The following is a 144,179-nucleotide window of genomic DNA, read 5'->3' on the forward strand; positions in this document are numbered from 1 at the left end:
AAAATACAGAGGCATGGGATTCAGGGTGATTTAGCAGTTTGGATCAGAAATTGGCTAGCTGATAGAAGACAAAGGGTGGTGGTTGATGGGAAATGTTCTGACTGGTGTCCAGTTACTAGTGGTGTACCACAAGGATCTGTTTTGGGGCCGCTGCTGTTTGTCATTTTTATAAATGACCTGGAGGAGGCCGTAGAAGGATGGGTGAGTAAATTTGCAGATGACACTAAAGTCGGTGGAGTTGTGGACAGTGCAGAAGGATGTTACAAGTTACGGAGGGACATAGATAAGCTGCAGAGCTGGGCTGACAGCTGGCAGATGGAGTTTAATGCAGAGAAGTGTGAGGTGATTCATTTTGGAAGGAATAACAGGAAGACAGAGTACTGGGCTAATGGTAAGATTCTTGGTAGTGTGGATGAGCAGAGAGATCTCGGTGTCCATGTACATAGATCCCTGAAAGTTGCCACCCAGGTTGAGAGGGTTGTTAAGAAGGCGTACGGTGTGTTAGCTTTTATTGGTAGAGGAATTGAGTTTCGGAGCCATGAGGTTGCAGTTGTACAAAACTCTGGTGCGGCCACATTTGGAGTATTGCATGCAGTTCTGGTCGCCACATTATAGGAAGGATGTGGAAGCATTGGAAAGGGTACAGAGGAGATTTACAAGGATGTTGCTGGTATGGAGGGAAGATCTTATGAGGAAAGGCTGAAGGACTTGAGGCTGTTTTCGTTAGAGAGAAGAAGGTTAAGAGGTGACTTAATTGAGGCATACAAGATGATCAGAGGATTAGATAGGGTGGATATTGAGAGCCTTTTTCCTCGGATGGTGATGTCCAGTACGAGGGGACATAGCTTTAAATTGAGGGGAGATAGACATAGAACAGATGTCAGGTAGATTCTTTACACTGAGAGTAGTAAGGGAGTGGAATGCCCTGCCTGCAACAGTAGTGGACTCACCAACACTAAACGCATTCAAATGGTCATTGGATAGGCATATGGACGATAAGGGAATAGTGTAGAGGGACTTTAGAGGGGTTTCACAGGACGGCGCAACATAGAGGGCCGAAGGGCCTGTCCTGCGCTGTAATGTTCTATGTTCTAATAATAATCAGTTATTGTCACAAGTAGGCTTCAATGAAGTTACTGTGAAAAGCCCCTAGTCGCCATATTCCGGCACTTGTTCGGGGAGGCCAGTACGGGAATTACCCCGTGCTGCTGACATTGTCCTGCATTACAAGCCAGCTGTCTAGCCCACTGTGCTAAACCAGCCCCTAATATCAGTGCTACTCCAGTGGCGACAGCATGCCTGATAGAAGGCTGCAGATGGACTTGGAGAATGACCTACAGCAGCTCTGGACTTGAAAAGCCCAACTGTAGACTGCATCATCTCAGCATGGGTGGCAGCATTCTCTGCTGGCTGGCTGTTAGGCAACCGCAAAGGGCTGGATTCCCATGTGTGGGAATGTTCGCACCCTGAGAGGGGGGAATAGGCTCTTGGTTGTCAATGAAGCTTTTCCATTCCCTGAGGGGGAGCCTCAGCAAACCCTGTAATTTGCTGGAAGACAGAATGTTGAACTGCTCTTAGATCCTGCAATTCGCTTTAACTCACTGTAATCCACAGCCATGAGTTCACAGTCAGTGGTCTGGACTTCAGTTGAAGTAATCTGGTTTCAGATGGCCCCTTTTGCTGAAATGCAAACTCCAACATTGGCCGTTAGACACTGCATCACAGTTGCGTCAAAAAGTGTTCTTATGTCGGCTATCACTTCCTCACTGGAAAGTATGGACTTCAAGCTTTGCACAACGCCCAGTGCCAAGATGAAGCTACTCTTCCATACTTCCAGATAGTGCCAGCAGACTCGCTGGCAACCCTGCCAATTTACCAAGCATTTCTGTATGCATACTGATCAGCCTTTTGCTATACCCTGCTCCATCAAAGTCCTTATCTGAGTACTCTGCAGCAAGACCTGTACACAACGGCGTCCTTCAGTGTGTTGCCACCTGTGTAATCTTTGCCTCCTTCCTGACTGCAGTCCACCCATGCCCAGTGTCCCACCATGGGCACATCCTGCCTCTACTCTAGCCTCTTAGAAATGAACCCTGTCAGTATCTTAGCTGCTGGTTGTAAGTCATATCCCATGGCGGTGCTGTACCTTCATCATCACTGACTTCTTGGTTTACCTCTACAGCCTGGTTGCATATCTTGGACATCTGAAAGAAATAAGGCACACAGATAAGATTTTGGTATGAAGAGGGGAGAAGGTAAAAGATTCATGCTGGCACCATCTGTGGCTTGTAAATCAGAACAGAGTTGAGTGAGGCAGAAATGTGAAAAGAGGGATCAGGTATGAGGGTAGTGTCATCTTCAAAGGTTTCAGTCCTAGTGTCATAGTGTCAGTCATGGCTATCTTAATAATAGTGAGCACTGTCTCCTCCATGGGGCGTTAAATTTGCAGGTGCACAAGCCCCTGTCTGGTTAGCTCCTGATGTGTACTATCAGGTCTGCAAGAGAACAGGTGAAGGGTATCACTGAGTGCTGTACGCAAACTGTATGGCTGATATGATGGAATATCTGCCAGCGTTTGCAACTTGCAAGGTGAGGGTGTGAGGCTAATGGCTAAGTATGTGAGGATGAAGTGAAGCGATGAATGTTATGTGTGTGCCGTGATTGACAGGTATTGTTAGTAGGTGAGCGATGGGTACGTGATGCAATGAGCAATGTGTGAGGCTAGTGGTGCAGTTGGCGAGCTGTGGTTTTCGAAGGTGAATTCACTGAACTTGTCCACTCATGTGTAGTGTTTCTTGCAGCACAGATCCAGGTTCTTGGCCTGTGGCCTTGACCTCCGCAGCATTCTGCTCCCACTGCCTTCTGAACCTATGTCTCCATTCCTCATTCTTTCCCAAGTCAACCATTCCTCCCAGTGTCTGCTCCACCCACAATGCATGTAGCATTTAAGAAGTGCAGGCTAGCTTTAATCTGTTGCAGACTAGTTTTAAGTCACACAATAGCCACTCATGATAGTGCACCTCCTCCCCACCCCACCCTGAGCTATTGTGCTCAGCCAAAGAATAGTTCAGTAGTTAGATGCAGTGATTATTCTAATCAGCGGAAAGCACAAATTTAACGCACTTCCTGCATTGCAAACACCAACCGGCTATGGGTTACCGCCCACGGGGTAATCACACAATGATCCATATGTTCATTTTTGGGAACTTTGTAGCCTTTAGAATGCCCGACATGCATTTCATTGAAAACTCAGAATTACCTGCATGATGCAGAATTGCTGCAATGATGCTTTAAATGGTAGTTTTGAAGCAAAGTCATCACACTCTGATGCACAGTAGCGGCTGCTTAATAGTCTGCTTAAGTGTCTATCAGTCCAATTGAACTATATAGCCACTGGATTCTCGCAACTTCTAAAAATGCCTTGAAATTGTTTTTAGCCAGCAGCATTTCTTTACATCTTCAACATTACTATATGAATTACTTTAAAATTGAAATCAACTTTGGTCTATATTGGCATGTCAAATAGTCTGAATTTCCTTGGAGATGCTCCTAATAAAAATAATAATAAGTAGGCTTACATTAATACTCCGGCGCCTGTTCGGGTACACAGAGGGAGAATTCAGATTGACCAATTCACCTAACAGCATGTCTTTCGGGATTTGTGGGAGGAAACCGGAGCACCCAGAGGAAACCCATGCAGATATGGGGAGATCGTGCAGACTCTGCACAGACAGTGACCCAAGCCGGTAATCGAACCTGGGACCCTGGAGCTGTGAAGCAGCAGTGCAAACCACTGTGCTACCATGCCGCACCACTGTAACCTTGCTGGAAGTCAGTAGGGAAATCACAGAGGTGTCACCACATTTTGAACTAAATTGCAGTGGTTGTGCGCAAGCAGTCCAGAGGTGGTCTATCAGCACTAACCTATAGTAACTGAAATAGCTAATACAATGCATTGATGGTAAAGTTAATAATAATCTTTACCAATGTCACAAATAGGCTTAATTAACACTGCAATGAAGATACTTGGGCCAGAGTGTCAAATGGGAGACACATAAATCGGCAGCTCCTTTCACAGTGAAAAAGAAAGTGGCTGAGTTTAAAACAGACTGCCGATCAACTGATCTGTGCTACAGTAGCCAAACCAATTTCACCCCCTATTGTTTGGCATCACATTATTCAAAAAAGTTCAATAGAACGATAAAAGGTTATATTAAAATACATCTTTCAGTGATTAATGCCGCTCATTCACGTGAAGACATGAGGGAATTTTGTTCTTGAACTGAAACCTCACAATGAATGTGGCATTCCCTCTAATTAAACTGTCATTTGCAATCAAACGTTAATCAATTTGTCTTCAGGCACTAAAGAATCAATTTCAGCAGTCATGTATCTCAGGGAAAGGGAAGGGGTGCTCAATACATTTAATGATAAGCCTTCCATCAATTAGATAGTATAACCTTCCTGGGTGATAGTTATTAATGACAGTACAAAGGCATGATTTATTTAAATAATACAAATTACATATAGATTTACACATTTTATTCATTCTACTTGAAGAAATCCAGTCTTGCAATTTTACAGAAACACATTTGTAATTGTTAGAGAACAGATTTGAAAGCTGCAAGTACTATTTCATGCTCAAAGGGTTATAAGGACATTTGAACCTATTTCTCAAAAACAATAGAGTTTTACAGCACAGAACTCAACACAAAACACATTGATACTAATGAGTATTGATTGCAGCCATCTCGCACGCAGTGGCTTAGAGAGAAACCAATTCAGTCAGATTTTATTTTTGAACTTTAAAGGTTTGTTATTTCCAGTGAAAGGCAGTACTGTTCTTCATGTGGTTTTAATATATTTCATTAGAGATGTTTATGGATTTTTTGCTACATGTATGCAATGAGTGAACAGTTAACAGTTTCAAAATAAAGGCATTTTGATTCATTTTATGAATTTGTATTCAACCGAATAACGTTCATTCAGATCAGAAATGGTTTCTTCATTTAGTATGTGTCTGCACCTCCCATATGGAAAATAAATCAGATATCGGAGACTTGTTTAACAAAGTTTGAGACTAGCCTAGGTTAATAGAATGGAACTCTTGTTTATGCCAACTGCACAATTTGTACGTGAAATGATCCTGTGCAACCTCAGTCAGCTTCTTCTGATCATGTACAAAAGTATAACGCCTGTCAATCTGACTCAGAAAATCAACAAAGTGAGTTTGGTGTGGGAAATGGAACTGGCATTTTGCTGCAGTAGGAACAGTAATCTGAGTCTAGAATATTGTCTCTTCGCATTTTGTTCGGCAACTAAATTATATTACACTTCGCCGCACTCAATGAAGCGGCAAGACTTGCAATGAATGCAGATACCAAACTGAATTTTCAGACCTGTCCAGAAACAGGTCACCAGCACTTCTAAAATCGTGGTGAAACTTATCACCTGACTTTTATTGGCACCTTTAGACATGGGTCTTCAGCTCAGCAAGTTTGGTCAGCTGCCTGAACACAGTGATACGTTCATTAATGTCTGCAAAACAGGGTCCTACATTGCGAATAAAACTCCAATATAGTTTATTTTTGATCAACAGTTGTATCATCAAGGATTGCTTTTCCTAGACATGCATCGCAATAAAGTGGGAGATTTGATTTGATTTGATTTATTGTCACATGTAAAGTACAGTGAAAAGTATTTTCCTGCGGTGGAGGGAACGTACGTACACAGTATGTACATAGTAGACAAAAAGAATAATCAACAGAGAACATTGACAAATGATACATCGACAAACAGTGATTGGTTACAGTGCGGAACAAGGGGCCAAAGAAAGCAAATCAAGATCAAGAGCAGCATAGGGGCCTCACGGTAGCATGGTGGTTAGCATCAATGCTTCACAGCTCCAGGGTCCCAGGTTCGATTCCCGGCTGGGTCACTGTCTGTGTGGAGTCTGCACGTCCTCCCCGTGTGTGCGTGGGTTTCCTCCGGGTGCTCCGGTTTCCTCCCACAGTCCAAAGATGTGTGGGTTAGGTGGATTGGCCATGCTAAATTGCCCGTAGTGTAAGGTTAAGGGGGGGGGTTGTTGGGTTACGGGTATAGGCTGGATACGTGGGTTTGAGTAGGGTGATCATTGCTCGGCACAACATCGAGGGCCGATGGGCCTGTTCTGTGCTGTACTGTTCTATGTTCTATAGGGCGTCATGAATAGTGTTCTTACAGGGAACAGATCAGTCAGAGGGGGAGTCGTTGAGGAGTCTTGTAGCCGTGGGGAAGAAGCTGTTCCAATGTCTGGTTATGCGTGTCTTCAGACTTCTGTACCTTCTGCCTGATGGAAGGATCTGGAGGAAGGCAATGGCTGGGTGGAAGGGGTCTCTAATAATAGCGTCTGCCTTCCTGAGGCAGCGAAAAGAAGAACAGAAGCAGCAGCCTCCTGCAAAAGAAACGGTGATACTTTCTGCCACATGTTAGCCACATGTCCCATTCTCTCGCTGTGCACCTGGCATATGGCAAAATATGCATGTATACTCGTTACTCTGGGAGTAACCATTCCATGTTCATTCTACATCGCTCCATCATTCCACAGTTTTTGAGCAAGAGCAGCAGTTTCAAGGATGGCTAAGGGACAAAGTTGTTGTGTTCTTTGTTATAGTTCTTTCATGATGGTGAAGGTTGTAGTGCAAACAAAGCTGTGTTTAATAAACTAAGCTAATTTATTACACTACACTGAATTACATTTGAACATACTACTAAGGAATTAGTTATGTAAATATTACATTACACATCTACACTATTAACTATACTATTAGTTCAACTATCTCACAATTACTCTGTCTTGCTCTCTTCCACTCTCTCCATCCATCTCCATTTATTTCCCAGAAGTCAAGGAGGCAAGTGATATTTATATGGTTGCTCTGTAGCACCATATCGTGACTAGAGTAGTAACATTGCATGAACTCTTTATGTGTTTTACAATATCCACATATTGTGACAAAGGTGAATTAGTTGGTGAAACCTATCTGGCATCCACAAAGCCCAGCACAAATGTGATAGAATTACTTGGGCAGTAATGAAGCAAACCATTGGCATACTGAAACAGTGATTCAGGTACCTGGGTAAATCAGGGGTGTTCTTTCAATACCAGCCCCATTGCCTCTCCTGTGATGTTGTGTTCTGTGCTACCTGTGCACTTTCACCTTGCAATAGGGGCTGGATATTGATGCCAACATTCTGGGGGTTAGCATTCAACTGAAACTGAACTGGACGAGCCATATAAATACTATGGCAACAAGAACAGGTCAGAAGCTGGGAATTATTTAGAGAGTAACTCGCTTCCTGACTGCCCAAAACCTCCAAGGTCCACAATCTACAAAGCACAAGTCAGGAGTGTGATGGAATATTTTCCACTGGATGAGTGCTGCCCCAATAACACTCAAAAAACTCAACACCATCCAGGACAAGGCAGCCAGCTTGACTAGCACCCCTTCCACAAACATTCATTTCCTCCACCACCGATGAATAGTGGTAGAAGTGTGACAAAATCCTAGAACGGTTAAAATCCTGGAACTCCTTTCCTGGCAGCATTGTGGGTGTGCCTAAATGAGAGGGACTGCAGCCGTTCAAGAAGGCAACTCACCTCCAGCCTCTCATGGACTATTAAGTTTGGATAATAAAAATGCTGCTTCAGCCAACGAGACCCACATCCCATGAGAATAATTGTTTAAAGTCCCAGCAGCAACTGAGGAGTAGTTAGCGCTGCTGTCTCACACTGCCACAGACCTGAGTTCAATTTCAGTCTTGGGTGACTGTCTATGTGGAGTATGTACTTTCTCTCCGTGTCTGCGTGGGATTCCTCCGAGTGCTCCGGTTTCTTCCCACAGTCCAAAGATGTGCAGGTTAGGTGGATTGGCCACGCTACATTTCCCCTTTGTGTCCAAAAATGTGCAGGTTGGGTGGCATTACGGGGATAGGGCAGGGGAGTGGGCCTAGGTGGGGTGCTCTTTCAGAGGGTCAGTGCAGACTCAATGGGCTGAATGGCCTCCTTCTACACTGTAGGAATTCTAACAAAAATAAGAGCCCCAGGAATGAGAAAATGCTGAAAAAGCTACGGCATGGAAAGTAGCCAAGGCAATTTGGCAGCAGTTCAGAGGCCAGCATTTCCAATAACAGAAAGATTACAACCCCTGCATTAATTGTCCTTCAGCACCATCTGTACCTTTCACATTGCAAGTAAAGAAATCTGAGCGCTATTTGCAAGGATGCCATTTGCCATTGAAGGCTGGTTAAATCGGCCTAGCCCAATGAACAAAAATAACTTGCATTGGCTATGATAAGTTTCAATACTTTGACAGAGAGAATAACAAAGCATTACACCCTCTTGCTACCCCCATTGTGCTCATCATCATTGCTCCACTATCTATTTCATAAGAAGATCCCTGTTGCTTCAGTAAGGGTGGCAGACATCTGCTTATGTCTAGATGACAGTGATTTAGGCAGCACGATAGCACAAGTGGCGAGCACTGTGGCTTCGCAGTTCCAGGGTCCCAGGTTCGATTCCCCGCTAGGTCACTGTCTGTGTGGAGTCTGCACGTTCTCCCAGTGTCTGCGTGGGTTTCCTCCGGGTGTTCAGGTTTCCTGCCATAGTCCAAAGACATGCAGGTTAGGTGGATTGGCCAAGCTAAATTGCCCTTAGTGTCCAAAAAGATTAGGAGGGGTTATTGGGTTACGGGGATAAGGTGGAAATGAGGGCTTAAGTGGGTTGGTGCAGACTCAAGGGGACGAATGGCCTCCTTTTGCACTGTATGTTCTAGGTTCTATGAGCTTATGCAGCTCACTCCAGCAGCACAGGACCGCAAGATCCACGCAGGGGCAATATGCTGAAAAATATTCTGTGTTTGTGTTGCAGTTATATGCTGAATAATAATATTCAAATGAATTCCTTATTTATGATGTATTCTAAACATTAACCTGATATCTCCATACTTCCGCATTCAGCTTCCGAAAAACATATGACTTGGGACTCTACTCACTGAAATTGCTTTGCAATCTTTTATTTTTTGCTTTGTCAAAAAATGTTATACCTCTAAAGCACTCCACAGCTTAAATGCAAATTTGCAGTCACGGAATTCAGAGTCAGCATTGCAACAACTGTAATATTGCATTCAGGCCTACATATTCTCTGCTGGATGATGAAAGGGCTAATTTGTTCACCAAATGGAACAAATCAATCTTGCAATTTAGATTGCTATGTAGTTATATCATAGTTACCTTTATCATGGTTGCACTCTGTGATTTTACTGGCTGCCCTAAGAGTCTCTTTGTCTTGTGTTTGAAAACTATTTGCCGTCACCTCCTTCATGTCTTCAGCACTAAACAATCATCAAATCTAATCATCTGAAACTCGACATGTCAGTGCAAAGTGTTTGCTTAGTACAATCATAACAGTATAGTAAATATATTTTTGTGTACTGATAGAGCTAACCTTGCTGCTGGTTCACACCTGGACCTATTTATTTCATTGCCAAAAAATTAAAGTATTAATCAATTTGTGAGATTAAAAGGCACATTTATTATGAATTACATTAATAAATTAACTGGTTTAAATCACTGCTGAGTTAATGAAATCACTTTCATTTTTGTTAATAAATTCCTTCCATTGTATTTAAGCAGATACATTTGTGATCTTAATGGCTTGACCTTTCTTGAATAACATTATTTATTACAACAACTAAACCACAAACTAATATCCAATTCAACTGATGTGTAATGGTTTTCTCCTCCTGTTTCCACACCATTATCTCTGGTGTCCCCCAATGATCCAAAATGGTCCTCTCCGATTTCTACATACTACTGTTGCCTTTTTCTTTCCTGTGGCTCTGCTCTAACTACTGCAATCAGTGGATTTGCCCTTCTTTCTTTAGTATCTATCTTCTAATGCTCAGAGTCGCCAGGTATCAAATGATACCACCACAAGGTTCAACCGGCTATCGATCAAAGAGCCAAACACCAGTTTGTTAGTTCAAGGTCAAGGGTAGTTGATTTACACACAATTATTCATGCAACATAAACGCTACTAGTTAACTATACCTATCGACTAAGACAACCTGTACTTAACTTCAGGCACCCGGCGTAGGTCAGAGGAACAGTGGCCGTTGTTCGATTCTCGATCTATCGAGTGTGGAGAAGTAACTGCTGCTCAGCTAAACTCATCCATCTGGTAGCGAGCATTGAGCCTGGACTTGTTTCTGGTGGTCTGTGATTGGAGATGGTCGTTGCCGGGACGCCAGGTCCAAGAGAGGACAAATATATGGCGGACTCTCTTCTTATATTTGGGGGTTTTCGTGCTCTTTTGGGTGGTCCTTCAGTTTGGACCCCACTAATTGGGTGATCCTTGATCACCCTGTTCGATTCCTAACCAATAAATGGGTGGGGGCTTGGATGGCTGGGCATGTCCCAAGTGGTCACTGACCCCGTTGTTTACGCTTCCCCTGAACAGGGAGTGGCGCCGAAATGTCTGGGACTGTACCAGTCGCTCGAGTACCAGTCCTTTGTCTTGGTGAAGATGGTCCATCAAATGCTAATTGGCCCATCAAAAATGCTAATTGGTCAGAGTTTCGATACCATCTGGACTCCTTGCTTGCAAATATACATTCCAGGCCCTGAGCCTGCCTGAATCTTGCTTTGTCCATTTTACCTGCTAGGTTTTGCGAGTTTCTCTGTTCCTGGTTGTAAGTGGCCATCCCAGATGGCTACACTCGGTCCTCCTGGGGGTACAAGCATAATATCTGTTATTATCTTGTTGCTCAACATCTCGTTTGTCTGTCTGTTTCTCCATATCATCAATTTCCCATTTTAGAATCGTCACCATATGTGACTCCCTCATTTTTTTTTAAACAACCATTTGCGGAGACAAGACATCCGAATAAAAATATTCTGTCACAGTGCGAGCACTCTTGCAGCCTCTGTTTGATGGGCTGAGTGGGTGGACAATTTCTCCGTCCTCTGCAAACTCGTTTTTCCAACCAACTGATTCTGACGTGTAAATAGTAGCTGGGGGGATAGCAACCGAAGGGTTGCCAGAAAGGGGCAAAGGTGTGGCAAAATCATTCTTTAAACCACAGGAATGAAAACAGCAAAAGAGTTTCGAAAACAATTCTTCGAATGGGGTGCGTATGATCCGCGGCAAGGCAAGAATGGGTGGAATCCCCGGGTAGGGCGGTGACTGTGGGGCTGGCCAAATCAAGTCCAAATAAATACTTGGTACCCTTCATGGGCTGTCCAGTCATAAGGGTATGGGGGGGGGGGGGAGGGTAGAACCTGTCGAACTCGACACCGTGGTTCTAATAAACATCAGTGCGAATGGGAGCGTGTGTCCCATGTCGTGTTGTGCTGCTGCACCATTTTCCCAAGTGTGGCCTTTAGTGTCCGATTCATGCGTTCCTGACTGCGGGTGATAGGCAATGTGGAACTTTTGCTTTATACCAAAAATAGTCATAACGTTTTTCATGACCCTGCCTGTGAAATGCGAACCTTGGTCCGATTCAATACTCCGGGGAGTCCCCATCTGGTGAAAATTTGCTCGGTTAGGATCTTTGCCGTGGCCTTGGCCATATTTGTTCTCGAGAGGAAAGCTTCGACCCATTTTGTAAATGTGTTGATTACCACCAACACATATTTGTATCCATTTCTGCAGGGGGGAGGGGACCAATATAATCTAACTGCAGGTTTGTCCACGGGCCATTTACAGGGTGGGTGTGTCGTAGCTGGGCTTTTTTCGCATATCTATCCGGGTTGTTCTGTGCATAAATCAAGCAATTTTTGACGTAATGGGATACGTCAGTTTTCAAATCAGGCCACCAGCAGAGAGGTCTGAGGTGGGCAGGGGTGGATTCAATCCCTTGGTGTCCATGTCCATCATGGAATTTACAAATGATCTCATTCCTGTCCTGGGTGGGGACTACATAAATGTCATCTTTTAAAACGATTCCCTCATGGATTGTTAAAGAATTCCTAAACTTTTCGTAGGGAGCTGGGAAGTTTCCTTTTAAAATTTCTTCAATGTCTCGTCTTCCTTCTGTGCTTGAGCTAAGTCATGGATGTTGGTCTGAGAGACCTGAACTGCATGTACTGGGGTACTCTCAGGCAGGGGAACCAAAAGTGGCCATGTCGTGAGCCTGCCTTCGCTAGGGCGTCAGCTTTCACGTTACCGGGTGGGGAGGAACGATGGTGACTTCTTACTTTAATTATGCCATATTTTTTGCCTTTCGCTGTCTGGAGGTTGTGTTTGAGTAATGACGCTGAGGGTAGAGGTTTTCCATTGGCGGAAATAAATCCTCTAGATTCCCACAGGGGTTAGTCTGTTGCAGAAGTACAAACTGTCTGAATATATGTCTGCTGGGGTCAGGAACGAAGCGGAGTGCTGGACGATGTAAGCAATGGCTGCTAACTCGGCTGCCCGCGAACCTAAATGTCCAGGCAACTTTAAAGCTATCTCTTCTAAAGCGCGTCCCTGCGCACCCTCTACATAAATGCCACATCTTGTGATCCTTTTTCCATCAAGGACTGTGGAGGAGCCATCTACATAGATTCAGCACTCTTGGGAGTGGTGACTTGGGAATAAAGGGGCATGTACTGTGCTTGGGGGCTATGATCCCGCACTCATGTGATATTCCTGCTAATTGTCGGCCAGAAACGTGTGCGTTTTTGTCCGTTTTACGGTAATGTTGCGCCCTTGTAGGAGTAGGGTCCATTGCGCTGCTCGAATTTGGCTTACTGTGCTGTCTTTTAGTCTGCCATCCAATAAATCCAAAAGGGGAGCACGGTAGCATGGTGGTTAGCATAAATGCTTCACAGCTCCAGGGTCCCAGGTTCGATTCCCAGCTGGGTCACTGTCTGTGTGGAGTCTGCACGTCCTCCCCGTGTGTGCGTGGGTTTCCTCCGGGTGCTCCGGTTTCCTCCCACAGTCCAAAGATGTGCGGGTTAGGTGGATTGGCCATGCTAAATTGCCCGTAGTGTCCTAAAAGTAAGGTTAAGGGTTACGGGTATAGGGTGGATAGGGTATAGGGTTTGAGTAGGGAGATCATTGCTCGGCACAACATCGAGGGCCGAAGGGCCTGTTCTGTGCTGTACTGTTCTATGTTCTATGTAACTCTGTGTCGGGGTGTGCTCGGTCAAAATGGTTACTGGGTTGAGTTCAGTTATGTACGAGAAGTACTGTACCACCCAGAAAACTGCTAGCAGGTGCCTTTCACAGGCTGAAAATCCCTGCTCTACTGGATCTAAAACTCGTGAGGCATAGGCGACAGGTCCTAAACGATCGTGCCTTTCCTGCAGGAATACAGTCAAAAGGGTTCGGTCGGTGGTCGCTACCTCTACCGCATATGGGGAGCGTGGATATGGGCCTTGCAAAGCGGGGGCTGCGCTCAGGGCGTGTTTCAACGCATCCACGGCATGCGTGTGCTGTGGGAGCCATTTCCATGGGGCCTGTTTCTTAAGGAGATCTGAAAGTGGGGCTGCTTTTGTTGCGAAACCATCTATGTGGTTTCTGCAATATCCAACCAGTCCTAAAAATGACCGGAGTGCTGTAACGTTTAGAAGCAAGGGCAATTTTACAATTGAGTCTATGCTTTCATGTTCTATTTCACGCTTCCCATGCGTGATGACCGTACCTAAATATGTGACTTTTTCCTGGAGGATTTGGGCTTTCTTGGGGTTAATTTTACATCCAATTTTTGTGCGTAGTTCTAATAATTCAGAAAGAAGCGAAATGTGCTCTTATTTGGTGTCAGTCTGTAGGAGCACGTTGTTCACATACTGAACAAGGCATTCAGGGTGGGAAAATTTAGATAAGCAGTTTGCCAATTGTCTGTGAAAGATGGAGGGGGAGTTGTGGAAGCCTTGTGGAAGGCACATCCATGTGTACTGCTGTCCCTGGAAAGTGAACGCAAATTTATACTGGCATGCTTTGTCTAGTGGTATGGACTAAAAGCCATTACTAATGTCCAATACCGTGAAAATGTTCGACTGGAGTCCCTGTTTTAACATGGTTTCGGGACTAGTGGCAATGGTGGGGCAGTTAGGGGAGTCACTTTGTTCAATTCCCTGTCGTCGATGGTCAGTCGGCATGAACCATTTGGTTTCCTTACGGGCCAAATCGGGCATTATTCGTCGATGCTACAGGTCGAATCACTCCTTGATTCAATAAACTTTGGATTACTTTGGCTATCTCTCCCTCAGCTTGCTGGGGGAAGCTATTGTTTCTGGGGCTTAGGATCGGGACCTGTAATGTTAACCACTCCTGGGATTTTGCCGCAGTCGTGCTTGTGCTGGGCAAACAATGCCTTATGTCTTTTCAAGACCTCTCTGACTGTTTTGTCTGAGGTAATGGTTTGTGGATCAAACCAGTACTCTCCTACTGTGCTGATTCTGTGTGCATAGTCGACTACTGTGAGCGTGGCAGGGGCTCGTGCTGCTCTAGCCATTTTCCATATACATCTATTAGCTGGGTTGAATGAAAGGTTGTGTGCACTCATGAAATCGATGCCCAGGATGTGTTCTACTACCTGGGGTAAATCTACTAAAACGACCGAGTGTTTTGTTTTAATATTGCCAAGCTGTACATCCACAGGGGCCGTGATGTGTCCCTGCTGGAGATGACCTGTAAAGCCACGAAGGTAATGGTGTCCGTAGTGGGCCATATCTCTCTCTGGTACATGGTGGAGGAGTTTAACGTGGTTCGGGACCCTCCTGTATCCCAAAGGAACTCTACTGGATGTCCCCTGTAACTGCAACTACCGGTCTTCCGGACTTATCCCAAAGTGTATCGCAGACCCAAGTTGGGAAGCCCGAACACCGTCAATTGGTGCCATTTATGGGTAAATTATCTGCTCGAGCGCTAACACTGTGGATGGGTCTGGCATTGTTTCCGGGGGGGGCATTTGTGTGCTGGTTCCGTTGCTGTTTCAGGGCATTGCATTCTCGTTCGTAATGTCCCTCGTGTCCACAAGTATAACATTCCTGTGTTCTGAGGTGCTGCGCTGTACCTCTGCCTTCATTGACCCATGGCGGGGTTTCTTGGTGTGCCCTTACTGGATTCATTCTGGCGTCTACTCTCTCCTGCTCTGCCTTTCTAAGTACAGACTATTCCCAAGCTCTGGATAAGTGTTTCAGAACCCACACTTCATTGTGTGCCGGGTCTGAGGGTTCATAACTGGCACATGTCTTCTGTCCTGCCTCTGTGGCATGGGATACTAGGGTACGGGTCCATTTGGCCGTATCATCTGCTGATAAACGGACGCGGGCTAACTCACCGAATACCATGGTTAAGTGGATCCAGAAGCGTCCAGCAAATGCTATTGGATGCTGTCCCTTTTTCTGTCTGCACCGGTTGAGTCCTTCTACCGGATCTCCTCTATTATAGCCAATGGCATCTAAAATGGCTGTCTTCATGCCTTGGAGGCTACCTCCTCCTACATTTTGTGGGTCGGGAAGGGCTGAACTAACTGACAGGTCAAGGCACATAACTGTGAGCTTTACCTCTTCCTGCTCGTCTAAACAGTACACGAGGGTCTGTTGCTTCACTAGTTCAAAAAAGTAGTGTGGGTCTGATGTGGGGTGGAAAGTCTCAATCTTATCGCAGGCATCTCTTAACTGGGTGATGGTTAATGGGGTTGTATACACAAAATCAGGTTGGCCTTCCGTGGTGACCCTGCGCTGCATAGTGATGGGGTTCATTGGGTTGGGTGCTGCCTGTGCAGGCGGTGGTGCGGGTGCTTTTCTTTTTGGGGCCTGAGGGGCTCTAGTCTGATTCTCGGTCTCACTCACGTACTGCTGGGCTGTTTCACTGAGTTCCTGACAATTGGGGCCATCTTCCTGATCTAACTGTGGGCCAAAGGTGTCTCTGTACACATTTTGAACAGATCGCAGGGATTGCAATTTTGCGATTTGCTGCCTGCACTCGGCATGATCCACCGAACTCTGCCTCTGTTCCGTGTTGGAACTGTGGAGTGCTCGGAGGGCTGCCTTCAAATCCTCGCATTGTTTCCTCAATTGTTCTACCTGGTTCTCTGTTTCTTCTCTTACCAGTACCGAATGTTGCGTGTCCTGGTAGGCCTTATCACACTGAATCTGGAAGCTGCTAAGGTGGGTGAGACAGGATTGAGGTGCCCTTTTGACATCATCCATCTATTTATAGAATTTATAGAACAGTACAGCACAGAACAGGCCCTTCGGCCCTCGATGTTGTGCCGAGCAATGATCACCCTACTTAAACCCACGTAACCCGTATACCCGTAACCCAACAATCCCCCCATTAACCTTACACTACGGGCAATTTAGCATGGCCAATCCACCTAACCCGCACATCTTTGGACTGTGGGAGGAAACCGGAGCACCCGGAAGAAACCCACGCACACACGGGGAGGACGTGCAGACTCCACACAGACAGTGACCCAGCCGGGAATCGAACCTGGGACCTTGGAGCTGTGAAGCATTGATGCTAACCACCATGCTACCGTGAGGCCCCTTTTTCTAAAGGGATTTTCTAAAGGGATTCAGTTTGGACTCTCCTTGTCCTTCGCCGCTAACTGCTCCCGGAGCTGCACATTTAATCTCTCGCTTTCACTAATGTCTCCCTCTCTACTTCTCTCCTTCTCCTCAAGCTGTCTACGGAGCATCCTCACAACCTCCTCTGTGCCTCACAATTGTGCCAGACAGGACACGATTGCCATTGGCTTACGAACCTGACTTAAACTGTTCTTGTGAATCTCAGTCAGGTTGTCCCACCAAGTCTGTCCTTTGCTGCCAGGACCTGTCTCCTCATTTGCGCAAAATTCCGACCATAGGGGCCATCCTTTCCCCTTTAGGTATCTCCTGAGCTTTCTTCCCATACGGGACACTGTTCTGATCTGTTGGTCGCTGCAACCTCGGGCTCTTGTGGATGCATAACGCATGCCATTGCCTTCATAGCCATCCCTACAATTACTCCTGACTCGACCGGAAATTTGGAACAAAGGGGAATAAAGCGGTGGTGCAAACACGGGTAAGGCTTAAGCTATTTTCCGGTTTACGCAACTCCCAAAAGTTTCACGCAACAAAATCAATCGAGGTTACCTTATATCCCTTTGTTAGTACGCATGCAAATTGCACACTTCCAAATTTTGGAGGTTTGATCAATACTTGTTGCGCTTGTGGTTTCTTTTACTTTGCCAATCTGGATTCTAATTCAAATGCTTTTGTGGGTCCTCTCAGAGTGACACGGTCACTTCTGAGTCGAGTCCCGTCAGATGTTGCCAGTAACTGTTGACTTTTTCTTTCCTGTGGCTCTGCTCTAACTACGGCAATCAGTGGGTTTGCCCTTCTTTCTTTACTTTCTATATTCTAATGCTCAGAGTCGCCAGGTATCAAATGATACCACCACAAGGTTCAACCGGCTATCGATCAAAGAGCCAAACACCAGTTTGTTAGTTCAATGTCAAGGGTATTTGATTTACACACAATTATTCATGCAACATAAACGCTACTAGTTAACTACACCTATCGACTAAGACAACCTGTACTTAACTTCAGGCACCCGGCATAGGTCAGAGGAACAGTGGCCGTTGTTCGATTCTGGATCTATCAAGTGTGGAGAAGTAACTGCTGCTCAGCTGGACTCATCCATCTTTTAGCGAGCGTTGAACTTGGACTTGCTTCTGCTGGTGCTGCACTTGGGGATGGTCGTTGCCGGGGCGCCAGGTCCAAGAGAGGATGAACACATGGTGGACTCTTCTTATACTTGGGGGATTTTGCACTCTTTTGGGTGGTCCTTCAGTTTGGACCCCACTAATTGGGTAATCCTCGATCACTCTGTTCGATTCCTAACCAATAAGTAGGCGGGGATATGAATGGCTGGGCGTGTCCCAAGTGGTCACTGACCCCATTGTTTACGCTTCCCCTGAACAGGGAGTGGCGCCGAAATGTCTGGGACTGTACCGGTCGCTCGAGTACCAGTCCTTTGTCTTGGTGAAGATGGGGCATCAAATGCTAATCGGCCCATCAAAATGCTAATTGGTTGGTGTTTCGATACCATCTGGACTCCTAGCTTGCAAATATACATTCCAGGCTCTGAGCCTGCCTGAATCTTGCTTTGTCCATTTTTCCCGCTAGGCTTTGCGAGTTTCTCTGTTCCTGGTTGTAAGTGGCCATCCCAGATGGCTGCACTACCCCTGCACAAACTCATGCAAAAACATAGCATCAGATACCACTTGTATGCTGGCAACATTAACTCTACCCGATGACCATCACTCATGACACTTCCACACTCGCTAAATTATCAGCCCGCTTGTCCAACATGAAGCAGAAATTTCCTCCAACTAAATATTGGGAAAAACAGAACTATTAGGTTGAATATTGCTCCAGTGATATGGGTCCCCCCACTGTTTAGAGAATCACTGGTAATCCTGCGTGAGGGTAATCCTGTGGGAGGCCTGATGCAATTACATCTCCATCAAGCACTTAACTGGCCAGCATCAGGTCTCACACGTGGTTATGGCCCCTCGAGCGCAGGAATCCAGGCCCAAGAGCTGCTGATCAATTAGAGTTGCCAGCTTTCCATTGCGGGCAGTACTACAAGGGGTGGGAGCTGCTGCCAGTAATGCACTGAGGTCCAGCCCTCGAATCAGTACTGAATCCCAGGACCCGGGTGAGTGATGGTAGGTTCAGGATGGGGGGAGGAGGGTCTGTCGATAAGGGGAATGTCAAAGAAATGGCTGGGGATGCTGGCTTTCAGCAGCTCCTCTACATTGCTGATACTGAGTGTCTGTAAACAGGAACACCCCTATGCCCCCCAACCTCACGAGGCCTCAGGGAAACCCGACAGGGTTCACTGCATGACCTTCAGGAGGCACAGGAAAGCCTGTTGCCTGATCCACTATTAAATTCCAGTGGGCACAGGGATAATTGGCTTTAAGTTGTTCTTTAATTAACCGAATTGTCTTTTCCCTGATAAAGAGCGGAATTATTGCATTTTGTCCTTCATGTCCTCAGTTTAATTGGAGACAATTTCCTGATGTTGAAATCCAATGCAGGCACTCTCGCCTCATTCTCCCGGCCCTTCATCACCATGCCCGTTCCTGCCTGTTCCAACAAATCCAGCCCATTATCTTTCCAGCAATTGTGTGTTCACTCGCAACTGACTACATTCCTCTCCCTGCAACTGTCTGAGACTAAATCAGAACGCTTCCAACATTGCTATCATATTTCGCTCCAAAATGAGCCTCTCAACTACATTTGTGTGGCATCACTAAAACCACCCATTTTTGACTCGGTTAAATCACCTGACTCTGGCTCAACCACAGATTGTCTGCAACTGAAACCCTCATCCCTGCCTTGGGTACATTTAGATTTGACTACAACAATACTATCCTGGTTGGCCTCCCATGTTCTACCCTCTGCAAAACTTGAAATCATCCATCAGTCTGCTCCCCATGACTAAACTCACGCCAAGTTCCATTCAACCTTCATGCCTATGCTTGCTTGCTGACTTTAAGCAATATCTCAATTTTAAAATCCCTCCAAGGCTTCCCTCCTCCCTATCTCTGTAATCTCCTCCAGCCCTGCAACCCTTTAAGCATCAGTAGACCTCCAATTCTGGCCTCTTGGGCTTCCCCAGTTTTAACTGATCCACTATTGACAGACCTGCCTTCAGTTGTCATGGTCCAAAGTTTTGGAATTCCTTCCTTAACCCCTCTTAAATTCTCGTTCCTTGTTCACAATGTATGTTTTTGCATAAGCTTTTGATCATCTGTCTAATACCTCCGTAACTGGATTGGTGTCAAATTCTGTTTGATAATGCTCCTGGAAGTTTTGCTATGGTAAAAATGCTAAATACTTACAGGCTTTTGTTGTAAGCTCTGGATCATGACTGGGATCTGGAGCAAGCAAGTGGTTGGCATCTCATCAAACGCGCACAAGCCGTGTGAAGCATTTAAGGAGAAGGAAGATATTGTTTAATGGTGTGTTGCAAGGTCTACTGTATTGAAAGATAATCAAGACTTCTGGTGGCGCTCGCGAGCGGAGCGGCCGCGTTAAGAAGAGACTCCACGGTCCGCAATATCCTGGTCTTTTTCGGGGCTTTTCCCGTTTTTTTGGGAAAAATTATGGGCGCAATTCTCCGCACTCACGACAGTGCGGAGAATAGCGTGGCTCGTAAAATTTTACGGCCACGCTCGTCCGACGCCCTCCCGCTATTCTCCCCCCCCCCCCACGCCCGACTCCCGATACGAATCGCTGCCGCCGTTTTTTTACGGCCAGCAGCGATTCTCAGCTGTCCGATGGGCCGAGTTCCCAGCCCTTTACGGCTGTTTTTACGAACGGCAAACACACCTGGTCGATTTTTAAAACCATGGCACCGATTGGCACGGCAGTATCACTTCGCGGGGCGGCTGAGGGGCATCCCGGCCCGTGCATGCGCGGGTTTCGCGCAAATGCGCGATGACGTCATCCGCGCATGCGCGGGTTGGAGTCTTCCAATCCGCGCATGCGCGGCTGACGTCATATGACGCGTCAGCCGGCGCAAACTCTGGCAAGCGGGCTTAACGAAATTCGTTAAGCCCGCGATGCCGGAGTTTACGGCGGCGGCATGTTAGCCCCGACCGGGGACCAGAATCGATTCCCGGTCGGGGAGGGGGGGGCTGGCGTCAAACCCGCCCGGATTTGACGCCAGCCTTACGATTTCTCCCCCTCTGGGAGAATCGCGCCCTATATTTCTTCGGTCTTTGGAGCCTGAGGGGTGGGCGCCGGGTCTGGCCGCTTGGAGTCGCTGAGGAGCCTCGAGGGATGTCCGGCGGCTGGAGCAGCAGGAGGCATTGAGCCCAAAGTGAATGGCGGGGTAGAGCTTGACACGAGGCAAGGCCCGAATTCAGGTTGCGATGTAGAGGGGGAGCAGAGCACATTGGGTGACTCCCGCTGAAAATTGATGTTTGAGAAGTTCGAAGTCTGTTCCCGGGGAGAAGAGATTTTTTGAATAGTTCTTTAAAATTATTTATTTACTTTAAGACTGAAGAAAGAAGAGAAAAAATAATAAGTCGCTAAAAGATGCCAAGAACATCTGTGAAGAAGTGAGGAAACACGGGTTCGCCGTCCAATGAGAGAACCAGTAAAAGTGCTCACAAGATGGCGGATGCTGGATTGCATGGTGGGGCCACACTACCTATGGTGGAAAAGATGACCAAGGTGATGGCTGTGGAGCTGGAGAACCAGTTTGCGAGGCACATAGAGACATTGAGAAAGGGCTGGCGGTCGCACTGAAATCATTGGTGGAGGAAGCAATCGCCCCGGTGAGGGTAACTGTGGCAAAGACATCGGCCGAGATGAGAGAACAAGGTGAAAAATTAAGGAAGTGGAGGAGGCCATGTTGCAGCACTGCGACTAGCTCACCTTAATGGGGGACGAGGTGTGGAGGGTGGTGGTGGTCAACAGAGGACTCCAAGCTAAGCTCGAGGACTTGGAGAACCGCTCGAAGAGGCACAATCTGAGGATTGTGGGCTTGCCTGAGGGGGCAGAGGGCTTGAGGCCAACAGAGTACTTTGCAAAGATGCTGGTGGAGTCGATGGGGGAGGGTGAAGACACATTCGGTATGAAATGGAGCGAGCTCATCGGTCATTAAGGCCGAAACCCAAAGTAAATGAGGAACCAAGAGCAGTAATTATCTGCTTCCATAAATACCATTTGAAGGAGAAGGAGTTAAGTTAGGCTAAGCAGAAGTGGGATGTGCAGTGGGCTACTGCTAGAGTTCGGATCTACCAGGATGTGACGGTGGAGGTGGCAAAGAGACGAACGGCGTTCGGCCGAGTGAAGGCGGCACTTTACAACAAGGGGGTGCGATTTGGTATGGTATACCCAGCAAAGCTGAGGGTGACGCAAAACGCCAAAGATTTTTATTTTGAAACGGTGGAAGCGGCTGAGGCATTGTGAAGGCAGAAGGCTTGGGGCAGAAGTTAGGAGTGGAGCTGGAAGAGAGATCATGGACTGTGATTGGGGGGCTAGAAAATGTATAAATGTTATAACTTTCATTTCGTTGACCTGTATTGAAACTTACTTGACTTCACATTGTTATGGTTTGTTTGGTTTGATTGGCATTTTTGTTCCTTTATTTCTTTGTTGCAATGGTTACATGTTATTTTATTAAATTGTATGGGTTAGATTGTTTTTCATTTTCTTCTGGGATTGGGTGGGAGGGAACGGTATTGGGATGGGGGGGCACCCGCGCTAGCTAACTAAAGTCGGCTAGTGAACGGAGGTGAAGTGAGAGGAGGGCTGCGGACATTGGAGCCTGGTTAGCAGGTTTCAATGGGCCTACAAGGGGGAGGGAGGGGGATAGGGTGGATACTGGTGAGACTTTTTCGAGGGGCAGTGCGGTGGGGGGGATTCTGGGAGGGGGTTCGATGTTAATAATAGACTGGGGCGGCTCAGGCTCCTGGGGCAGGGCCCGGAGGTATGATGATGGTGGATAAGAATGGGGGTTGATAGACCCCCAATTAGGATAGTCACATGGAACATGAGGGGGTTGGGAGGTCCAGTCAAGAGCGCTTTTGCATCTTAAAAGTTTGAAGGCCGATGTAGCAATGCTGCAGGAGACTCACTTAAGGGTGAAGGCTTAAGAAGGTGGGACTTAAAAAGGGCTGGGTTAGCCAGGTGTTTCACTCTGGATTTGACGGAAGGGCTCGAGGGGTAGCGGTGCTGGTCAGCAAAAGGATACATTTCCAGATGGAGAAGGTGGTTGCTGATCAGGGGGGTAGATATATGATTGTGACTGGGGTGCTGGGGGGGAGGCTAGTGGCGCTGGTAAGTGTCTCTGGTCACAATTGGGACGATGTGGAATTCGCGAAGGTGTGTGGGGCCATAAGGCGTTGGCTGGGCTATGGGTAGAAATGGAAGGGGTGGACCCTTGGAGGTTTCTGCACCTGAGGGAGCGGGAGTACTCGTTTTTCTCGGCGGTCCGTAAGGTATACTCGCGGATCGACTTTTTTGTGGTGTGCAAGGCACTGCTGGCTGGGGTTAAGGGGTCGGAGCTCTCAGCAATTGCAATATCAGATCATGCTCCACATTGTGTGGATATGGTACTGGAGAAGAGGATAGCACAGAGACCAGGGTGGAAATTAGATGTGGGACTGTTGGGGGTGCAAGGGTTCTGTGACAAAATTGAAAAGGTAATCGAGGAATACATTAGGTTTCAACTGTATGGGTGAGGTGTCGAGGCGATTGTCTGGGAGGCTCCAAAGGTGGTGGTGAGGTGATCTTGTTTAAAGCTAGGCTAGACAAAGAGGAGAGGTTGGAGTGTCAGAGGGTAGTAGATGAGATGCTGGAGGTAGATAGGAGGTATGCAGACGATGGGAACTCAGCAAAGTTGGGAAAGAGGAAGGAACTACAGGCCAGTTTTGATCGACTATTTACCAGGAAGGCGGTACGCCAATTGAGGCGAGCAAGGGGTGCAGTTTACAAGCATAGAGAGACGGCGGGGGTATATGTTGGGGGGTCAGCTCCATAGGGAGGCAGAGGTAAGGGAAATTGTCCAGGTGCGGGACAGGACAGGGAAGTTGGTGGCAACTCCAGATCTGATAAACAAGGTCTTTAAGGAATTCTGTGAGAGGTTATAGAGGTCAGAGCCACCTGGGGGAGGCCAGAGGATGCAGGAATTTCTGGATGGACTGGAGTACCGAGGTTAGGGGAGGGGGACAGGCCACATTACAAGGGGCGATAGTGGAGTAGGAGATAAAATATGTGATTGGGAGGATGCAGTTGGGGAACGTGGCAGGACCGGATGGGTTTCCGGTGGAATATTATAAAAAATTCAAAGACAAGCTGGTACCGCTGATGGTGGGGATGTTTGAAGAGGCGATAGGGAAGAGGGTGTTACCACAAACTCTGGGGCAGGCATCGATTTCCCTGTTGCTTAGAAGAAATAAGGATCCAATGGAGTATGGGTCGCATAGGCCCATATCACTTTTAAACGTGGGCGCAAAGATATTGGCGAAGGTACTGGCAGGTAGGCTGGAGGAGTGCCTCCCGAATGTGATAGGTGAAGATCAGATGGGTTTTGTGAGAGGGAGGCAGCTCTTTTCAAACATTAGGAGGGTATTGGACGTGGTTATGTCATCAGGTTAACAAGGTGGTTGTGGCATTGGACGCAAAGAAAGCATTTGACCGGATAGAAGGGGGGAACTTGTTGGCAGTTCTGGAACGGTTTGGGATTGGACCAAAATTTGTGGACTGGATAAAGCTACTATATAAGGAATCAAGGACAAGTGTCCGCACAAATAACATCAGCTCGGAATACTTATCTCTCCACCGTGGGATTAGGCAGGGATGTCCTATGTCACCCCCTGTTGTTTACACTCGTGATTGAGCCATTGGCCATCGCGTTAAGAGGTTCGAGGGTGTGGAATGGGATAATGCGGGTGGGGATAATGTATAGGGTGTCCTTGTATGCCGATGACTTGTTGGTGTCAGAACCCTGTGTCAATAGGGGAATACTGGAGCTGTTTCGGGAGTTTGGGTCTTTCTTGGGTACAAATTACAAGAGTGAATATTTTGTGGTGTCTCGACCAGAGGTGGGGGCAGGGGTGGGGGGGGGGGGGGCTGCCATTCCATAGGGCAGGGAGTTACTTTTGATATCTGGGGGTGCAGTTTGCTCAGGATGGGGGAGCTCTGTATATACATTTCTAGTTTGGTCACTAGCGGCTTGGGTACAGGCGGTTAAAATGAACGTGTTGGCGCAATTTCTGTTTATTTTCCAATGACTGCCCATTTTCCTGCTAAAGGCATTTTTTAGAGAGATTGAAGGGATGATTACCTCTTTCATATGGGGAGGGAAGGTGGCCAGAATTAGAAAGGTGCTACTACAGAGAGGAAGGCAGGCAGGGGGATTGGGTCTTCCAAACCTGATGTATTATTACTGGGCGGGGAATGTGGAGAAGGTGCGGAGCTGGGTCAGAGGGGTTGATTCCCAGTGGGTCAGAATGGAGGAGAGTTTGTGTAGGGGCCTGGATTGAAGGCACTAGCCACAGTGCCGCCCCCGACGGCCCCGGGGAAATACTCAGGGAGTCCTGCCGTAATAGCTTTGTTGAGAATTTGGAGACAGTTTCGCCAGAACTTCGGGTTGGGGGCATGGTCAAGGGAAATGCCGATTCGGGGGAAGCATAGATTTGAGCCAGGGTAGTGGGATGGAAATTTTCAGAGGTGGGAGGAGAAAGGAATTAGAACATTAAAAGATTTGTTTCTTGGGGGTCGGTTTACAGGATTGAAGGAACTGGGAGCAAAGTATAGGCTGGAGCATGGGGGAAATATTTAAATACATGCAGGTTCGAGACTTTGCCAGAAAAGAGATACAGAGCTTCCTGGTAGAGCCGGCCTCCACATTGGTGGAGGAGGTGCTGACGACAGGGGGACTAGAGAAGTGGGTAGTGTCGGCAGTTTACGGGGCTATTTTGGAAGAGGAGAAGGCGCCGCTGGATGGGATCAAGGCAAAGTGGGAGGAAGAGCTGGGAGAGGGTATGGAGGAGGGGTTCTGGTGTGAGGTTCCCTGGAGGGTGAACGCCTCCACCTTGTGCGCAAGGTTGGGGCTGATACAGCTGAAGGTGGTATATAGAGCGCATGTCACAAGGACGAGGATGAGCCGGCTCTTTGAGGGGTTAGAGGATGTGTGGGTGCATTGCGGTAGGACCCCCACAAACCACGTTCAAATGTTTTGGTCCTGTCCAAAGCTGGAGGATTACTGGAAGGAGAGTTTTAGGGTAATTTCTAAAGTGGTGCACGTGAAACTGGACCCGGGCCCTTGGGAGTCTATGTTCAGGGTGTCGGACCAGCCGGGGTTGGAAACGGGTGCGGAGGCAGATGTTGTAGCCTTCGCCTCGTTGATCGCCCAAAGGCGGATCCTGGTTGGGATGGAGATCAACCTCTCCACCCTGTGCCCTGGTGTGGCGGGCGGACCTGCTGGAATTCTTAACTCTTGTGAAGCTCAAAATTGAAGTGAGGGAAGGATGGAGGGGTTCTACAATTCATAGGCGTTATTCATTGTGCACTTTCGAAAATTGGATTACATCGAACATTAGGGGTGTGGTGTTGGGAGGGTTGGGGGCAGGGGGACTGACTGTATGTGTTAATGGTGACCATGTTAATTCCTGATTCCTTTTTGTTATTTGTTTATGTTAACATGCAGGGTGCTGTTTGGGGGTTTGGTGGGAGGATGGGATTGTTGTTATTGATATGGGGATTGCATTGCATTTGTTACTGATTATTGTTTATTGTTGGGTGTAAATTAGGGAGAAAATGTGAAAAGGAGGAGAATAAAAACATTTAAAAAAAAAAGAAAGATAATCAAAATAATTCCCAAGGTCATGCAAGGCTTTGCCCATCCCGGCGTAGCAAAAATATTAATGTTCCGGAGACGCTGGGGTGGATACCAAATCAATGCTTCACATTAGAGTTCTTAGTTAGAAAGTGAGACTCCAAGGTACAGGGCAAAATTCGATAATAATATGAAGGCTTGGAAGGGGGATGATTGAGATTTTTTAAAAGGTGAAAGAATTGAATTCAGTCCAGTTGGATAGATTATTTGTGATTGATAAGGATTATAGGACTAATGAACATGCATATGTTCGGGGCAGCAGGGTAGCATGGTGGTTAGCATAAATGCTTCACAGCTCCAGGGTCCCAGGTTCGATTCCCGGCTGGGTCACTGTCTGTGTGGAGTCTGCACGTCCTCCCCCTGTGTGCGTGGGTTTCCTCCGGGTGCTCCGGTTTCCTCCCACAGTCCAAAGATGTGCGGGTTAGGTGTATTGGCCATGCTAAATTGCCTGTAGTGTCCTAATAAAAGTAAGGTTAAGGGGGGGGGGGTTGTTGGGTTACGGGTATAGGGTGGATACGTGGGTTTGAGTAGGGTGATCATGGCTCGGCACAACATTGAGGGCCGAAGGGCCTGTTCTGTGCTGTACTGTTCTATGTTCTATATAGAATCTTTAGGTTAGAGTTGGAGTATTTTTTCACATAGAGATAGCTCTTTCTGAAACAGATGACAGAAACATGCAGCTGGTATCTGTACTCTTTTATTCGAGTACATTGTGAGTGAAGACACCACTTGCAGTTAAATAAGATGCTGGAATATCCTCAGACCACACAGGTAAATCCTGTCATATGATGTGTAGGGAAAACTGGTGAACAGTTTCTAACTTTGCTGCCTCAGATATATCTTCAACATCTCTTGGTAGCACAAAGCCGCTGAAATATATCTTTAAGGGAAAGCAGCATGCCATCACCAGAGGGGAATTGTGTCATATGAGCCAGTTTAAGTTTCACGTTAGCCTGTGAGCAGAAAACAGCACGTACAGCCCTGCTGCTGACTCACCAGTGGCTGGCAGCGGGATCTTCTGGTCCAGCTATCGTCAAAGGGCTTTGCCATTGAATGCACCCCTCTCTGCCTTGAAATCTGTGGCAGGTGTGTACCGTCGGTGGAACCGTAAGATCCTGCCAGCATGAACAGCCAGAAAATTCCACCCAATAAGTGAACACAGAACTTGTTTCCCCTATCCCTTCCAAATGATTGTTGCTTTTATGAAATTAAAAACATAGGACAAAGGTCACTAACTCCGAGCATGCTAATTCTGTCAGCACACATTCTTTACTAAGTCAATGACATCTGCAATGGCTGGTCTGCATTCATTGAGTGGATGACAGCCAAAGACCTTCTGTGCAGCGAACTGGCCATTGGATCATGACCTGCTGGTGCCCATACATTTGCTCCAAGGACACCTGGAGATGAGATATGCAAATGACGAACATTTATACAAACAGCCAAAACGCAGTCACTGATAGCTCGGACCTCTGGAGGCTGACCGCTCAGAAGAGCATTGGAAGAGTTGAAGAGACATGAAATGTTCAGCTGGCTAAGAACAAGTCCAGAGAAAACAGAGGTTAGTGAATCGTGCACATTCACAGTGCCTTCATCTGCAGTCAGTGCAGCAGAGACTGCCAGAGTGGGACTCACGAGCTACACCCAGGTGATTTTTAATATCGGGTTGACCACCAAGGCACAAACTATCATGTCACAGGACACAAGGTTGTCAGTGCAGTAATAAGTAAAAGGCCGGCAGGGGTTTTCAGGAGCTTTCGAGGGCTGGAGAAGATTATCCCATCAATTTAAGCTGGAACCTGAATTTTGTTTTCCCTCTCTTAGGAAGCTGTGTGATTGAGCAGTTGATAGTTGGTGTAAATTTATCCAGATGAGATAGTAATTTACATCTTACTTTGAAAATATTACTTAGATGATGGAATTGGAAGCCACATATCCAAATCTGTTGATCATGCAAAGATGGACTGCATTGTAAGCAGTGTAATTGGAAGCATTACAATTACAAAGACATTTTGATAAATTAAGCAAGTGGACAAAACCGTAGCAAATAGATTTCAATGGATGTAAATGTGAGGTCATCCACTTTGGACCTAAAAAAGAACAGCATACAATATATATATATACTACTGAAACGTGAAAAACTAGAAACAGCAGAGATCCAAAGAGGTCCCAGTACCTAGATGATTATAAAGTGTCATGAATAGGTAAAGAAAGTAATCAAAAAGGCTCCTGAAATGCTGACATTTAGATCTGGAGGACTAGAATAGGAAGGAGTAGAAGAGATGTTTCAACTATTCAAGCAACTGGTTAGACCACAACTGGAGCTCTGTGAATAGTGTTGAGTATTTCATATGAGTATCCCTTTAAGAAAGGTTTTTGTCTTATCACATGCTTCAATGATGTCATTGTGTGGGTGAAGCATGGCTGTGGCTCTGAGAGATTTTGTTTGGTTTTGCTTTTACATTTGGCTGTTGTGGACTCATACAGAGAACAGAAGATTTTTTGGCCTGCCTCTTTATCTTCATTTTAAAAGCTGTTTCCAGGCTGCTTGGTAACTTAAAGAGTTAATTGCTTTCTGGAAGGAATTCAAATCTGCTGTTTGAAAAGGATTACAGAGTATCAATAACAAATCTTATACCAGTAAGAATGCCGTGCGCTGGGCTACGCCTTTGAAAAGGGGTTTCCGGTTTTACTTGGATTTTGTTACTGAATTGGAACAGTTACGAGGGAATTCATTTTGGGATTTACTTAGATTACTGCAGCTGTGTGGGGTGTTTATATTTGTAGGTGATAAAAATTCTGATTGTGTGTTGTACACATGTTAACTACATTCGCAGAATGAAGGTTCTTTTTCGATTAAAAGTACCTAAGAATTCTTTTGAATTGGCTCTTGTGCTCATCGTAGCCAAAATCAATAAACAGTTATCAGCCAGGTGAACTCCAGAATATACTTTGGAGTTTTCTAAACCCTGGCCCATAACAATATGAGCGTTATATTGGCCTTGGAGGAAGTGAAGTGTAGATGTACCAGAATTAATTATACCCAGGTCTGCATTTAAAGGGCGGTGGGTGGAGCAGAGGGTGGGGAGGCAGTGTCTGCTCCTGCCCACTGGGAAGCAAAGTTAGCTGAAAGCTGACTCTCTCCACGCCAGCCCATTTCACAGCCATAACACACTGGGGCGGGCTAAACTGCTTGAGAGTGAGGAGGTCCTGCCCTCAAAATCGGTCAGACAATCCAATTGACCGGCAGCTCCAGGCTTCCCATTAATTCCAAGATCTCAATAGATCCTGACAGCATACAGCCCAAGAAGAAGGCCCAATGAATCCCAGAATAAGATATGTCTGGTGTATTGGGTGGGTGGGCTTGTTCAGCTCATGAAGGAGGCCATGGGTGGAGGGGGGTGGAACTGGTGGTGGTTGTTGGTGGGTTCTGGAGACCAGGCAGTTAGGAAGAAAGTGAGGGTACTATTTTATAAGGGCTGCCCACTGATGCACAAAAGTAACCTCTGCCTTGTAAATGTTTTTTGACAGAAACAGCCTGCTCACTCCCACCCGACTGTCCACACCAACCACATTATGGCATGGCAGTGTATTATTGGGGTCAATTGTCTTGGTAACAGGCCCAATTGACCCTTGCTTATTTCATTAAATAGGATGGGTGGGCAGTCTGCCAATTCTGGCGCCCACCCATCTTCCATGTAATAAGGGTGAGCTCAAAGGAGAGGGGGAAGATGGTGGGGTGGGCACCTACCCTATATTACATGCTGCCCCCTGCCAAAAACACGTTCAGTTGGGGCAAGTAAAATTCAGCCCCTCAACTCCAAAGGTTATGTTAGAAGGAGAAATTACATAAGCTGCTTCACAGCTCCAGGGTCCCAGGTTTGATTCCTGACTTGGGTCGCTGTCTGTGCAGTCTGCATGTTCTTCTCGAGTCTGCGTGGGTTTCCTCAGGATGCTCCGGTTTCCTCCCACAGTCCAAAGATGTGCAGGTTAGGTGGATTGGCCATGCTAAATTGCCCTTATTGTCCAAAAGGTTGGGTGGGGTAACTGGGTTACAGCGATAAGGTTAGAGGCATGGGATTCAGTAGGGTGCTCTTTCCATAGGCAAGTGCAGACTCAATGGGCCAAATGGCCTCCTACTGCACTGTAAATTCTATGATTCTAGCAGTGTAGCCCATGAAATTTATAAGATTAAGAGTTGATTTTTAATTGAAGTTTTAAGAAGATTAAGGGAAACAGGAACAAAGACTGCTGGTTGAAGAATCTAGATCTAGTGCACAGTCTAAAAACCAAATTTAGACATGACACACAAAGTGTTGTAGAAGTTTGGATCTCTCTTGTGCAATGTACAATTGATGATGGATCAATTGTTAATTTTAAATCTGAGGTTAGGAGATTTTTTTAAACCAAAGGTATCAATGGATACGAGGCAATGACAGGTATATGTCATAGTTTAGCCATGATCACATTGAATAGCAGAATAGTCTCAAGGAGCTTAATGTCCCACTCCTATTCTTATAAAAATCAATTGGTGAAATGGCTATGCATTGGCTCTGTCACAAATATCAGTAACAAATATCAGTCCTAATATTTTACCCATTGCTGATTGTATTAAAAAAGTGAGTCAGGCAGACTGCCAGTGATATGAAGCGTAATTATATTATATTACAGAAGGCACAACAGCATCCACAGTTGTTTTGGCTGGAGCACGTTTATTGGCTAATTTGTGTGTCCTGTTTGTTGGAGTTGATGTACTTGCCAAGGGAACGTTTGTTGCTGAGAACATCAATTTTGAAACGTACGATTGAAGGAAAAATTGATGAGATTCAGCATATCCTGTTAATATCCATTTAAGAGAAAGCCTAGTTCTTGGCAATGTTTTTAGATAAATCGCACAATCAAATCTCTAAAAATCCTTGGGAATTATCTTTTAGAAAATAATGATAAAATGAAAAAATAGGATATACAGGCCATTTATTCTGCACAGTTCTACTGATTCATTGTACTGATGCTGTATTTTGCAGCTGGAACTCAATTTCCTTCCCAAAATATGCATTTATAATAACTAAACATATTTTTGATATTATTTTAGAAGGAAAGATACAGTGAAAGAAAGAGGTAACAAATAACTGGAAATATGATATTTATCTTAGATACAAGTCAAAATAAGTTTTTTTAGGCACAGTTTAAGGAATAGTATACAATATTCTGGAAGTTGTGTGCAGAGGTCTATATAAAAATACAGTAGTTGCTCAAATAAATTAGAGTGCTTACAATAGTATACAAGGTCCTCTCTGGCTTTTCAACTTTCAAAATTCTCATCTATATTGTTTATTTTTAAAGATACTTCATAAAATTCATTTGTAGGCATAAGAAAATGATAGATAAAATACTGCAGTTTTATTTTGACAATACAAATGGAACTTCCGCATAACATTAGAACTGCATTGTGTTCCAAATGCATTGTAATAATTATAAACATGAGTAATATAATTCTAGTTTGCATTAGGACACTACGTTTACAGAAGATGTTGCCGAATATTAGTAGATGGATACAAGCATGCAGCTTTACTAAAGTTACCACAGAACAATCATCAATTGACATACTTTATCTGAACCAAATCCAAATATGAGGTACAAGTTCCCAGCCTCAATACAGGAAACACAAAACACACTCAGGGTTAGATTCTTTCGAGCAGACAGATTGAAGTGAACAACTTGCAGTTGTGGTTTTTGTTTAATATTCATCATTGTAAGCCAAGCTTCTTTGTGATTGGCCTTAGATGATATGACGCTATCAGAGGTCTGCATTTCTGCTGTCCATATATGAACTGCCAAGGTACAGAAATTTCAGCCAAAACGTTTTTCCAGAGTTCCTTAAGTGTTGGTGCAGGATTGAAAGCAATTATCTTCGTTATAGCCAAAGTGGATAGTGCATTAATAGAACAGGTTAAATACCACACTTCAACTGAGAGAATAGGTGGTGAGCTCTACTTTAAATCTGTCAGTGGAATCAGTTCTGTTCTAGTAGTAGTCATCATAGTTCTTCGGGTTTAAGCAGTAGAGAACGGCTCCCCCAAATGAAAAGATGGTGGCTCCCCAGGCAATTCCATAACCCCAGTTGAACTCATGATATGTTCGCATGGTTGCTGTCTCCACAAACTTGATTGGATACAAAATGAGTCCACATACTTGGAGAACAACTGCAAAGAAATACATGTGGTTAAAACAAGTGCCATATGTTTCTTTGGCCACAAATATAAAGAATGGAACATTTTAATATTGGCTCTCTTGTCTTCAACCTACTGTCATATGAGAATACCTTTTCGAAATGGGTGTTTGTAAATGGGTGTGGCGATAAGTATCTGCAGTGAGAGTATCTTTAAGAAATGGGTGTTTATTACTGCAGTGATGTCATAGAGTGGGAGGAGCTGGGCTGTCTGTCAGCTTTTTACTTTTGCTTTAGGCTTTTTGCTGCAGGGTGGGTTTAGTTTCATTTTAGTTTTGGAGAAGCTGCAACCACAGCAGGATGTGTGTGAATCTCTGCAAGCTTATGAATGTCCATTTGCTGATTTCAATGTGGTAACTGTTCTCAGTAGTGAAGTTAAGCCTGATGTCTTTCTGTACAAAGGATTAATTTTGTCTTATGGATGTTAAAAGGAAAGTCTAAGGATTACTTAGTGTTATTCTTTGGGGGGTGTATCTGAAGTGATGGTTGGGAAGATGTTCACTGTATGTTTTAAAAAGGTTAACTTGAGTTCATAGAATAAACATTGTTTTGCTTTAAAAAATACTTTTCCATTTCTGCTGTACCATACCTGTAGAGTGGGCCGTGTGCTCACCATACCACAAACTATTAAAAGTTGTGGGTCAGGTGAACTCCATGATACACTTTGGGATTCTCTAAACTCTGGCCCATAACACTACATAATACCTTTTATTTATAACATTCAGCAACAAAGTGGAGAAATATTCCAGTATTGTGTATATATTACCATAAACCAGAAACATAAACCAGGGGCTGGTTTAGCACAGTGGACTAAACAGCTGGCTTGTAATGCAGAACAAGGCCAGCAGCACGGGTTCAATTCCCGCACAAGCCTCCCCGAACAGGCACCGAAATTTGGCGATTAGGGGCTTTTCACAGTAACTTAATTGAAGCCTACTTGTGACAATAAGCTATTATTATATTATTTAACACATTGCGCAGTTGTCACTGAAAATCATTAAAAGTGAAAATGTAACTTTACATTAAACCTAAAAATTAACGTTAGAATTTGAGATATCATTATTATATTGATTTGTCAAAAAAAATTTAACGTTTTACTTCAAGAGCCACCTTCTCTCTGTCCCACTTGTATATATTCTATTAAATAGAGCAGTTGGGTTGGGTCACTAAGTATAATAAATGCACATCAATTTCCATTGTTATTATTTCAGTTTTCCCTCACCATTCGAGTCAGTTGATAAACTTAATAGAAAGGGTCTAATTTTCCTAACTTCTCCCACTCATCCCAAGGCAGATACATATTTGAAGTTAGAAATTTACACAAAAAAACCCAAAGACATCTCTTCTGCATGTAAAGATTTGAATATATGAACATTATTGAGATGATTTCCATCTTCCAGTCTATTCTGTGAACTATATGACCACAGTCTCAGCCCTTCTTAAGAACTCTGCACAAGATGGAAGACGTTGCCAACACAAACATAACTTTTGTTTTGGTAACTATCTTCACCAGGTTCCATGAGGTTTTATATGCATTAACGTAGATGGAAGATCTCATACTGCTGCTATATATCTGCGCTTAACTGTCTCCTTGAAATCCTTATTCTTGTTTTCAATTCCCTCCATATCCTTCCCATCTTTATAATCTTCTCCAGCCCTAAAACTCTCTGGGACATCTGCATTCTTCCCTCTCTGACTTTTGAACATTCCTAATTTTAATCACTCCACGAAAGGTGCCTTCGGCTGCTAAGGCCTTAAGCCCTGGAATTCCTTCCCTAACCCTCTACACCTCTTTACTTTAGTTTCCTCCCTTAAGACACTCCTTAAAACCTGTCTTTCATCTCTCCGAGGTCACCTCTTATGTTTTGGTGTCAAATACTCCTGATAAACGCTTTGGGAACTTTTACAGTGTTAAAGGCACTTTATAAAACAGTCTGTTTTTGAAAATGCTTAAGTCAAGCTGAGATTTGGGAATATGACCCTTTAGCATGCATCAATTTGTCAACCTGGATGGTGAATCTAAAATAAACACAGAGAATGCTGGAAAAACTCAGCAGGTTTGGCAGCATCTGTAAAGAGAGGTGCAATGTTGATGTTTCTTCTTCGACTCTCCTTCGGAGCACTCTTTCAACTCTTCTTCTGAAGAAGAGTCATATCGGACTTGAAACATTAACTCGGAACGATTACTGTTGAAAGTTGCAAAGGGCCAGATTCAACCAAATGGGAACAAAGTCCCATAGAGAGCGCTTTTAACCATGTGTTTCCCGGCTCTCGCAATGCCGACAAACAATTGGCTATTCCCCGGCGCATGGTGGTTCCCATTGGGTGGATCGGCGCAATCCAGATCACAATTCACCCACACATGATGCAAAAAATGGTCCCTCACATGAGTTACGCCGAGGCTGAGTCCCCAGTTGTCTGATTTGCCTGACCCGGGACTCAGCTCTTCACTGCCAACAAGGGGAGCAGCATTTAAACAGTTCCTCAGCACTCACTCCCAGTCAAGCCAGGAGGATAGCAGCATAGAGACCTGGACAAGCTTCTGGATGCTGTGAAGGAGAGGTGGGGCATCCTGCACACAAAGGGATAGGGGACCCAGAGCATTGTGACAAATCCCACCTGGAAAGCAGTGGCAGCTGAAGTTAGTTCCAGCAGCATGACAAGGAGGACTGTTATCCATTGTAGGAAGAAGATGAATTACCTCCTTTGAGCTGCAAAGGTAAGTTACCGCCTCATGCCTCCTGGCATCAGTCCTGCCTGTCACCCCTGTATTCTGTACCGCCTCCCAAATCCACTCACAGACACCTCACTTCCTCCCAACAACTAACCTGCCAGTTTCTTCCGCAGAATCCCCCTGACATCATCATTACCCCTTTTTGTGTAGGCGTGAGCCCACACGTCACCTGCTATATATCCCCTGACGCAGCAGGCATGTGGTTCACAACGTCCTCTTTTTGTCCCTGCAGGAGAAGATAGTCCATAATAAGAGGGAGAGGGAGAAGACGAAAGGAATGTCCCCGAATTGTGAGTCCTCACCCCCTATGAGGAAAGGGTCCTAAAGAAGGTGCGGGTGGCCAAGGAATGAGCAGTGATCAACGGCAAAGTTGGCCTCCACCAGAGAAGTGAGGATCCACTGCAACTTTATCCAGATGACCTGAAGTGAGTTGTTGATTTCCCAGACCTTTGTCTTCCCCTCTCACTAAACTCTTGATTCTTGTCTTGCAGGCTCACAATCTGATGAGACCGGGCCTTCTGGAGTCGTGCCCCACCCTTGCCATCCAAGAGAACATCTCGGAGGAGCGAATAGAATAGTTCAGAATCCCTACAGTGCAGAAGGAGGCCATTCGGCCCATCAAGTCTGCACCGACCCTTGGGCCCACGCCTTTGCCCTATCCCAGTAACACTACCTAACCTTTTTGACACTAAGGGGTAAATGACATGGTGAGAGTGGAGGATCCTGATGGCTGGTCAAAATGTGCTAAGGTATTGCAGAAAAGATGGACAAGGTCCTATACTGTGATAACTGAGTAAGGAGAGGTTTTAAGGGGGAATAGACGAGCACTTCTAAAACTGAAACAACCTGTTGCTGAACAACAAGGTGAGGATGTATATGAACGTTTACATTCATCGAAACTGACACAAACAGTGAATGAGTTAAATGTCAATGTACAGAATGATGTTCAGAGCAAAGATACAATCACAGTAGATGTATCTACAGAAGTTCAGAACTATCACACAGATTGACCAGATTTACCAAAATTAAGAGGATCAACGAGAAACAGAAAGAACATAGAACATAGAACAGTACAGCACAGAACAGGCCCTTCGGCCCTCGATGTTGTGCCGAACAATGATCACCCTACTTAAACCCACGTAACCCGTATACCCATAACCCAACAATTCCCCCATTAACCTTACACTACGGGCAATTTAGCATGGCCAATCCACCTAACCCGCACATCTTTGGACTGTGGGAGGAAACCGGAGCACCCGGAGGAAACCCACGCACACACGGGGAGGACGTGCAGACTCCACACAGACAGTGACCCAGCCGGGAATCGAACCTGGGACCCTGGAGCTGTGAAGCATTGATGCTAACCACCATGCTACCGTGAGGCCCCCAAAGAAATGACAAAGAGTGCGCCAACTCAGTAATTATCTCTGTACAAGAACATAATAATCCTGAGATGCTGGTCACACTTGTTAATAAAGAGCACTCCCTCATGCCACTCTGCTTGCAGGGCGACATGTGTGCCATCGATGGCCCCTTGGACCTTGGGCATCCTGGCGATGATGGCGAATCTTGCAGCCCCGGCATCTTGGTGGGTCCAGTCCAGTTTGAAAGTGATGTAGTTGACATCACTGTAGTTGAGTATCCGTCACCTCCCAAATGCACCTTTGGGCTGACAATTGCAAGAGGCCGCACTGGTCCTTGCTCGAGCCTGGAATGAGCCAGTTGCATAGAATTTGAGGGCAGCCATCCTTCACAGCCACTGGGAGACCATCTCCTCCAAGGGGTGCCACATTTGAGATGATGTAGCACAGGTGCTGCACTGTTTCCCTGGTGAGTCACAGTCCTCTGCGGCACATGATGCCCATAAACTCATTGAAGGACCATCAAGTCCTGTACACCATAGCTTATCATCGGTGTACCTTCTGGTCTCCTCCTCAGCCTGATGGGCGGCTGCGTCTTGGGCCTGAATGGCAACCCCCTGTCACTGTTGTGCAGGCTCCAGCTTGTGTTGGTCCTGATGCAGTCAATGGTATCTGTCCATCTCGGCTGTGACTATTAGGACGCTAGATACCTCAACTGGCTCAATCCCAAAATTCATTTCTAATCTGGTAGGATGTGGAGAAGGAAGGAGACAGTCAGTAAGGTGATCCAACCTGGGGCCCTCAACTGCACCCCTGCCCCCACCCTACCCCAACCTACAGCCCCTTGTTCTCATGATCCTGGAAGCTGACCTCGGCCACCATGCAATCTACCTGACCCATGACCCTCAGCTCTTGCCATTGAATGATTCTTCCCCTGGCCCAGACTTGGAGAGTGATGCAGCTAAGAAGGGTAAGATATAATGATGATAGCCAAGTGGTTATAGTCGCGTGAATTGCTGGACTGTGAAAGGACACAAGACCTAACAGAGTCAACGAGGGGAGATACAACTATGTGCATTCGATACCCAGCCTTGGACAACCATAGACTTCATTGCTGTCATGCTATCGCATACAATGTTACCTGGACAACAAGAGCTTTACCTGTGCCTTTAAGCTCGATGGGGAGTTCAAGATTGCAACGCTTTACTGCCCTTAGTTTGACTGCCCCACCTTCTTTCTCTGATTGGCATCCAGCAAGCCATTTGTGCTGATAACCTTTGCTCTGCACACTCACTCCCGTCCAGATCAGGAGCCCCGAGACCCCAGGCCACTACCAGCAACATCAGAGAGATTGTGCCCAGCTCTCTGCAGCTCATTCGGATAGTCAACCTGTGGCCACGAAAGGGTGCTCAGTGGTGAAACCCCTTTAATGTATGAGTGTTTCCAGATGCCTCTATGGTGCTAATGAACCACAGTACAGGCACACTGTTCAGGCATCAAAGGTTACAGGATATCTAGTCTAGAAAAATGTATCTTAGACAAGGCACCTGCTCTTTCACGAGGCACTTCAGAGTTCATGGACCATCAAGTGCCAACACAACTAACAAGGCTAATCCCTCCTTTGAGATAGCATTCAGCTGCCAAACTAGAGGCTGCTCACAGTCAGTAGGGAGTGAAATGGATTTGAAACAAGCAAGTACAAAGAGGAAAATTGACTTTCAAGAGACAAGCTGCAGCATGTCTGACCAGTGAGAGTTTTGCAGGACAGACAGACTGCAGCTATGATTTGCCCTGTTTCGGGTGTTCACATGAAATGAAACTGGCCTCAAGGCTTCACATACCAAAAGCAGCACCAGTCGAATGACAACGCCCGACCTGGTCCCCTCGTGCCCCCAACCCCCAGCTCCCCTAAGGACAACCCCACAGCTACTATGCCCTTGTACTGCCTGAAGGTACTTGCCTCCTTGCTCTCCCTCCATGGCACCTGGTCCCACTTTTGGAGAGCAGTACTGAATGATGCCCATGTGACCTCCCGCTTTTTTGGGGGGGGGGGGGGGGGGGGGGGGGGTGACTACCGGGGGGGCCAGTGCATTCTACTTTAATCTCGCTAATGAGATTTAAATAATTGAAAATGAGGTGTGATCAGGTTCTCGTCCTTTCTGGGCAAGATCCTGATGATGCCAGCTGGAGCGGCTGGGAGAATGGGTTCTCCCACTATTCTCCCAATTTAGCAGGATTGGCGCCAGATGCAACATGGCCAGAAAAATTGCCCCCTGTCCCTTTCGCCACAGATGCTGCAGGGCCTAAAGAGTCTTTCCAGCATTCTCTGTTTTTACTTCCAGCATCCGCGGTATTTTGCTTTTCTTAGCTAGACGGTGAACCTGGCAGGCTACAAAACCACTGGACAGCATCATAGCTGAACCCAATTTAGTTGTCAACCAGCAATCAAATATGTAGCAAGTTATGAGATGCCAAAGATGAATGGAGACCCATGTGCAATTGACTCCTCCTTAAATCAAAAATGTCAAAGCCACTACTGCCCTGGTTGAGATTGGTTAAATCATGCAGACCAGTTTCTTAAACTGTGACCTTCTGCGTCAATGTAATTCACTGGTACACAAGATAATGAACATACATAAATTGGCATTATTAAATTGTAATTCAAAATTACTTTCTCCTGGTCGGAATGTATCAGAACTGAGAACAGAAAGTTGCACCAAGTGGGGCAAATAAGTCTCCATTAAATATTAAAACTGTTCAAATTTTGCTCTCCATGCATACAAATATACCCTTGATCTGAAAGTCAAGCACAGTGCATATTCTATGCGTATTGAGCAAATCACTTTGACAATTAAACTTCAAAACTCAACCACTGAATGTGCAGATGCGCATTCCTGTTGCAAAATTCAACAAAAACATTTAACAGGTTTCATATCTGATTGCCCAATTTATATCAAATGCAATCATACCATCTGAAATATTCCGAAGCAGGAAAATGGGATTTCAAATTCAAGAAATTAATTTTTCTCTTAATTCAGTACATTACAATAACTTGTGATACATAGTTAAATACACTTTACTTCCTTTCAGGCATTGTCCATTGTGGTGGATCAGCTTCCAAGCATCTGCACTTGTTCTGCACAACCAGCTTTGACTCTATAAATCAGTATTGTTGCCACAATGTGGATAGTTCTCGAACTTAACATTGTCTAATCATAAACCTTCCAACATAACGGTTATAAATTCTGCATCCTGGCCCTTGGTTTCATCCCATTCCTAAATTCCTTGTTCAAGTTGAATTGGACAATTCATAATCGCAATCTTTCATTTGACACCGAGTTGATCTGATAACTGTATACTTTCTCCAATACCAAGATTGCCAATTCCCACTTTTGCAACATTTCTCACCTCAACTAAAACCTTCATCTATGCCTTTGCTACTTTCAGAATCATCTTTGCTAACCATTTCCTGAAAGTTTTCCTGAGTTGTTTCTCCATTCTATCCTGCATTAACCTACATGTACCAACTTCTATTGGTTCCCAGCTCCCAAATTATTAAATTCAAAATTTGCACCATCATCGACAGGTCACTCCATGGCCTCACCTATCCCTACATGTGTAACCTTTTCTACCCATACATAGGGGCAGCACGGTAGCACAGTGGTTAGTACAGTTGCTTCACAGCTCCACGGTCCCAGGTACGATCCCCGGCTTGGTCACTGTCTGCACGTTCTCCCTGTGTCTGCGGGGAGTTCCTCCGGGTGTTCCGGTTTCTTCCCACAGTCCAATGATGTGCAGGTTAGGTGGGTGGCGACGATAAATTGCTCTTAGTGTCCAAAAAGATTAGGTGGGGTTGCTGGGTTATGGGGTTAGGGTGGAGGCCTGAGCTTAAGTGGGGTGCTCTTTCCTAAGGTGCCGGTGCAGACTCGATGGGCCGAATGGCCTCCTTCTGCACTGTACATTCTATGATTCTGTGATCTACAGTAGCAGTGTCCCTTCTTGTTTCTGACTACCTTTGCTCAATTGTTTTCCCTCTGCGTTATTTATATCAGTTGAATTTATTTAAGGGGCATCTTGACAAATACATGAATAGGAAGGAAATAGAGGGATACGGACCCAGGAAGTGTAGAAGATTTTAGTTTAGACGGGCAGCATGGTCGGCGCAGGCTTGGAGGGCCGAAGGGCCTGTTCCTGTGCTGTACTTTACTCAGGTGACCTGAGGAAGGAGCAGTGCTCCGAAAGCTCGTGTTTGAAACAAACCTGTTGGACTTTAACCTGGTGTTGTAAGACTTTTTACTGTTCTCACCCCAGTCCAACGCCGGCATCTCCACTTCATGTAATTTTCTTTGTTCTTTGTTTGAATATTCAGTTACCTTGGCCACACATTTTAGAACGTTTTCTCCAAACGAGACTGCTTTCCTAAGTCTGTGCATACTTTCAAAAATCTTTTCAAAGCCTCTCCAAACCAGTCTTTAGGAATCTTCATCGAACTTCACACTATTGCTTGGACGCATGATTTTGCTTCTGTGAAACACATGGAGATGACTTATTGCCTCAGAGGTACTATGTAAGTTATTAAGAAGAGCTTTCCAGGAACCTGTGTTGAAGACACATCGCAGCTTACATTCATAAAACACACATGGATGTTCTTTTGCCCACCAGTGTGAATGTGATTATATTTAATATCATTCTGAGCAAAATGGCAGAGGTCTAAATGTATTCAGAAATTAAATAACTTTCTTTCTGAGGTCATCTAACTTTCTTACCCTCCAATCTTTAGTTATTTTGGAGCTTAATTTAGACTTGTTAAGCACTGGAATTCAGGTGAGGTCCTGTAACATACTGGAAACCTGTAAGTAGGTGCAGCATGTCCATCAATAGCTTTTTCACTCAGCCACCTCATTATAATTTTACTTGTGGGTTAACCTGTCCATTCATCAACAGTGATGTGGAACCACATGATAACCATCTCAACGCCAGTGTTTAAAAGGATAATCGAAACATGTTAGTAGAAGGACTTGGAGTAGGTTGTCAGAGAACTGGAAGTGTGAGCAAAAGCTGTGATCTATTTCACTGATATCTCCCTGGATGTGCTGCTGGATGCTGTGAACAATCGGTGATATGGTTCCCCAGCAACAGGAGAAAGAAACTTGCTGCTGAGACACAAAATACACTGTGCGGAGTTGCAGAAGAGGTCAGCAGCATTTTCTGTACAGAACCATGTTTGATGTCCAAGCAAGTCAGTGAAGGTGAGCACGGCAACACATTCACCTATATCTTGATGTGTGCATCGCCACATCCTTTCACTCTGCCTTCTAAAGTTTACTCCATTGTATCACTCCTCACAAACCCACAACCACTACCATCTAAAAGGACAAGGGCAAAAGATACATGGGAACACCACCACCTGGAGGTTGCCCTCCAAGTGACTCATGTAAGGTATATTTGTGCAGCTGCTTCTAGCTCTGACTAAGGAGGGCGATGGGGGTGGCGGTTTAGATAACATTTAGGTTAGCAACAGTACTGTGAGTGGGCAGCTATGTAACCCGCCCAAGGCCATTGCGCGCGGAACAACCTTTATCAGTGTGTGTAACTTGAGGCTCGGCAGAATGCGCCTTCTCCAGCCATAACTCAGATGGCTGTACGTGTTACAATCCTAAGTAAAAAACTATCTACTTGATTGAAGCCTTACTGTGTCGACTCACTCATTGAACTGAGATTTAGCCTAACAAATTGGTGACCCCGACGTTGGGGGGGGGGAGTCGAACACAACTCCGTTTAAGATCGCAGAGACAATTAAAAGCCGGCTAAAAAGAAGGTACGGAGTCAAACCTGTTAAATCAAAACTCCAAAATTGAAATTTTAAATTGTGTAATAATTGTCTCAGTGATTGAAAAAGGAGACAAAAATAGAAGACGACCATAGCCGGACGTCAAACGCCTTGGGATTGTGACACGTAAGTGTTAAGTTAAACTTAAAAGTCCTTAAGGTGTAAGATTAATGTTATTACCTTCGACCAAATATTAGTGATAATATTTACTTAAAGTCTTTACTTAAAAAACTGTCAGATATCAGAAGTAGAGTGAGTCTTTACTTAAAAAACTGTCAGATCTCAGAAGTAGAGTGAGAAGGAAGTAGAGGGCATGTTATTACCTTCGACCAAATATTAGTGATAATATTTACTTAAAGTCTTTACTTAAAAAACTGTCAGATATCAGAAGTAGAGTGAGTCTTTACTTAAAAAACTGTCAGATCTCAGAAGTAGAGTGAGAAGGAAGTAGAGGGCATGTTATAACCTTCGACCAAATATTAGTGATAATATTTACTTAAAGTCTTTACTTAAAAAACTGTCAGATATCAGAAGTAGAGTGAGTCTTTACTTAAAAAACTGTCAGATCTCAGAAGTAGAGTGAGAAGGAAGTAGAGGGCATGTTATTACCTTCGACCAAATATTAGTGATAATATTTACTTAAAGTCTTTACTTAAAAAACTGTCAGATATCAGAAGTAGAGTGAGAAGGAAATAGAATTATTACCTTCGACCAAATATTAGTGATAATATTTACTCAAAGTCTTTACTTAAAAAACTGTCAGATCTCAGAAGTAGAGTGAGAAGGAAGTAGAGTCTTAGAATCGGAAAATTGTTTTGTTGCCTTAGACTGGTTATTAAGAACAGAGATCTGTCACGTGAAGGTCGGGCATTGAAAACAAAACAGTTTTGGATCTATTATCACCGGTTCATAAGAGACTTGAAATATAAATGTCCTTGAAATATAAATGTCCTTGAAATATAAATGTCCGGTAACATTAGCGCGCGAAAAGAGCATAAAAATTTAGAAGAAAAATGGCCACTGGGGGAAAACTAATGCATTAAAATTGGGTATAAAATTGACAGAGAAAGAAATAGTTAAAACAGCCAACGTCTTAAAAAAAAAGGACGGCACATATGGGAAAATAACCAAGTCATTAGGCTATCCGCCTTGAATCTGTATATTAATCCATGTGAGTTTAAGCTATATTCAGGCCTTTGTGTGAATATTTTCACCCGTAACATTTAGTCTAAGTCTGGAAGGATTTGCTGAGCTGGACGCCGCTCGAGCCGGTAGACAAGGCGAGTAGTCAAACCTTTGACCGCCTAAAATTAGAATCACTTGGCAAGGCGGACAGACGGTGAGGTAACATCCAATAAATCTAGTATCAAGGCCAAATGAGTAAAAAAGTCAGTTTAAAACATTTTTTTTGGTTTTTGAAGAGCAAAATACTCTGGTTAAAAAAAACAATGATCAAAGATGGGTGTGATTTCTGTGGAACAGAGAAAAATGGTGAGATACACAGAAGTAAAGATAAGACAAATAAAGTTAGAAGCACAAATGATAAATTCAATCTTCACACCATTTGGAAGACAGGCTGGTTAAAAGGAATTGAGCTCTAACTCCTTTAAACAAAGCAATCAAGTGGGTAAAGATAGTGTAAAGACCTCACAAAACTGCCAACAATTACGGCTAACTGTCCCGGAATGTCTCAAGGAGAGAAAAAAAATCAAATTAAGAGAAGTCCAAAAGATCAGAAAGGGGCTAAAACACTCAATTGGTTTTGTTCAGGAATATCTGAGAATGACTAACCCCTCCACTCCCAGAACGAAAAAATGGGGAGGAAGATCAGTGCAAGGTTACGGTTGGAAACTTAAGAATGGATACATGTCGAGAATAACTTCAGATCATTTCAAGCCGTCCAGATAAATTCAGCAGTAATTCAACTCATTTGAAATAAAAGAAAAATAAACATCCAGTAATGTCTCTTTCCAAAAACCGGTTAAATAACGAACATTGAAAATTGAAAGAAAGGATGGATAATGTCTAAGGTCACATAGTAGACGGAGATGGCACCATGCCAAGTTCTCCAACACTTTTGATTCTGTACAAAAATTTAACCATTTCAGCAAGCAGGTCATCTGCACAAAGAAATATACATCTCTAAGAAAAGCTAATGCCTCTAAAATTAATCAGTGGAAATTGACTTAAATGGAATGACACAGATAAAGTTTTCGAAGGAGAATGACAAATTTTGTTCTGTATTTTAATTTTGTTCCATTTTAGACAAAGAGAGACAGACAGAGTTACGTAGAGAGAGTTACGTAGAGAGAGAGAGAGAGACTGATAGAGACAGCGAAAGTTGAGAGAGCGAAAGAGAGCGAGTCAGGGAGAGACAGAGAAGGGCAGGGGTAGTTAGATAAAGAGAAAGAGCGACAAGAGTTCCAGAGACAGAGAGAGTGAGAGAGAGAGAGAGAGAGTTTTAGGCATTTAAACATTGTTCTGAACTATTCACTGTCTTTGTATTCAGACTTTGACTTCAGACCTTGACTTTTTACGAGCTGTGATTATTTGAAAGCTTCGGGTTGTCTGTGCATTGTCACTGAAGGGTAATTTTGATACACAGAGAATTTTGGTCAGGATGCGAGATCACGTGTGTAGGAATAGGAAAGTATTGGTTTTGTGGTGTTCAGCGGAGGTTGGGATGGTTGAAGTGCATGTGACAAATATGATCAAGCCGGTGTTTCATTAGTTCAGGGTTAAAACTTCCCTGACACAAAAAATCATCAGTAGGGTGAAACTAAACTGTCCCACAACGCAGATGTTTTAATTATGAGATTGCAGAATGACTTATAAACAACAGATGGGTAAATGAAATATGTCCATGAGTTTCAATAACATATTGTGTTCCCTGAAAAACTTGATAACGGGAATTTGGCAGCACTCCAACTTTTACTCCCAGCCATTTGAGTGAAAAATTTAAAAACAAGTTTCGAGATGCGAATGGCATCATTCCAATTTATGCACCCACTATACCCCCCTTTTTGTCTCTGCAAGACAGTCAACCCTTTCAACAAGCTTTTGTGTGTAATCCAGAAGATGTCTTGACACTCCCATGCTGGTTTGCCTGCGAGTTCTGGCCTTTTAAATTCTGATAAAGTAATGAACAGTCCACACAGCTGAAGATGCATTTTAATTGGAACTTACAAATCTTAAGTTTTGAATTATCACCCTCTTAACGACCCAGGACCCAAGACCAACCCGGAGTGGGTGCAAACATGGGAAGATAGGGAAATTGAAATGAGTCAATATATCAAAATGCTCGGTAACATGGTCACTTTAGTTTCGCAACAGGTGAACAACGCGGACGGTGACGGAGAAGAAGGACAGGAGAGTCCGATAAAAGAAGGGGACCTGGTGTGTATCAGAAAACCCGGAAAAATCCCGTGGGCTGAGGGCATTCGCCAACCGGGAGGAACTACCTCCTAGAAGAATACTTAGAAGCTGAAATGTGAAACTGGGGGGGGGGAAGGGAACGAAAGAAAAACGCGCGGGTTATAAGGGGCAAGGCAAAAATTGTATGTAATGTACACCGCCCCTGGGAAGGACTTGAGACTCCGGCGGGTCGAGCCAAGAGGATTGGGGGGTCCTCACCTTCCTGAGACCTCAGGACCCAACCAGGCGGTATAGAACGCTTGGCAAAAAGGGTTTTTATTTTTATTTTTGCGCGCGTTTCAAAACATAGGGGGCGCGGGAAGTAATTGTTGTCCTCATAAGAGGACAAAGGAGGGATTGTAAGGTATATTTGTGCAGCTGCTTCTAGCTCTGACTAAGGAGGGCGATGGGGGTGGCGGTTTAGATAACATTTAGGTTAGCAACAGTACTGTGAGTGGGCAGCTATGTAACCCGCCCAAGGCCATTGCGCGCGGAACAACCTTTATCAGTGTGTGTAACTTGAGGCTCGGCAGAATGCGCCTTCTCCAGCCATAACTCAGATGGCTGTACGTGTTACAATCCTAAGTAAAAAACTATCTACTTGATTGAAGCCTTACTGTGTCGACTCACTCATTGAACTGAGATTTAGCCTAACACTCACCATCCTGACTTGGAAATATATCACCGTTCCTTAACTGTTGCTGGGTCAAATTAATGTTGTCCGATACAGGCAGGGTTTCCATCACCAGATCGGCCTGTCCCTGTACTATTTCAGATATGTCTGTCTGCTCCTTATTGTCAGTTGCTCTGGAAAGTGCATCTGCAACCACTATGTATTTGCCCAGCAAATACACTAGATCAAAGTCGTACCTCTGTAGTTTCATAATTAGCCTCTGGATTCGAGGTGACATCTAACTTAGGTTCTTTCTAATAATGGACACGAGTGGTCTATGATCGGTAGCCACAGTGAACGTTGGCAGGCCGTAAGTGTAATTGTGGAATTTTTCAATTCCCACCACTAGTCCAAGACATTCTTTCTCGATTTGGGCACACCGTTTCTCGGTGTCTGTCATTGCCTTGAATGCGTACACTACCGGTTGCCATGTCTTGTCAGCGGTTTCTTGGAGCAAAACTGCTCCTAGCCCATTCTGGCTGGCATCAGTCAATCTCTGTGCGTTCTTTGCTGGGTCAAAGAACGATAAAACTGGTGTGGTGGTCAATGCATTTCTCAGGTTAGACCACTCTCTCTCATGACTGTCAGTCCATTCATTCCATGCCATATGGACGAGGCACATTGACGATGGCTTTTAGCTTCTCAGGGTCCGTCTGTACTCCTTGTGCTGACGATTTGTGTCCTAAAAAGGTGATCTCTTTGACCCCAAACTGACACATAACTTTGTTGAGCTTGAGCCCATACTGCTCAATCCTGTGCAGGACTTGTCGAAGTCTTTCATTATGCTCTGCCATGTTTGATGCCAAGATGATGGGCAGCACAGTAGCACAATGTTTGATGGGCAGCACAATAGCACAAGTGGCTAGCACTGTGGCTTCACAGCGCCAGGGTCCCAGGTTCGATTCCCCGCTGGGTCACTGTCTGTGCGGAGTCTGCGCGTTCTTCCCGTGTCTGCGTGCTCCGGTTTCCTCCCACAGTCCAAAGATGTGCAGGTTAGGTGGATTGCCCATGCTAAATTGCCCTTCATGTCCAAAAAAGGTTAGGAGGGGTTATTGGGTTACGGGGATGGGGTGGAAGTGAGGGCTTAAGTGGGTCGGTGCAGACTCGATGAGCCGAATGGCCTCCTTCTGCACTGTATGCTCCATGTTCTATGTTATGTTCTATGACTATGTCATTAATATAAATGCGAACTCCAGGAAGGCTTTCCATGATCTGTTCCATCGCTCTGTGGAAAATCTCCGATGCAGAGATGATATCAAATGGCATTCTTAAAAAACAGTACCACCCGAACGGTGAATTAAAGGTGAACAAACGTATGCTGTCCTTTCCCAATCTCAGCTGCCAGAATCTCCTGGAAGCATCATGTTTGCTAAACACTGACATTTTTCATCTCACAGGTAATCTCCTCTCTTTTGGGGATCTGGTAGTGTTCCCGTTAAATGTTTTGGCTCAGCTCCTTGGGATCTATGCAAATGCACAACTCTCCATTCCTCTTCTTCACGCATATCATCAAGCTAACCCAGTCAGTTGGTTCTTCCAACTTTCTCTATGACGCCTAACTTCTGCCTCTTATCAAGCTTGGTCTTGAGGCATTCTCGCAGTGGTGCAGGTACTCTTCTCGGCAGGTGAATTACTGGACGTGCATCATCCTTGAGTTGCATTTTGCATTGGAAAGGCAACATTCCAATTCCCTGCAATACTTGGGGAAATCTACTTATTATTTGCTCAATGGCGGCACTGTGTGATTGTTGCACCACGCTGTAGATCCGCTTCACCAGTTGTAACTGCTTGCAGGCATCTGCACCCAATAACGATGTTCTTAATGATTGAACTATAATGAACTTCATTGAATATTTCTTCCTCTTAACTTCCACCTGTAGATTACATGCACCTAGAGTTGTAATATTGTTCCCATTATAGTCACTCATGATGCAATCTGTGTTTTATTTTATTTTCAACTTCATCAAATCGGTTTTGTTAGTTATGTTTGCGCGTGCTCTGGTGTCTAACATTATTTTTATAATGGGCACGTTTATTTTGAATGGTGTAGTCCACTCATCCGCTGTTTACACCATCTGAATTTTTAGTGATCTTTGTCGTCCAGTATTTTCATTAAATGTATTCACAAAAATAGAACCTTCAAGGCCAATTTTTTCATGTTGCCCGCTCAAGGCTGCACTTTATATAATTGATGAATCGCTAGTTTTTGTAGCCTTGGCTCTTACATTCACACTTTTTGGTTGCTGTCTTATTTCATGGAACAGGCATTGCTGCGCATGATGATTTTTTCTGGCACATCTGGCACAAGTTTTACCGAATGCAGGGCATTTTCGCGGATTGCGCATTTTGCCACACCTCCGGCACAAAATGGCCTGCTCAAAAAAAAATTTTAAATGCCCACTGCTGGACAACATTTCTGATTTTGCAGTGACATGGCAAAGATGGCGTCGGTTGAGCCACTTTTTACCTGCCACTTTCTCAGATCTGGATCTCAGTGATCTGCTTTTGTACTATCTCACTGGCCTTGCAGATTTTCATGGCATCTTCTAATTTTAAACCGCTTTCCCTCAGCAATCGTGCGCATAATTTATCACATTGTAAACCATATACTATTTGGTCTTTAATCAAAGACTCATGGAGGTCTTCAAGGTTTCAGGATTGTGCTTTGAGAAGAAGATCCTTGACAAAACAGCCAAATGTTTTACCTGATTTTTGCAGTCTCATCCTGAATATGTAGCTCGAATGTTTTGTTTTTTGAGGATAGCAATAGTTATCGAATTGCTCGATTATCTTTAAGTAGCTCTTCTTGTCTTCCTCCAAAGCGAATGGAAAGGTATTGTACAAATCAATTGCTTGGGGACCGGCTACTGTCTTGAGGAGCGCTATTTTTCTTACGTCGAACGCTTCTTGGAGACCAAGAGCCTACACGTAAAAAGTGAACTGTGAAAAGTGTCGCTTGGAAGCACGCCAGTTCACGTCTACATTACCAGTCATGAGCAGTTGGTTGGGAATCTTCAATGTTTCCATCTCACTTCGATGATCCTGGTAGAATGCTGTTTTGCAGCCGATTTTCTCCGAATCTCCGATTGTTTTCTTGTGTCTTCTCGACGTACCTAACTTCCCTAACTGTTCGCTCTCAACATCCACTCCTAGGTACCATGTAATGTTCTTTGATTGGGCGGATGTTGAATCTTGATATTGTAGTGTGAACAAAGAACATGAGACTTTGTTTTATAAACAAAGTAATTTATTATGAACACTACACTAAATGAATTACTAAAATGTCTAAGATCGATACAGTTGGAAATAATGCTTTAACACTAACGTACACTAAGATACTATAGAATTACTCTAATATGCGATTGCTACAAACTCCTTACTGATACTTCTCCTGGAACACATGTTGTGTCCAGGTCATTTCTCTGCATACTCATGCCACCTGGCGGTCGGATGCTGGAACTACCACAGTTATACATAATTATTTACATACAGATGATAATGCAGATGACAATGTACTTATCATCACACCTCCCTAATAGCACAGTGGGTCTACCTACACCACATGGACTGCAGTGGTTCAAGAAGGCGGCTCACCACCTCCTTCTCAAGGGCAATTAGGAATGGGCAACAAATGCTGGCCTAGCCAGCGAAGCCCACATGCCGTAAAAAAATGAATTAAAAAAAAACAACCACTTACCTTGCAAGCATATTCACCTTTCTTTTTCTATGTACTTCCTCACATCACATCTATCTGTCCAGCATTCCGACTCATTCTTTATGCAATTATATGCCTCTCCCTCATAGTCACCATCACCGAATGTCTCTATCCATCTGATGAGTTCACAATTGTTCACAATTTACATAGATGATTTGGAGTTGGGGACCAAGGGCAATGTGTCCAAGTTTGCAGATGACACTAAGATGAGTGGTAAAGCGAAAAGTGCAGAGGATACTGGAAGTCTGCAGAGGGATTTGGATAGGTTAAGTGAATGGGCTCGGGTCTGGCAGATGGAATACAATGTTGACAAATGTGAGGTTATCCATTTTGGTAGGAATAACAGCAAACGGGATTATTATTTAAACAATAAAATATTAAAGCATGCCGCTGTTCAGAGAGACTTGGGTGTGCTAGAGCATGAGTCACAGAAGGTTGGTTTACAAGTGCAACAGGTGATTAAGAAGGCAAATGGAATTTTGTCCTTCATTGCTAGAGGGATGGAGTTTAAGACTAGGGAGGTTATGTTGCAATTGTATAAGGTGTTAGTGAGGCCACACCTGGAGTATTGTGTTCAGTTTTGGTCTCCTTACTTGAGAAAGGACGTACTGGCGCTGGAGGGTGTGCAGAGGAGATTCACTAGGTTAATCCCAGAGCTGAAGGGATTGGATTATGAGGAGAGGTTGAGTAGACTGGGACTGTACTCGTTGGAATTTAGAAGGATGAGGGGGGATCTTATAGAAACATTTAAAATTATGAAGGGAATAGATAGGATAGATGCGGGCATGTTGTTTCCACTGGCGGGTGAAAGCAGAACTAGGGGACATAGCCTCAAAATAAGGGGAAGTAGATTTAGGACTGAGTTTAGGAGGAACTTCTTCACCCAAAGGGTTGCGAATCTATGGAATTCCTTGCCCAGTGAAGCAGTTGAGGCTCCTTCATTACATGTTTTTAAGGTAAAGATAGATAGTTTTTTGAAGAATAAAGGGATTAAGGGTTATGGTGTTCGGGCCGGAAAGTGGAGCTGAGTCCACAAAAGATCAGCCATGATCTAATTGAATGGGGGAACAGGCTCGAGGGGCCAGATGGCCTACTCCTGCTCCTAGTTCTTATGTTCTTATGTTCTTATGAGCACATGTCATTGCACTCACTCGCATGTCTCTTGCTTCCCTTCTTACAGAAAAGAGCACAAAGCACCATGCTGAGAGAGGCTGAAAACTGGAGGGGTTTCTCCACAGATGGGGAAGTTCACAATTGCAAAGGCGAAGGTGCTGGAAATGGTGGTCTTACCATGTCCCTGGCTGTTGCAGATTAGGAATTCCTAGCCATCTGCTGCCACAAATAAAAAACCACCGACGTGTCATACGGCCTCAATCATGTTGACTTGGCTTCAGTAGCAAATGAAATATGATCATCTTGACAGTGATTATTTGCAAGATTCCCACATTGTCATAACTAATTCATGTCCTTTATGTCTCAAAGGGTCCACGCACATGCAGCAATGAGTCCTCAGAAGGATTGAGGCCATCTGAGAATGCACTTTCACAGGATTCATGCAGATCATGCACCAGCTTGGATATTCACACTTTCGTGGGGCCACTAAGATAGACAGTTGGGTTTTCACCTGGTGACTTACTTCATGTGAACAAGAGCAGATGATGGTGACAGGGACAGCAATGCATGCCAGTGGCACAGTCTCTCCAGGCTCTTCTCATCAATACACAAATGCTGTAACTCAGAACCATCATCGAAAAGGTGAATGATCGAGTTGCAGAAGACACTAATGAGCCTTCATAGTGGACTCACTACCATTGCAAAGATATTGGAAAGGTCCACTCCAAGCTCCACGGGACATACATCACAGGCAACTGAGGCAATGGCCGGGATTTTCCACTCCTGTTAAAGTCACTGGATTTTTTTGGCTGACTCACCACATCTGCTGCAACAGGGCTGGCGTATCCAACCAATGTCTTCTGCCAGGGATACAGGGGCCACTGCTATGGACTGTCAGACAATCAAATGAGTTCATGTGCCTCTTCAACATCATCATGCAGATTCTGGAATCCAACATAAATGGCATCCCCATGACGCGACCCCAGAACCCACACCAAAGCCCCAACTCACTTTAAGTATGTCCCTGGGCAGCCCCCCCCCCCCCCCCCCCCCCTCCCCAACCCGCGCAGGCACACCCCAGCCCGGTCACTGACAGTGCTATCTGGGCATCTTGGCAGTGCCTCGCAAGTTACTTTCAAAGTGCTGACAGTATCGGTCAGCAAAAGTAATGTGAACACCCTTTTTGTACTAGTGATTAAGTTGTTGTTAGTACTGAGTATATAGCGCATATTTTCCAGAGATTGCTTTGGCACTGCATTGGCCTGGATTTCGCTTGAGTTTTTGGAAGTCTAGGAAGCCTGCGGACTCCTGCTAAATTACATGTGTTAAAATATCACTTTAATGGAGCAATTAACGAATAGTAATTGCCAATCTTCCTGTCCTAAGGTGCTTAGACATACACTGTCAATTACATCAGTTTTAATTTCTCCATCTGCACCTAAATGCACACACTATTGAAGATTAAAATTCAGCTCTGTCTCTCTTCAATTTATTTGCTTCACCACTGAATTGACTTGTTCCCAAGTCTGCACCAATTCTGTGTGGAACGGTTATGGTACGAGTTAATGATGCATTTAAGGAGACAGCATACCATCATCTGGCTCCCCTCAACGTACTGCAGTAAGACTGTTAAACTTTTGTATGTGGAGTCAGAGACATGATGACTCTTCCAATTACTCAATGGTTTAGCATATTTGTAATCTGATGCATTACCTCATCCATCATTATAACTCGACTATTTGCCATTTTTTTGTGGAAAAGCTCATGCACATATTTTTGAAAGAATTTTTTGAATAAGCAATTCAAACAAACCATTAACCCTTATATTACCCATGGTGTAGAGATGCCGACTTTGAACTGGGGTGGGCAAAGTAAGAGTCTTGCAGCACCAGGTTAAAGTTCAACAGGTTTATTTGGAATCATTAACTTTTGGCGCGCATTTGATGAAGGAGCTGCGCTCTGAAAGCTAGCGATTCCAAACAAACCTGTTGGAATTTAACCTGGTGTTCGAAGACTTCTTACTATATCTTACATTACCAATATTGAAAATCTGAACAGATGTACAGATGTTCCAGGAAAGGTAGCAAAGTTAGTTAATGGGAGCAGGGGAGAGGATATATCTGCTGCTCATCAATTTAGGTTTTATTTTAAAGTAATGAGCTTAGGATATTTGTTCTTGTTTTGTTTGGGGTTGGGTGCAGAGAGGATAGGGGTCCTTTGTTTAATGGGCGTGGTTCTGCTGGGGGGCGGGATCATGCGGGGAGGGGTTGAGGGGTAGTCTGCTAATGGAGACTAACACTTTGGGCATGATCTACCAGCCATATTGTGCCCCTGTTCAGGCGAACGGGATCTTGTGAGACGTCATGATCTGGCTGCCGCCCATAGTGAGTGGTATCAGTATTTTTCAAATCTGCATATTAGAATAAATGCTAGTCTCACTCTAATATGCAGCTCACCTGATTTACCTGAGGCATTGGGATCTCACTCCTTCGCCTTGGAGACCTTAGATGAGTGCATTCAGTGCTGGTCCCTGCAAACGGGGACCAGGCAGAATGGCGCAGGGGGTGGGGGTGGGGGGTGGGGTGGTCCCAGGAGATCAGAAGCTCTGGGGGAACCAGGAGATGAGAGGCTCCTGGTTGGTTGGCCTCTGGGCAGGGTGGCACTCTTGCACTTCTGGTGCCACCTGGGAACCTTGGCACTGCCAGCCTCACACCCTGGCAGTATCTCCTGAGAACCAACATGGCACTGCCAAGGTTCTGATATGTAACTGCCAGGCTGTCAGGGTCACTGCCAGGGGCCACTATGACCACTCCTGGGATTGGGGAGGGGGGGGGGGGGGCCCTTGAGGAACCCCTTACAGATGAGTTGAGGCTTTTGGGAATCCGGGGGTCACATAGGGGGATTGAGAAATTGGCGCACCATTTAAAAATGGCGTGCCGATCTCCTCCTACACAGGAGTTCTGGCAAATGAAAGTCCTCAGTGCAGGAAATGGGACTAAGTGCGACTTCGGTGGGGCATTCCCTGCTGAGGCCCCAGATTGCAACAAAGTCCCATTCTCAGTGCTGCAAGCGTTGGGAAACACCCCGCTAAACGCGTTCGACACAGGACTCTGTTGCAATTTGGTAAGAACTTTAAGCCCTTTAACTTTGTTCTGGTCTTACGGGGGGAGGTGGTTTGGTGCCCATCTTGGGTGGGCCTCGTATCGGCACTCGTTGAGCTGCTGTTGGGTAACCCCACATGATGGCAATGGCTGACTATGAGTCGGGGGAAGTGGGAGGCCCCCTGTCCGGCTGATGACTTGGAATTTAAGGGGGTTAAACGGCCCAGTAAAAAGATCATGGGTGTTTGTGCACCTGAGAACTTTGAAAGTGAGGTGGTGTTTTTGCGGGAGGCCCATTTGCGGATCAAGGACCAAACAAGGCTACGGAAAGGCTGGGAGGACAGATATATCATTTGGGTTTCAACGGTAGGGCTAGGGGTGGGGGATGGGTGGGGGGGGGTGGGGGGCATTGCAGCTTTGATCAACAAGAGGGTATCTTTTTCAGCTGATAAAATTTTGCTGGACCCAGGCAGGAGATATGTAATTGTCAGTGGGTCATTGGTGGGCACTTGGGTGGTCCTAGTTAACATGTATGCACCAAACTGGGATGATACGACTTTTATTAATAAGGTCCTGGCTCCTATTCCAGATCTGGATTCACATTAACTGACTCTGCGGGTGGGGGGACTTCAATTGTGTTTTGGTTCCCCAGTTGAATAGGTCAAGTCCCAGGTCTCTGAGTCCGTCAGGAGTAGCGAAGGTGATATTGATATTTATGGAACAGATGGGGGGGTGCAGATCCGTGGATATTTATGTATCAGAGGGATAAGGAGTTTTCTTTTTTTTTCTCACGTCCATCAGATCTACTCGTGGTGACTTCTTTCTGGCGGGTAGGCCTATTTTTTCTGGGGTGAAGGGGACGGGGTAGTTGGCAATCATTATTTTGGATCATGCTCCGCATTTTGTGGACTTGATGTTGGACCTGGTCCCCTCTCAATGACCCCGTGGAGATCTGAAACGGCGTTGCTGGCGGACAAGGGATTCTGTAAGCGTGTATAACTACATGAGTTCAATAGGAACAAGGCGGTTTTGTCTTCCACGCTGTGGGAAGCTCAAGAGGCGGTCATTAGGGGGAGATCATCTCCTACAGGGGGCAGAAGGACAAATCTGGGTGGAGATGCAGGGGCTGGTGGCCCCCATTCTTGAGGTGGACCACTAGTATTCGATTACCCAACACCAGAGTTGTTGGCGAGTAGAAAGAAATTGCAGATGGAATTTGAGCTGCTCTCGATAAGCAAAGAGGTGAACCAACTGCGATGCATGGTGGGCACCTTCTCCGTATACCGGGAGAAGGCCCGTCATCTTTTGGTGCACCAGCTGAGGCGGAAGGCTGCCTCACGGGAGATAGTGCAGATAAGGGAAGGTTAATTCGGCAATTGAGGCCTTTTATTGAGAGATATATTATTCAGAGCCTCGCGACGAGAGATTGCCAATGATGCAGTTTTTGGACAGGTTGTCTTTCCCGGTGGTGGAGCAGGGAAGAAGGAGGGGTCGAGGCGATGATTGGACAGGAGTAGATTACGAAGTTTGTCGGACTAATGTAGTCAGGTAAAGCACCGGTTCGGATGAGTTCCCTATCCAATTCCAAAAAAGGTTTGGGGGTCTCACTGCTGCTGGATATGTTCGATGATTCCTTGTCCCGGGGGTGTTGCCGGCCACGCTGGTGCAGGCATAATTTTCCTTGATCCTATGAAGGATAAGGATCCGATGGAGTGCGGGCTGCACCAACCTATTCTGTTGTTGAATGCTGATGCTAGGCTGTTGGCAAAGGTGTTGACAAAGCGTTTGGAACCCTATCTTTCAGGACTGATTTCAGAGTAGCAGATTGGTTGTCTCAAGGGCTGGCAGTTATCGGTGATTGTCAAACGTTATTCTGTCCCCCTCCCCAGTGCCCGAGCCAGAGGTGATTATTTCAATGGACGTTGAAAAAGAATTTGATAGGGTTGGTGGGAGTATCTATTTGAAATTCTTGGGAGGTTTGGCTTTGGGTCAAAATTTTTATCATGGATTTGGCTTTTGTACAGGGCCCCCACCGCAGGTATGTGTACGATTGCCCTGAATTTGGATTACTTTCAATTGAACAGGGGTACGAGGCAAGGTTGTTCATTGTCTCCATTTTTGTTTGCCTTGGCAATCAAGCCTCTGGTCATTGCGATGAGGTCGTCTGTTGAGTGGAGAGGGATAGAGCGGGGGTGGGCGGTAAAGCATAGAATGTTTTTATATGCGGATGATCTACTTCTGTATATCACGGACCCACTCTCTAATGTAGAGGAGGTAATGAAGGTACTTCGGAGTTTTAGCTCCTCGGGCCATAAGCTGAGTCTAGAAAGAGATGAATAATTTCCAGTGAATCCCCCAGGGAGGGGTGCTGATCTGAGGAAGTTGCCATTTTGCCTGGTCAGGGCTAGCTTCCATTATCTGGGAATCTGGGTGGCCCACAATTGGGCCTCGCTTCACAAGCTTAACTTGATGAGTCTGGTGAATGGGGTTAAGGCTGACTTAAAAAGGTGGGACAGCGGACAGGGCGCAGTCTGTAAAAATGAACATCCTCCCGCGGTTTTTATTTTTGGTTTAGTGTCTCCCAGTCTTTCTCTTCAAATCTTTCTTTGGTAGGTTCAACAAAATGGTATCCCACTTTAGTTGGGTGGGGAAGGCCCCAAGGATTTGGAGGATGTTTCTATATCGAGAGAGGCAGCTGGGGGGGGGGGGGTATGGCACTATCTAATTTATTATTTTAGTACTGGGCTCAAGAATCCAGATTCTATATGGGGGTGGATGGAGGTGGGCTCGAGTTTGGGTGCCCTGGTTATTGCCTCCCTTCTGTTTTCCCCAGCAAAATTTACCTCAAGCCCGGTAGTGGTTGCCACTCTGAGGATTTGGAGATGGTTTTGGGCCGCATTTTAAACTGGGCTCCATGTCAATATTGACCCCTATTTGCAGGAACCATTTGTTTGTGCTGCCTGGCTTGGACTCGTTGTTCAGGGCATTGTGCGGCGGTGGCGGGCGGGGGGGGGGGGGGGGGGGGGGGGGGGTGTGGGGAAGGGGGGGGGGTGGTTCACCAGTATGGAGGAGTCATTGGAGAAGTTCCAGCTTCCAAGAAAACAATGTGTTTAGGTATTTTCAGGTACGCGATATTTTACACCAGGAGATTCCTTAGTTTCCCCTGGCACCATTGCCCTCACTCTAGGATTGGGTCCTTTTCTGGCTGAGTGTGGTGAAATGCATCACTGTAAATACACAAGGTGTTCATGTAAATACACGTAGACTAGATAGACACTAGCGGGAGCACCAGAGACATGACACACAGACATTCAACCAATAGGCCAGTAAGATAGGACACGACCAATGGGCATTCAAGGCACACACAGAGGTGACACTACTACAGGAGGGCATTACACGAATCCATATATAAGGACACAGCACACATGATCTTCCTCTTTCCAGTGGAGACACTTAGTGAGTACTCAGGGTTGATTGAACACATCACACCCACCACGTGGATTGCAGCAGACTGGCTAGATTGTCTGAGTAGCTGGAGCAGGATTAACAGGAGAGTCGAATCCAAGTAGGAGAATCGTCAACAGTTTAATAAATGTGTTAAAGCTATCTCCAAGTCTGAACCTTCCTTTGTCAGAATGCACATCAAGGAAGCAGCTTATGCTACGTCAAGAGCATAACAAAACAAGTTGGGTGAGGGTAGGATTTCAGACATTTGTGGCTGGGTCCTGTCAACGGAGCAGGTTTCGTTGGAGGAAGTAAAAAGAATGTGGGAGGGTAAACTGTGTCCGGTTTTTGATGGGGGTGGCGTGGAGCGAGGCTCTACACAAGGTCAATTCCACCTCCTCTTGTGCTAGGCTCAGCTTCACCAAGTTCAAGGTGGTGCACTTGCCCAGGACACGGTTTAGTGGTTTATTCTCAGAGCTGGAGGATAGGTGTGAATGTTGTGCTGGGGGACCAGCGAAACATATGCACATGTTTTAGTCTTGCCCTAATCTTGTAAGCTTATGCGTCTCCTTTTTCAGCACCATGTCAGGGATTCTTGATATTAAGCTGGAGCTATGCCCATCGGTGGTTATTTTTGGAGAATCAGACACGCCAATGCTGCTGACGGGGATGAAGGTGGACGTCCTCGCCATTGCCTCATTGATAGTGTGGAGGCGGGTTCTGCTCGGGTGGAGATCCCCAGTATCTCCCAGTGCCTCGGCCTAGCTGAGTGATCTGATGGAATATTTGTATCTTGAGAAGGTTTAGTACGTCATGAGGGTGGGAGGGTTCTACTCGAGGTGGCAGCCTTTCACCTCCTTTTTCAGGGAATTAGTTACCGTCAGTTGCTGGGGGGGCTATGGTTTTTGTTAAATTATCTTTGTTTATGGGACGTTGGGGGGCTGGTTAGATGTGGGTGGGTTTATTTTGAAATTATGATTACTGTACGTTATTGTTTTGTTTTAGCTGGTTATAACGAAAATCATTTTTGAATAAAAATATTTTTTAAACGATAAGTCAAATAGAAATAAAACAGTGTGGGCTGCCAAAATGCAACCTAAACATCACTTATGGCAGTTGACACTGCAAAGCCCTCCTCAATGGTATTTAGAGACTTAGAGCTATTTCACAGAATAGTCAAGAAACATTTTGAAATAGTCACACTCACCGTATTATACTTTATAGCCAATGGCCCAGACGCCTCCAACACGATGGATTTCTCCATCCTGAAAGATATCAGAGCCTAGCACACCAGTACAAAAGTCAAAGCTAAAGCATTTGCACCCATCTTCATCTAGAAGTGCAGAGTTGTATCCCTAGCCAAGCTCTTTCAATACAGTAACAACATTGGCATCTACTTGAAAATGTGGAAAATTGCCCAGGTTTATCCTGTCTATACAAAGCAGGACAAATCCAGACTAGCCAATTATCACCATATTGGTTACTATCAATAATCAACAACGTAACAGAAGATAAATCAACATTGCAATCAGGCAGCCCTTATTCAGCAATAACCTGATCACTCTTGCATATTTTCAGATCTGCCTCCCCCCCCCCCCCCCCCCCCCCCCCCCACCCCGTGCTCCAGGCCTCATTACAGCAAAGTGCCAAAGTGAAAATGATTGTACTTAACATTAAGGTAGCCTTTCATTGAGTTCTTGTAAAATTGAGGTAAATGGGAATCACGTGGAAGCTCTCCATAGGTTGGAGTCATACCTAGCACAACATAAGATGGCTATAATTGTTGGAGGCCAATCATCGCAGGTCCAGGACACCACTGCAAGAGTTCCTCAGGGTAATGTCCTCGGCCTAACCCTCTTCAGATGCTTCATCAATGACCTGCTTTCCATCAAAAGGTCCAAAGTGGGGATGTTTGTTGATGATTGCAAAGTGTTTTTTAAAAATAAATTTAGAGTACCCAAATAATTTTTTCAAATTAAGGGGCAATTTAGCGTGGCCAATCTCTGGGTTGTGGGGGCGAAACCCACGCAAACATGGGGAGAATGTGCAAACTCCACAAAGCCGGTGACCCAGAGCCGGGATCGAACCTGGGACCTCGGTGCCGTGAGGCTGCAGTGCTAACCACTGCGCCACCATGCTGCCCTGATTGCAAAGTGTTAAGTGTGAATTGCAACTCCTTAGATACTGAAACAGTCCTTGCCCGCGTCCAACAAGACCCAGAGAATATTCACGTTTTGGCTGATATGTTGCACTTAACATTCCCACCATACAATTTCTAGGCAATTACTGTCTCAAACAAGGGAGAATTTGAACTATCTCCCCTTGGCATTCACTGACTCCCCCACCTTCAATATCCTGAGCTTTACAAAGATTAGAAACTTAACTGTGCCAACTATATCAAACCTGTGGCCACATAAGCAGGTCAGATGCTGGGAATTAGGTAATGAGTAACTGCCCTCCTGCCTCCCCACAGTCTGTCCACCATTTAAAAGGCACAAGTCAGGAACATGATTAAATACTCTCCACTTGCCTGGATGAGTGCAGCTCCATCAACATTCCAGAGGCTTGACACCATCCAGGACAAAACACCCTGCTTGATTGACACCCCATCAATCACTTTAAACATTCACTGCCTGAACCAATGGCACAGAGCGGCAGCAGTGTATACCATCTATAAGGTGCACTATGGAAATCTGCAGAGATCCCTTTGAAAGCAACTTACAAGCATGTGGCCTTTACCACTACAAGCATAAGGACTTGTAGGCATATGGGAATACCACCACAAGCAACCTCCCCACCAAGCCACATACCATCCTGACTTGAAAATACACCACTGTTACTTCAATGAGGTTGAGTTAAAATCCTGCTTCTCTCTCCCTAACTGCTCTGAGTTTGTACTTATACCATATGGACTATAGCAATTCAAGAAAATGGCTCATCACCACCTTCTCTACAATAATTAAGGATGATCAATAAATGCTGATGTTGTCAGTCATGCCCAGCATGAACGAATCAAAACAAAATCTAAAAATACACATGAAAATGTTGACTTAATACATTTAAATTTGAGAGATGATTTTAATTTAATCCCTACTTCATTGATCATGGGGTTCCACTAAATCAATCTGTTGATTGAAAATGTAACATTGAACTCAGTTGCAGGAGCAACCTCTCCTGTAGCTGAAATAAGGCAATTTAAACGTTGCCTATCTCTGCTCACCAGTAAAATCTGTGTATAATTTTTCCCAAATGTATCTTATCTGCATTCTGGTGTCAACTTACCTTCTTTATTTAAATGCAAGTTAGCATTTTGAATGATGTAAGCAAAACCCCAGTGAAAAATTTTGGTTTTGTTTTAGCCATTATTTTGTGTATTGAATTCAGGGCAGTAGTTTTTTTTTGTATGAATAGAAGAACAAGTACGTATTGGCCTTATCTATTTGGTAGACTTTCCTGAGATTACTGAATTTAAAGACCAACCCTGAGGATGAGGAGTTTCTGGATCTAGAGGGTGATGACCCACCCAACTGAGTCCAGTGAAAAAAGTTCAAGGAAGAGGACAAGAGACAAGAGTGGGTAACTACTCACAAGTGGGAGGAGTTGGGAGGTGCAGGAAGTACCCAGGTCCCTGAATGTGACATGAGCTACATGGGGTTGGATTGTTATGAAGAAGGGTGGCAATAGTGACTTAAGAGGAAAGTGAATGTAATCTTCTGACGAGGTAGGCGAATCAGCTAGATTTGCCAACTTTAGTTGAAATTATTCTTGCTTGTTTCACCATGTGACCTCACATCTCCAACCAGCCTACCCAATCAGACAGCCTTCCCCCACAACTCCAATATTTTATAATAAATAAATGGAAGCATTCCAAGTGAAATTAAACAAAACATTTGATTTTCTAATTTCTTTATGATTTTTCCCTTTGGATGTTGACATGAGTGTGCAGGAGATTAGTCTTCAATTCCTGGAGACTCTAGGGCAATGAAGGAGATTGACAATCTTATAAACAGCCAGCAATTTGAGGTTTACTTTGGAATCAGACTAGAGTAATGTGGAGAATTTCAATCAGCTTTTTAGGAACGCTGTGCTAGATTGAAACCTTTCAGATCATAATCACCAGATTATTACAAGGGCCATGCATTAAATGTATGGCTGGAGATGTGGAGGAATCAGTTAACCCATGAAACAACTATAAACCTACTGGTGACTTACGGCCAGAACTGGTAACATTTTTGGAGCAAGGTGCCACAAAGTATTTACAAATCAGAGAATGAAGAATGGAGGGAAGAAAAGCGAAATGCATATCAAGGTCTAATCTTTAAAGGGATTTAGACCTCTGCCTTTTTGAAACATCAGGAACAGAAATTGGCCGAATAAACCTACCCAGTCATTTAACAAGATCATAATGTCCTACACTTCAAACCATTTACTTGGATTTGCTCTATATCACTTGATACACTTATCCATCAAAATTGAAATGAAAAAAATGAAAATTGCTTATTGTCACATGTAGACTTCAACTGAAGTTACTGTGAAAAGCCTCTAGTCGCCACATTCTGGCGCCTGTTCGGGGAGGCTGGTACGGGAATTGAACCGTGCTGCTGGCCTGCCTTTGTCTGCTTTGAAAGCCAGCTCTTTAGCCCTGTGCTAAACCAGCCCCTATATACAGAATATACAGAATTGTATGAATGTTACTGGATCTCATTTATAAATATCCATGGTTGGTTTTATTAATGGAAGCTGTAATATGTTTCCTGGTGTTTCAGAATAAGGATGAAAAAAAAGTATTCCTAATTCTTCTAAATGCTGTGAAATATTGAAAATTGTTAATCAAGGAACTGCCTAGTTCTGGCAGTTATCTGTCAATCATCTGAAAATAGTTGGTTCAATTGGTGCTAGTTACTATAACAGAAAGTTAAGCTAGGACTGATTCATCAGGGGGCCAATATAAGAGGCAGACCTTTCAAACTGCCCAGTAATAAGGGATATATGGTCAGAAGACTAGGTGTGAGTGAGACGGAGGCTGAGTGAGCAGCAAATTCGGTTCACGAGATAAATTATGATAAATCTTTCTCAGGTTTAAATATAGATTAAAAGTCAAACTCTGACATAAAACTAACAGCCTTCAAGTAAGTTAGATTACATTGTTAAACAGGGAACTGCCTGATAGTGGCAGTTATCTGTCAATCAGCTGAAAGTAGTTGGTTCAACTGTTGTTAATTGTGTGGAAATTCAGTGCACGGGGAAAGAGGTTTTAAGGTTTATTGCAGGTCTGCTCAGTCATGTGGAATGCATGTCCTCTAGTATGTGGGAAGACATGGATATTACCAGTGACCTTCATGACCACATGGGCAGTAAGTGTCACCAGTTTCAGAAACTTGAGCTCTGTTTTTCTGAGCTCGGGCCATGGCTGGAATCACTGTGGTACATCTAAAAGGCTGAGAGCTGCATGGAGAGCATACTCAGAGAGGTGGTCACACTGCAGGTTGGGAGAATGGAGGCTGAAAGGGAATGGGTGACAACCAGACAGTCCAGAATAACCAGGCAGATAGGGCAAGAGTCCTCTGAGTTCCCACTTGCTAATCGGTTTTCCTTTACTTTCTTTTTCAATTTTTCCAATTAAGGGGCGGTTTAGCAAAGCCAATCCACCTTGCCCTGTCCATCCTTGGGTTGTGGGAGTTAGACCCACGCAGACATGGGGAGAATGTGCAAACTCCACACGTACAATGAACCGGGGCTGGGATCAAACCCGGGTCCAGTGCTGACCACTACGCCACCTTGCTGCCCCGGTTTTCCATTTTGGATACTGGTGATGGCGTTGTTTCCCTGGAGGAGTGCAGTCAGTGTCAAGTTTGTGGCGCCAAGGGAGGCTCAAACATATGGGAGGGGGCAAGAATTGTGGAAGAGCATTAATGATAAGAGGTTTGTTAGTTAGAGGAATAGGCAGGCATTTCTCTGGTCATAGACATGACTCCTGGATGGTATGTTGCCTTGCTGGTGGCAAGTTCAAGGATGTCACAAAGCAGATGCAGGACAGGAGGGAAAATGAGCAGAAGTCATGGTCCACATTGATACCAATAAAGTAAGTAGGAAGGGGGATTAGGTCCTGAAAGCATGTTTCAGGGAGCTAGAAAGGAGATGGAAAAGCAAGACCTCTAGAGCAGAAACCTGAGGAGTTCTCTCAGTTGCACATGCTAGTGAGCATAGAAATAGGCGAATTGAGAAATTGAATATGTGGCTGGAGAACTGGTGTGGTTTGGGGGGGGGGGGGGGCGCATCTGACTTTTGTGGCATTGGGGCCAGTTCTCGGGCAGGTGGGACCTGTAGAAGATGGACGGGCTGCATCTTACAGGACCAAGATTAACATCCTCGCAGGTTTGTTAGTGTTGTTGGGGAGGGTTTAAACTATATTGGCAGGGGGGTGGGAACCTGAGAGAGAGTTCAGATTTGCGGGAAGCACAACTGGTAAATAGAAGTAGAAAACCAGAAAGCAGAAGTAGAAAACAGCCAAAGCATCAAATAGAATCAGAACAAGAATAATGTTAAAAAAGCAGAATTAAAGACACTCTATCTGAATCCACGTGGCATTCACAAAAGGTCTGATAATTTGATGCACAAATTGAGGTAAATGGATATGATTTAATTGCCATTACGGAGACATGGCTACAGAGTGATCAAACTGGGAACTGAATATCCAAGGATATTTGGCATTTAAGAATAACAAGCAAAAAGGAAAAGGAGGTTGTATGTACTTTTAACAAGGCTGAGACCAATACATTAATAAGCAGTGATCTTAGATCAAAGGATCATGATGTAGAATCAGTTTGGGTGGCGCTAATAACAGCAAGGGGCAGCAAAGCTTGGTGGGAGTTATTTATAGGTCACTAAATTGTTGTTTTGTTTTATTCATTCATGGGATTTGGCCATCATTGGTAGACCAGCAATTTTTGCCCAGCCCTAATTGCCCTTGAGAGGGTATTGTTGAGCTGCCTTCTTGAACTGCTGCAGTCTCTGTGGTGCAGCTACACCTACAATGCAATAAGACGGGAGATACTGGATGTTGATACAGTAAAGGAATGGCAATATATTTCCAAAATCCTACTGGTGAGCGACTTGGAAGGGAACCTCCAGGTGGTGATGTTCCCATGTATCTGCTGACCTTGATGGTAGGGGTCGTGAGTTTGCAAGATGCTATTTCAGAGGCCTTGGTGAGTTTGTGTAGTGCATATTGCAGATGGTCACACTGCTGCTAATGCTGTCCATGTTATCAATCAGGAAATTAGAGGTGCATGTAAAGTGGGTAATACAGTAATAATAGCTGACTTCAATTTACACATGGACTGGGTTAACTGAATCAGCACTAATGCTCTGGAGGAGGGATTCCAGAAATGTGTATGGGATGGATTTTTGGAGCAGGTTGTTAAGGAGCTAACTAGGGATTGGGTTATTTTGGAGTTAGTATTGTGTAGTGAGAAAAGTCTAATTAATAACTTTGATGTAAAAGGGCCTCTGGGAAATAGTGACCCTAATATACTAACAAAATATATTAATTTTGCATTACGTTTGAACACAATATAGCTCATTCTGAAACTAGGGTCTTGAATCTGAAGAAAATGAATTATGAACATATGAGGAACGAGTTGGCTACGGTGGATTGGGAAAGTACACTAAAAGACTTGAATGGCTAGCATTTAAAGAAATATTAGGCTTTAACAGATATACATTACTCTAAAGCATAAACACCCAGAGGAATTAGTAAATCAACTATGGACCATCAAATAATTTAAAGATTGCATTGGTTCAAGGAAGTGGCTTATAAGAATGCCAGAAAAGTGGTAATTAGCCAGAGAATTGGGAATAATTTAAAATGCAGAAAAGGGAGGACCAAGAAACTGATTCTGAAAAGGAAAAGAGAATATGAAGGCAAACTAAGAAGGAACATAAAAACGGACTGCAAAAGCTTCTTTAGATATGTGAAAAAGAAAAGATTAGCTAGGCCAAATGTGGGTCCATTATAGGCTTGGACAGAAGAATTTATAATAAAGAACAAGGAAATGGCAATGAAATCAAACTGTTACTTTGCATCTGTCTTCACAGACATAGATACATAAAGATCTTCCAGAAATACCAGGCGGCCAGAAACTCGGGAACTAAAATAAATTTGTATTAATAAAGTGGTAGTACTTGAAAAGCTAACTGGATTTAAGGTTGATAAATCACCTGAATCAAATGAGTTTCATTGAAGGATCTAGTTAGAGAGATAGTGGGAGCATTGGAGGTTATATTTCAAAATTTTCAAAATTCTGGAACGGTTCCTGTGGACTGGAAAGTGACAAATGCAACCCCACTATTTAGTAAGGGAGAAAGAGGGAGACTGGAGAACTACAGACCTGTTAGTTTGACATCAGTAGAAGGGAAAATGATGGAATCTATTAGAAGGATGGGTTAACTGGACAGTTAGAAAATAATGTAAAACTGGGCAGAATTAACATGGATTTATGAAAGGAAAATCATGTTTGACAGACTTTTGAAGTTTTTGGGGATGTTACTTTGTAGCATGGATAAACGAGAACCAATGGATGTGGTGTATTTAAATTTTCAGAAGGCTTTTGATAAGGTCCCATACTGGAGGTTAGAGAATAGAATTAGAGCGCATGGGACTGGGGGAATTTTAATAGTATGGATTTAGGATCGGTTAACAGACAGGAAGCAGAAAGAAGGAATAAACAGATCATTCACACGATGGAAGGCTGTTATAAGTGGGGTACCCCAAGAATCAGTGCTAAGTCCACAGTTGTTCGCAATCTATATAAATGATTTAGATGTGGGGACCAATTGTAATACTTCCAAATTTGCAGGTGACACCAAAGTGGGTGTGAATGTCAGTTGCAAGCAGGATGCAAGGAGGCTTCAAGAGGACATGGACAGGCGAAGTGAATGGGCTAGAACACGACAGATGGAAAGTGTGAAATTATTCACTTTGGTAGAAAAAAACATTTCCTGCCCAGTCTCAATTTTTAGGTTGGTGGGAGGAGTTCCCGGGAATGGGAGAAGCCTGAAAATAATTGGGTTTAGTCCTCGGGCAGGATGGCGGGGAGGGGGGCCTCTATCAGAAGCCTCCTTTTAACATTTTTAAGGGCAAAGGGGTTAAGCTACATGGAAGGACCCAGGCCCTCGGCAAGCCATATTCTGGGTGTCGGATCAGCCGAGGTTGGAAACAGGTGTGGAGGCAGATATAGTCTTCGTCTCATTGATCGCCCGAAGTCGGATCCTGATGGGATGGAGAGCAGCCTCTCCACTCTGTGCCCTGGCGTGGCGGTGGGACCTGTTGAAATTCTTGACTCTTGAGAAGGTTCATTTTGAACTGAGGGAAAAGATGGATGTGTTCTACAATTCATGGGCATTATTCATTATGCATTTTCAAGAACTGGATGACATTGAACTTTAGTTGGGGGTGGGGCGGGGGGGGGGGGTTGTTGGGAGGGGGACTGTGTGTGTTAATGGTGACCATGGGTGATTCCTGATTCCATTTTGTTATTTGTTTATGTGAACATGAGGGTTAATGTTTGGGGGTTGGTGGGAGGATGGGATCGTTGTTATTGATATGGGGGATTGACATATTCGTTACTGATTATTGTTTTATGTTGGCGGGCGTAAATTTGGGAGAAAATATGAAAAAGGTCAATAAAAATATTTAAATTTTTTTAAAAGCTTCATGGAAGTTTAAATCCACTTGTCAAGGAAGTTAGACAGTCAGGAATTAATGTTGGGCTGGATGGCTGTGGCTGATGGAATGTTCGTCAACTCTGCTGCCCTTGTGACCTGGAATAAAGAAGGTGCACTATCGGGCCGTGCTTGACATGCTAATTACAGTCTTCATATGAATCATCTGTGCCTCATCTGCCACAAGAGGCTGCCAGCTGCCTGATCATAAATGTCACTTTTCCTTGACTACTTAATTGCGCCAATAAAATCTGTGCCATCGATTGGAACTAAGTTCTTATGCATCAGTTCACAGATTCCCAAGATGCCTGCCCTTTTTGAGGCCTGTGGGGTCCGTGGACCATTCTTTTCTAGGTTGTTTTAGATTGCATCCCCTTTTTAAAAAAAAAATTGTTATTACAGTTTGTTTGCACTTCAGCCCCATCTTCCTGAACCATGGCCATCCGGTGCAGAGAGGGGTGGGGAAGAAGGACCTCCTTGGAAACCTGCTCCTGGCAAAACCTGTTATAAGCAGGTCCAGGCAGCAGGCAGTCCAACCAGACTGTCTGCCCCTCTTCAGGGGTTTCATTTGTGGCTGGGTATCCTGGAGAGTGAGTAACATGCGCTGCCCACGGGTGCCATCAAGGCCTTCTATGCTTGGAGGGCACTACATCGACCCTTTTAATCACATTTTGGTTTGATGTTTCAAGTTTCATTTGCTCTTTGTTTTGTTTGAGGCAGTATCCCTTTCAGGGTCTGCCCCTTTTACTTTGTCTCTCAATTTATTTAATTTAGTTTAATTGTTTCAGTCTAAATCATTGGAGCCAAGTTCTTATGCATCGATTCACAGAATCCCAAAGATGCCTGCCTATTATACCAGTCTTCCCGAACAGGCGCCGGAATGTGGCGACTAGGGGCTGTTCACAGTAACTTCATTTGAAGCCTACTTGTGACAATAAGCAATTTTCATTCCGTTTCATTTTCTATTTTACGGCCTTGTGAAGTCTGTGGACCATGCATATGTAAGTTATTTCAGGTTGCACCCACTTTTTGGTTTTTTGAAATACCTTCAATGCCAGTTTTGTTTACACTTCAGCCCCACGCTCCTGATCTATGAGCACCCGGTTCTGAGTGGAGCGGAAAAGGAGGAGGACCTCCTTGTATATCTACTCCTGGGCCTGGCCAAACCCATGGTAAATAGGTCCAGGCAGCGGGTGACCGAGGGGACGTCCAACCTGACTGTCTGCTCTGCTACCGTGGCTACATTTGCGCCAGATGTCTCTGGAACAGAAGTCCACGAGCTTTGTCAAGACCTTCTGTGCCAGTTGGGCATCACGGGGACTGGGGTGCCTTATCGATTCCCCCTTAATCACCTTTTTGTTTGATGTTCTATTTCATTTGTGATTTGTTTTTGTTCAAGACACTATCCCTTTAAGGGGTTGCCCCTTTAATTTGTCCCTCAGTTTCTTTGTTTAGTTCCCTTGGTTATTTGATTTGCACCAAAATGGAAGCGTTGGCCCCAAGCATTGAGCAGCTAATGCGGAGGCCAGAAACCCCTGCAAGACAAGGTTCATGCGTCATCATACATGCCAGTCGAACAGCAATTGGACTGCTCAGGACGTGATTCCAATACCTGGACCAGTCAGGGGGTGACCTCAAGTACAGCCCTGAAAGGGTGTCCCGCATTATTGTGGTCTGCTGTGCTCTCCACAACTTAGTGCTGCAGAAGGAAGACCAGTCGGACCAGGAGGAGATGGGGGAGCAACACATCTTCTCAGATGAAGAGGATGTTGAGGAGTGCAGCAAAGGTCAACACACAGAGAAAGAGAAGAACCTCGGGTGATGGCAAGGGCCCGCATGGACCTGGGAGCTAGGGACACCATCAAAGCCTCTTGGTTTTGCAATAAACAGGACTAGGCAGTGAAGAGCCATGGGGTCTAACATCTACTGACTAATATGATGCCAACAGTTGATTCTCGTGATGGTGCCTGATTTCATTGGCAGGGCGCTGAAGCCATTGGCCAGACTCTGTGGGAGAATGATGATGACCTGCATTGCGGACAGAGCAATGCTGCTCTCACCCACAGCGATATGCTGTTGGCCACCTCATCACTGGCAAAGAGTGGCAGACATGAGAGGCATGGGCATTCATGAATTTGGGGGGGGTATTTTTCATGGAACGGGGTTGAGGATAGGAGTCTGCGGGTGGGGAGGGGTTGGGATCAAGTGCCAGCAGCAGTGTGTCATTACTGTGTCATCAGTGTGGGAGTGGGAGAGACATAGTGCTGCCATTCTCACAATCCAAAAGGCTGAAGTGCTGAGTGCGAACAAGGGCTCGTAGAGCTTGGCTCCATGAGATGACACACTGGAGACTCTGTGGGTGAACAAAGTGTTGTTTACTTCTTTAAGTATATTACATGGTGACCTCTCTAATCTAGTGCTAGGTCCACCCCTACCCACTAAGGGCCTACATTTTCTTACTCTTCCTCACCCTCGCGCTGCATCTAGGTGTATCCCCAGGATCCACAGCTGAGATTGAGGTGGCCTGCTGCTTTCCACGCTCATTGCCTGAGATTACATTGCCAGTTGTCTCCTGGGGGACCTGGACCTTGAGTGTCCCAGCCTACTTTCAGCCAGCATAGATATTGTTGCGCTGCCCTTCCTGGTGTTGGAGGTGTGCACTAACAGGGAAGGAGGGGTGTCAGATGGGCTGGACGTCCCGAGGGTCACCTGAGTGGAGGGCCTCAGGATGCGTTCATACGAATCCTCTTCCCTTTGTGTGACCATGGCCCCCTGTGCTCCTCCATGGGATAGAGGGACAGCTGCAGTGAGATCCAGAGCTCCACTGTCCTCTGACGCTAATACTCATGGATTCCCACAAGTGCCTGTACCATGCAGTTGATGCCCTGCACCATGGAGCTCATGTCTTCAGCCATTGGGCGGACATCTCCCGCCATGGAGTGCACGTCCTGCACCAACCTTCAGTGTTGGCCACATTGCGAAGGACTGATGACACCGTCTCGTCGGACAGAAGGTGATGGGATTCCTCCAGTCGGTCTTGCACTCTGAGGAGAGATGTTGTCTTCCCTTCCTAATGCTTGTGACTTTGTCAGTTCCAGCAACTCTCGAAGGCCCAGATCCAGGAGCATGTAATCAGCCACGGGCTGAGCAGTGTCCTAAGCACTGGCATCGCTCCAATAGCCAGAGCCCTGGGACATCCTTGTTTCCACTTACTATAGCTCTTCAGCTGTGAGGTGCTCAGCAGTGCATGACCCGGAAGCCTGCCTACAGAGGTGTGAATAGCTGCGCTGGTGGTGGATATGGGTGACAGATGTGACAATGGTGATGTCCAAGAAGTCTCCCTCAAAAGATGCCTGTGTCCGTGGTCTCCAAGGGACGCAAGGATGGTCCTGGCTGCTTGACTAATTGCCCTGCAATTAGGGGTTGGTTTAGTTCACTGGGCTAAATCGCTGGTTTTTAAAGCAGACCAAGCAGGCCAGCAGCACGGTTCGATTCCTGTACCAGCCTCCCCAGACAGGCGCCGGAATGTGGCGACTAGGGGCTTTTCACAGTAACTTAATTGAAGCCTACTCGTGACAATAAGCGATTTTCATTTCATTTTTTCATTTCAAGGGAAATAAAATGGCATTAACGCATCACGAGGGACAAATAAAGGGTAACAGTTAACTTGCGTGAGGCTTGAAGATTGACTGCATGTCTTGAGGGTTCTCACTTTTGTCTGCAGCTTCCACTTCACACTCGGGCACAGTCCTGCTCCTCCCCAACCAGCTCAAGTGCTCTTTCCTCGAAAGACATCAGGGTTCTCAGCTCGGGCATTACTCCAGGTGGCTGTGCCCACACACGATGATGGTGCTCAGGCTTGTCCTGCCATGAGACAGATCAGGAGAGAGTAGCCGGGAATCCTGCCAATTCAGAGGGTGATGAAGTGTGGCTTTGGTGGGAATTGAGTGGAAATGGGTATGTGAGGAACAAAGTAGAAACTGGGAAAGGCCATGGGGATTAGGTATCGGGGAAAGAAGACATTGTGATAGGCGTTGGCAACCCATGAGGTGGCTAAATGCGAGATCACGTTGGAGGTGTGAGAGGGTGCAGTGAGAGACTAGGGTGGCAGACATATCCTAGCTGACCAAGGAAGGTCATTTATCTTTTGCGGCACTGCTGCCCCGTCCTCTTCTGCGGTGAGCTGGCAATGACAATTTGTAACCACAGTGCAGTTACCGCAGAAACTCAAAGATAAATGCACAATGCCATTAATGATAAATGACACTGTAATAACATTCAAACTCGACACAGGTGCGAAGGCCAATCTCATCAATTTGTCCGATGTCAAAAGGCTGTGAATTAAACCGCAAGTAGTAAAGAAAACAGTATTGTTAAGAGATTACAATGAAAATGAACTCACAACATTAGGAGCATGCAAGCTCAATATCAATGTAAAAAACAGAATTGACATGTTGAAATTTTCCGTTATGGCACCGGAACGTAAATCTCTGATAGGAGTAGAAGTTTGTGAGGAACTTCAACTTGTTCAGCAGGTTTGCAGTGCATACAGCACTGCAACCAAGGAAACGCAAAGCCAGCAATACACGCACTGAGATGTGTACCAGCTACATGAAAAGATAAATTGAAAGCTGAGCTAGAAGAGGAAGACCATGACAGTGCATTGGACATTGGACATTAATGAAGAGGTAGCATTGAATCTGTGCAGGAGAAAGATGATTGTGAAAGCTGCAAGATGGAGTGTGCAGAGACTGAAAGTGAGATTGCAACAAAAGACAAATTAAGTGAGAACAAATCAGATGGGAACAAGTTGCAAATTGAAAAAATAATCCTCATTTTTGAGGATGTTGACCTGTCCAAGATCCAGGAACACGAGTGTTTGCAGATCATTCCTGAAGTCATGATCTTGCCTTCAACTTCAAAGGCGTTCAACCATCGCGGACATTAGATGCCTCACCAGTTCATGGACACACAGTACAGCTCTCAAACGCAAGTGCCATGGATCAACCAAACCCCTTCAATTCAGCAAATACTCCAGAAACAGCTAATTCCTTGGCTGAGACTAGCCAGGATTTTTAAAAAATTATTTTTTAAAAATAAATTTAGAGTAGCCAATTAATTTTCTTTTCCAATTAAGGGGCAAGTTAGCGTGGCCAATCCACCTACCCTGCACATCTTAGGGTTGTGGGGGTGAAACCCACGCAGACATGAGGAGAATGTGCAAACTCCACACGGACAGTGACCCAGGACTGGGATTCAAACCCGAGTCCTCAGTGCTGCAGTCCCAGTGCTAACCACTGCGCCACATGCCGCCATGACGAGCAGCAAGGATGATGCTAAAGGTTCACAGGCAGATGTGAGCGTAGATCTTGCCAAGTTCGAGGATGCTTCCACTAAAGCTAAGAAAAGGAAAAGGAAAGAACTGGGACTGGATTCTCCATTCCTGCGTCTAAGTGCTGACGCCAATGGAGGATCTATGGAGTTCCATGACGGAAAAGATGGTGCCAGAACCACATCAATTCCGCTACCGGTGAGGGACTAGCACCGGCGCCACATGAAACACCAGCGGAACACACAAAAAACAGTGGAAGAATCACCGTGCCATGATGAACGTGCGCAGAGCTGACAAGCTGCAGCCGCGCTTACACTTATACCCTCCACACACGCACCAATCGCGCGTGAAGAAAAGGCGGCCGTTGTGCTGGACCGCCTACCCTGACCCCACAGTCTGCCTCGTGGCCATTCCCCACTACTTCCCAGCCCTGACAGAAGCCCCCCCAGCCAGCAGCACAACTGCAATGCTGGGCACTGCCCATACGCCCTCTCTCTTTTTCTCTGCAGCCACAACGCCAGGCTCGCGACTGTTGAGACCACACGTGGACTGCGCCATCGGGAACTCGGCCCATCGGAGATGGAGCATCATATGTAAACACGGTTGCAACTGCGTGCGCGCGCAATAATGCCTATTTGGAGGGACAGAGCATCGTGACCCGGTGTCACACCGGCGCCTACTGCAATTTTGGCATCGGGAGCTGGCGATTTAACTTCTCACTGCATCTGTTGAAAAAAATCAAGAGGTTTGTCCTCGAACGCGCTGTGCTTAGTCCTCAAATGCCTTTGAAGTTTTGAGGGTTTTAAACTTTCACTTGCCAGTACTTCCCTGTTAATAACACACATGGGCTTCACATCCTAATTTGCATTGGCACAATTAATAAAGCCATAGCTTAAATAAATCATCTTTATACTGTTTTATTTTCCTGATTTCAGCTTCTTATTGATGGGCTATTCAACAGAGGCCCTTGAGCTCACACCAGCACTGCTTTGTCCTGTTGTTGATTCTCCTAACCAACTCTCTCCTGCAGATCTAGTTGTGGAGATCCTGGCCTGTTTGTATCTCTGGAGCTCTCTTCCTTTTTACAAAATTATCCATTTGAAATTCTTCGGCTTGCTTGCTGCAAACAAAATGGAGGAATCTCTCTTCAGCCCAGGCACATGGCCTGCTCTCTGCTGCCGCTCCAGGCAAGAAGACTCCAATAATTTTTTTTTTTAAATTTTGCTCCTGGGTCAGCGGTCAGAATGCCGACCGTCCTGTCAAGAAGCCTCCCAGAAAAGAGACCACTGTATGGAAGCGAGAGAGCAGTACAGACAGAAGCAGTGAAAAAATTGCTGTTGTAACACTCACCCGGGCATACACCTGCTGACTCAGACACAGGATGCATCATATGGGCAGCACAATAACACAGTGGTTAGAATTGTTGCTTCACCAACCCAGGGACCCAGATTTGATTCCCAGATTGGGACACGTGCGGCGTCTGCACATTCTCCCCGTGTCTGCGTTGGTTTCTGCTGGGTGCTCCAGTTTCCTCCCATAAGTTTGAAAGACGTGCTTTTAGGTGAATTGGACATTCTGAACTTTCACTCAGTGTACCTGAACAGGCGCTGGACTGTTGGGACCAGGGGATTTTCATAGTAACTTAATTGCAGTAATGTCAGCCTACTTGTGACACTAATAAAGATTATTAACATATTAGGAAGCACCGCGTGTCAATTCATGGAAAGAGTCAGTTCGCTGTGTTTAAACCCCTGAGATTCTTGAGTTGCAAGCCATTCGTTAATTTCCCTTATTAGGCTGCGATTGACAGCTTCCACACACACAACTGCCAGTCTTGCTTCATCCATCTTCCTTCACGATTGAGTAACTCTGAAGTTCTCGAACCACAATGTTTATAAACACCAATTACTTCAAAGAGAGTTAAGTGCTGTAAATCTCCAGCTGACCACTTTAAATTCACTCTTATGGGAAGGGGGTGATTGGAAAGCACTTAACTATCAATCAGAGCCGAGGAAGGGAAATTAATGAATGGCTTGTAGCACAAGGATCTGAGTAGTTTAAACATAGCTGACTGGTTTCTCTTTCCAGGAATTGACACGTGATGCTTCCTGTGTCTGATCCAGCAGGTGTGTGCTCAGATGAGTGTTGCAGCAGTAATTTTATTCCACTGCCTCTGTCTGGACTGCTCTCTAGCTTCCAGACAGGAGTTTCTTTTCTGGGGAGGAAGGGGGTTTCTTGATAGAGGTCTCTTTTCTGGGGGCTATCTAACGCGGGTCTCTTTTCTGGGCACTTTGTCGGAGGTCTCTTTATTTATGGGGACAGTGGGGGGGGCTCTTTATTTGGGGGTCTCTGGGGGTTTCTCTTTATTTAGGGATCTTTGTGGAGGGGTCTCTTCATTTAGGAGCTCTCTGGTGGGGGTGGGTAGGTCTGGCATTGTAGGAAGGGCAGGTGGCCCTCGGTTGAACTTTGGGCACAACGCCCATCGCGAGGTCCACCCTGTCAGGTACATGCTTGTTCATGCCTATAGTAATCCTTGCCCACGTGATTCCCGGCACAGAGGACCAGAGTATCATGTGGGCCAGGAGATCAGGGCGGGATTCTCCGACCCCCCCGCCGGGTGGGAGAATCGCCAGGGGTCGACGTGAATCCCACCCCCGACGTCCTCCTAATTCTCCCGCCCCCCCAAAAATTGCCCTGGCGTGAGTCGCGCCGCCCGCCTCAGAGAATGGCAGGGTCCAGTGCGACTCAATGGGCCCCGGGGCTGACCAAATTCTCCGGCCCGCGATGGGCCAAAGTCCTGCCCAATCTTTGCCAGTCCTGCCGGTGTAAATTAGAGTAGGTCCCTTACCGGCGGGACCTGGTGGTGTGGGCGGGCTCCGGGGTTCCTGGGTGGTCGCGGGGGGGGATCTGGCCCCGGGAGACGACCCCACGGTGGCCTGGCCCGCAGTCGGGGCCCACCAGTCCGCGGGCAGGCCTGTGCCATGGGGGGCACTCTATTGTTCCGCACCGGAGGCCGCGGTCTTCTGCCATTCCCGGTGCGGAAGCGAATCCCTCTGCGCATGCATGGGGATGATGCCAGCACGCGGTGGCGCTCCTGCGTATGCGCCGACTCGCGCTGGCCGCTGGAGGCCCCTTGGCGGCGGTTGCCGTGGCGCCAAGCTCCTTTCCCGCCGGCCGGCGGGACACCAACCTCTCCGGGGCGGGCCTAGCCCCTGAAGGTGTGAAGGATTCCGCAACTTTGGGACGGCCCAACACCGGAGTGGTTCACAGCCCTTATCAATGGAAGGGCATTATGCTGCCCATTGTGTGGGAAGAAAATTGTTTGGGAGGGGAGACACTGGGCAAAAGTGGTGGAATGATACCACTGCAAAGAGAGGACCAGGTCAATGTGCCCAAAATGTTTTTTCTTCAAATGCGAATGGATGTCTGCCTTTCTCTGGTTCTAAATAAACTACTAGGCTGCAGTGCTTATGGGTTTGGCTTCCTCGTTTAAATTAAAGATGGGGCCAAGTGAAGCTAACTTGTGTGCAGGCTCCCAGCATCCTTTGCACCTTTCACCAGCATTGGTGCGCACTAATTGCTTCGGGCGCATCATGGCCTCAGACCTCTGTGTCCAATCCCCAATGTGGAGTTCATATGAGGTTCCACCAACCTGTTAACCACCCCAGGGAGCATCATGACAATCGACATTGCATAATGGGTTGAAGAGGACCAGAAAATTCTACTTTCTGTGGAGATATTAATGGGAGGGAAAGAAGCAGCAGCATGGCAGTTGAAATATTCACCCTCCTCAGTGTAAAGGTTAAGTGGGTGGTGGGGGATTTACCGAACAACCAGCCGCATGTTTTTCAGCGGCGGAGGCAACCCGCCAGTGGGATTTTCTGGTCCTACCACTGTCAACGGGATTTCCTGTTGACTGCACCTCTCGTCACCGGTAAATTTCACTCTAAATAAGTATTTTGAGCCAACAGTGTGGTTTGGAAGAGATTTTTTCTCCTGCTCAGGGGGCGGGTGTTTGCACAGGGGGAAAATGAGGGAATGCTTCAATATTGGCCTCTGACATTATGGCCAGCGTTTTTCAATCATCCAGGCCTGGCCTATGCTGAATATTTAGCTGATCAGGTGCAGGGCAATAGAGTTGTTGTAGAGGGAAAAATATAAAGGAAAGAGGAGCAAACAACATTTAGGGAAAGAGGAATGGCACAGAGGTAAAATAATAATGAAAGTATTTGCATTTTAAGTTCTGTGTAATCACAGTAAAGGATATTTCTTTTAGCATTGATGAAATACATACATTTTCAATTTCTGCTCAGATAACTTTACTTCAGTAAGTTTGCCATAGTCTAGCAATGGCTGAACGACTGCCATGTTCGGCACTATGAGGGATCTGTGGTAACCTCTAGCAACAGTATTCCAGGCAATGACTATCTTTGTGCAATGCAAAGCAGATTTAAAAACAGGCTACTCAAAGGTTGGGTGAGACTCTCCAGGTCCATTTGCTCTGCGCGCAAATCCTGTTATGGCTGCAAAATCTCACGAGAGAGGCATGACGGGATTTGCGAAGGCAATATTTCCAAGCGCGATGTTACTGGACCCTCCCGATAATGTGATCAGGGCATGTATCTGATTTTCATGAATTAGCATTGATTTAAATGCCATTGGTCAAATTGGTGGGATTCTCCGTTGACTGTCGCTGAAATCAGGAAACCCGATTTTGGGGGAGAATCGATTCTGACGCCATAATCGCGGCGGGCACTGATTTCACACCATATGGCAATACTCCGTCACCTCAACAGCGTCATCAGAGCGGTCCAGAATGGACATACAGGAAACACCATTTGCATATCATTAAGGGCCTGACCCGATATTCTCCAGGGCTTCTGTGATTCTCTGCCACCGATGGGCAGAGTTCCTGACGGCGCAGTTCTCGTGAAACCAGTGTCGTGGCTGCTGAGAGAGAGAGAGGGGGTACAGAAAGAATCCAAAATCGCCATAGTTTGCTGACAGTTGTGCCGCTGGCCGAGGGCTTCTGCCAGGATCAGGAGGTGGGCTGTGGGGTGTGGCAGACAGACACGGAACTCCATTGCCGCAGCCGGAAAGGCAGCCATGCAGCTGCGCACACCGCTGACAGCCCACTATGAACTTAGGGCCACGGGTCGTATAGGTGTGCCCCAGGCCACCCGACTAGGTTCCCTCTGGCCCCAGCCGACCCATCAGCTGTATGGGCACGCTCCAGCACAACCTGTGCCATCTTGTTGCCTGGGATGAGTGTGTATGGGATTAAAATGTGTATATGCGGCTGCAGTTTGTTAGGCTCCTGAGTGTCAATCATGGACCCAGAAATCCCGCACCATTTTTTATTGGAATTGATTGTGTTCCGGATTGTGGCAGTGCTAGCCCCTCCACAGTCACCGAATCGGTCTCGGTTCAGCGCCAGTTTTGCTGTTGTGAGAGTCCATACATCCTGCGCCGGTAGTCTCAGGAACGGAGAATCCAGCCCAAATCTTTTGGCAATGTCAGATGCTGCCCCATGGCAAAGCCTGAAATGGCAGATTACCAGAATGTTGGGATTATGCCATTGCCTGCATGGGTTTCCACCAGGTGCTCCAGTTTCCTCCCACAAGTTCCGAAAGACGTGCTTGTTAGGTGAATTGGGCATTCTGAATTCTCCCTCAGTGTACCCGAACAGGCGCCGGAATGTGGCAACGAGGGGATTTTCACTGTAACTTCATTGCAGTGTTAATGTGAGCCGACTTGTGACACTAATAAAGATTATTATTATTTCTATGCTCTGATCTCCTGCCGACAGCAACAGTAGCGCGCTAACCATCCCATGCTGGTGAGAACATGTAAATAAGGTAAAGCATGCATATGCATGCAATTAATGGGCTTGAAGACTGAGTCTCCACCCCTTCCACCATGGTGTGAAGTTGACCAAGTGCAGCCCTGGTGTGACAGAGCCTGAGGGGGGTTAAAGTATCAGGGCACTGATGAAATGCCCCTCTGTTGCTGCCAGGCTGCAGATGGGGGTTCCCCAAGGGTCCGGGAGATTGGGTCACATCTTATTCCCCCAATCAGATACCCCCCCATCAGTCACCCCTGCCTGAAAGCTGAAGAACAGTCCCGCCACTCGAGTAAAAAAATCACTACATCTTCATTAACCCTTTCCTAACATCTGCTGCCTCAGGCAGAATTCATTAAACTGTCATTAAAGCTGTCACAAATGTCAGAGACTTCCACGGAAGCCAAGTATACTTGAAAGGGTTTCAAATCCCCTGGCAGCCATTGAAATGAAAATCTCCATTCAATTTTATACAGCAATACATTCCACCAGCTAATGATTGACAGTTTTATTGGTCAAGACACAGGGGCTTGGTGGATTGTTTATTTATTTTTCCGTTTGTCATAATATACACACAGGTATATGATGGTGCACAGACAGGCAGTGATTGACACACAGGATAACCAATGAACACACAGAACACAGCAGCCAATCACCAGACAGGACACGACCACTATAAAGCCAGAGGGCACTAGTTTTCCCGCTCTCTTGGGATCCAGCCTCTGAGACAATCAGAGTCCGTGAGCAACAACTAGAACATACACCATGTGGTGGTAAGATAGTCTGGTCAGGTTAGCCACAGGTCTCCAGTCAACTCAGCATAGTGTCAACCCACAGTTAAAGTATGTATGATAGTTAAGAGTTCAATAAAATCGAGTTGAACTTCTTCAAGTGTTGGAAGCCTGTCTCTCTCACTGCTGCAGTAAACGCAGTCCTCGCAACCCAGCTTACCCAACACATCATGGTACCAGTGACTCATGATCGAGTTTGATGAACCTACCTTGAGATAGTCTGCCTTTGACCAGCGATCAGCCATCCGGTAACATGGACAGCTTCCGCCCTCCCCCGCAGCTCCACATCGCCGGCAACCTCAGTGCAAACTGGAAGATTTTCAAGCAAAAGTTCCAGCTACATCTTGAAGCCACCGACCTCGAAGCCGCATCGGATGCCAGGAATATCGTTCTCTTCCTCTCTACAGCCGAGGATCACGCTATCCACATCTTTAACTCCCTCACCTTTGCTGAAGGCGAGGACAAGACAGTCCTGCTGAAGTTCGACAGCCACTGTGACATCGAAGTCAACGAGAGCTTTGAACGCTGTGTTCCAGCAGCGGCTTCAGGGTAAGGATGAACCTTTTCAGTCCTTCTTAACCCATTTCCATATCCTCGCGCAGTCCTGCAACTATGGCTCCACTTCCGACTCCATGATCCGCGACCAGATTGTTTTCGGGGTCCACTCCGATCCCCTTCGCCAGCAGCTCCTTAAAGTTAAGCAGCTCACCTTCACCATCGCCATAGAGACCTGCGTCTGACACGAGCACACTAACAAATGGTACTCCCATATCAAGGCGGCAGCGACGGCGCGGCAAGGCCCCCACGATGCGGAGCGGGTGCAGGCAGGGCCTGAGTCTGGATGAGGGTGGCCATTTTGCGCGCTTTTCCCGGGCTCCTGTGCATATGCGCCACGACCAACGGGACGGCAAGGCCGACGACCAAACTGCGCAAGTGCACACATCGTTCGACCGCAACGCGCATGTGCGGTGGCGCACGGAGCGTCCTGACGTCGGCGCCATGACGTGCAACAACTGTGGCTCCGCCCATTTAAAGTGGCAATGTCCCGCGAAATCTCAACGCTATCTCCAGTGTAGCAAGCTTGGCCACTACGCAGCCCTGTGCAGATCTGCCCAACTGCCCAACACCCAGCGATCCCAGCCGCAGCGCAGGAACGTCCGGTCAGTACAGCAACCCATTGCAGACTCCAACTCCGACATGGTTCCAGATCCCAACACCAAGGGCCTCACATCCCCATTCCAGGTGGGCATCATCACCAAGCATACGCTGCTTTCAGCCAAGAAGGTGAAACAACTCCCAGTGATGATCATTGATCCGGACGACGAGTGGTGTGCCACCCTTACGGTCAACAAGGCTCGCATACGCTTCAGGCTGGACACCGGCATTTCAGCAAACCTCATTTCAAAGTCTGACCTTGACACCATCCGCGTCAAGCCAAGCATTCTTCCGCCGGCCTGTCAGCTCCTCGACTACAATGGCAATGCCAATGCTGCCAGTGGCTCTTGCCAGCTTGCAGTATCCCATCGTTCTTCAAAAGCAATCCTGCGTTTTGAAGTTGTAGGAACCAACAGAGCTTCCTTGCTCGGTGCTAAGGATTGCAAAATCTTGAATCTTGTGCAGCGGGTTCACACCATGTCGTTCGCTGAGGCAACGGCCTTGCCAGATGTCAACTTCCAAACCCAGTTAGATGACATCATAGCACAATACCACGGCGTCTTCGAAGGTATGGGCACACTCCCCTACCGATACAAGATACTACTGAAGCCGAATGCCACCCCTATGGTTCACGCACTGCGTCGGGTGCCAGCACCCCTCAGGGACTGCCTCAAGCAGCAGCTGCAAACCTCCAGGACCAGGGCATCATTTCTAAGGTCACGGAACCCACGAACTGGGTCAGCTCCATGGTTTGTGTCAAAAAACCGTCAGGGGAACTTCGCATTTGTATCGACCGCAAAGATTTGAACCGTAACATCATGAGGAAACACTACCCTATGCCTAAACGAGAAGAGCTCACCAGCGAAATGGCTCATGCCAAGTTTTTCGCGAAGCTGGATGCCTCCAAGGGGTTTTGGCAAATACAGCTGGACACGTCCAGTCGAAAGCTGTGCACATTTAACACCCCGTTCGGTCGTTACTGTTACAATCGGATGCCCTTTGGCATCATCTCCACCTCGGAGGTGTTCCACCGAGTAATGGAGCAAAGATGGAGGGCATCGAGAGGGTGCAAGTGTACGTTGATGATATCATTATCTGGTCCACAACTCCTCAGGAGCACATCGATCGCCTGTTCATAGGATCCACAAGCATGGCCTCTGACTCAATAGATCCAAATGCTCGTTCGATCAAGCAGAAATAAAGTTCCTTGAGACCATATTTCGCAGTTCGGTGTGCAGCCAGATGAAGACAAGGTGTCGGTGATCAATGCCATGAAGACCCCGGAGGACAAAAAGGCGGTCCTCCGCATCCTAGGAATGGTCAACTTCCTTAGGAAGTTTATCCCCAACCTTGCATCACACACCACAGCTCTCCGCCATCTTGTTAAAAAAACTACCGACTTCCAGTGGCTCCCCGCTAATGAGCGAGAGTGGCGTGAGCTCAGGGCGAAACTCACCAAGGCCCCGGTACTGCCGTTTTTCGACCCCGCCAAGGAGACGAAAATCTCTACCGACGCAAGCCAGGCTGGCATTGGGGCAATGCTCCTCCAGCGGGACAAATCCTCCGCCTGGGCCCCAGTCGCATAAGTATCTGGAGCCATGACACCTACTGTGCAACAATATGCTCAGATTGAAAAAGAATGCCTGGGCCTCCTCACAGGGATTGACAAATTCCATGATTATATGTATGGACTCCCCAAATTCACGGTCGAGACGGACCACAGGCCATTGGTTCACATCATCCAAAAAGACCTCAATGATATGAAGCCACGGCTACAACGTATCCTCCTCAAACTCCGCTGCTACGATTTTGACCTGGTCTACACCCCAGGCAAGGAGCTCATTGTGGCCGACACACTCTCTAGATCCATCACCTCGCCGTGTGAGCAGTCGGACTTTGTCTGTCAGATAGACGCTCAGGTGAAGTTTTGTGCATCCAACTTTCCGGCCACTGATGAAATGGTCATGCAAATTCGTCAGGAGATGGCCAGGGATCCTATACTCCAGCGGGTCATGCAACATCTCACGGATGGTTGGCAAAAGGGGCAGTGCCCACAGTTCTATAATGAAAAGGACGATCTAGCGGTAGTGGACGGCATACTGATGAAACTGGACAGGATAGTAATCCCACAGAGCATGCGAGAGCTGGTCCTCGGCCAAATCCATGAGGGTCGAAAAGTGTCGCCGTCGAGCCAGAGAGGCAGTATATTGGCCAGGCATCAGTCAGGATATCACCAACACGATCCTCAACGTGCCAAAGGTTCCAGCCGGCTCAGCCGAAAGAGACTCTGCAGCCGCATGAACTGGTGTCTTCCCCATGGACCAAAGTTGGTATTGACCTCTTTCATGCAAAGGGCCGAGACTATGTCCTCCTCGTGGACTACTTTTCTAACTACCCCGAGGTGGTCAGACTGACTGACCTCACATCATCAACAGTCATCAAGGCATGCAAAGAGACCTTTGCCCGTCATGGCATTCCACTTACAGTTATGGCAACAGTGCTTCTTCAGCCAGGGGTGGAAGGATTTTTCCCGGCAGTACAATTTTATGCACGTCACTTCAAGACCCCACTACCCCCAGTCGAAGGGAAGGCTGAAAAGGGGTTCCACATTGTTAAAAGACTGTTGCGCAAAGCTGCTGACTCGGGTTCGGACTTTAACCTGGCGCTGTTAGCCTACAGGGCGACTCCTCTATCCGCTGGCCTGTCCCCAGCACAACTGCTAATGAACCGCACACTATGGACAACGTTGCCAGCTATCCACATCCCGGACCTTGACAATTTTCCAGTCCTGCAGATGATCCAACAGTCTCGGGCCCAATGCAAGTTGGCGTACGATGCCCACGCCACAGATCTCCCTGCTCTGGTCCCTGCTGACCGAGTTCGTGTTCAGCTACCTGACTGTGGTGGTTAAGCAAGTGGCCCCGAGATCGTTCCTTGTTCGCATGCATGATGGCTCCTTTATTCGGCGTAATAGGCTGGCACTCCGGCTACTTCCATGCTCGCCACCTCAACGTGATGTCCCGCCTCACATGCTGGTTCCTCAGGACGTGCCCTTCCACAAGACCACGATCTGCCAGTTCTTTCACCGGCCTCTACATTGGAGGCGGTTCTGGCCGTTCCAGTGCAGGCGGCCCCTGACCCACCCTTCAGGCGGTCAACCAGAATTCGTCGCCCGCCACAGAGACTGAATTTATAGACTGAATGCTGCATTACCTTGTGATCTGTTTACACATCTGTACATATTGTTTCTTCCTAATTTGTTATATGCCCTATATCTGCACTAGACACCTTCCCATGTAAATACGTTCACACACTTTGTATATAGTCAGGCTCCTACACACACACACACTCACTATTTATTGACCGATACACATTTTTTAAAAAGTAAAAAAAAAGAGATGTCATAATATACACACAGGTATATGATGGTGCACAGACAGGCAGTGATTGACACACAGGATAACCAATGAACACACAGAACACAGCAGCCAATCACCAGACAGGACACGACCACTATAAAGCCAGCGGGTACTAGTTTTCCCGTTCTCTTGGGATCCAGTCTCTGAGACAGTCCGAGCCCATGAGCAACAACTAGCACATACACCATGTGGTAGTAAGATAGTCCAGTCAAGTCAGCATAGTGTCAACCCACAGTTAAAGTATGTATAATAGTTAAGAGTTCAATAAAATCGAGTTGAACTTCTTCAAATGTTGGAAGCCTGTCTCTCTCACTGCTATAGTAAACGCAGTCCTCACAGATCCAGCTTACCCAACACATCACCGTTCACGCTTGAATGCATGTCAATCACCCTGCTTTGACTCTAACCGCAATGTTTATAAACACTCTTGCTATGATTAATGGCTTCTCACCATATCAAAAGCAGCTAAGTGGTTTCGCTTCTTCATTTTTACAGCAGAAACCACTTTGAGGGGGAGTTGGATCACCCTAAATCATTTGTGCTGTGGGAAGTGGGGTGGCTCACTGTTCCTGTGGTGGTGGGAGGATGCCAATCTTTGACAGCAGGTGGGAGGGGGCAGGATTAATTTTTTTTTGGGGGGGGGGGGGGGGGGGGGGCCTGCTGCCGGACCTCAGAATCAAACTACCCACTCAAAATGGCGGCCTGATATTGGGATTCCGACAGAATCCGCATGGTCTGCACCATGCAGACATTTGCATGGTTAAGGAGTGAGACTCACACCTGGATCCTGCTCCCAGAACCAGCGGAGACAAATCTCAATTCTCTGCTGGTGGAAGCACTTGGGCTGCAGAACGGAGCATCCGGCCAGAATGTGACCTGGAGCTTGTCAGAACTTTCCAGAAACTTTCCGTCTGCACAAAATTTGGTTTGAAAATCACTTCACTTGAAAATATGAATTCCTGAAATGTGTAATGTGGAAAATAAATTGGTGCTTTAGCCAAATAAATCTTGCGCTACAGAAAACCTTACCTTGCAGAAATAAAAGACCAATACTTTCCACTGACTAAAAATATGGTGCACTGCGTGATTCTGTACAATAATCTATTTTTCTCCATACGACTATATCATTATCTTGAAAGGTTAAGTAAATATATTAAAAACAAATGTATATATTTCAAATGTAATGAACACCGCCACTTAAAACAAAGCAGATTAAATTATTCTGGAAGACATGAAATGAAAAGTAGGCCTAAGCTAATAAAATATTAAGCACATAATTATCTGTTAGTGTATCTAATTCAAACACAAACAATTCATCCTGATTCATACTGATACCTAGGAAGAAGAGAAGCGGCAAGTTGAAAGAATCAATTTACAGGAAGTTTTATGCCTGTAACCTTTCTTCCATCCTGTTATTGTTAATCCTATTGGTGCCTGAGGAGAAATTGTGAAGAAATCTTCTTGAAGGAGTCACATAAATTTTCAGTCATTAGTTTAGGAATGCCAATTTTTCAGAGTAGCTTTGAGTATCCCATATTTAATGGTTTGTCCTATAAATGATCAGGGTAACTTGGGAATCATTCTTATTCACAAAGATTAAAGTGAGGAAGCAAATGATCTGTTTTTGGGCGGGTAAAAAAAGTGATTGAAGTTTTCCAGATCAAGATTATAGCCCATGTGATAAATAATAATGCTATCATCAATTGATCATGATGCCTTCGAAAATTGTGCCATCATTTTCAACCCATCTATTCTGAAATAGAAATAGCATCACAATTCAAAATGTGCATCCCTTCCTCCTAAAAACACAAGCCATTCCTGGTAAATTGTGACATCGCCGATAGCTAATTTGAATACTGCACTGGCAGCAGAAGATGATCTCTCATCCCAGAAATGAAACCGGTCATTAAACAGCTGAGTAATGAGTTATTCACCTCCCAGCACATCTTGTCCACTGAATCAAAGCTGGTCAATTAAAACAGCTGCTTGCCCAGGTGCTCCTGCAGTACAGCTAGCTGAATCCTCATTACAGTGCACAGCACAACACATTGTGGCATACGGACAAGCCATGACTGGTACACGGTACCATGACTGATGGCTGATTCAAGACAGAAGAAAACAGAAGTGGACATACTGTGGATTTAAATGAATTACAAAGAAACTAACATTTCTTACGTTATTTCATTTCTTATATGTCTTCATAGTAAATTAAATAATAATGCCAATGGTTGAACAAATGAAAATAATCGAAATTTACTTGAAATTAAAATGAACAGGTACAGGGTCACAATATAAATAGAAGAACAAAACAGCCATATTTTCCACAGGACATATTTCATTATTAAATAATTAAAATACGTTATTGAACCGTTGGAAAAAAAAATACTTGGATTAAATAAAATTTTAAAGGTATTAAGCAATTGAAAGCACAAACGGAATCATAAGAGTGAAGTCTAATAAATAATGCAAAGCTGGTATTGAGTAGGAGGTCAGACATTATAGAAATAGGATGGTCGAGACAGAAAAAAAAATGTTTACAACATCTGTTTAGAAGCTGTTTAAAAAAAAGCAAAAGATACAAACAATAAAATATGGTAAAATGGGATGCGAACCAGGGTGGAAAGCTTTACCTCCTCTTCCCGTCAGGACAGGGGGAGGGGGGAGGATGAAAAGTAAAAGGAAACAGGAAACGTAACTCCAACCTGCCACTCTGGCTTTAGCTAAGATGGGTTGAGGGAGGGAGGCAAACCAATCCACTCTCTGGCGGTAGGTCATGTGTATTTTAAGGAGGCCATTCACTTTTATCTTCAACACCTCTTAACCAGATTCCCCAGGCCTCAAGAAAACCCTGAAAGGAGGCGAGATGTATCAGATCTATGTGGAAAGTGTCTTCATTGCACTCCCTGTAGGCCTGGGTGTGCAGGAGTTGTCCACAAGCAATTGTGTTTACCCCACTCCCACGGAATGAACAGCATTGCATCCAGGTTCTCAGGGCTAAACTGCTGGCATTGGACACAGATTTTCTGGTCCCACAACCAGTGCAGCATCCGTTTAGAGAATCTCCTGGTTTCCTCTAGACACGTGCCCAGTGCTGCATCAGATAAACATGGAATATGCTGTGTGCCTTGTTGTGACATTACTCAATATTCTTCCTGCTCGGGTATTGTTCCCCGGCCACTTGAAGTGCCACTCCTTGTGCTGGATTCTCCGATTTTGAGGCTATGTCCCCACGCTGGCATGGGAACGGAGGCATTTTACAATAGAAACAATGGCGTAAAACAGCCACCGATACTCCATTTGGCTGGAGCTAGCATCAAGGCAGTGTAGAGCACCCAGCTCTAGCTGCCGATACAGCCTGGAGAATTGCCCGGTCCGTGGCCATGCATGCCCACAGTGGTGGCCAACAGCAGCCGCACCGTGCAACATGGCCCTCCCCCGACTGTGGAGGCACTGGACTGAGTCTGCAGCCACCATGCCGAGTTCCGACGGATGAGGCCACATGCGGCCGACGCCGTCAGGAACTCAGCCGGTCAGAGGCAGAGCTACGGGGAGTGGGCAACAGGCAATGGCCTGAGGTCGTCAATATGGCGTGTGGCATACTCTCCGAGTACACCGTTTTGGCGGGGGCAGCGTGTCGCAAAAGCTGCGCCACCCTGATCCAGTCGTGAACAGTGATTCTCCGGCCAATCGCCGAACGCGATTTTGGAGTCTGCCACCTGAGAATCCCGCCCTTTGGGCGCGATTCTCCAACCCCCATGCCGGGTGGGAAAATCGTGGGAGTGCCGGGCGATTCACGCCACGCCGCCCTAGCACCCGCACATAATTCTCCCACTCCCCCAAAACGGCGTGTCGTGTTTTGCGACAGGCCGCTCGGAGAATCGCCGCTCCGGTCGAGCGCCGATTCTCCGGGCCGAGCGGCCTGCCTAATCCAACCGGGTCACGCCAGCACCAACCACACCTGGTTGCTGCCGGCGTGAACAGCGCGCGACCGCTGCGTGTGGGGCCTGTGGGGGGCGGAGGGAGGTTCGAGCACCTGGGGAGTGCTCAGGAAGGGTCTAGCCCGCGATCGGTGCCCACCGATCGTCGGGCTGGCGTCTCTGAAAGACGCACTCTTTTCCCTCTGCTGCCCCGCAAGATCAATCCTCCATGTCTTGCGGGGCAGCGGAGTGGAAGACGGCAACCGCGCATGCCGCCGGCCGCGTCATTCAGGCATCGCCGCTTTGACGCGGCACCAAGGCCCGGCGCGCGAGATTGACACGCCGCCACTCCTAGCCCCCTGGGGGTGGGAGAATAGGGGGCGAGGAGCGGCCTCCGACGCCGGAGCGAAACACTCCGGTTTTCACTCCGGCGTCGGCACTTTGTCTCCCTTTGGGAGAATCGCGCCCTTTATCTTTCCTGTCGTATCTTTTTATCTCCACAGTTCCCCTGGCGTTGGGGGTGAGGGACTGTGGAGATAAAAAGATAGGAAAGAAAAGATAAAGAGCGGTATTGGCATTCATGGTTCTCCACTGCTGATTGTTGCTGAAAAACGAAAGATAAAGCAAAGGCCCGGAATCCATAGTGGTGATGGAAGTTTTCTATTAAATCCATGGGACTTTATATGGGATTTCCACTGGTACTGTTCATAGAATCCCTACAGTGCAGAAGGAAGCCATTTAGTCCATTGAATCTGCATTGACCCTCTGAAACAGCACCCTAACTGAGCCCGCACCCCCGCCCTATCCCTGTAACCTCATCTAACCTTTGGACTCTAAAAGGCAATTTAGCATGTCCAATCCACCCAACCTGTTCGGAGCACCCGGAGGAAACCCTTGCAGACACAGGGAAAATGTGCAAACTTCACACAGCCAGTCACCTGAGGTTGAAATTGAGCCCGGGTCCCTTGGCACTTCAAGGCAACAGTGATAACCATTGTGCTGCCATGCCGCCCTGTTAATACAGAACTTTGTGGCACATGATTGTTGAAAACTGCCACCCCATAAGGCACGTCGAAGTGTGTTTTTAAACTCACTTAAGTGTACGGGACTGGGTCCCATCCGTGAAATCGGGTTAGATTTCGCGAGGAGTAATGGCCATTGGGAATCCAGGGGCAGGAGCCTCTCCCTGAATCCACCGGCCGCGTCTCACGCCAATTCCAGCAGGCTTCCACCGGTACATCTCGCCCTTAGTTTTCTGTTTCAAAGCAGATCAGTTTATACTCTAATGCTAAGCCATGAAAGGAACACAGGCAGCACAATGGGCTTCAGTTCTGAAAGTTGACAAACTTTGCTGATCATCACTCCCATCGTATGGTGTGTGAGAACAGGATTGGGGTTAGGTGTGATTCCTCCACAGCTAAATATTCCTCCAACATCATTGCCATACTTTAAAATAGCTCCTTGGCCAAGGTATCAGGATGTTATCAGCATCCATAGACCATTCGGTCCTTGGAAGAGTACCCCACTTAAATCCACGCCTCCACCCTATCCCCGCAACCAGTAACCCTACCTAATCTTTTTCAACACTAAGGGCAATTTATTATGGCCAATCCACCTAACCTGCACATCTTTGGACTGTGGGAGGAAATCGGAGCACCCGGAGGAAACTCACGCAGACACGGGGAGAACGTGCAGACTCCGCACTGACAGTGACCCAAGCCGGCATTCGAACCTGGGACCTTGGAGCTGTGAAGCAACTGTGCTAACCGCGATGCTCCTTGAAGAAAATTGGAAAACAAACTAACATTCATGAATATCTGTTTTTTACACATTTCTAAAATAAATAATCAAACCCTTTAAAAAAGATTACTCCAATGTTGGCTGATTATGCAAGAAAACTGTGGAAGACTACATACAGCTGATAATCATTTCCACACATGTAAAGTCCACTCTTTATATTTCAATTGAATATATAATCTGTATCCCATTCAGATTTATTAATGAGTTACCTGCAGCAAACAGCAGCACAGCCACAGGTCTGTAGAATCTCCGACGGGTTCCTTGGCAGATTGAGATCAAGGCAATGAGAAAGGCAATGAGAATAATGGCTGCTCCAGCCAGAAGCAAAGCAACTGTAGCAATCTCCCAATCTATAATATAGAAGGCAAAAGAGGAACAACTGATAATCTTTAATATACATGAAATCACATAATATATATAACTGCCAACATGTACAGCATTCACCAGGCCGGACACCAGGTTCAAATAAACTATTTAAATAGATCTGATTTTATTCTAGACCAGGTAGTGTGAGACAGGATACAAGCAGTTAGGTTATGGTTTAGCCTAAGGTTCAGAAAAGCACATAATCCCTTGTTGCAACAAAGACAGAAAATGCTGGACAATCACAGCAGGTCTGACAACGGCTGTGGGGAGAGAAGGGAGCTAGCATTTTGAGTCTGGATGACTCTTTGTCAAAGACATCCAGACTCACAACGTTAGCTCCCTTCTCTCTCCACAGATGCTGTTAGAGCTGCTGTGATTGTCCAGCATTTTCTGGGGGGGGGGTTCACATTCCAGCATCCGCTGTAATTTGCTTTTATCCCTTGTTGCAATATGTCTTTAATGAACCTTTAAGGGACAGCATCATTCCATCACTAGAAGGAAAGAGTCATGTGGTCCAGTCTCAGTTTAAGTTTGGCCTGTGAGCAGAGCACATGGCATATAGCTCTGGTGTTGATGTCTTCAAGCTTTCTATCGATATAGATGTTCTTATCTGCCTAGTTTAAATAAATGAACTCACAATGTGTTTACACAATCCCTTATAAGTGATTGGTGCTTTTGTATCATTATAAAACATGACATGACATTCACTGGTAGTCAAACAACATGGCAGCAAGATTACGTATAGGTATAACATGGCGAAAAGCCAGAGATAGTGCGACATGGCATGAGACGGCCCTTAACATTTTGATCAGGCAGCAACAAAGTCCAAGCCCAGAGAGTGTTCAGAACGCAGCGTGCTAGCTGCAGAGAAATTCTTTGAAAATACAGGGCAGGGACAGTGATTAATTAAAGTGCTGGTAAGTAGACAAATCCCTTATGCTGGATGGGACAGGATGTCAACAGGCAAGTGAACAAGGTGTGGGCCGGATCAATAGCGAGTGAGTGAGAGTCAAACAAAAAAAGTCATACCATTTGGGCCATAGAAGGTTGTGTTTATAACAGGTGGAGCTTTGGGAGTTGCTGAACAATAAATCAAATAAAACAAGTATGAAGTTCAAAGGAATATTGTCAAAATCTCCACGAAATTCCAGTTTGAATTGGTTTGCAGCCAACTTACTAGCCAAATTCATACACTGGAGCTTTCTGGCCATTCACACCAGAGGAATCTTCCGGGCCTACCGATGGTGTAGCCCTGCCTCAGGTTTCCCGGCGACAAGGGGTGCACTCAATAGTAAACTCCGTTGACAACGGTGGGACCAGATGGTCCCACCACCGGCAAATGGCAGGTGACGGGTTGCTCAGTAAATTCCACCCATAATGTTTAAACAGTGCTCAGAGGTATGATTCTTGATTGAGGTATATCTGAACCAAACAAGCAAGCCGGAAGAATTTGTCCAACAATTGGGAATAAAAGTCTACACAGGATTAACAGCAAAAGCTAATGGATCCCCACAAGATATGGACTAAATTGGAAGACTGGTTCAGTATCAGGTTAAACTTCTGTATTCGTTAAGTAGATGAGTTTGAATCCAGCCAGAGCAGATGGTGGGATTTTAATTCAATAAAGATCTGGAATTAAAAGTCCAATGAAGACCATGAAACCATTGTCAATTGTCGTAAAAACCCATCTGTGAAACGTACTTGGTCAAGCCTACATGTGACTCCAGACCCGTAGCAATGTGGTTGACTCTTAAATTTCCTCAGAGTTGGGCAATGAATGCTGGCCCAGTCAGTGACGCCCACATTCCATGGATGAATAAAGAAAAAAAAAGTTCATGCCTGCAGCATCCATAGACCACTAAATCAGCAAATGCAGAGAAAAGGGCATGTACTATGATTTTTTAAACACAGAACTAGCAGATAGAATTGCTCTGTCAGTGATCACATCCACTCCCATGGAAGCGTTCCTGAAAGATTTGCTAGAGCAGCCCAAAACATATAGCATCAAAGAGTTACTCATGGATGGATGTAAATACAAATCGATCCTTGCAAATTAACAAAGCTTTCAGGTCCCAGTTGTTGACCCACCCTCTAGGGCACCCAATCCGAGCAAGACATGTGGAAAGTGTGACCTTCTGCAAGCACCAAAGAAATGCCCAATTTTTCATCAAATCTGTAAGGCATGTGGCAGTAAGGGCCATTGGCAGAAGCAGTACACTAGAACAAAGTATGATGCAGCTACACAGCCATACACTGATCCAGGCAGATTGTACACAATGGGTATGTTTAAGCAATAGAACTATCCCCTCAGAAACAGATACATGAGGTGATCGACAAGCAAGATAATAATGATGATGTGTACAATGAGACAAAGAGTAGTGAACGTAAGTTTCCCACTATCAACCTCATGGAAAACATACACACCATCACTCCATCTGAAGTGTTTGCCAAGACTTGAATTATCTATCCTAAGAAAGTTGGGAATTATTTGTTATTGGCCAAAACTAACACAGGGGCAAGTGTCAACATTCTACTTTCAGGAATTCCAAAACACAGACATGGAAGGCTGTGACAAAACCTACAACTGCACAACTTATAACATAAAATGCTTCACCAATTCCTTGCACAGGTTCCATAATCCTGGAATGCAAGTACAATTAATCCTCGAGTGCAACAAATGCTTTACATCGTGGAGACTAAAGGCTCAGTGATTGCAGCTTTACCGGCAAGCCGTAACCTCGCACTGGTGACAATCTATGAATCAGTCAAAACTTAAAGGGCAGCTCATTCTCAGAAATGATTCCTATAACCTCAGTTTACAAACTAACATTGAAATATCTGGAATGTTTCAACAAAATTGGCAGTTTGAAGAGAGCTGTAACATTACACTTACAGGAGAATGCAATTCCATCAACTGATCTGGTACATTTTGGGCAACATAAATGCTAACAGCTACAAGAAGAAATAACAAAAGATTCCACACTGCAGAAACTGTGGAAAACCATCATTGAAGGATGGCCTGATACAATTCAGCATGTACATGATCATGTGAGACCGTTTTGGTCTCACCGGAACAAGTGAAGTATTTTCAGGCGAGTCATTTTTAAAAGCAGGCAGATCATCGTACCAGAATCTTTGTGACCTGATTTTCATCAACACTCACACATGGGCATAGATCAGATGGGAAGATTCGGAAGAGAAACTGTCTGTTTGTCAGGTACAAACAATGACATTGAAGGCATGTCAAGAGCATATGCCAAGTCACCAATAAGAACCACTGACTCCAGGTGAAATTCCCACCCATCCTTGTCCAAAACAGCATCCAAACTCTTTCATGTCCATGCCACTGACTTCATCATCATCGTTAATTACTTTATCAAGTACCCCATTATTAAATAATTGCACAATACATCAAGCACAACAGTTGCTCACATACCCTTGGTACTATTTTCAGATTATCTGAAGTGCCCAGAGAGATAATGACGGATAACAATCTACAATTTATTGTTAAACCCTTTCAGGATAGGTGTGAGAAGTAGAATATTGATCACATTACCCTGGATCTAATTGCCCAGCTGAAGGAATAATTCACATGGTGAAATCCCGAAGTTTCAAATGTAGCCAGAGCAAGCAAGATTTACACATTGCAATGTTACATCTGAGAGCAACACCTTTAAGTGCGACTATTCCATCACTGGCAGAGCTCATTTTCAGCACACCAGTGCATACTAATTTATCTCCTTTTACCCATTTTTCTGTCTCAGAATCTAGAGAACAATGTTTAAAACTACAAGAGAAGTTGACCAACGTGCACAATAAAAATACAAGTACAGAATTATCAAGTTTAGAGTTGGGCAAATAGGTTTGCAAACAGGATCCCATAGAAGGTTTATGGGAGCCAGCCCAGGTGACCAGGATTTGTTCAGGACAAAGGGTCTATGAAGTCATTACACATAAAGTCACAATGGTGAGACAAAACCGAGGACAAATCACATCCATTTCAGCTCCTCCACCACAGTACTGTCCTTTTGCATTGAGGAAAAGATCCCAACCAGAAACAACATCCAAAAATGACAATCATACAGATCGGTGTGATCAATTAAAGAAACCTCTAGACCAGGTTGCCACGGCAAGTTTTGGGTGTACTAACAGTTTACCTCTACAGTTTACAGCATCTAAGATTCATCAGGTCCTTGCACTCATGTAATGGTAACTAAACACAAACATGTATTGTAAATAGCTATACTTCTTTGGAAAGAGGGGGACATATATTTAAAAAGAAAGAGGGTTGTTCCAATAAGCTTTTAAGAGATAGCAGCATTCCATCACTAGAGGGGAAGTGTGTTGTGTGATTCAGTCTCAGTTCCACTTTGGCCTGTGAGCAGAGCACACACCGCATAGTTCTGCTGTTGATATTTCAGCTTTCTAACAGGTATACATGTTCTTATATGCCTAGTTTAAATAAATGAATCAGCAACATGTTTACACAATCCCTTATGAGTGATTGGTGCTTACATCTCATTATAAAAATGTGACATTGACATGTGAAAAAAATCCAAATTAGTTGTGGAGTGCTTTTCAATCAATAGACTGAATGTGGTATTATTTATTCATCCAATGAGGATTTAATTTATACAAACTTTTGAAAATGCATTAACAGAGGCGTAGGACCACTGATTAATTTTAACAGCAAGAAAAATATTAATTAAACATGAAAAAAATGGATCATGATACAATACTGCTTTACTCAACCAGTAGCTTAACAATTACACACAGATTTTAGATTTAGCACGGATTACAAAATACATCTTAACCTATAATGGTCTCATTAACACAAAGTCCCTTTTGATCACACAAAATGACCATGGGAAAATACACTCTGGACAAATACACCCTGGACAAATACACCCAAGTGAATACTTGTGGATGTCTCCTCAGAATTTACCCAGATGATTGTTACATGAGAGTTTCCAAACTCCACTCCCCAAACCACGCTTTAACATCTTCTCTCATAATAATGCATTCCGTTAGCGGTTTACATTCTGAAATCTGGACCAGGTTTTCCAAATGACACTTTTAAACAAAGCTTCCACTTCACTTTTAATGGTCAAAATCAGTCCAGGATTTTACACTTTAGGATGTCTTTGTCTTGACTGCTGGACAAACAATTGTTCTAACTCTCAATTCTCAAGCGGTTTTAAAATGGCATCAGATGTTGGTTTTACCTTGGAGGCTGCCTTCCCACTTCAAATCTAAAATTGTCTCTTTAATTCAGAACACTGTTTACTTTTCCTTCAATTCTTCTGAAGAATACTTTGGGGCGCAATCTACCCGAATGGAAACAAAGTCCCATTCGAGCATGTTTAGCCGGGTGTGTCCAGGCGCTCCCACATGCTATCGAAATGAACTCTGTTCCCATGGGAGTAGATTCGGGGCCTCAGCATGAAACTCCCTGATAAGGCTGCAATTAGTTCCATTTCTGCACTGAGGAGCTCCGCTCATCGGAACTCCTTAGTACAGAAGGTGATCGGGACTTCGCAATCTCTTAAGTCCCTGACGTGATCCCCAAATCCCGCCAAAGGCCAAACTCACTTGTAAGGGGTTCTTCAGACCCCCCACCCTCCTGCACCCACACAGGGCATCCCAGGCCTGATCCCCATCATGGAAAAAATGTCACCGTGGCACCTTGGCACTGCTAGTTTGGCACCCTGGTAGTGCCCCTTCCAGCTGGCAGTGCCACCTGGGCACCCTGTCAGTGCCAGTCTGGCATCCAGGTGTGTCAGGCTGGCAGTGCCAGCATGCCAGGCTGGCAATGCCAGAATACTACCCTGCCCAGAGAGCTGGCACCTGAGGCCTCAAATCCTGGGAGACTCCCATAAGTGCTGTTTGATCTGGTCCCCATAAATGCAGTGAAATTATAGGCTTGAGTGCTTGGATTGCACTTCCTATTACAGGGGTCTCTAAAGGGGAAGGGGGGAGCATGGTGGGAGGAGGGGGGTCTGCGAGAGGAGGCCTTGGATGGGCTTGGATGGTTTCTCCCAGGGTGGCCCTGATGTGGTGGGCATTGTGGTGTGCCAAGGGCCACAGCGAGGTCCACCGCATCAGGTTCACGATTCTGAGATCATAAGTGATCTGTGTCCATGTGATTCCCGGCTGCAGGGGCCGGAGAATCACAGGGGGCCAGAGCATAGGGTGTCGGACCCACTAAATAGATGCAAATGGGTCGTTAACACCCATTTGCTTTTATTTACGTTTCCTTGCTGGTGTGCATCGTGGACCTCATTCATGCTACCAGCAGGGATTTCAGCATTGCGTTCAGTTCGCGACAGGCACTGATCCCAATTTTCCCCCAACACCCAATTCTCTGTCCCGTCGGGGAATGCATTCTGGGCATCACAGGATGGAGAATCCTGCCCGGTATGTTTAAGGACTGAAGTGCTAATTAGCAGGCATGTGCTGATAGTGACTACCTTTTCAGGTGTATCTCTAACTACACAACCTGTACCCAGAAGTGTAACACTACTTCTGTCCCTCAGAACATGTGCTGTCGAGTCTGCCAAATGTGATGTCTGCCAAATATGAGGTCTGCCAAAACATTTGCCCCTCCCACTCAGTGAACACTTTATTCACTCTTAATGTATGAACATACATAGAAGCATGCAAATCAGGAGCAGCAGTAGACCACACAGCCTGCTGCATCATTCAATGAGATCATGGCCGATCTGATTGTAACCTCAACTCCACATTCCTGTCTACCCCGTTAACCTTTCACCCCCTTCCTTATCAAGAATCTATCTAACTCTGCATCCAGTGACTGGGGGATTTTCACAGTAACTAATTGCAGTGTTAATGTAAGCCTACTTGTGACACTAATAAAGATTATTATTATTTTGAGGAAGTAGGTTCCAAATACTCAAACTCTCAGAGAAAATAATTATCCTCAGCTCTGTCTTAAATGAGTGTTACGATCCCAGACCAGACCCCAACAGTTTGTTAGGATACCGGACAGAAACCCCAATATTTTATTTGATTTGTCAGCCTGTGAGGGAAGGATACTTTGCTCCAGGAGTGATTCTATGCCCAAATAGGGATACAGTATATTTAAACAAACTTTATTACTGACACAATATTACTAACTTTAATATCATAAGCTTACAATTGGCAGTTAAATGATGCTTAACAATGATAATGAAACACTGCTATCTTTTTTTCTCCACTCAAGCAAAACCCATCTCAGGTCAAAATCCACTTTTAAATATAGTTAGCCAACCCGGGAATACTTGCTGTAAAGAGATGTCTTGTATAAACCGCTTTGAGAGAGAGATCTTTCCGGAAACAGCCTGCAAACTCTTGCCTGTGTCAAAGCATTGTTTAACCTGCCAGCCTTTTCAGAAACTGCTGTTCTGTTCACAAGCAAAATCGTTTAAACTAAACTGCATTGAGAGAAACAGATTGTCTGTTCATAGACAGATCAAAGCTGAACTCCAAAACTCAACACCTGACTGCTTCAGCTCCTAGCTCCTCCCATTAACTACACCATTTTACACAGTGTCTCTAATTATAAATAATAATCTTTATTAGTGTCACAAATAGGCTTACATTAACACTGAACTTAAGTTACTGTGAAAATCCCCACTCACTAGGGAACGTTCTTAATATAAACTGAATTAGTCCTACTTTAGGTCAGCAATATACATGGTTGGAATGAATGATGATTTCATTTTCATGACATTGTAATTATACCTCTGCAGCTAAGTGTCTGTTGGACTTGTAAACCAGGATTTTTAAAAAAAATTACTTCAGCAGTCATACACACACTAACCCAGGTTTTTAATCCTCTCTGTACGAAATACATATAATACAATATATATCTGAAATTCCTACATTCATCACATGAGTGACCCTTTAATTTTAAGCTGTAACCCTGCTTCTAGCTTCTCTCACAAGAGGAAACATCCTTTCCAAATCCACACTGGTCCCATCATGGTTCAGGCATAAACTGTCCGGATGGTACAATGTCCACTTTTCCCAGTGCCAGTGCCCCACTAATTGGCCCCATTGTTTCCCACTGAACCATGCATTATTCTCTTTCATTTATTTCTCTTATGCCAATTTGCACATGGCTCAGGTAATAGTCCACAGAACCTTTGAGATAGCACTTTTTAATTTAGTGCCTAGCTCTTATACTCTCTACGCAGAACCACTACTCTCTACACAGAATCACTTTCATAGTCTTACCTATGTCATCAGTACCTACATGGGCCATGACCTCTGGACCTTCCAGCTCCCAAAGCAAGTTCTTTTCCCGCCCTGAGCAGATGTCCTTAACCCTTGAACAGGGCAGGCAACACAACCATCTGGACTCACGCTCTTGATTGCAGAGAACAGTATCTAACCCTCAGACTGCACTATCTCCAATCAAGACCACATTCCTCTTTGCTCCTCCCACTCAACTGGCATCCTTCATTATGGCACCATGGTCAGTCTGCTCAAGCATGTTGTAGTCCTTCTCCTAAGTCACACAGGTAGCAAGCACCTCATAGCTGTTGGACAAATTCAGGGACTGCAATTCCTCCACCATTACATTCTGGTTCCCTTTACCTGCCAGACTCACAGTTGCACACTCCTGTCTCTGACTATTGGCCAACTCTCAGGTTCTGCCTAGCTTAAGAGGAATGACTACCTTTGGGAATAAAGTATCCGGGTAACTCTCCCCCTCCTTGATGCCCTGCAATGTCTGCAACTCAGTCTCCAGCTCAACAACCCAGAGCTGAAGTTGCCTAAGCTGCAGACACTTTCAGCAGCTATGTTTGCCTGGAATTGTTGGGCATTGCACAGATTCCCAAATGCTGCTGTCATGGTACACCACCAGCCCTACCATTTCTGTCCAACCTTACTTATTTAACTCATCAAATTGTCAATGATTTATACAGATCAACTAATGGAAAGTTGCACTCACCTAGCTTGAGGACAAGGAAGGAAACTCAACAACCACTGGAGGCTGAAAAATAGTTGCAAAAGGAGCAACTATTCCCTCTCTGCCCCACAAAATAGTTCACTAAGGTGATGATCATTAACACGAGCTACATTTGTTGGGAAAGGTCTTGTTCAGGTAAAAAATGCTAGTAAGGTGTTAGGATGCCATACATTTGCATGATCAATGTCTAAATGTTTAGCATGTTTTCTGGATACACTGTGCAATGTTTCAATTTAGCTATCATTTTGGAGCAGGTAGGGAATTGGAAATTACTATAAAACGGTTATTTATGAAGGCCCACCTTCTCAACCTCCCACCTCGCCTGAGGTGTGGTAATTATCAGGTTATATCACCACCAGTCTGCTCTCCCCGTCAAAGGGGAAAGCCGCCTATGGTCATCTGGGACTATGGTGGCTTTACCTTCACCATTACTACAAATAGTAATGAAGTGAGTGCTGCTCCAAACATCCAGACTACAAGACTTCTTCAATTATTTCCTTCCTCATCCCTCACCTCAGCTAATGCACCACAGGACCTACAGCTCCATCTTGTTCCATGATGAAACCTCATCACACAGTAAAGTTACATATAATGAGCGGTAATTATTTTGATACTTTGCAGAGCTATGTAGAAATAACCTGTCTGTATGGTCCAAATAGCCAAATCCTTGCTTCAACATGCCAGCAATATGCTCCATATTAATTCTGGAAGAACTTGTCTTAATCTTTATTCTGATTTTGTTTGCAGTTTCTCAATAAGTTCCGTCCTCAGTGTCAGTTCCCCGAGTTCCAGTGTTTGTGGCAGAACTAGCAATCTGCGACATGTGCCAAAATGAGAAGGCTGCCAGAATCATAGAATCTCTACAGTGCAGGAGGAGGCCATTCGGTCCATTGAGTCTGCAGCAACCCTCTGAAAGAGCTCCCTAGGCCTTCCCTATCCCTGCAATCCCATCTAACCTGCACAACCGTGGACACTAGGAGGAAATTTAGCACAGCCAAACCATCTAACCTGCACATCTTTGGACTGTGGGAAAAACCGAAGCACCCGGAGGAAACCCATGCAGACACAGGGAGAACCATGGTCACCCAAAGCTGAAATTGAACTCAGATCCCTGGAGCTGTGAGGCAGCAGTGCTAACCACTGTGCCACCGTGCCACCCGTGTCTAGTCAAACAACAGCCCAACAAAGTCATTGACATGGAATTATACCTTTCATCCAACTTCCCAGACAAATCCTTGGGTGTGACCTGTCGCACGAGCAGGACAGATCTATCAGAGTTCATAGATCATAGAATTTACAGTGCAGAAGGAGGCCATTCGGCCCATCGAGTCTGCACCAGCTCTTGGAAAGAGCACCCTACCCAAGGTCAACACCTCCACCCTATCCCCATAACCCAGTAACCCCACCCAACACTAAGGGAAATTTTGGACACTAAGGGCAATTTATCATGGCCAATCCACCTAACCTGCACATCTTTGTGACTGGGAGGAAATCGGAGCACCCAGAGGAAACCCACGCACACACGGGGAGGATGTGCAGACTCCGCACAGACAGTGACCCAAGCCGGAATCGAACCTGGGACCCTGGAGCTGTGAAGCGATTGTGCTATCCACAATGCTACCGTGCTGCCCCGGTTGAAGGCACAGTCTGGAGGGAGTTGTCTTGGGAGTCTTCAAAATTGACTCCAGACCCTATGAAGGATCACAGCATCAGGCCAAACATGGGCAATGAAATCTGCTGCTGATAACCACTGACCAACCTCCCTCAGAATCAATACTCTTCCATGTTGGAAGAAGCACTGAAAGTAATGAGGATAATAAATGTACTCTGGATGGGTGATTTCAATATGTATCTCCAAGAGGCTCAGCACCACAGTGAATGATTGACTTGACTGAGACCTGAAGGTGTTAGCTGCCAAATTGGAACTGTAGCAGGTAATGATTACCCCAACATGAAGAAAAAAATCTATTTGACCTTGTCCTCACTGATCTAGATGCATCCTTCCATGTAATTATTGGTAATAGCAGCCACCACAAAGTCCTAATGCAGGTCACATCCTGTCTTCATCCTGAGGACACCTTTCATTGTGTTGTGTGGCATTACGACCATGAGAAATTGGATAGAATCTGAACAGATCTAGCAGCTCAAAACTGAGTATCCATGAGGCACTGTGGGTCATTAGCAACAGCAGGATAGCAGTCCATCACAATCTGTAACCCCATGGCCTGATATATCAATTACTGAACAGTAACCATCAAGTCAGGGGACCAATCCTAGTTCAATAAGAAGAATAGGAGCCCATCGCCAAGGGCAATGCCAGTCAAACCTAGAAATGAGGTGCCAACTTTGTGAAGCTACAATATCGGACCAAAACATGCTAAACAGTGGAAGCTCTGCAATACCAAAACCACAACTCAAATCAGAGTTCAGAAGCCTGATCACATCCAGTATTGAATGGTAATGTAAACAAATGGAGGAAAGTGGAGCCTCCATAAACATTCCCATTCTCAAAGAGGTGAAGCCCAGTACCTGAGTGCAAAACACAAGGTTGAATTCCTTGCAACCATCTGCATCCTGAAATGTGTCATGAGAATGTCACTTTAAGAAATGTTTGTCTGCTCATGTTACTGCAATAATGTCAGAGTGTGGGTGGAGCTGAGCTCTGGCTCTGCTTTTTAGTTTCACTTTGAGAAAAGCTTGGGGGTGTCTGTGTTTTTTTGGGTTTCGTTTCAGTGTTGGAGCTGCAGCCAGCCACAGAAGGTGTAATGTTGTTCTCTCTGCCATATAAAGACTATCTCTTCATTATTTGGGGAATTCAGACTGATAACTGTTCTCAGTCGTGAATTTAAACCTGATGTGCTTCTGTTAAAAGGTTTTTTTTATGTCTTATGGATATTAAAAGGAAAGCTTAAGGATTACTTGGTGTTGTATTCTTTGGGTGTTGTATTTGAATTGTTGGTTGCTAAGATATTCACTGTATGTTTTAAAAAGATTAACTTCAGTTCATAGAAAAAACAATGTTTTGCTTTAAAAAATACTTTTCGATCTCTGCTGTACCGCACCTGAGTGGGCCGTGTGCTCCCCATACCACAATCTCTTCAAAGTCATGGGTCAGGTGAACTCCATGATACACTTTGGGTTTCTCTAAACCCTGGCCTAACAAATGTAATACCTCCCCCAGCATCACAGATGCCAGTCTTCAGATAATTTGATTCACTCCACGTGACATCAAGAGATAGCTGAGTGCATTGGAGCGCCAAGTGTAAGGGTTGTGTTAGCATGCCATCAGTAGTTCTGAAGACATACTCAAAACAAGCTGTTCCAGTGCAACTATAGATATAATTTTGAACGATAGGAGAGTCAAGGATTATGGCTGACTGGCAGTGGATTCTTGGGAAAGATCAGGTAATTTCTATTGGATGGTGGAGCAGGTTTAAGAAGCCATATGGAATAGTCCTGCTCCTTTTTTTACAGTTGTAACACTGGGAGCCACCTGCCAAAGTACAAACTGGCCAGAATATCTTCTGTACACAAAAACAGGGTGGTGGAATTTTCCACCCCCACCCGCAGTGTGTTTTGTGGCAGCGGAGGCTGCCCATTATTGGCCAGCAGCGGGATATTTTGGTCCTGCCACTTTCAACAGGACTTCCCATTCTATACACCCCTTGCCACCAGACCAGGAAACCTGCAGCAGGGCTTCACCACCCGAGGGGTTTGAAGATCCCGAAGCAAGAACAGTTAGAAAATTCCGGCCGATGAATCAAATCCATCCCATCAGTCTACTTTCAATCATCAGCAAGTAATGGAAATTGCCATTGATAGTGCTATCAAGAGGCACATGCACAACAATAATCTGTTCATCATTGCTCAGTGTGGTTCCTGCCAGCACCATTCAGCTCTAGACCTCATTTCAACCTGAGCCCAAACATAGGTTAAAAAGATGAAAGAATTTTAGAGGTGAGATGAGACTGATTGGCCTTGACATTGCAGCATTTAACAAAGTGTGGCATCAAGGAGCACGAGTGAGAGTGCAGTTAATGGGAATCAGGGACAAACACTTCACTTGTTGAAGTCATGCCTAGGAGATTGTTGTGATTCTTGGAAGCCAATGTCCCACTAGCCGCAGAGTTCCTTAGTGCAATGTCCTCGGCCAAATCACATTCAGCTGTTTCATCAATTACTTTTCATCATCAGGTCAAAAGTGGGAATATTCGCTGATAATTGTACAGTATTCAGTTTCTTTGACAACTCCTCACATAATGAAGCAATCCATTATGCATCTAGACGAACATACAAACATGCATGCAAATTTACAAATTAGAAGTAGGAGGAGGCCATTTAGTCCCTCAAGCCTGCTTTGTCATTCAATAAGATCATGGCTGATATGATTGTGGTCTCAACCCCACATTGGCACCTACGCCCAATAACCATTGACTCCCTTGCTGGTCAAGAAAACTCCCTCGCGGGACTTCCGGTGGCGCCCTCGAGGAGACAGGTCGCAGGTCGGATCGCTCCCGCCCGCGATGGGCAAACGGACCTTTTTTAACGGACTTTTTTGGGACCTGGCAGCCTGAATCGGTGGAGGAGACGATAGGGAAGAGGCTTCCTTTCCGGGGTATGGGCAGCTGGACTAGAAGTGGTCGAGTGGAGCGGCAAGGATCGAAGCAGGAGCAGCGGGGACCCCAGACAGGGCGGCCAAGCATGGCGGACAGCGGGGACCGGGGAGCGGAGGCTCACTGGCCAAGGGAGGAGCAGATGGAGTTCTTCAAGAACTGCTTCGCCGAGCTGAGGAGGGACACGCTGGACCCGATGAGAGCAGTGATGGACCGAATGGTCGAGACACAGGCGGTCCAAGGGAAGGCGCTCAGGGAGGTCGAGGCGAAGCTCTCCAGCCAGGCGGGCACGGTAACGGAGCTGGAGCATGAGGTGGAGGAGCTGAACGCCCATCAGAGGAGGATACAGGAGCAGCTTAAAGAGCTGGGGAACAGAGCCAGGAGGCAGAATTTAAGGATCATTGGCCTCCCCGAGGGCTGTGAGGGGTCGGATGTGGGCGCATACGTGACAGGTATGCTTGAGGCGCTGATGGGACCAGAGGCCTTCCCTCACCCCTGGAGTTAGATGGGGCACATAGAGCCCCCGCAAGGAAGCCCAGGACGGGCGACCGACCGAGGGCCTTGGTGGTCCGCTTTCACCGGCTTGCTGACAGGGAACGTGTGCTGCGATGGGCCAAGGCGGAGAGGAGCAGCAGATGGGAGAACTGCGAGGTGCGCATTTACCAGGACTTGGGAACGGAGCTGGCCAAGAGGCATGCAGGATTCATCAAGGTAAAGGCAGCCCTCTACAAAAAGGTGAGGTTTGGAATGCTGTATCCTGCAAAGCTCTGGGTTACGTTTGAGGAACTCCACTACTATTTTGAGACACCAGAACAGGTTTGGACCTTTATTAAAGATAAGAAACTGGACTTGAACTAATGGGCACTTGGTTCTTTCAGTGCTGTACAGTGGCGGTGGTCTGTTAACCTAATTTGCTCTGATTAGGTGTGGACTTTTATTAAAAGAAGAAGCTGGACTGGAACTAAAGGACTTTGGGCTCTCAGATCTTTTGTGTGGCGGCGGTTTGTTAAACTATCCTGTACTGTAATGTTTTATCCAAGATTGTTTTCAGTCTGGACAAAGAGTGGGGGCTGGAGGGAGAACTGTTTAGGGTGTTTTGGGGGGGATTGCAACAAGGGGGGGAGGGGGGGGGGGAAGAGAGTGGCCCTGCAAAGGGGGCCCTGCACTTGGTACCTTTTGGCGGGAGATCAGGGCCTCTGATAGGGGGATGGGCTAGGGGCTGGTTACGGGAGTTGAAAGGGCACTGTGGGATACAATTAGGTTAATGGGTCCCTGGTGTCTGGGGGGAGGGTCCGAGCGCTCGGATGGGAGATAGGCAGGCGCCAAGGGCAGGGGTCAGCGTAGCTAGCGTAGGTCAGGGGCACCAGGGAGAGTCGGAGGTTGGGCGGGCTAGGGCCAAGCGCAGGGCTGACCTGGCAGGTCAGGCCTCGGGGGGGGGGGGGGGGGGGGGGGGGGGGGCCACGTTAGTTTAGTTGAACACGTGTGGCATGGGCAAACAGAGCTGGCAGGGGAAGTGCCTTATTAACATGTTTATTCTTTCCCACTGTTCGTTTTCTCTATGTTAAGGCTCTTTGCACAGGGCCATTTTTCTCTCTGTAACTGTTACAAATTTGTGTTAAATAAAAAAACTCCAAAAAAAGAAAGAAAAAAAAAGAAAACTCCCTCGCTGGTCAAGAATCTATCTACCTCTAGCTTTAAAATATTTAATCACTCTGCCTCCATTGTTTTCTGGAAAAGAGAATTTGAAAGACTCACAATCCTTTGAGAGAAAAATATTCTCCTCATTTATCTTCAATAGGAGACCCCTTATTTTTAAACAGTGCCCCCCAGTCCTAATCTCTCCTACAAGGGAAACATCCTTTCAGCATCCTTGATTCTGCCTGAGGTGGCTTTCAATACACATGACAACGCAGAATCGCTGAGCAGAAACTGAGACAATTCACATCTCAATTATTTGTGATTATCACGCACTCCACTCACACTGTTTATTCCTGTAAAGAACAACAAAGAACAAAGAACAGTACAGCACAGGAATAGGCCCTTTGGCCCTCCAAGCCTGCGCTGATCACGTGTCCTATCTAGACCAACCACCTGTATCCTTCTATAACCCGTCCAGATAAGTCTTAAAGTTCACTAACGTATCTGCCTCAACCACCTCACTTGGCAGTGCATTCCAGGCCACCACCACCCTCTGTGTAAAAAACTTTCCCCGTACATATCCACTGAACCTTTCCTCCCTCATCTTGAACTTGTGCCCTCTTGTAATTGTCATTTCCGTCTTGGGAGAAAGCCTCCAACTATTCACTCTATCTACACCCCTAATAATTGAATAAACTTCTATCAGGTCGCCCCTCAGCCTTTGTCTCTCTAGGGAGAACAATCCCAGTTTATTCAATCTCTCCTCATAGCTAATACCCGTCAAACCAAGCAACATCCTGGTAAACCTTTTCTGTACTCTCTCCAAAGCCTCCACGTCCTTCTGGTAGTGCGGTGACCAGAATTGGACACAGTATTCCAAATGTGCCAAACCAACGTTCTATATAACTGTAACATAATTTACGAGTTTTTATACTCGATACCCCGTCCTATGAAGGCAAGCATACCATATACTTTCTTTAACACCATTTCCACCTATGCTACCACTTATAAGAATCTGTGGACCTGCATGTCCAGATCTCTCTGTGTCTCTATGCTCCTGATGGTTCTGCCATTTATTTTACAGCTCCATCTGAATTGGATCTACCAAAATGCATCACCTCGCATTTGTCTGGGTTAAATTCCATCTGCCATTTCTCTGCCCAATTTTGCAGCCTATCTATATCCTGTTGTATTCTCTGACAATCTTCAGCATTATCCGCAACTCCTGCAATCTTAGTATCATCCGCAAACGTACTAATCAGATCTGCTACATTTTCTTCCAAGTCATTTATATATATTACAAAGAGCAGAGTTCCCAGAACTGATTCCTGCAGAACACCATTAGTTACAGATCTCCGTTCGGAAAAACACCCTTCCACTGCTACCCTCTGTCTTCTATGACCAAGCCAGTTCTGGATCCATCCAGCTAGTTCACCCCTGACTCCAAGTGATCTAATCTTTTACACCAGCCTGCCATGAGGGACCTTATCAAATGCTTTGCTAAATTCCATGTAGACAACATCCACAGCCCTTCCCTCGTCAATCATTTTTGTCACCTCCTCTAAAAATTCAATCAAATTAGTGAGACATGAGCTCCTTCGTACAAAGCCATGCTGTCTGTCGCTAATACGACCATTCACTTCCAAATGTGCATAGATCGCGCGGGATTCTCCAATAATGGGGCTATGTCCCCACGCTGACGTGAAAAGCGGTGCCAACCATTCCGGCGTCAATGGTCCCCGATTTGGAGAATGCTCCCCTCCCTAGGGGGCTAGGTTGGCGCCGGAGTGGTCCCCGCAGCTCCAACTGGCGCACAACGGCCCGCACGAGTTCGCACATGCACTGAACGGTCGCGTATTCCCACGCATGCGTGCTATGGCTGGCGTATTTCCGCACATTCGCAGGGGCTCCCTTCTCCGTGCCGTCCCTGCGCAATATGGCGGAGCCCTACAGGGGCCTGGCGCAGAGTAAAATAGGCCCCCATGGAACCAGCCTGCCCGCCGATCGGTAGGCCCTGATCACGGGCCAGGTCACCATGCCCCCCCCTCTTCCCGGGGTTGGATACACCCCCCCCCCCCCCCCCCCCCATTCCAGGACAGCCCCCACAGATTCACTTTCCAGGCCTGGCCATGTGGGACATGAGTAACCCACGCCGGCGGGACTTGGCCAAACTCGTCGGCCACTCGGCACATCGAGGCCCGGAGAATCGCTGGGGGGGGGGGGCGCTGCGAACTGCCCCCGACCGGCGTGCTGTGAATCCCGCGGGCGCCCGAGAATCGGTGCCAGAGAATGGGGCATCCGGCGGTGGGGCAGAGGGGCCCGATTCTCACATCCCCCGGAAAATCCCAGCCCCTATCTCTGAGAATCTTTTCCAACAATTTCACTATCACTGACGTCAAGCTCACTGGCCTATAATTAACCAGATTATCCTTGCAACCCTTCTTAAATAACGGTACAACATTGGCTATTCTCCAACCCTCTGGGATCTCACCTGTGGCCATTGAGGACACAAAGATACACATTCCAACCATTCTTCACATTCCAATCTGTAATTACCTTGCAATTATGTCTCTCCTAAAGATGCTGCGATTGTGAATCTGCCTCCATTTCACCTGATGAAGGAGCTGTGCTCCGAAAGCATGTAATTTCAAATAAACCTGTTGGATTTCTTACCAACTACAATGTTCAGGTCAGGAATGAATATATCAACTACAATGTGCTGGTCAGGTGTAAAGGCATGCTCCCCACTTGCCTAGATGAATATAGTGTCAACAGCATTCAAGAAGCTCAACACCATTCAGAACAAGGCAGCCTTCTTGATCAACACCCCGTCCATCACCTTAAATGTTCATTCCCTCCACCAGGAGTGCTCAGCGCCTGCAATGTGTAAAATCCACATGGTGCACTGCAACAACTCCCTAAGGCCTTTCCCAAACCTGTGATCTCCACTTATAAAAACAAGGGAAGTGGGCACTTGGGAACACCACGACCTGTAAGTCACATATAACCTAACTTCAAAATACATCGCTATTCTTTTACTGTCGCTGCGTCAAAACCCTAGAACTCTCGATCCAACAATACTGCGGCTATACCTCCAACTCAAGGGCTGCAGCAGTTCAAGAATGTGACTCACCCACACCTTCTCAAGAGCAATTAGGGATAATCAATAGATGTTGGCCTTGCCACATTCAATTAGTAAATAGAAATGAAACCTTGTCAGGATTTGGTGAAGCATCAACAAAAGCTGCTAAGCACAGCCCTCGTTTCCTGGTAACGATGCATCCAATCTATTTGAGCTTTCAAACAGAGCATGCAACGTTTACTTGTGCATAATAAAGGCATCCTGAATAACAGATATTGACTTGCATTAAGTCATGTTAAGTGAATGGAAATAATTTCCATTCACATAGGTCACAAGGTTGATGTGAGGAGTCCTGATGCCCATATGGGTGCCATCTACCATACACTACACTCTTGTAAAGCCTGTCATTATACTCACTTAGCTTATGCCACATTTCTACAGGAAAACTGATTAGCATGTTGCCCATTGCATACACAGCATCTGTCACCTATTTGACACATCTGTAGATGGTTTTATGCAGTGCATAGTCACATGCCCCTGTTATGAATTGGAATAATCCAGTGGCAAAAAATCCTACTGCTTTGATAAACTTTATATTTATGGAAATAGTTCTCTTTGTTCTAGCAGTTGTCTGCAGGTCAATCTGGAGCATATGGCACAGCTCAGTGATAGCCTCCCTTGCGAAGTGAAGACAGCAAAGACAGCTTCCCTTTGATATGCCTACTTAAAATTGCCAGCTTCTGTAAGTGCAAGTCCCATGGTGGTGATTGCTGCTGGCATAATTCCTCACATTGCATTCCACCTGCATTTATCATCCCCTTGTGAACTGATTTTCTTCATTTAAATCATAAGTACTGGAAACCTCAATGGAATACACATCCTCAGCATTTTGTCTCCTGCAAGACATTTGCAGCAACAACTGGCTATATGAAAATATAGCACAGAGTTAGCATGAAAACACAGCACTATATATAACAAATACAATGTTATGATTAAACTATGTTAACAGCAACTTAGTGTGAAGAACTAAATTTAAGCATGCCAGGCCAGTTAATTAGTTATGTGCCTTATTTTTAAAAACTTTGGGCAAGGAACACTAGATAATAGTTCACCAAGCAATGCAATTGTCGCATGACACCTCATTAACATCATTCCTTCTCCACAAGGAGGCTGACGCCAGCAGCACAACCACCTTGTCCTTTTTAATCAGGTCTCAAACTAAGATACCTAAAATCACGATTCATGCTCACTTGTGGTGAGGCCTAATGCTTCTAACAGATTCTCACAGTTTCAGAGGTCACATCTCCTTGAAATTATTTTTATGGTGTCTGTTAACCACCGAATATCACCCTGTGAAAATTTGGCACAGCTGCCTCAGAGCAATGTTTTGTTTAATGCTATCACATGGTGCTTAAAGTGCTCCTCCACTTTTGCAGATGTGTACCTGACAAAGGGGTTTAAAATGCAAATGTTTCACAACACTAACAAAATGTGGAAGACATTGCATGTGTAAAGTATTCCCTGCTAAATCAGCCTTGGCATAACTCACTCATGATTTCATTACTTATGTTTTGATGATTGAGTTGTGGAATTTATCATTTTCTTGAACCTACTACGTGGATTTTGCAATCAGCCAAACTGTAATATTTCTTATTGTTTAAGTGCGATCTCAATAATGTGAATTAATCTAAATTAAACAAAAAATATATTATTTTTGGTCTATCTGAAGAGAATCAATCTATACCACATAAAACGTTTTGAGCATTGCAGCAAATCCTATTCAAGTAAAACTCCTATTAGAATTGAGCAATAGTCATGACAGGATGTCTTGGAATTCTAACATAGAACTTGTCTGTCCAGCGTGCGACTTCCAATGTCCCTGAATGGCTGAACGCTGAAGAATACTTTTACTGCAGTTATATTGTTTTGCTCCATCAGTGGTCAGTGTCACTGCTAATTCTGGCAAAAACATTGCAATGATTTGAGTGGCGTAACAACCTTCACTGGAAACCAGGCTAAACATGCTGAATAATCAGAGTTGAACCATCCCTAAATTGTGGAGTAGATTCAAAACCGGCTCCCATAAAAGTGTGCGTGTACCCAGTACAGAACTCATTGTGCGTCTTTAGTCTATAAGTACAATCACAATATACATATAGAACAGTACAGCACAGAACAGGCCCTTCGGCCCTCGATGTTGTGCCGAGCCATGATCACCCTACTCAAACCCACATATCCACCCTATACCCGTAACCCAGCAACCCCCCCCCCCCCCTTAAACCTTACTTTTTAGGACACTACGGGCAATTTAGCATGGCCAATCCACCTAACCCGCACATCTTTAGACTGTGGGAGGAAACCGGAGTACCCGGAGGAAACTCACGCACACACGGGGAGGACGTGCAGACTCCGCACAGACAGTGACCCAGCCAGGAATCGAACCTAGGACCCTGGAGCTGTGAAGCATTTATGCTAACCACCATGCTACCGTGCTGCCACGGCACGGTACGTCATATAGGCAGATACGTCAGAAAGTAGAAGTATCGACTTCTTCTGAAAGTCTGTGGGTTCTCTTTTGCGTCTATTTAAACTAAATATCACAACAGGAAACGTCGAGACATCATGTGCGGAGTGACAGGGAACTGGCGCCGTGTCCTCAAGTAGACTGACATCCAGAGTTCGCCCAGCTTGGCTCGCCTCTGGTCCTTCCATCGCCATTGCACTTTCTTATTCATTAATGAAAATGCCGCGCGAAAAGTACCAAGTGGCCACTGCACAATATGACTAAAAAATGTGTATCTGAGGAACCTGCCTCGGGGAGGGTGAGGCGTTGGGGGTTGGAGCGGTTCACACTTTTCCTCTTCACTGCAGTTTGTAAGTAATTGCTGCTTCACACAAACAGCCCTGCCGGCCAACTGTTGCCCTTTCGACCCCCCCCCCCCCCCCCCAAATCGAATGTTCTTATCTAGGGAGAGTGCGGTGCCCATATTTTATGAATAGGCACCACGAAGTCGAGTGCTGCGAGAATTTATCAGACCCGGGGGGCTATGTATATAAACAACAACAAAATCTGAAATGGCGAGGAAGGGCACATTGTCTGATGTTTTGAACGCACAGGCAGCCCTGGAAAGGTCCAGGCAAATCGCCCATTGTTCTCTCTCCCTGAGAGAGAGTGACCTTCATTGTTCACCTGTGACCTCGGATTAATGGATAAACCGCGCGCGCGCCAATGAATTGCCCATGAAGGCATTTTGAAAGCACCCGAGCAAAGACGAAATGAAAGCAAGAACCATAGAGCAGAGACACAGAAGTTGAGTTCCTGCGGAACTCAGTATTGAATACTTGTTGACAATTCACCACTGAAGATACGCGCGCAGAAACAAACTGTAAATATATGACTATACATAAACTGCAGCAATGGGTGTGCTGTCACCCATTCTATATTGCCAGCAATTGCTTCTGGCGACACTCTTATTCGTCAGTCACTCTCTATGTTTCTGGAGCTGCTTTTACACTGTCGCCCACAAATAAAATGGTCAGAAAGGTTCCTGTAGGCTGCATTTACATTTTCACTTCCGTGCTGATAGTTTTCACCAGAGAAGTGGCAGGGAAAACTTCTACAACTACCAGGCAGACCTGAACTCTCACAGTGGCAGGCCTCTTTCCGCAGGCCAGCTGACACCGGCTGAAGTTCCTAAAGCAGCATAAACTTGCCCTTGTACCTTTTTTTTTTGCGTTTAACCGTCCCTTCTCAGTATTTATTTTACAACTTTTCTGCATTTTTTCTCTTTGTTTTTCTCTATTATTTTCACCTGTGTTTTTAAAATTGTTTTGTTCGCTATTTTTTCGCTCCGTTACTTATATTTCTTTCAATCTGTTTTGAATTTATCTTGCATATTTCATGTATTTTGTGGCTTTCCTAATTCTGCATTTTCACACATTCTATATTTCTCCTTCATTTGTATTCTCATTCCGTGTTTTCTCACGTTGTGTATTGCTCGCTCATTTAACGCGTTTGTTTCAATCTCCGTGGTTTTGTTTTTCTCCGCCTCTACGTAGTTCTCATGTTATTCAGTCTCCATTTCCTTTTCTATTTCCTTTTATTTTTCTGAGTCTGCCCTCTGTCAGGCTGTATCTAATGTCAGTATTCACTATATGCCCAGGTGCAGTCTGTCAGGATGATTATCAACTTCGGCTTATGTTTGATTTCTGTAAGTTTTTGACATTTTGTCATACTGGTTTGATATGGTTATTTTCATCTTTATTTCTCTCAATATTTAATATTACCTGGCATATCCACCCCATCACTTTGTTAGCAATTGCCTTTCCAGTTCGTTTGTATTTTTGTCAGTCTAATTTCACAATATCTGCATATCTGTCAGTGTATATCACCCTATCGGTGCTTATCTTTATGAGCATATAAACAGGCCAGTATCTAATTTCTGTCAGGATTTAATATGTGCACATATGTGTTTCAGTCTACATGTTTCCTTGGGCTTGTTTTTGTCTGTTCCAGTGTCTGTCAGTTTCTTCAACAAATCTCTGGATCGTTTTGTCATGAGCGTGTTCCAATGTATACGTCAACTTTTCAGTGAAGAAGATCTGTCAAGGTTTTTGCCAGTATAAAGCATGTCCCAGTGTGTGTTGATTGTTTCCGTTAGTCTCTTACTGTGTGCTTAGTGTTTGTCTACATAACACGCCCCAATACATATCAGTGTTTGTTTGAATATGTTTGTATTTGTTTCTGTGATGTAAGTACATATGCAAGATATCAGTATTTCCGTCAAACGAAACATCTTTATTTTTCCTCCCTATACATTTCCCCTCAATGTTGCTGATTCTAAATGTTAATGTTTGTATCTCGTAATTCTCCTCCCCTGAAGTGCCTGCCCTAACCACAATGCATTCCACGTTGTATCACTCCCATTCTGTTTAATTCTTCATCTGCACTTTTTAACTGTCCCGACAAAGCTCGATTTATGTCCGTCTAGCATTCTCCGATTTAACCTCGTACAGCACTTCCAGTTAATCTCTCAGATCCAATAAGAGTCCCGTCAAGTTGTCCGTTACTCTGGTCTGTCAGTGTGACACTTCCCTGTGGATCTCTCTACCTACCCCGACAACCGTGTTCTCCCCTCCCCGTCTCCTTCCCAATCTCACTGTGTCCTGTCCCCGGATACCAGGCACTGCCCCTGGGGAGGGTTGAGTCGCCCCTTCTTACCGCTGCCCAGAGCCCAGTTGCAGTTCCACTCGCTGTCGGGAACCGAGCCCGGTCGGAAACACCTCTGCCAGAGGGAGAGTGAGAAGTGGCTGTCGGCAGTGACCCAGGCTGGACTCAGCAAGGCTACCACGTCCAAACACAGCGAGAGGACCACACACACCAGCCCGGTCAGTTTGAGTGGGGTCACCGCTGCCACTCGGCTCTCTTCCGCTGTCGACATCATCCACTCGAGCGAGGGGGCTACAGTCGCCAAACTCGCAGCTGACACTGTCCTCTGTGCTGGTACCGGCGAGTCTGCACTCACAGGCTGGCTGTCGTCTCTCCCAGTATTTTTTTGCTGTCTCTTTCTCTCTCTCTCTCTCTGCTTCTTTCTCACAAGATCTGTCTGACTTTCTGTCGTCGCCGTGTGAGTCAGCTCCTTGCTGAGAAAGCGCAGAACGTCAGCGCCTCCTGCCAGCGATCACCCTCTGGTCCTAACGCCTCCAGCCAGTGCAACAGAGCACCAACTTTTCAACTTTGTTTTCCTGATGCTGCTGGATGATGTGCGGATCGTCTTAGGGAGCGCCGAATAAGCGATTGCGACAATCGGCCCTTGGGGCATGCACTTTAGAAACTATCAGTGTAAAACTGGGTGGGGGCGGAAAGCCCCCTGAAATGGAAAGCCCCCTGAAATTGAGTAAATTAATTTCAATCTAGTTGTGCAATATGGGAGTTTCGAGTAAATTGGCAGTAAGCTCGGTTCCTCGTTCCTGAAATCCTTTGGTTGCAATTCTGGACAATGCAATACATCATTTGTTTAACATTAATGCCTGAGCTGGTATATTTTTAAGAAGAATGGTTTTAATCGGAAATTAGAACATTCCTGAAATGTTACAGCAAGATATCCTCGTTTGCTGTAGCCATGTTTTGTGAATCTGACATTTCATTAAAATTAACGCAGTTTCTTAATAAACAAGATTAGCAAATGGATGGGAAGCGTGGTGGCGAGGATACATGTCACGTTAACTTACTGAAGCGCAGATATACATATAATGATAAACGGGAAGTTTTCGCTTTCTTTTGATATTCATGTTGCGCGTGCTAATGAGTGAAACACCAAGATCGCAAGGTGGGTAGACACGAGAAAGGTCCTGTTGTGCATCCTTAATTCATTCATCCAGAACCGAGCTACAACAGCCCCCACCATGTCATGGGCAATTATTCCCAACTATGTTATGACAATTTATGTTCGTGTTCCCATGAAGAGGGTAAAATGTTTTTCTGAACGAATTAAACTGGGCTGTGCAAATAGTAGTACAGATAACAACATTCACCTTAAAGGTACAGACGCTATTTAACGTAAAAGTCTGGAAGTTGTTGCCCCCCGCCCTATATCCAACTCCCACCTCCCTGAAGTTCCTGCACAGATGCATATGAATTCTGAGCAGGAGTAGGCCCATCGAGTCTACTCCACCATTTCATGAGATCAAGGGGATCTGATTGTGGCCTCAACAATACTTCCCTGCTTGCCCACACCCCCTCCCCACCATACCCTCTTTGACACTCTTAAAGGGTGTTGGCGACAATCAACATTAATATGGGACTGGAGTACATTACAGCCCACATATGATGTAGGGTCACATGACAAGAGATGTACAAGAGACTCCAGAATAGTCAACAAGGAGTTAGCCAGTTTGAGCTATACTTTGAATTGTAAGGTGTCCAGCGGTGTTTGGGAGGTCTCGACATTTGCAGTCTTAGGTAGTTTAACAGTAAATGTTCATCATAATAGAAACTAAGATACAGTAAAAGTCCAAGCTAGGAGCTGTCTCCATGCTTGCTTCTACACACTGCTCTGTCCAGCACTGCCAGATGTAGGTCATGTATTCTCTTACATCACACTGTGGGCAGTATTGTGCCCAGCCCCAGGTTAACACTTGATGTGCCACATCCTGAGGTCTGAATTTTACATTCGGAGGTCGAGCACAGCTTTACCCGAACGCATGTAAAATTGTGCAAAATGACGTTGGGCATGCACCCTGACTATCTCATACACAGGATATTAAGTTTGCTCGGTACATGCTAGGAGTTGTATCTGTGCCCGCTGACAATTAAAGTGCTAATTAAGGCCATTAAAAAGCCTAATACCTGCGATTTTATATTGCTTGAGCGATTTCCTGTTCGTTGCATGCGCAAAGCAGATAGGTGGGCAGCACATTCTCATCACATTGCCATACAAAAGTGGAATAAATGACCCCCAGAGCACAAGCACTTTCAGTTTATTTGAGAGTTTGCTGCTGTTTGAGTTCAGAGTTCTGTCAGATATACTTTTGATTGCTGTAGCTTTGTAAGTCTGCCTAGTTGTATTTGAGGAACTCATCTTCTCCGAAATCTTTGTCTGAGGATTAGAACACAGTGTACCTAAAGTTGCAAGGCACAATTCCTTGTGTATCTCATCGAATGGTGATTGTTTACTCAGTTGTTGGGGCCTCCTCCTCTGAAGAAGAGAGGGGCAGGAGGGAGAGGAGGCTGGGTGACCACAGGCAACATCCAGGGAGAGAATTTTGGGAAGAAAAGCACAGGCTTAGATGGTGCAGGCTGGCAAGGAGGTCAAAGCAGCCGGGTCTGCCGTAGACTCCAATACCTAGCAGTTAGATTCTCCAGGCAGCATTCCAACTATCTCCAAATGTCCAGAAAAGCTGGGAAAACTCAGCAGTTCTGGCAGCACCTGTGAAGAGAGAAACAGAGTTAACGTTTCTATTTGTATGACTTCTGAATAGTCATATTGACTCAAAATGTTAACTTTGTTTCTCTCTCTACAGATGCTGCCAGATCTGCTGAGGTTATTCAGCATTTTATGTTTATTTTCTGATTTCTAGCACCTGCATTATTTTTCTTTTGTCCAAATGTCCATGGTTCAGTACCAAAGGAGAGTTCGCCTCTCTAAGGATACAATGACAACAAATGTCAGATGATTAGACCAGAAATCGCCTCCGAATGCATGGGCGGCAACCCCATGCTAGTGGCTCTGAGGGTGACATTTGACCCTCAACTTATTCTCCGCAGGTCCTTTCCAGGGTTCCCTGGGGGATCTATGTGGTGTGTCTCAATCAGCTGCATGCAGTTGCACAAAGTTCTTGACTGACACTATCTTCAGACACGTCCTCACATTTATCCATTACTGGATGGACTTGGCCAACTAGATGGAGAGAGCCAGAGGCTTCACGGTGATTGCTGGGCTCTGCTGCATGCATAGACTGCACTCAGGTGGCTCTCAAGGCACCAGCAGGTGAGCCAGAAAACTTTGTGAACCAAAAGGGCATCCAATCAATGAACATGCAGATCGTCTGTGACCATAGGAGATAGATTCTGCAAGTCTGCCCATTAGCCTGGCAGCTCACATAATGCTTACAACTGGTGACATTCACATCTATCAATGCTTTTCATGGCTCCTGCATGTGGATAGATGGCTCCTGGGTGACAAGGGCTATCCCTTGGTGGCTCATGTCCTCACTACATCACCCAAGAAATGAAGTGGAGGAGAGGTACAACAAGAGTTATGCATCCTCAAGGATGGTGGTGGAGAAGATCATTGAGCCGCTCAAGATGCACTTTAAATGGCTGGACTGATCAGGGAAATTATTGCAGTTCTCTACACGGTGTGCCTTGACACAATCTGGCTCTGGCAAGGGGGGAGCCCACTGATGGCTGAGGAAAATGAGGTAGCTCCACAGGCCAGGGAGGATGCCTCCAATGATGGGTCTGATGAGGGGTCCAGAGAAGCACTGGGTGAAGATGGGGAGGCAGATGAGAGGAACCTTCAGTGAGGCAGGGACGTGAAGAGTGCCTTGATCTTGCAATCCTTCAGCATTTATGCACCCTTATGCCAATGGCACTGTGTCCTGTACAAACAATTGTGATATACTAAACCAACCAGACTACACAATACAATTACAAGCCTATGCTACATCTAGCACCTATTGCAACTATCACGCCAACTGAGCCCATTAAAGCAAAATCAATGTGTATGTAATTTTCAATGCACCAAAAATGAAAATATAGTCTGGTCACACCGCACAGAAAATTCTGAATATTAAATGTAAATAATTTCACCTGTGACAAGCCTCTGTTGTGCTCAAGATGCCTTAAACCTGTGAGTGCTGTGTCTTGGTGACCCCCCTCGTTGGCAGCGGCATTGGAGGCAGCCAGCTGATTCAGCTGCCCTGGTGGCCATGATGACATTGGTGGTCAACCTCTGACTGGCAGATTCTGAATGGGGTCAGCCTGGGAGGGTACATCCAGTGCTATGACTGGGCACTCCTCAGTCATCATGGCATCATCAGATGAAGCCCCCCACTGGCAGTGGGGAGGAGTAGCTGGTGCCCTCTTCCGGAGCGCCCTAAGAGGAGCCTGCAGATACAAGAGGCAGCTCGTTTACTATTGTGAGATTTGAATGGACCTCCCTGCTTACCATTGATGGACAGACATCAGCAAGGAGACTGGGTGCCTCATCCATCTCTCACAATGGCAGTAACCTTCCAAGGTCTCAACCGGTATGTTATGGGGTGGACTCTCCGCAGCCCCGCGCCGAAATAGCGTTTGCCGCGGGGGCGGAGAATCAACTTTCACGCTGAATCGGTCCTGGTCCGGCGATACTCCGGGACCCCGAGAATCGGCGTTTTCGCAAATTACTCCACGTGGCTGAGGGGCCATTGCCAGAGGCCCGCCCAGCGATCCTCCGCACCCTGCCGGCCGAGTTACCGACAGCCTGATTCTAACCACCTATTGCCGTTCGGGAATCACACATGGCGGCTGTAGACTCAGTCCGCGGCCGTCCTGGTGGGGGAGGAGTAATCAGGCACCGGTGGGGGGGGGGGGGAACCTTATGGGCATGTGCAGACTCGAAACCAGATGTGCGAGGGTCCGTTTCCGCTGGTGACGCTGCGTGAATTTCCCTGGGTCCCTGCTAGCCCCCTGCAGGGCATTGAGTCAGCTCAAACTTTCTTCAGGAATCTTCGGAGTGAAACGGCAGCATTTTTACTCCGGCATGGGGAAATCGCCTCATTTTGGGAGAATCCAGCCATATATGTCTGAATGCAGCCCTTGGAAGATCTGATTCTGTTCTTGAAGCTGCCTCGCCATCATTGTGCCACCCTCTCAATGAAGGTGGCTGTGTGCTCGATGCTCAAGGTCAAAACAGTGCTCAGGCTCTGTATGGACTCCTCCATAACAGAGATCATGGCACGCAGACCCTCATTGATATCTGCCAGATCTCCCTTCTGGACATCCAGCATCTGCCACATGAAGGATGACTCCAGGGGCTCATTGTCTGCCTTAGACTAAGAATGGCCCTGGTCTCCAGCAATCTCCCACTGTCAGTGCCCTCGGACCTCCCTGCCTCTGCCAAATCCTCTTGCAAGTGTAATATGCCCACACCACTGTGCAGTATCCATGGAGCTGAAGACCTAATGGGCATGGACTTGTTTGTATCTGTGCTGGTGCTTGCTTCAGAGACAGGGTATGATGCTGGTGTAGGTGCCATTGTTTCATCTTCAGGGCCACAAATGACTTGCAGATGGCGCATCTGTAGGAGGAAGACAACATATCAGTACATTCAATCATGACATAGTCAATGTCCATGCTAGGCAGTTTAATGAGACACTGGAGACCTGCAGCATTGTGCCATCTGCATTCAAGCTTCAATGGGCACTCTTGCTGCGACATTTCCATTTCAGATGAGAAGGCCTCATAATGTTTGCACTGTCCACTGCACTCACATCTGTGCACTGCAATTTTACCTTCATCTGAGACTCCTGCCTCACCATGACCGGTGGAGCGAGCTCTGTAATGACATTCTAACTCCAGTGCATCCATCCCATAGCAGGTGAGGATGTGAAAATTGGGCACCGCAATGCCCATTCTTCTGCACTCCACTGCATTATGGCTTCTCTTTGTATGGGATGGAAAAATAAAATTCATCGTGAGTGCTCCCTCTCCCTGAAGCACCATTACAGCATGCCCCCACCATCTCCCCCCAATCTCCCTCAAGAGCCAGGTTGTCAGAGGTGTGTAAGACTGGCACATCTCACCCTCCAATGCACAGAGGCCAAGTGTTTAGATATCCCAACCTTGGCAGCACAGGTTTCATTGCTAGTCGACACACAGACTTGCACACCAGAGTGTCACAAGAAACAGGCACCAACTACACTTCTCCAAATAGTTTCACCTTACTTAAAAATTATCAGCCAAGCCTCAATTTTCCTACGACTTGCTGCATGTAGGAACAGACTTCTTCAATATCTGAGGAATTGTAAATAGAATTGGCCGCAGTGTAATCATTAGTGAACATTGCCACTTCTGACCCTTATGTTGGAAGGAAGGTCATTGATGAAGCTGCTGAAGATGGTTGGCCCAAAGACAATGCCCTCAGTTACTCTAACAGAAATGTGCTGGAGCTGAGATGATTGGACTCCAAAACCACAACTTTATTCCTGTGTGCTTCATATGACTCCAGTCAGTGGAGAGTTTCCCCAGTTAATTCCTTGACTTCAATTTTACTATGGCTCTCTGAAGTCACTTTTGGTTAATGCTGTCCTAATGCAAAGGGCAGTCTCATTTCACCTCTAGAATTCATTTATTTTCTGCAAGTTTGGATCAAAGCTGTAATTGATGTCTGGAGCCAAATGTACCTACGGGGAAGCCAAAGTGAGCATCGGTGAGCAGATTATTGTTTGATAGTACCATTAACAATAACGTCCATCAATTCGCTAATAATTAAAAGTAGACTGATGGGGCATTGGTTGGATTTGTCCTGCTTTTTGAGTACACAGCATACCTGGGCCATTTTACTGGGGCAGATGCAAGTGTTCTGGTTGTACCAAGACAGCATATCCAGAGGTGTCACTTGTTCTGGACCACAAGTCTTCAGTACTGTCACCAGGATGTTGTCAGGATCCATGGTTTTTTTCTATGTCCAGTACATTCAGTGGTTTCTTGATGTCACTTGCAATTGAATTGGTTGAATATTGGGTACTGTGAAGCTGGGGACTTCAAAAGGAGGCCAGGCGGATCATCCACTCTGGCCTAAGATGGTTTCAAACTCTTCAGCCTTGTTTTTTGCTTTGACATACTGAGCTGCGCCACAATTGAGGATGGGGATAATTTGGGAGCCGCCTCATCCTGTTAAGGGCAGCATGGTAGCACAGTGGGTAGCACTATTGCTTCACAGCTCCAGGACTCCAGGTTCGATTCCTGGCTTGGGTCACTATATGGAGTATGCACGTACTCCCCGTGTCTGCGTGAGTTTCCTCAGGGTTTTCTGGTTCCCTCCCACAAGTCCCGAAAGATGTGCTTGTTAGCTAATTTGGACATTCTGAATTCTCCCCCTGTGTACCTGAACAGGCGACGGGATGGGGCGATTAGGGGCATTTCACAGTAACTTCATTGCAGTGTTAATGTAAGTCTACTTGTGACAATAAAGATTATTCAAGCTTTAGCAGGTTAGAGACATTTTTATTCTCTATCTGGTTGTGCTAGAACTGATCTGAGAATATTTGAAAAAGTCCTATTTTGATTACATTTATGTGCATGTCAAAATTTGTTTTGTTCTTAAATGGACCATAAAGAGGAAATGTTGAATAATGTCAAAAAGAAAATTTTTGGAGGAGAAAATTAAAAGGAATATGTTGGGTGCAATTCTCCAGAAAGATTTCTGAGTGTGGTAGCAAGCGGGAACTGCCGCGAGGCTGGCAATGCAATTCAATGTTAATTGGTCCACTTAAGGAGGCCCCACGGGCTTCACATCGCAAAATAGGCTTGCCAGCCGATTCGCCAGGACTGTGCTCGCCAGCCTGCCCTGTCCTCCGCTAACAAAGTTGAGCAGCATGCAGATGACCAGCCCTAAGGTTTGGAGATGCAGATCTGGGGAGGCTCCTAGATCCGGTCAAGGCCAGGAGGGATCTTTTGTTCCCCTGAGGGTCCCAGAGGTTGAGCCACAGGCAGCCATTGCCACCTGGGCTGTCAGCTCGGGAAGCGTGACCAGGAGGATTGGCCTCCAGGAGCACAAAAAGACCAATGGCCTACACCATGCAGCACCTATGAGCTGACACCAACCCCCCACTCCACTGGAGCCCCCTCCCACAACATGACCAGCCCCTGCCAACCCTCCACTTGTCCCCCCAACACACCCCTGGCCCCCTCACTTCACCACCATCCCCTGCCTCCCATGAGACCACCTCGAAGGAGAGCTCCGAAGATGTCACAATCGATGTGTAACTGTCATCCCCACCCTCCACCAATGCAGAGTCACACCCTTGGTGGGTAACATTGGTGAACAGGCTTCTGGGGCACAATCTGATGTGCACCACACAGTTGCTGATGCACGTCAGGTGGAGGTGGGAATGCTCAGACAAGACAGCAGTCGAAGAGCTGCTAAATCCCAGGACCCAACTGGGTGCCAGCCAGATGCTGAGCCTCTGGAACAGGTTTACCCAGAGCTGATGGAGATGTTAGGGAGAGGCTGGGACATTCAGAGGAAGATGTCAGCGACACTCCGGCAGGTCCATACCCAATTGGAGGAGTCCCAGATGCTACAGGCACTGGAGATATTGCCGGCAATGCATGCCACCGAAGCCAACACTGCTCAGGTGGCGACCACAGTGGAGTGCCTGATACACAATGTCAGCAGCATGAGTGAAGGTGTTGCACAGTTGGTGACAGCCATGGCTGAGTCCCTCAGTCGACTTTCCGACTCAATGGGAACGTGACCCATTACCAGGCTGACCTTGATGAGGCACTGCGGGACATGTCCCGTTCTCAGATGGGAATGGCCAAGGTGTCACAGAGCTTGCCCCAGTCACAGGTGGGCATTACCGAGTCACTGCAGAGCATGTCCCAGTCACTGAGGAGTATCACTGAAGGCTTCAACATCATGGTGCAGGCATTGGGGAGTCGCCAGGGCTGGCAGAGCCAGATTACGCAAGGGCAGCCGGGGCTCAATCCAGCTGCCTGGCCAGCCCCAGGTGAACCCCATGGGCACCGACTGGGAGGAAGGGGGCGCTAGGTGGCAACCCGGACCCATCTTACGGATTGGTGATGGTGGTCACCAGCAACCCCGGGTTTCACCCCTCTGACAAAGCTGCGTCCCACAGCGAGCAGCAGGAACAAGGCGGGATGACCAAAAATCTGTCCTGATCCACCCACGTCGACGCTGCAACCAAGAAAACACAACAGCGCCTATACTTCCTCAGGAAACTAAGGAAATTCGGCATGTCCAAATTAACTCTTACCAACTTTTACAGATGCACCATAGAGAGCATCCTATCTGGCTGCATCACAGCCTGGTATGGCAACTGCTCGGCCCAGGACCGCACAAAACTTCAGAGAGTTGTGAACACAGCCCAGTCCATCACAGGAACCTGCCTCCCATCCATTGACTCCATCTACACCTCCCGCTGCCTGGGGAAAGCAGGCAGCATAATCAAAGACTCCTCCCACCCGGCTTACTCACTCTTCCAACTTCTTCCATTGGGGAGGAGATACAGAAATCTGAGAACACGCACGAACAGACTCAAAAACAGCTTCTTCCCGCTGTTACCAGACTCCTAAATGGACTGACCTCATTAACACCACCCCTGTATGCTTCATCCGATGCCAGTGCTTATGTAGTTACATTGTGTACCTTGTGTTGCCCTATTATGTATTTTCTTTTATTTTATTTTCTTTTCATGTACTTAATGATCTGTTGAGCTGCTTGCAGAAAAATACTTTTTCACTGTACCTCAGTACACGTGACAATAAACAAATCCAATCCAATCCGCTACCAACTGTGCTACCGTGCTGCTTAGCAATACACCTTACTCGGGCACTCTCTAATATAGCAATGTGAAATTTATCTTTCTCACACCAGTCTTCTTGTAGCTTTAGAGAAGAGATCCCCTAGAATCATGATAATTTGCAATACAGAGTAGGCTATTTGACTTTTGCATCAGATATTATCGTTAAGTTAATGCAATCACTTTTGTGATTTAGAATCTTTTTTGCTGATGCATTTGCGCCCAATCTCGCTATGTCGGGAGAATTGCAGGAGAGCCCCAGAACAGGATTTGCACCAGGTCCGAAACAGTTTCCGAATCTCCCAGCCCATTCCAGCTGGCATGATCAGGATCACAACCAGAAAGAGCAAGAAACTGATAATAGCTCATTTTCAATCATTTTAATTGCATTAATGAGATTAAAGTAAAATTCAGTGGCCTCTTGATATTAACCCATACGCTCCAATGGGAAATCGCCCAGGCGTGAAACACTATTTGTCCATAAAAGTGAGGAGCAGGCGCCATGGACTCTGAGGGGGAGCAAGGAGGTGAATACCCCTCTCCATTTTCCACTTACCTCCAAGGAGCACAGGGGCACGCAGCCACTAGCAGATACGGTGGGGGTCCTTCAATGAAGCTGGAGGTTGGGGGACTTGTGCTGGAGGGGCCCAGGTCAGGGGCCTCCCCAGGGATGGGAGTCACTTTGGGGCTGTGAAGCCTTGAGGTCTGCTTTCTTTCATGTTTAACACAACATAACTGGGCAAAGCACAGCTGCAACCTGTCTGTCCTAAAATCCTCTCACAGGACTGCTTGTTTCTTAGAGAAGCATTTAACTCCCATTAGAGTTTCTTGGCTCTGTGGTGTAAATGTGGCAGTATGACTTCTTTTATCCCATTGGGCTGGTTTGCTTATAAACCATTTAACTCCCCTTGAAGTTTCAATAGGCTCTGTGGTTTCAATGTTGCAATGATGCCTTCGTTTATCCCTTTGTACTTGGTTGTTTGCATTGGATTTCACACTCCATTGACTTTTATAAGTTTCTTAATTGACAGCTGAAGTCTATCTCAAAGGAGAGATTAGATTTGTTTGCTCTTATAGCATTTCATGGTCCATTAACTCTTTTGAGCAGATACATAGAATATAAAGCAGGAGGAGGCCATTTGGCCCTTTGAACCTGCTCCTCCATTCATTATGATCATCACGTTCAATACCCTGATCATTCCTTCCCACATATCCCTTTACCCCCAAGACCTATATTCAATTCATTCTTGAAATTACACAACATTTTGGCCTCAACTACTTTCTGTGTTAACAAATTCCACAGATTCACCACTCTGGGTGAAGAAATTTCTCCTCACCTCAGTCCTAAACGGTCTATCCTTTACCCTCAAACTATGACCCCTAGTTCTGGACTCGCCCTACAATCTGGAACATTCTTTCTGAAAATACCCTGTCTAGTCCTGTTACAAGTTTGTAAGTTTTTATGGTCTCATTCTTCTGAACTCCAATGAATATAATCCTAACCGACTCCTATCCTAAGTCTCTCTGCATATGACAGTCCCGCCACCCCAGGAATCAGCCTGGTAAACCTCCATAGCAAGAACATCCTTCCTCAGATAAAGACACCAAAACTGCACACAATACTCCCATGTGTGGTCTCACCAATGCCCTATACAATTGCAGTAAAACATCTCCAATCCTATACTCAAATACTCTTGCTATGAAGACCAACATACCATTTGCCTTACTTACTGCCTGCTGTACCTGTGCATTTACTTTCAGCGACTGATACACAAAGACACCAAGATCTCACTGAACATCCACCTCTCTCAATTTACACACATTCAAATAATAATCTGACTTCCTATTTTTGCTACCGAATTATACTGCATCTGCCATGCATGTGTCCACTCACTCAGCCTGTCCAAATCCTGGCGAAGTATCTCTGCATCCTCCTCACAGCTCACCCTCCCACCCAACTTTATATCTGCAAATTTGGAGATAATACATTTAGTTCCCTCATCCAAATCATTAATATATAATGTGAACAGTTGGGGTCCTAGCACAGACCCTTGCAGTACCCCACTACAGTCAAGTTGGAAAAGACCCATTTATTCCAACCTTTTGCTTCCAGTTTGCTAACTAGCTTTCTATCCATCTTTTTAAAAATAAATTTAGAGTACCCAATTCATTTTTTTTCCAATTAAGGGGCAATTTAGCGTGGCCAATCCACCTACCCTGCACATCTTTGAGTTGTAGGGGCAAAACCCACGCAAACACGGGGAGAATGTGCAAACTCCACACAGATTGTGACCCAGGGCCGGGATTGAACCTGGGACTGTGGCGCCTGGGACTGTCTAGCTTTTTATACATCATACGACACTACCCGTAATCCCATGTGCTTTAAATTTACATAGTAATTTGCTATGTGAGACCTTGTCGAAAGCCTTCTGAAAGTCTAAATAAACCACATCCACTGGGCAGCATGGTAGCACAAGTGAATAGCAATGTGGCTTCACAGTGCCAGGGTCCCAGGTTCGATTCCCCATTGGGTCACTGTCTTTGTGGAGTCTGCACAATCTCCCCGTGTCTGCATGGGCTTCGCCCGGGTCCTCCGGTTTCCTCCCACAGTCCAAAGACGTGCAGGTTAGGTGGATTGGCCATGATAAATTGCCCTTAGTGCCAAAAAAAAAAAGATTAGGACGGGTGGAGGGGTTATTGGGTTACGTGGATAAGATGGAAGTGAGGCCTTAAGTGGGTCAGTGCCAACTCGATGGGCCGAATGGCCTCCTTCTGCACTGTATGTTTTATGTTCTAACCAATCACTGGTCAATTCTAAAAGTTACATCTTCAAAGAATTCTTGTGTATTTAATATTGGACTCTTCCCTACTATTGACATTAGGTTCACTGGTCTATACTTCCCTGTTTTCTCTTTACCTCTCTTTTTGAACAGAAGGGTTATATTAGCTGCCTTCCAATCTGTAGGAGTCCAAAGAAGTTTGGAAAATTACCACCAATGGATCTAGTTCTAGGGCTACTTCCTTAAGGACTCTGGGATGGTGATTATCAGTTCATGGAGATTTGTCTGCCTTCAATCCTATTAATTTCCCCCAAACCATTTATTTACTAATAGTAATTTCCTTCAGATCCTCACTAAAACTTATGTTTCTCATAACATCTGATACATTGTGAAGACAGAAACAAAATATGAATTTAGTTCCTCGGCCATTTCTTACTTCCCTGTAAAGAATTCCCCGCTTCTGTCTGTAAGATGCCTTCATGAGTTTTTATCAATATTTTTCTCTTTATATACCTACAGAAACGTTTAAAGTCAGTTTTTATGTTCCCTCTAGCTTACTTTCAAATTGTATTTTCTCCTTCTCAATCAATCCCTTGGTCCTCCTTTGCTGAATTTTAAACTGTTCCCAGTCTATTGCCTTTTCTTGCTAATTTGTATGCCTCTTCTTTGAATCTAATACTATCTCTAGTATTAGTACTAATACTATTGGAAGCCAAGGTTTGGTCACAGTTCCCCTTCTAGTCTTGCGCCAAATAGGAATAAACAACTTTTGGAGTTCACCTATTTGTTCCTTAAATACCTGTCATTGCCTGTCCACTGTCCTTCCTTTCAGTACTGTTTCATAGCCAGCTCATGCCTCATACCATCATCGTTACCTTTATGGAGGTTCAGGACGCTGGTCTCAGAATCAACTCACACCATCTCTTCAGCCACTTATTCATCCGATACATCCTACTATTTCTACTTTGTCTAGCACGTGACACTGCTAGTAATCCTGAGATCACTACATTTGAGTTCCGACTTCTAAACTTTCTTCCAACTCCCTATATTTGGCCCATCAAGTCTGCTCTGCAATTCAATGAGATCTTGACTGATTTGATCTGATAATCTCCAACTCTACTTTCCCGCCTAATCTCTATAACCCTTGATTCACTTACTGATTAAAAAGCTATTGCTCTTAACCTTGAACATACTGAATGACTCAGCATCTATAGCCCTCTGCAGTAAATAATTCCAGAGTTCTACTACCCTCTGAGAGAAGACATTCCTCCTCATCTCTGTCTTAAATGTGTGATCCCTCCCTCTGAGATAATGCCCCCTGGTCCGAGACTCCCACAAGGGGAAGCAGCCTCTCATTATCTACCCTGTCGAGCCCCCTGGGAATCCTATATGTCTCAATAAGGTCATCTCTCAATCATCTAAACTCCAATTACCCGGCCCCTGCATGACCCTTCCCTCCCCCTTCCTATCCCCTCACCCACTCTCGGCCGTTCCCTCGGCACCCTGCCCTCCGCATCCTTGGTCCCGTTGGTGCACAGCACCATGGGGGCCTCTGGCCCTGCCATCTGCCCTTGCTACCAGGGGTACTGCTGGTTGGCGCTACCAATGCCAGCTCAGCAGCCCCTGTCCGTGCCCTCCTGTAGGGGCAACTGTAGACATTGCCTTTGGGTGGTCCCCAGCTGGCTGGGCGGGATAGTTGTTGGAGTGGATGGTGGGGGGGGGGGGGGTTAGTGTGCGGGATGGTGGGGTGGAGAATGGGGCTGGGGCGAGGGGTTGTGGGGTGGGGGTTGGTGTGCAGGGTTGCTAGGGTGGAGGGTGGAGTCTGGGGTGCGGGAGGTGGTGGGGTGACGGCACCTATACAGCCGGTGTCACTCTGTGCAACCAGGGGCCTAAGAGGGCAGTCAGTGGGGTGCGCAGCAACATAGCTGCCTTGCAGGCTGTGACATTGGCAGTCCATGTCTGTACACTCCGGTCCTAGACGGTTTAACCCTGACCCCACAGCCCAACCTCTGGACACCCGTGTCACCTGCCCCCACCCACCCACCAGGCCTGGCAGACATCCCCATCCTGCAGCCAGCTCTGCCAGTGGCAGGACCGGCAACCCATGATCATAGAATCATAGAATGTACAGTGCAGAAGGAGGCCATTCGGCCCATCGAGTCTGCACGTGCCCTTGGAAAGAGCACCCCACCTAAGCCCACGCCTCCCCCACTATCCCCGTAACTCAGTAACCCCACCTAACCTTTTTCGGACATGAAGGGTAATTTGGAATGGCCAATCCACCTAACCTATGCATCTTTGGACTGTGGGAGGAAACCAGAACACCCGGCGGAAACGGGTAGAAAGTACAAACTCCACATAGACAGTGACTCAAGCCGGTGCCTCTGTCTGTCCTACATCTTCCCTGTCCTTCATCAGCCAAGGAGTCTGTTTCCCAATTTTTGAACGTGCAGAGTAGATTGCATTGACGCCGCTGTCAAGGCATTCTGTCGCGTGCTTGTTGTCAGCCACGATTTTTGCCCCACGGGTGATTCTCCATCTAATCGACTTTCCTGATTCCGCCGTCGCCCGACGGAGAATTCCACCTATTTTGTCTGCGCAGTATCTTCAGTCATGTTGCATATTAGAGCAGTTGATGAGAGTCTTTTAATAGTGTTGCCCTGAGAAGGTCTTGGATGCCTGCTAACCTCATGACTTCTGTTTCTTTGTCACAGGAGAAACGTCTTCCGCTGCTCCTCTGCCAGATGCCATGCTGCCACTCCTTCTCAAGGGGGAGGAAGAAGCTGCGGAGGATACAACACCACATCATCTCTCAGCATCTTGCACTGTTGCAGAGCCTTCCTTTTCAGTGATGTCCAGCTAATGATTATGATTGGAAATGTACAAAACTTCATATTACTGGTCATGGGTGATGTGGGTTCTTGGCAGTGCCACCCTTGCACCCAGGCACCCTTCCGCTGCCACACTGGTACCCAGGCAGTGCTACTTTCAGCTTGCCAGTGCCAACTGGGCACCTTGGCAGTGCCAAGGAGGCAGTGCCAAGGTCCCAGCTGGGCAGTGGCAAGGTGCCCGTGTTCCAGGTGGAGGGCCAGGGGATCACCATGCACTGACCATGACCACCTAAGGATCTCTGATAGCCCGGGAGACACCCCAACCCCCCCGGGTGCCGATCCGCCGGGTCCACCTTTGTGTGACCAGTGCTGAACGGCGTCTGGCTGCAGCCTCACTGGGGAGGCCGGTGTATCCTGGGAGGCCGGTAGATCCCGGGTAAGCTCGTCAAAGTCAGTTTAAACCAACCTCGATGAGCACTGTTTGGTCACGCCCCTTTTGGATGTGACTCTGACTCCACCACCTCACGGGACTTGGGTAGACCCCGAAAAGCGTGAAGGCTGCCGGGTTACCCACGGGAACCTCTCCCGGCATCCACCGGCCGCATCGCGCTCGAGAGAGAGCATAACGCGGCTGGTAGATCGCGCTGTCAGTCACTTTTTTTGGCCTGGGGAGTTCCTCCTGAGTCAAGCACAGTCGTAAGGCGCGATTTAGCGGAAATGTTTCTAGGTGTGGTACCAAGTGGGAACTGCCGTGCGCTTCCCGATAGTCGACTCGGCAAGGTCGTCTCAGGTATTAAACATTAATTGGTCCACTTAACGAGGCCCATGGTCTTCACGCCACAAATGATTGTCCCACCAGCTGATTCGACTGGACCACGCTTGCCAATCCCCACTAACAAAGGGGAGGAGCACTTAAACCTATCCCACAGAGCAAACCCCACACAGCACGCAGCCATGCCACCAAGGAGACCAGCCCCCCCGATTCGGGGATGCTGACCTGACCAGACTTGGACGCGGGCGAGTCCAGACGGGAAACCCTGTTCCTCCGAGGGTCTCGGAGGGGCAGCCACAGGGTAGACGTGTTGCCAAGGAGGAAGTTGTGATATTCTTGCCTTTTCCTCAAAGGTAGCCAGATATGTCGTGTTGACAAAGAATATAAAAATAAGAAGTTTGAATCAAAACAAATTTATTTTAAACTACTAAACTTGATTAGGTTCGCACTCTTTACTCAGTAACAGATACTGAACTAGTAATACTGAATTTGTAATACAGTAATCAATATTCTATCTAACTAATAAACTACACTATGACTGACCTCATGCTATATCTCGACAATCAATTCTCAGCTTCTCATCGTGTTCTCCCAGAATTCCTAGAGATGCTGATTTATATACAATTAATTAGTAACGCCATCTCGTGTTTGATTTACACATAGTTCCAGATGTTAACCCTTTACTACACTGGCACTACACATATCATTACAGAAGTGGCAGTGGCCGTCAGCTTGAGGAGGGTCACCAGGAGGACTGGCACTCAGTGCCGTAAGAAGATCAACAAACTCCACAGGGGCACACGGGTGAGTTGGCATTGGCCCAGTGGCACAGGCGCGTCAGCCACCCTGAATCCCCCCACCCCAAAATTACCATGTGCCCGGTAAAGCCCCCATCGAGCACCATACCATGCCCCGGCCTACTCATGTCCAGCAGTGCTGCGCACAGCTGCCCTCCCATCCAGCCCATAGACACACACCTCGGTGGGCGAGAGTAGTGGACAGGCTTCTGGTGCAGAATCTGTTGAGCACCACACAGTTGCTGATGCACATCAAATGGCAACAGGAATGTCCGACAGCCGCCGGTGATCTGCCGGAATCCTGGACCCAGCTGGATCCCAGTCAGGTGCTGAGCCACATTTACCCGGAGCTGCTGCAGTGAACATGGCTTGGCCATGCGATTCAGAGGGAGATGGCAGCGACACTCCAGCAGGTGCATAGCCAATTGGAGGAGTCCTAAAGGCGCCGGCAATGCGTGGCTCCAAGGCCAATACGGCTCAGGTGGCAACACAGTGGACAGCCTGATGCACAATGTTGGCAGCGGCGTGGAGGTGACCAAGGCATAGCTCAGTCAGTGACGACCATGACTGAGGGCCTTGGTAGCATATCCAAGTCACTGGGGATGGATCCCAGTCTCAGGTGGACCTTTCTCAGGTGCTGCAGAGCATGTCCCAGTCTCAGGTGGACATTGCGGAGGCACCCCAGAGCATGTCCCAGTCTCAGGTGGGCATTGCGGAGGCACCCCAGAGCATGTCCCAGTCTCAGGTGGGCATTGCGGAGGCACCCCAGAGCATGTCCCAGTCTCAGGTGGGCATTGCGGAGGCACCCCAGAGCATGTCCCAGTCTCAGGTGGGCATTGCGGAGGCACTCCAGAGCGTGTCCCAGTCTCAGGTGGGCATTGCGGAGGCAGGAGGCACTCCAGAGCATGTCCCAGTCTCAGGTGGGCACTGCTGAGGCACTCCAGAGCATGTCCCAGTCTCAGGTGGGCATTGCGGAGGCACTCCAGACCATGTCCCAGTCTCAGGTGGGCATTGCGGAGGCACTCCAGAGCATGTCCCAGTCTCAGGTGGGCACTGCTGAGGCACTCCAGAGCATGTCCCAGTCTCAGGTGGGCATTGCGGAGGCAGGAGGCATTCCAGAGCATGTCCCAGTCTCAGGTGGGCATTGCTGAGGCACTCCAGAGCATGTCCCAGTCTTAGGTGGGCATTGCTGAGGCACTCCAGAGCATGTCCCAGTCTCAGGTGGGCATTGCTGAGGCACTCCAGAGCATGTCCCAGTCTCAGGTGGGCATTGCGGAGGCAGGAGGCACTCCAGAGCATGTCCCAGTCTCAGGTGGGCATTGCGGAGGCACTCCAGAGCATGTCCCAGTCTCAGATGGGCATTGCTGAGGTGCTCCAGACCATTTCCCAGACTAAGGTGGGCATTGTGGAGGCACTCCAGAGCATGTCCCAGTCTCAGATGGGCATTGCTGAGGTGCTCCAGAGCATGTCCCAGTCTCAGATGGGCATTGCTGAGGTGCTCCAGAGCATGTCCCAGTCTCAGGTGGGCATTGCGGAGGCACTCCAGAGCATGTCCCAGTCTCAGGTGGGCATTGCTGAGGCACTCCAGAGCATGTCCCAGTCTCAGGTGGGCATTGCGGAGGCAGGAGGCACTCCAGAGCATGTCCCAGTCTCAGGTGGGCATTGCGGAGGCACTCCAGACCATTTCCCAGACTAAGGTGGGCATTGCGGAGGCACTCCAGAGCATGTCCCAGTCTCAGGTGGACATTGCGGAGGCACTCCAGAGCATGTCCCAGTCTCAGATGGGCATTGCTGAGGTGCTCCAGAGCATGTCCCAGTCTCAGGTGGGCATTTCGGAGGCACTCCAGAGCATGTCGCAGTCTCAGGTGGGCATTGCTGAGGCACTCCAGAGCACGTCCCAGTCTCAGGTGGGCATTGCGGAGGCAGGAGGCACTCCAGAGCATGTCCCAGTCTCAGGTGGGCATTGCGGAGGCACTCCAGACCATTTCCCAGACTAAGGTGGGCATTGCGGAGGCACTCCAGAGCATGTCCCAGTCTCAGATGGGCATTGCTGAGGTGCTCCAGAGCATGTCGCAGTCTCAGGTGGGCATTGCTGAGGCACTCCAGAGCATGTCCCAGTCTCAGATGGGCATTGCTGAGGTGCTCCAGAGCATGTCGCAGTCTCAGGTGGGCATTGCGGAGGCACTCCAGAGCATGTCCCAGTCTCAGATGGGCATTGCTGAGGTGCTCCAGAGCATGTCCCAGTCTCAGGTGGGCATTGCGGAGGCACTCCAGAGCATGTCCCAGTCTCAGATGGGCATTGCTGAGGTGCTCCAGAGCATGTCCCAGTCTCAGGTGGGCATTGCGGAGGCACTCCAGAGCATGTCGCAGTCTCAGGTGGGCATTGCTGAGGCACTCCAGAGCACGTCCCAGTCTCAGGTGGGCATTGCGGAGGCAGGAGGCACTCCAGAGCATGTCCCAGTCTCAGGTGGGCATTGCGGAGGCACTCCAGAGCATGTCCCAGTCTCAGGTGGGCATTGCGGAGGCACTCCAGACCATTTCCCAGACTAAGGTGGGCATTGCGGAGGCACTCCAGAGCATGTCCCAGTCTCAGATGGGCATTGCTGAGGTGCTCCAGAGCATGTCCCAGTCTCAGGTGGGCATTGCGGAGGCACTCCAGAGCATGTCCCCGTCTCAGGTGGGCATTGTGGAGGCACTCCAGAGCATGTCCCAGTCTCAGATGGGCATTGCTGAGGTGCTCCAGAGCATGTCCCAGTCTCAGGTGGGCATTGCGGAGGCACTCCAGAGCATGTCGCAGTCTCAGGTGGGCATTGCTGAGGCACTCCAGAGCATGTCCCATTCTCAGGTGGGCATTGCCAGGGCACTCCACGGCATGTGCTAGTCACTGAGTAGCATCGGGGAGGGTGTTGACACCATGGTGTAGACATTGGGGAGCCCCAAGGGCTGGCAGAGCCAGATGACGCGCGGGCATCAATAGCTCAATCCAGAAGCCCCTCCATCCCGTGGTGACCCCCAGGGCCCTACAAGCACTGACTGGGAGGAGGGGTTGCTGGGTGCTTAACCAGAGCCTGTCTACATTGTGATGTCAGCAGCCAACAGCTCCCCGATTTCCCCTCACCCCCGACAATGGGGGGGTCAGAGTCAGCCTCAGGAACATGGTGGCACAGCGAGGAATATGCCGCCGGCAAGTGGGCCAGAACCCACCGGCCCCATGGCCCCCAGAGTACGCCTGCCAGGGGCTGCAAAGTCCATGGGGTGAGGTAAGCAACAGGCTGCCTCCACCTCTGATGTGCACCTTGGGGACACACCTAGATGCAGCGGTAGAGCATGGAAGGCTAATCAGGTTGAGGATCACTGAGAAGGCCCTGGGGGAGAAGGCGGAGGGCTGATGGGGGGAAGGGGGGATGGGAGGGAATGGTGGGGAAGGGGGGAGGGCCCATTGGGTGCTAGGGGCAGTTGGGGTCTGTAAAGAAAAATGGGACAATATGTCATTTGAAACATGGAAGTCTGGCAAAACCTGACCTGAGCGCACATGAGAAAATGTAGGGCAAAATTCCACAAAGGGTTAACAGCAGCAGCAAAAGAAGGTTTTGAAATGCAGATAGCCTTTATCAAACAGTTGTTTAGAAAACAGCTTGTGACTGCTCAAGCTGTAAAACTGATGCCTGTCTTTCAAGTTAAAGCAGATTGAACTTTTAGTTACATGAACTTTTAGTTCTACAAAATTATGAGGTCTACAAAATTATGAGAGGTATGGACAGGGTGGATAGCAACAATCTTTTTCCAAGAGTGGGGGCGTCGATTACAAAGGGTCACAATTTCAAGGTGAGAGGGGGAAAGTTTAAGGGAGATGTGCGTGGAAAGTTTTTTACACAGAGTGTGGTGGGTGCTTGGAACGCTTTGCCAGCGGAGGTGGTAGAGGCTGGCACGATAGCATCATTTAAGATGCATCCAGACAGATATATGAATGGGTGGGGAACAGAGGGAAGTAGATCCTTGGAAAATAGGCAACAGGTTTAGATAAAGGTTCTGGATCGGCACAGGCTGGGAGGGCCGAAGGGCCTGTTCCTGTGCTGTAATTTTCTTTGTTCTTTGTTTTTTTGTATGACGGGAAACAATATTTTGCACCTTCTTAGAAGTTAATTACTTTAGTAAGCAGTTATTAAAGAATTTCCAGGATCTTCAATTGAATTGGGTGACAAATGTTTAGGTGTGAAATCCTGCTGACACAGTTGAATATGGGAAGCCGGAGACGACATGTCCACAAGAGCACAAGTTAACCCCAAATCGGAGCCAGAGTTCTGACAAGCTAAGGGCACTATTTGGTAAACCAAAAGTTAAAGAAGAAAGATTGTCAAGCAGACCTGAAGGTCTAACAACTGACCATGAGGATCCAAAGAAAATATCTTTTTACCTTTCTGTGAAAACAGTGATTTTATCTCTTAAAAGAAAAAAAAATAATTTCAAAGTTTTAACCCGAAACAGTGGTTATTACAAAGTAACGCGGGACCCAGGATCTATGCTACTAAGTGGTAAGTAGATAAAATCTTCTATGAAGAAATGGGTTATACCGGGGGATATCTTGAAAACATAGATTGATCCGAATAGCATCCACCTAAGTCTGCATAGGAGTCAGGGAGTGAGAATCCCTGTTCACCATTTAGAATGTTTTATTGACCCTTTTTGGTATAGGGGGAATTCTAAGTATAGTGGTGATTTTTGTACTTCAGGTCACAAATGTACATCATTAAACACGTTGCATCCGTGACAAATGATGCCTATAACACATTATTCCACAATGCAGGGCGACCTCCAAGCCCCTGCCCCAGCCCCCTGGGCATGGTGGCCCTGGATTCCCTCCGCCCCCACCAAGGCATACCACATGCAGTTGGTGGGTGTGAGCACACACTCAGCAGACTGGCAGGAGTCAGACTATGGCATAGATTAAGGAACACCAGCATTGAGCTCACAGCGAGTTATCATCACCCCCTGCCTTTGACAGTGACCGACACAGGCTCATCACCCAGGAGTGACGTAATAGAAACCCTGGGAGGGTAGAACAGGTTGGTTGGAGGGGCTTTGGGGGGGGGGGGGGGGAATTGAGTGGGTTGGGGTGAGCAAGGGCTAACGTGGGCCGGGTGGAGGAATGAGGGAACAGGTGTGGTGGGACGGTGGGTGGGAAGGAGGAGGAAGGGGGTGAGATGATGGACAAGCCATGTCCTATGAGAAACGGTTGAGGATGAGGGCGTCCCTGGATCTTCAGGCATGCCAGACCCTCGCCGTTGCTGCCTGTCTTCCCTCCTCTGGCTGGTCATGCCTGTCCCCCCCCCAAGCGAATCCTCCAGCCCCTTCTTGTCCGGCGCCTCTTTGACTTCCTCCTCAGCAGTGGCCACATGTCCTGTGGCACATGCTGTCTGCCATCTGCTTGAAAGACCAGTAATGCCTGTACACCTTCGGCCGTCGGCGGCCGCCCCCTCTGGGTTGTCCCTGGCCTGATAAAGGGCCGTGTCCTCTGAGTTTGGGGCAGGGCCCAGCACATGGGCCGCCACCTCGATCCTCCACCTCAGACACGTTACCCCACTGCTGTGCAGGTTGTGGGGGGCACAACAGACCACCACATAGAGGGCGATCCACTGGAGGGTCTAATTCAGTGCACCACCGGAGTGGTCAAGGCATCGGAACTGCATTTTGAGCAGCCCAATGCACCGCTCACTGTAAGCCCGGTGGCTGCATGGGCCTCGTTATATTGGGTCTCCACGTGGTCACTGGCCTCCGTACTTATGTCATGAGCCAGGTCCCAAGTAGGTACCCCTTAGCCCCCAACTGGTTATCCTGGGGTGGTCCTCAAAGAGACCGAGGATCTCTGACTGCCCCAGGATGTAGCTGGGAAGCGTGCGCGCACTTGCATTATCCAGAGGTAGTGATTGTACACGAGTTGTACATTTAGGAGTGGAACCCCCTTCCTGTTCATGTAGGACACTCCCTGACACCCTGGTGCACATAAGCGACATGCTTGCCATCTATTAACACCTGGACCTGGGGCATCCCAGCGATGGTGGAGAATCCATCTGCCCGGGCATCCTGTTGGGTTTGATCTGTGTCAAAGTTTATATGATTTATACAGTTAGCTGCCCGGGCTAACAGGTCATACATTACTTCATGGATGCGCTTGCGGCTGTAGCTTGTGAAATGCCACACAAGCTCGAGCCCTGGAATGATCCTGAAGATTCAGAGCTGCGGTGCCATTGACGACCACCAGAGCAGGTATCCTCCTTCTCCATGTAGAGCCACTCCACAAAGGGCATGGCAGACATGCCACACCGTAGTCTTGTTGAGGCGGAGCTGCTGTGGCACATGCTGTCTGCCATCTGTTTGAAGACCAGCGACGCCTGTACACCTTCGGCCATCGGCGGCCACCCCCTCTGGGTTGTCCTTGGCCTGATAAAGGGCCGTGCCCTTGAAGTGTGGGGCAGGGCCCAGTACATGGGCCATCGCCATGAGCCTCTGTTGATATTGCTGCTGCCGCTGCCATCTCCGGCTTCTAGCTGCCTGACCAGCCAGCTGCACCATGAGGGCAGCCTTCGCGAGGTCCAAGATGTCATCCATCTCTTGAAATATCTGGAAGGAACTGGCCAGGGTGAGAGACTGACAACCAGCCATGACTTCCACCTGGACCCTCCAGGCCCTCATGGCTCCCCCCCATTCCCCCCCCCCCCCCCCCCCCATATCCCCCATTACCCATCCGGGTGCCATCCAACCTGCCCTGCCCATGCACCTCAGGCCACAGTGGAGACACTGGACCCTGTACTCCAGACACCCACTCGTATAGTTATCTGGACCAGGTGCTTGTTCCCACACTGGTGCACATACTCGCCCTCTGATCGCGGGAATGTTCCCAGTGCTCAGCCCCTGCACCTGGGTGTTTGGATATTGGCTGCTGCGCCTGTGGTGTTAAGTCTTCCAGTGTTTAGGCAGAGTGACCAGGCCTCACGGTCTGATTGGGATGCTAAGCAATAACTTACACCTGCGACATGGCATGCTTACCCATGGGAATCCACTTGGGAGCTGAAAAGTGCTCACTGTACCACGATTGCCAATTCTCTATTTGCAATAGCCTTCGGCCGGGCGGCCAGTGGCCACTACAGTCAATGGGAGTTGTGGGTGGTTGGTGTGGGACTGATAGGCGGTAGCCGGATTTGGCATCAGCATGGGCACACATGATCCAGGGGGTGGCATGGAGGACCTGCAGCCGCTAATGGGCCCGCCTCAACCGCGGCCGTTAAATCGCGCCTTTAAGAATTATTTTCATCACTGTGGAGCTGAACCTGCTGGCCAAACTGGTTCCTCCGAGATCGGGCCACCATTTTGAGAGGGTGGCCCGATCTCTAAGTGGGCTTGTATCTCCCACCCATGGGCAATGTCACCCCGCACGTATGCATTGCCCCCCCCCCCCCCCCCCCAGTGATGACACTCCACTATGAGGTTGTTGAGGGGCCCCCTTTTCAGCCACCCTGGAATCCTGTGTTCCTGTTGGCTTTGCAGTGCACCTGGGCACCATGTGCCACAGTCTCCATGTTCCAGGGGTAGGGCCAGGTGGCCATCCTGCACTGTCCCTGACCACGGATGGCCCAGGAGACTTACTGGGTGCCGTTCTGTCTGGCCCACGTTTGTGTAGACCAGTGCTAAACTGAACCTGGCTGGGGACTCCTTGGGGAGTCGGTGAATGCCGGGAGCCCGTTAAATCTCGGGTCAGTCCGCCTAAGAGTTTTAAACCTACTTAGGCATGCAAGGCTTTGTTCTGTCCATTGTGGGCAGGATCCTGATCGCAACGCCTTGCGAGACCTGGGCAGATCTCACCAGGTGTACTGGTTGTCAGAAAGCCTGCAAGAGACTTCTGCCGGCATCTACCGGCCATGTTGCACTGCCGTTCAGGTGCACCATGTCCGGTAGAACACGCCCCTTCCGGAAGTGAAAATTTGTGTAGCTGTGCCAGGGTACATGCCACACTGTGTATTCTGTTACTATATTGCATTCACCATGATGCATTTTCCTTTGTCCTCTTGCTCACTAATGTAATCGTTTTTTTATTTTTATAATTCTTTTATTGGCAATTCCCATATTTATGAACAGTTGTGTACAAACACATCACATTTTTCTCGCCCGCACTAATTTCCTTTATTATACAGAGAGGTTTAGTTTGTCCTTCATTTAACTGACCCTGGGCGGCATTCTCCCCTACCCGGCGTGACGGAGGGTCCCGGAGTAGGGGAGTGGCGCCAACCACTCAGGGGTCACTCCTGCCCAAAGGTGGGGAATTCTCCCCACCTTTGGGGGCCAGCCCCATGCCGGAGCGATTGCCACCAGAAGACCGGCGCAAAAAACCGGCGCCCCCGGCCGCTGACGTCACTGCCGGCGCATGCGCGATGTGGGGTTCTCTTCTGCTTCCGCCATGGCGGAGGCCGTGGCGGCCGCGGAGGAAAATAGTGCAGCCAGGGAACTGGCCCGGAGTCTGAGCGGGGTCCCAGATCGCGGGCCAGGCCACCGTGGGGGCACCCCCCGGGGTTTGATCGCCCCCCCGCCCCCCCAGGACCCCGGGGGCCTGCTTGCGCCGCTGACCCCGCCGTTCCAGAGGTGGTTTAAACCTCGGCGGCGGGAGAGGCCTCCCAGCGGCGGGACTTTGGCCCATCCGGGCCGGAGAATCACCGCAGGGGCCTCTCCGATCGGAGTGGCGAGATTCCTGCCCCCGCCACTTCCCTGGTGGCGGAGAATCTCTGCCACGGCGGGGGCGGGATTTTAGGCGGCCCCAGGTGATTCTCCGACCCTGCTGGGGGTCGGAGAATTTTGCCCATGTGCATTTTGTTGCCCTCTGGATTGGTCCATGGTTCCTCCCCTTCCCCGTTGCCCTTCACCCCCCCCCCCCCCCCCCCCCCCCCCCCACTGACTTCGGCTGTGCTTTTCTTTTATTTTCCAGACAGAGTGGAGAGAAAAAAGAAAAAGGGGGGATATCTCGTGGTTTCCCCACCTTCCTTCCGCCTACCCCCCCCCCCCCCCCCCCCCCCCCCCCCCCCCCCCGGGTTGTGCAGTCTTTTGGTACCTCGTTTATCTTGGTGTTTTTAAAAAATTCTTATTAGGTTACTCCTCGTTGCTGGCCTCAAGCAGGTTTTGGAACAGCCTGACAAACTACCCTCAAGTATCCAGGAGGCCTGAGGCCTTCCTCTGACCCTCGGGTGGTGTACTTAATCTTCATCAGGTGGAGAAATTCTGAAAGTTCAGCGAGCCAGTCTGCACCTATGGATAGTGCTGCTGATTGCCAGCCGAGCAGGATTCTCCGGCACACGATTAGGGAAGCGAAAGCTAAGGCGTTGGCCCCCTTCCCCATTTGTAACTCTGGCTGCTCTGATACCCCGAAGATTGCCACTATTGGGCATGGCTTCACCCTCACCCCCACAACCCTGGACATTGTCTCGGAGAAGGCTGTCCAGAACTCAGCAAGCTTGGGGCAAGCCCAAAACATGTGGGTGTGGTTTTCCGGGCCCTTCTGGCACCGTTCACATTTGTCCTCCACCTCTGGGAAGAAGATGCTCATTCGGGTTCTGGTCAGGTGCGCTCTGTGCACCACTTTGTGCTGCATTAGGCTTAGACTTGTGCAGGAGGAGGTGGAGTTCACCCGGCTCAGTGCTTCACTCCAGAGTCCCCATCCTACCTCTGTCCCCAGTTCATCCTCCCATTTTTGTCTAGTCTCGTCCAGTGGAGTCCGGGCTCCGTCCAGTAGCTGTCCGTATATTTTCCCACATAGCCCCCCTTCTCATTGCCTGTGCCTATCAAGTCCTCTAGTAGTGTGGTTACTGGGGCCCGGGGTACCCGACCGTCTCTTTGCGGAGGAAGTGTTTTATTTGGAGATGTCTCATTTCCTGTCCTTTTGCTAGCCTCCACTTCCTCGTCAGTTCGCCTAATGTCGCCAGTCTGTGCCCTACGTAGAAGTCCCTAACCATCAATGTGCCCCGTCCCACCTCCATCATTTGAAGGTGGTACCCAGCATGGCTGGGGGAATCTGTGATTGCTGCATTTGGGAGTCATGGAGGACATTTTGGCTATAAGCTGGGTCCACGTTCTCAGCGTGGCTGCTACAACTGGGCCCGTTGTGTATCTTGTTGAGGAGGATGGGAGTACTGCTGTGACCAGGGCCTGGAGGGTTGTTCCTTTCCAGGATGCCTCCTTCATTTGTACCCAATCTGTGTTGGGTTCTTGTACCCATCCCCTCACTCTTTCTGCCGTTGCTGCCCAGTGGCAGTATTGTAGGTTTGGTAAGGCCAATCCCCCTTTGATTTTCCTTCTTTGCAGTGTCTGTTTGGGAATTCTCGGGTTCTTACCCCCGTACACAAACATCATGATTAGACAGTCTACGTTTTGGAAAAAAGCCTTGGGGATGAAGATCAGAATGGACCTAAACAGGAAGAGGAACCTTGGCAGTACATTCATCTTGATTGTCTGCACTCTCCCCGCCAGGGAGAGTGGGAGTGAGCCCCACCTTTGAAGGTCACTTCCTACTTCCTCTACCAGGCTGGTCAGGTTCCACTTGTGGATCTGTGTCCAGTCTCTGGTTATCTGGATCCCCAGGTAGCGGAACCTGTTCTGGGTTGTTTTGAATGGGAGCCCCTCCAGCTCTCTCCCTCCCCCGTTTGGGTTCACTCGCATTTGGCCAGGTTAACTTTGTAGCCCGAGAATGTTCCAAACTCTTTCAGTATTTGTACTATTGCCTTCAGTCCCGCCTGTGGCCTCGAGACATAGAGGAGCAGGTCATCTGCATAGAGTGAGACTCTGTGTTCTCTGTCTCCTCTCCGGATTTCCTTCCAGCTTTTCGCGTCCCGCAGGGCTATCGCCAGGGGTTTGATCACTAGCACGAACAAGAGTGGGGACAGGAGTCAGCCCTGTCTTGTTCCTCTCTGCAGCTGGAACTATTCAGAGCTGGTGATATTAGTTCAGACGCTCGCTTTGGGATCATTGTACAGGAGCCTCACTCAGGTGGTGAACCCCACTCCTAGCCCAAACTGTTCTAGTACTTCGAGGGGGTATTTCCATTCGGCTCTGTCAAAGACCTTTTCTGCGTCCAGGGAGACGATCACCTCTGGTGTTCTCTCCCCGGAGGGGGTCGTTATTACGTTCAGCAGCCGCCTGATGTTCGCTGTGAGCTGCTTACCCTTGACAAAGCCCGTTTGGTCCTCTGCGACCACCTCTGGTACACAGCCCTCCAGCCTTTTGGCCAGGACCCCTGCGAGTATTTTCGCATCCCCATTCAGCAGTGAAATAGGTCTGTATGATCCCCATTCCGTCAGGTCTTTATCTTTTTTGGGTATCAGTGAAATTGTGGCCTGCGCTAGCGTGGGGGGCAGGGTGCCCCTTTCCAGTGAGTCCGCAAACACGTCCCTTCAGTGTGGCACCGATGTAATCTTTGCAAACCGATGAGATTTCCATGGCGATGGAGATAGATGATGCAAGTTTAGTGGAAACCATGCGGATTTCTGCCAAAGTTATATTGAGATTCCAGAAGATCCCTCATGGAAATTCCAGACAAATATGTACCGCATAAGTGACATCAGTAAACTTACACAGTTTCATACGAATGCACCCACCTTGATGCACTACTTGATACGGGGCGGCACAGTAGCACAGTGGTTAGCACTGTTGCTTCACAGTGCCAGGGTCCCAAGTTTGATTCTTGGCTTGGGTCACTGTCTGTTGGGAGTCTGCACATTCTCCCCATGACTGCATGGGTTTCCTCCGGGTGCTCCTGTTTCCTCCCACAAGTCCCGAAAGACGTGCTGTTAAATGAATTGGGCGTTCTGATTTCTCCCTATCCGAATAGGCGCCGGAGTGTGGTGACTAGGGGCTTTTCACAGTAACTTCATTGCAGTGTTAATGTAAACCTACTTGTGACAATAATAAAGATTTATTATTATTATTAGATTATTATTACTCCTTTTCCTCTTTTTCCAGGGTTCCTGCAGATCCTTCACTGAAGTTGAAGTGGGAGATCGGGGATATGGGGAAATTCAACCGGTAAATGTCGGATACGGACCAATAATAGAACAATTCCATCAGTTCCTTTGTCAAAATGAGCTCAAACATGCTGCAGGTGCCAATGATTTGTAAAGGCCTTTCTTGCAAGTGAAAGAATAATTGCACATAACTATAGTATTTTATTATTCCATGTTATTGTTCTGTCTTCAATGGATATTGTTAGATTTGGTGCAGACCAGTGATTAATAGAAGTACCTTCAATTTTACAAAGGGCTATAATTTGTTCCATTTTCAAAAGAATGCCTTTCACGTTGCAATCTGCTCCAAAACATACACTTAAATTTTATTGTGATAGTAAGAGCTCAAAAAAATAAAATTCTTTCGCCTATTTGTTAATCTAGTTCCTTTTTTCTCTACTCCCCTCTTGGGTTAATCTCACCTATTTGTGTCTGCTAATTTCTTTCAGGCAGGATAGCTCCTGTTCTCATCTTTTGATGGTTTCCACCAGCCCTTTCAAAATCTTCAAGACAATTGCATGCTGTCTTACCTCAATCAGCACTAGCTTCTTCAGCTGCACTGTGACTCCTTAGAACAATGGAATGGCACGTCAAATTACTGTGCCAGATATTCCAGTCTTGTTAAATTTGGTGAAACATTGAAGCCAAATTTGCTGTCTAACCTTTTGATATAAGAAAATATTGTTGTTGTTTTCATATCTTGACATTCTTCCCATGAGAACAGTGTGAAATAGCGATTAACGTCTGACAAGCCACAATATGAATGCTCATTCACAGAAGTGGCCACCTTCATACCGCCCATAAGGTATTTAGTCCTATCTGGTGGGTGGCTGATTTGGACTCCTACACCAAAAGGGCATATGTACCCCACTAGACTCCAACCTCAAATTCCAAGTCAGAGCTTGCTATGGAGTAGAGATTGAACACTGCATAATTTGACTCAGAGGAGGAAATATTACAACTAGGGTAATCCAATTTAATTGTGTTGTTTGATAAATTAATAATGGCCAGGATACTGTAGACAGCTGCCTCGTCTTTTTTTTTATAGTCATAAGATAGTTTCACCACTCTCAAAGGGCAGACAACACCTCGGTTTAATGCAAGTAAAAAAGAAATTTCTGCAAATATTCAGCAGGTCTGGCATCATCCCTGGAGAAAGAAGCAGGTTAACGTTCCAAGCCAATGATCTTTGAAATGCTGCCAAAGCTGCTGAGTAATTTCAGCATTTTTGGTTTTTATTTCCGATTTCCAGCATCCACAGTATTTAATTTTGTACCTT

At 46.6% G+C, this 144,179-nt stretch overlaps 1 protein-coding gene and 1 long non-coding RNA gene across 2 annotated transcripts; one reads left to right on the top strand and one right to left on the bottom strand.

The window, feature by feature from the left end:
* Positions 1 to 31,340: 31,340 nt before the first annotated feature.
* Positions 31,341 to 114,427, bottom strand: tmem47 (transmembrane protein 47). The gene is made up of 3 exons (XM_038802282.1): positions 113,874 to 114,427; positions 90,186 to 90,326; positions 31,341 to 32,586 (listed from the first exon to the last, which is right to left on the bottom strand). The coding sequence occupies exons 1-3, from the start codon at positions 114,094 to 114,096 to the stop codon at positions 32,408 to 32,410; spliced, it is 543 nt and encodes a 180-aa protein (XP_038658210.1). The 5' UTR covers positions 114,097 to 114,427; the 3' UTR covers positions 31,341 to 32,407.
* LOC119969080 lies at positions 42,147 to 46,561 on the top strand. The gene is made up of 2 exons (XR_005461294.1): positions 42,147 to 42,663; positions 45,860 to 46,561. It is a non-coding gene; the product is annotated as an uncharacterized LOC119969080 (long non-coding RNA).
* Positions 114,428 to 144,179: the final 29,752 nt, after the last annotated feature.

This window comes from Scyliorhinus canicula, chromosome 7, assembly GCF_902713615.1.
Source record: "Scyliorhinus canicula chromosome 7, sScyCan1.1, whole genome shotgun sequence".
NCBI lineage: Eukaryota > Metazoa > Chordata > Chondrichthyes > Carcharhiniformes > Scyliorhinidae > Scyliorhinus > Scyliorhinus canicula.

What these genes read in the sequence shown, in the direction of transcription:
- tmem47 (XM_038802282.1), bottom strand. Translation starts at nt 114,096, where the DNA reads ATGATGTCGACAGCGGAAGAGAGCCGAGTGGCAGCGGTGACCCCACTC. An exon ending in CAACTGGGCTCTGGGCAGCG is followed by an intron (nt 90,327 to 113,873) that starts GTAAGAAGGGGC and finishes TCTATATTATAG; the next exon opens with ATTGGGAGATTGCTACAGTT. An exon ending in TGTGCTGCTGTTTGCTGCAG is followed by an intron (nt 32,587 to 90,185) that starts GTAACTCATTAA and finishes ATTTCTTTGCAG; the next exon opens with TTGTTCTCCAAGTATGTGGA.